Source organism: Lampetra planeri, chromosome 53 (genome assembly GCF_965212315.1).
Source record: "Lampetra planeri chromosome 53, kcLamPlan1.2.h2, whole genome shotgun sequence".
Lineage (NCBI taxonomy): Eukaryota > Metazoa > Chordata > Hyperoartia > Petromyzontiformes > Petromyzontidae > Lampetra > Lampetra planeri.
The window spans coordinates 8,906,592-9,050,281 of NC_136159.1; the positions used below are offsets into that span (position 1 = coordinate 8,906,592).

Here is a 143,690-nt window from a genome sequence, read left to right on the forward strand (position 1 = left end):
ACTCCTGGGTACACACCTGGCTGCCTATGTGGACCTCTAGGGTGGCCCTCCCCAGTAGCCCCATTCCGGCTCCGCTCGCCGTGTACAGCGCGCGGTCCGGGGCCTGCAGGCGGCTCACATCGACCCCGATCATGCTGCAGTGCGCCGTGCTCACGAGTGAGGTTACCGCCCCCGTGTCCAGCAGGATCTGGGTACGCCACCCGTTGACCTGCCCTTCCACCAGCGACGTAGCCCCCGTGATTCCCGCCACCAGTTCCCGCAGCCAGTCGCCAGGAGTCACCGCGCTCTTGGGTGTTGTTGCTGGGATCTGTGTGGAGGTCACTCGCTCGCCATTATTCTCATTATCGGGACCACATCGATTGCACCCCTAGTTGGTCCACGCTCTAGGGGGCGTTGGAGTTTAACCCCCGCGCCTGCCCAGAACGGGCGAGCTCAGGACAGTCTCTCATAAGATGCCCTCGACGGTCGCACATATAACATGCCCAGGGAAGGGTGGTGGCTCCGTAGTGGGCTCCTTGCCCACTTCCTCTCCCCCCAGTCTGTCGCTGCCTAGACTCTACTTCTAGTTGGGCTACCCTTCCAGTTAGCCCTCCTACCATGGAGCGTCGTTCCCCCACTTTAGACTGGATGGTCTCAACGGAGGACTGCAGCTTGGTCATATTTCGGCTCTTTTTGTCATCTACTTGGGTTATCCTGTCGTTTATCCCCCCGATACCAGTCTGTATCCCGTCTTCCCACCCCAGGGTTGTCTCGCGGGGTCTCTGGGGCTCCCTTGCCCGTCCCCTTACCGCGATGGCGAGCTCCTCCTCCTCTTCCTCGTCTGGGAGTAGGCTCGCTACGGCACCCTCCCGTCCCCTCCCTCGGAACTGCGTGCGCTCACCAGAGAGTCTCTCGCATGCACGCGCGCGCTCGACAAGGGAGTCAAAGGGAAGGCGTGCAGAGTCTACATTGGGCTGCCACCACGAGGTGCGAGCCAAATACCGCTTGATCCTCTGGGCGGCGAGATCCTCAATTATCTCTGTCGCGTACCCCGGGTGTGCGATCTGTGTTAGCGAGCGCACGTCCTCGGCATAATCGCGAAAATCTTTGTCGGGCTGGCGGCGGCGGCTCGCCTCTAAGGCCGCCTGTGCCTCCTCCTCATTCTTCATGCCGAAGCGCAGGTTGAGCCGGCGTATTACTTCCCCCCACTGTGTTTGTGTACTCGCGGGTAAAGCTTCCACAAAGTCGGCTGCCCGTCCATCCAAATACATATTAAGCTGCTCTAACGTGTCTGTCCAGCCATTGAACGACTTCCATGAAGGAATACCTCGGTCGGTGAACACACATCTTACCTTAGCTTGGGGTGGGGCGCCTCTTTCCCTTGGAGGTGCAGGGGATCGTACCGCTTCTGACACCAAATTGTTCGGGCCGCTGGCCCCCGAGGCCTCTCCCTGCTGGGCGCCGACTGCAGGGGTCCCGTCGTTTCCCGATCCCTCGCTGGTGTGCGAACAGCTGCTGCCGCCGCTGGGCTCATCGCTCGCGGGATAAGGGCTGTTGCCCGACGGCTCCCCTCCCTGGGTCGCACCCCCACGAGTTCGCGAGAGAGGCATGGCTCGTCACCGGCTCACGGACGCCTGTAAACACTGCGTTGCCTCTCCGCCAATCAAACGCGACGCCTCCCCTCACACAGCCCCGCGCAGCAATCACACGCTCTGAACGGGGGGTCAGGGGTCAGAAGGCGAATGACGTTGCTCGCACACGCGCGGCCGCCGCGAGCGGGTGATAACGCTCGTTTAAAGGGGCTGTGGAACAGGTGTTTACGATGGGTGTGAGCCCTCACACAGCACGAGTCTCCACAGTGACAACGGAACGGGCACCCGCGGAAACACCGACCACCCACGTTGCGAGCGCACACACACACACAGCACCACGTGCTTTCACCCGCTCGTCAAAACCACACGAGGCTGCGATTAGTTATTAATGATTTATTATCGGCCGACTGTGATTCACTGTTGGGTCAGTAGGGATCGGCAAGGCAGGCCTACACTATCGCCTGAGGGTCTGTACCCGATTTATCTAATTTGATAGGCTCTAAGCGGTTTTGGTTTCTCTAGCCTCAATCCCAATACTCTTTCCTCTTACTTACAGTTTCGATGCGTACGGCGCTCCGGTGGTCTCGTCCTCTCTGCACACTTCGATGCGTCGCACGGACATTCGAGTGGCCGAACTGGGGACCGTTCCGGGCGCTGACTTCAGGAGCAAGACGGCTTCTACCTTTCTGCGCCCCCCTTTTATGGCTAACCCACATCAAAGAAGGCCGCCACTCCCGGTTTCCCTAACAAAGGGCCCGCCGCTGACTGCGGCGCCGGCGGCGGTCCACGAGCACACCTGCTATGCTAATCAGCCGCCCACCCCGGTTTCTCCCTTCGTTCGTGGCTGCGCCCCCCCTGCCCGCCTGCCGATCCGTGTGTGCGGGTGCGTTTTAACCGTGGTGGCTGGATAGCCCCCGCCGTGACCATGTAATCTCAACCCAGGTCACAGCGCCGCGGTGCGAATTAGCATCGGGGGAGATCGCCCAAATCCCTGGCCGCAGGAAACCGTGAAGATTATCCCTATGAAGGGCTTCCGGGTGAAAACCTGTTGGCCAGGTGACCTCCCCTCGGAGCTCTATGGGGGGGAAATGTGTGAGGGTGTGTTTATGTGGGGGGCGGTGAGGGGGAAGCGGGGTCGGCCCCGTCACTTGGTGGTGGCGAGGTCGTAGATGGGGCGCTCGCCGAGCGGCTTCGCGGCGGCATCACATAGACACTGTTGTAACTACTCTGGACTTTATATAAGCCATCAGGGCTGTGCCAGCAATTATTTTAAATGTTAGTACAGATTGGAAATGGCTAGATTGTTTACCTACAGAGGTAACATGATAAGGCCAAGCACTGCGCTGAGGAAATCGCTTAGCCATAGGGGTCCTGTCGTGTTGCTGATATTATTGGCAGAGACGATTTGAAATCGGTAAGAGAAGTAGTTGCAAATCATGTTTATTGCACAATCTGATAAAATAAGGCATTTAGCCTTTGCAACCATACAGCGTGATCCACGGTCAAACAATTCAGATAAGTCGAGGAATAAGATGGCACAATGATGACGAGATTCAGGACTGTTGAATATATAGTTCAGAGTATCAAGTACCGTAGAGGCTGTCCACGTACTATATATTTTTTTAAAATCTAAAGCCAGATTGCTTTGAATGAAATAGGGCATGTTCTGAGATGCAGTTTGTGATTTTAAGATCTCAAAGATCTTGAGAGGGGAGAGGATTGAGATAGTGTCGTCTGTAGCATCACCTTCACGCACTCCACCTCAAATCTTGACAAAGCTTTCGTGACTGCAGGAATTCATATTCATTAGGTATTTCGGTAAAGCCACATAGATATAAAAAATAAAAATATCACGACGTTTCGATCGCAACACAAGCAATCGTCATCACCTGATGACGATTGTCGTGATTTTTTTTTATATCTACGTGGCTTTACCGAAATACCCAAAGAATGTAACGACACCTCCATTAAGCAGTTTTCCCATTCAGGACAGACGGATTCCTCTGAAATGGAATGGTTGATTTCATGGGCTATCGGTTTTGCAATGAAATTTGTCATAAGGTGCAGGTCAAAGGCGGCAGCCTTGGCAGTACTCCACCATATTCACGTTTTACCATCACGTGCCTTCATGGATTTCCATAAACGTTTGGGATAATCTTTTGAATCCTACTGAAAGGGATGGTATTTGTTTTGTCGGACTAATTGGGTGCAGCGGTTCCTATGACTCTTCTAGTTAGCCCAATTTCAGTCCAAACCCGTGCGTTTAGTACGTTTTCAAGCTGCCTTTTGGAGCAGATGAGCTGCGCAGTTTCTAGTTTGAACCCAGGAGGCTTGATTTCCCCTGACTCAACTTTTTTTTCAAGGAGCATGTTTGTCAACACTAGAAACGTCTATCGAAAAAAAGACCGATCGGTGTTCAAAAAGGGAATATTACAGGCATAAGTTCGGTCAGAATTAGTGATGTCGTGGATGAAAACCTGATTGTAAAATTATTTAAAAGAGCATTGAATCGTAATCTTACGTAGAGCTTTTAAGCAGTATCGTGTATCTAATGCCAAGTATAATTTAGTGGTCACGACGGTGATTTCCCAAGACACCAACTTTACGAACTGAAGAGGATTGGAAACCAGAGAAAAGACGTGGCAGGTGAGTGCTGGCATAAACATGCGTAGTTTACATGGACGTTGCCCGGTTCTTCCTTCGGTAACTCTACATAGACCATGTTAAACACTGGTCATCGGATAACATTTTCTCAAAAATGTCCTTATCAGGCCCCACCATATAAACAAGTGCAGCAGTCTGCACTATGAAGAAGGGACATTGTCTGAAACGTCACCTATTACATAATCATTTTAGAACCACACTGCCTAGGCAGCAGCAGCAGATCGCGCGTTTTCGAGCAAATGCATCGAGTCCGGTCTGACCCTGGCGCTCGTCGACTGGCTTGCCGGAGAACCCTTTGCCTGCATATGTAGTGGTGGTGTTGACGTGCGCCGACTGTGACAGTGATGGATCACGGGGCGGCGCGGGGTGCGGGGTTGGGCACGCGTTGTGGGCGTGGTGTGGACGCACGCGCCGGGAGTGACAGATGACGGGGCGGCGCGGCGTGGGTGGTGAGGCACGCTGAGATGTGGGAAAACAGGATCGTAGCCAGCGCCCAGTGATTGGTCGAATAGGATGGGTGCTCGCAGCGACGTCCGCAGGTGGGGTATAAAGGGGGACGCGCGAGAGCACTCGGGGAGAGTTACCCAGTTGAAGACCAGAAGACGGAGCTGAAGACCTAGTGCCCCGAGACCCCTAGTCCCGCCGTCCTTGTAGGGACCGGGGCCCTGTGTGGCTCGGAGGCGAGACTGTGGGACCCAGGGTCCGACGCCCACGTGGGTCGGGCTGGGGACCCACAGTCAAGACGGACACCCCGGGCAAGGAGTGTCCCGAGTAGCTCAGTGGGCGTTAGTCGCCAGGGTAGCTAAGTGGGTGTTGGTCACCCGAGTAGCTCAGTGGCGTTAGTCGCCGAGTAGCTAAGTGGGTGTTGGTCACCCGAGTAGCTCAGTGGGCGTTAGTCGCCGAGTAGCTAAGTGGGTGTTGGTCACCCGAGTAGCTCAGTGGGCGTTAGTCGCCAGGGTAGCTAAGTGGGTGTTTGTCACCCGAGATACTAAGTGGGTGTTTGTCACCCGAGATACTAAGTGGGTGTTTGTCACCCGAGATACAAAGTAGGTGTTAGTCACCTGTGAACGAGTTTGGTAAAATAAAGAGTGTGTTACCCGTGAAATCGTCTCCCGCCGAGTTACTACATTACAACTGGCGTCAGAAGTAAACCTGTCTTCAAGAAGTATGGACACGAGGAAGACTACCCGTACCCACGAGCGAGGTCGGGACGACGACGGCGTACCGGGGACACCAACCTCGGGAGGAGAGGACGAGGAGTTGCCGCCGATGCAGCACTTCGCGGTGATGGCCGACGCTCCGCTCGCCTCCGACACCAGCCTCCAAGACGCACACTCCCGGTTGGCGGAGTTGCTACTCGCCGCCGCCGCTGTCTTGGCGGACATCTCCGTTCCGGCGAGCGGAAAAAACGGCTGCGGGGTTGGTGGAGAAAGCGACGTTGGAGGGATCCCGCCAAAAGGCGCTTCGCGCCAAAAGTCTGGAAGTTGCCGCCGTTTTTGAGGGGCCGCCATTGATTGGCGGGAAGCACGGACACCACGTGGCCGGAGACCTCCGCTCAGCGCAGCCCACGTCATCAGCGCGCGCCGGAGCTCTCCATTTTGCGCCTGACAACCGAGCCGACATTTTACACAACTACAGCGGAGCGCGGGAAAATCTCTCCGACGTCGACGACGATCGGGTCCTCCAGCAAAGATTGCCCGCGCTGTCGGCGTTTAAGGCGGATGGGGGCGACTGGGGAGCCTTCCAACGAAGGTTCCTCGCTCATCAGGAGATGTCGGGGTGGTCCGACACCACTGCCCTGCGTGCGTTGCCAGCGATGCTCGACGACGACGCGCTTGCAGCCTTCACATCTGCTGCAAGGTCGTCCCGCTCTACGCTCCAGGCCGCACTACACCTGATGGCGAAGGTGTTCGGACCGCCCTCCACCTGTCGCCACCAGTTCTACGATCGGCGGAAGGTGGCTGGAGAAACGACGCTCGCCTATCGCACGGCACTGCTCGCCTTGGCGGACGCAGCTTTTCCCCGCATGGACAAGGAGGGGAAGGACGCCATGGTGACGGAGCAGCTGCTGGCGTTGGCCCACGAGTTGGGGGTCCCCATCAATGTGGCGGACGAAATGGATATCTGCTCCCTGGCGATCGCCACGAGCATTCACGCGTACGAGGTCCTCAAACGCAAGCCGGGGGTCGTCTGCAAATGGGCGGGGAACGCGGCACTGGCCGCCACGATCGCCGAACCTCAGCCAGCTGCGGATCAGGAGCAGGCCTTCGCTGCATCGCGTCCGGGGGAGTGGAGAACGGGAGGTCGTTCGCCCACACGTTCATCCCGCAAGCTGGAGCAACCGAAACCTACGACGTCCCTCGTCGTCTGCTACAACTGCGGCCTTCGGGGTCACGTCGCAGCCGGGTGCCGGGCCCCGCGTCAGCGCGCCACAGGACCACGTCGGGACGACGACCAGGCCCACAAGTCATCCCAACAAAACCCGGCAAGTCGCGGCACCTCACACGTTCGGTCCACAAACACGGCACATTCGGGTCGCCGCTTGGCGGTGGGGGGTTCGCGGCTGGGTGCCGGGGGTTCACTTCGGCGAGGGGGGTCCGTACACGGCCCGCAAGCAGTCGAGTGGTCCGAATTGGCCCACAGGATAGTGGCTGCGTCGGCCGGGTCGTCCGTGGTAACGGGGTTTATTGACGGGGTTGAGGTCCGGGTGCTTGTGGACACGGGTGCGTCGGCCACTATCATCTCGGACCTTATTTATAACATTCTTCCCGTCCAAAGTAGACCCCTTCTGCCAGTAGACGTGCCATTTTATGCGGCGAATGGGGGATCCCTGGGGATCATCGGCCAGATTCGGGCGACTATTTGCATTGGTGACATCAAATTGGCGGGCCCTATTATTGTATCATCATCGCTGGCCGTTCCCTGTTTGCTAGGTACGGACTTTTTGTCCAAAATGCCCATCAAAATTCTCATAGATCAGGCCTGCATTGAGCTTCCGTCAGGTCGGCGGGTTGCGTTCTTGACGAGCCCTACCAAAATACGCACGGTTTGTGCGACGGTGCAGGCGCTGGCAACTCACACTGTACGGGTGCCCCCGGGATCGCAAATGTTGGTACCCCTTCGGTTGAGGAAACCACTCGAGGTGGGTGCGGAGGCACAGGGGGTGCTGTTGGGGCCGTCTAACAGGGCCAGAAGGGGCCTCGACTTAGCGGTTGCTCAAACCATGGTGAGAGGGGACAGTGAGCCGTTCGTAATGGTCCTGAATACGGGGTCGCGGCCGGCCGTAATTGCGCAGGGAACGGTGCTGGCTCACGCCGCGCCGCTACCCGTTGAGGAACGGCTCGTGGCTCAAGCAGATTTCACTGTCGAGTCGCATCCTCCGAGTGATGAGGGGACTGAGTGGTTGGACTCGTTGTGTGCCGGTTCTGCTAACTTGTCCAAGGTGCAATTGGGAGCATTGAGGGGTTTGCTACTCGAGTTTGCTGACGTGTTCAGCAAACATAAGTACGATATCGGCTGCACTGACCTGTTGCGCCACCACATAGCTACAGGGGACGCGGCCCCTATTCGTCAGAATCCCTTCCGGCTCAGCCCAGCCGAGAAGGAGCATGTGCAATCGGCGGTTAATGATATGTTGGCGGCCGATATCATTTCGCCCTCTTCTAGTCCGTGGGGTGCTCCTATTGTCCTAGTAAAAAAACAGGACGGGTCCTTGCGGTTTTGTGTCGATTTCCGCCGCTTAAACAAAATCTCGATGGCGGATGCGTATCCGCTCCCCAGGATGGATGAGTCGCTGGATGCCTTGGCGGGAGCACAGTTTTTTTCCACACTCGATCTGCTTTCCGGATTTTGGCAATTGCCACTCGATAACGAGTCTAAACCTAAAACCGCTTTCCGGACACCTGGTGGCCTATTTGAATTCAACCGTTTGCCCATGGGCTTACATTCCGCTCCCGCCACGTTCCAGAGACTCATGGAATTGGTTTTGTCGGGCCTCCAATGGGATACCTGTTTGATTTATCTCGACGATATCATCGTCTTCAGTCGGACTTTTGAGGAGCACCTCCAGCGACTGAGAGCAGTGTTCCTCAGGATGCGTTCCGCTAAGCTTAAATTTAAACCGGCTAAATGTTTTCTGCTTCGGGAATCGGTCAGGTATTTGGGCCATATCGTGAGTCGTTCAGGGATCTCAACGGACCCTGCTAAGACGCACTGCGTCAGCTCATGGCCAACGCCAACCTCGGTCACGGAGGTTCGCAGTTTTATTGGTTTCGCCTCCTATTACCGTCGTTTTGTCAAGCAGTTTGCCACCATAGCCAGGCCCCTGCACGCTTTGACGGCTAAGGGTGTGCGGTTTCACTGGGGGGCGGAAGAGGAGGCTGCGTTCTGCTCCCTTCGTGACGCCTTGGTGCAGGCCCCCCCCTTGTGTTACCCCGATTTCACACAACCGTTTTTGCTTGACACAGATGCCAGCAACACGGGTATCGGGGGGGTGCTCTCACAGGTGGTCGGGGGGGTTGAACGGGTGGTCGCCTACGGTAGTAGAGTTCTTTCCCCCGCCGAACAACGCTATTGCGTAACTCGTCGTGAATTGTTAGCGATTGTGTTTTTTACACAGCAATTCAGGCCGTATCTTTACGGCCGTCATTTTACGGTCCGTACGGACCATGCGGCTCTACAATACGCTATGCGCGTGGCACAGCCATCGGGCCAATTGTCCCGATGGTTGGAGGTCCTTCAGGACTACCAATTCACGACGATTTACCGCAAGGGATTGCGACACTCAAATGCGGACGCCTTGTCGCGGTTGCCACCGGACTGCACATGTTTGTTGGGATCGGCGCGGTGCAAACCCCCGGTCGCCGGCACCCCGGGAGTTGCGCTCGCCGCCACTGACACCCCGGGAGTCGACGCCCCCACGGGGAGGGATTCGCTGTTGTCGTTGCCCCTCATTGAGTGGGGCCGTCTCCAAATGTCCGACAGCTCCCTACTTACGCTACGTCGAAAAGTTGGCGCTCCCGAGGTAGGGGATGCACGGGTCGGTTCCTGGGTGTGCAGACAGGGCCTTTTGATGAAGTGGGACAACATGTCCCGGCGTCACGTGCTCGTTGTGCCTGTTGCTATGCGGGGTAGGGTCGTTCTGGCAGCTCATGAACGGCTCATGCATCTGGGTTTTCACAAAACGCTCGCCCTAATCCAGCGAGACTATTATTGGCCGGGGATGGGTAACGACGTGGCGAATATTCTTAAGGGATGCGTAGGGTGCGCCAAAAGAAAACCGCCACCATTGGCAGCTAATCCACCGCTGCAATCCATTCAAGTTTCGCGCATAAACGAATTGGTTGCGTTGGACATCTTGGGGCCCTTTCCTGCTACACCAAGGGGAAATAGGTTCCTGCTGGTTGGCGTAGAATACTTCACCCGATGGCCCATGGCATGGCCACTCGCCAACCAGTCGGCTGCAGCGGTGGCGGACGCCTTCGTCCAGGGTTATGTTTTGGACAAGGGCGCCCCCGAACGCTTGCTGACGGATCAAGGAAAGAATTTTTCGAGCGTTTTGTTGCGCGAGGTGTGCGACCTGTTGGGTACAAAGAAAGTGCGTACTTCCCCCTACCACCCGCAGACTGACGGGATGGTTGAGCGTCTGAACAGGACGATTACGTCTATGTTGTGCCAACAGGTCTGCAACGATCAGGTCGATTGGGACTTACAGGTGCCGGGGGTACTCGCGGCCTATCGAATGGCCCCTCATGCGGCGACGGGGTTTTCCCCATTTTTTCTTATGTATGGGCGGGAGGCCGATCCGGCCATGGACGTCCAACTGGGGATTTCCCAGCCACGTGCAAAATCAAAATTGGCAGACCACATCAAATTTAATATCGCCAAATTGACTGAAGCGCGGGAGGCGGCGAGGTTGAATTCGCGGTCTCGGCAAATCGCGAACGAGAGATTGCATGGGCGGAGGGTGCATACGCATGATTGGAAACCAGGCGATAAGGCCTGGCTGCATTGTCCACATGCACCGTTGGCTACGTCCCCCAAGTTGTTGAGACCTTGGAGGGGACCGGTGGAAATTGTGCGGGTTGCACGACCCCAGAGTATACAGATTAAATGGGAAAAACGCCGTTGGTACGTGCACCCCTCCCGACTGAAGCCCTATGCGGCACCGTGTGACCCCGTTCTGTGCCGTAACGACCGGGCGTGTGATGTGACCGTCGACTCGGGGAGGGAGGTGTCGCAGGCTGATCCTCACGTGTCTCCACCTGACCCACCCCCAGGTGCCTCGGGCTTGACGGCTGCTGACCGTCGGGAACCTGAACCCCGCGGCACGCACGGGTCCTCGATGCCTGGCCGATGTCTTCCTGAACTGCCGGCACCACCGGACGTTCAACCGCGTCTGGTGCCGTACGACGGACCGGCAAGGCGGACTCGGGCTAGGGCACAACAATTTTCATGAAGACATTTTTTTTCCGACACCGAGCTCGCCCGGTGTTCCCCTCTGCCGGGGTAATGTCCCGTTGTAGGGACGCTCGGAAAGAATGGGACGCTGCACGTGTCGAGAAGAGAAAGAGAAAAAAGAAAAAAAAAAAAAAAAAAAAATTCCATTTATTTTTCTTTCTGCATACACATTGCTATTGTCACTTGCCGGATTGTATATATTGTTCTATTGTCGCGGTGGCATTGGTTGATGGTTGCGGATGGTAGTGTTCGCGTCGTGTTGTGTTGTTACGTTAGTTGTTGTTCTTGTTGTTGTGTTACGGGGCACACAGGGGGGTTTGTATATTTTTATAGCAGCCGGGTCGGCTGCGAGCTATGTGGTAGGGGGTGATGTAGTGGTGGTGTTGACGTGCGCCGACTGTGACAGTGATGGATCACGGGGCGACGCGGGGTGCGGGGTTGGGCACGCGTTGTGGGCGTGGTGTGGACGCGCGCGCCGGGAGTGACAGATGACGGGGCGGCGCGGCGTGGGTGGTGAGGCACGCTGAGATGTGGGAAAACAGGATCGTAGCCAGCGCCCAGTGATTGGTCGAATAGGATGGGTGCTCGCAGCGACGTCCGCAGGTGGGGTATAAAGGGGGACGCGCGAGAGCACTCGGGGAGAGTTACCCAGTTGAAGACCAGAAGACGGAGCTGAAGACCTAGTGCCCCGAGACCCCTAGTCCCGCCGTCCTTGTAGGGACCGGGGCCCTGTGTGGCTCGGAGGCGAGACTGTGGGACCCAGGGTCCGACGCCCACGTGGGTCGGGCTGGGGACCCACAGTCAAGACGGACACCCCGGGCAGGGAGTGTCCCGAGTAGCTCAGTGGGCGTTAGTCGCCAGGGTAGCTAAGTGGGTGTTGGTCACCCGAGTAGCTCAGTGGCGTTAGTCGCCGAGTAGCTAAGTGGGTGTTGGTCACCCGAGTAGCTCAGTGGGCGTTAGTCGCCGAGTAGCTAAGTGGGTGTTGGTCACCCGAGTAGCTCAGTGGGCGTTAGTCGCCAGGGTAGCTAAGTGGGTGTTTGTCACCCGAGATACTAAGTGGGTGTTTGTCACCCGAGATACTAAGTGGGTGTTTGTCACCCGAGATACAAAGGTGTTAGTCACCTGTGAACGAGTTTGGTAAAATAAAGAGTGTGTTACCCGTGAAGTCGTCTCCCGCCGAGTTACTACATTACACATACACAGTCATAATACATCCATATACGCAGAATCGATCAAATAAATTTCGGTATCGAGCGAACTTTGGATTTTTACCATTGTTACACAGCTAAAATTAAAGTAAAATAAACATACACTGAAATAAAGAAAAACATAAATCATACAATTATTCAGTGTTGTATTTGTCAGTTTTATTTGTAATACTGTACAGCATGAAGTACTATATATTATTTACAATTATTGTACTGTTTAAACCAACGCCAAGTGTTGTCAACTGGTCCCGGGCCACCCGTTTCACCAGCATGAAGTATGGTGAAACAAAGACAAAGATCCCCCATGTTGCCTAAGCAGACTTGGGGCAAGTGCTGTTAGCGAGCATCTGTGAAGGCAGACCACGGCACACGAGCGGATGGTGTGGCCAGAAACCAGACCCACGGTCCGGCCGGTCTTGGGTACTTATTTAAGGCTGAGTCGATCTAGGGGATACCCAGGAGTGGTTCAGGTGATCGTCACTGGTTATCGGTGGCCATACGTGGGAATCTAGGCCGGGTCGCCGGCGAAACGACCTCTGCACAGAGGTCGCAAACGGGTTTTGATTCCTTACCCATACCCGTACCCGGCCGCACCAGGGTCGAAAACGGGTACCCGTACCCTACCCGATACCCGGCTACCCGTACCCGGCCGGGTATCGGGTAGGGTACGGGTATCGGGTACCCGATTGCGACTTCTGGGATGAAGCCATGTTGCAGGTGCGGGTGGGTTGATTCTAGGAACTTGAATTGTGAGAAGAGACAAGACGATAATTATTTTTTTACCCTTCTATCTGGCAACAAAACTGACACCTTTTTTTTTATAAGGAGTCATGTTTACATAGACCACAATACCAGCAGTCGTAATGCAAAAAAAACATAACTCTGATAATGTGCACTGTCCTTGAAGTTGATTGGTCCACACCCGAGACAGCTTTCCTTAGAGCCTAGTCTCACATGGGCTGGACCAGATGACGCCAAAAGGGTAAAAAAACAATTATCATATTTTTTACTGGCAAATGAGGTTCCAATGGTGTAAAAGAGACAAGACGTTGGGAAATGAGTGACAAACGGTTACTCACCAGTGACTCACGGCCCACCCGTACCCGGCCGCACCAGGGTCGCAAACGGGTACCCGTACCCGGCCGGGCACGGGTAGCCGGGTATCAGGTAGGGTACGGGTATCGGGTACCCGGTTGCGACCTCTGCCTCTGCATGACTGACACGGCCTGCAGCCGTGGCCCACCACGTATCACTTTTAATGTGTTGGTGTGTACCGCGTTCACGTGAACCCCGCAGCCATCGTCAGGCAGCAGTGCCGGCTGCCCCTCGCCGCGATGCTACGAGAACCACCATGAACGGATCGGTGACTCTGGATCGCAACGTGGATTTGAATCCCCCGCACTGCTATCAAAGGGGGCACAGCTGCAGCAATAGACAGGAGCCCAGCAGTCGTGGTATATTTGTAGAGTAGAATGGGGACGTGACGTCATGCGCGCTGGGCAGCTCGATGACGTCATCATTCGTGGAGTACTTAAGGGAGACCCCGTGACGAATGCGGGGTCACTGTGGGAACGGGTAGAATAAGAAGGGTGAAGAGGGAACCAGGGGTAGAGGGATAGAGTAGTGAGTCTGGAAGGAAACCGGTGGTAGCCAATAGAGGTGCTTCTCTCTCCGGTCGGTGGAGTTGGCAGAGTCCCCGATCCGACACGAGAGAGAGACCGGAGCTAGCCGGGCAGGGACCAGGACTCAGTGTAGGACCCCTAACCCCTGGGAGTTGTATACCCTTGTGTTAGATTGTAACAGATCTTAATAAACCTTTGGCGGAAGCCCATGACCTTACCTCCATATCCGAGTGCGTCCTGGGAACTCCTCAACATATTGGCAAGGACACGGTGTTTGTTGTGTTACGTTGATTTTCGGCTATATATTTAACGAGCGGGAAGTACCCGGTGTTGCCCGCCGAAAAAGACACACACACATCGACTTAGACACACACAGACATCGACCCACACACAAACACATCGACTTACACACACACACAGATATGGACTCACACACAGACATCCACTTTAGATGCACACACATGGAGTTACACACAAATCGACATACACACATACAGCGACTCACACACACATACGTAGACTCTCACACACACATCGACCTAAGCACACATGTGCTTACACACAACAACAACAATTGCCATTCGCCAGTAAGTGGTGGTGACGTCACCACGACGCTTGTGCCAGGCCATGTGCACCTTGAGGCCACGTGAAGTGTCGAATACCCGCTGGCAGGAGGTCACGGGGCAGACCCAGGTGCCACGGGTCGACTGACTGAGATGACTGGCTGATGCACCACCTGTGCCCCCTACTGTGCCAACTTGCTGTGCTTTAGCCACCTGGCGCTCCGCTCGTTGTTGTGAGCGTCGCTCCTCCACCCTCCGTTGTTGTTGGAGGGCGACTGCTTCCAACTGCCCAGTAGTGTCCTTCACGAGCCTCCTCCACTGAGGCCGATCATGACACCGCTGGTACTAGTCATCGGCAAGTCCACTCAGCTCCACGTCCTCCTGTACCACATCACTCCATCTCTTCTCTAGCGCGTGCTGCGTCCGTTTAGCCCCCTCGATCCGGCCGAACAATAGCTGTTTAGGCATGCGGTGGCTGGGCATGCGGGCTACATAACTCAGCCAACGCAGCCTTGCCTGCTGGAGGAGCTCACCGATGGCACTTTGCCCGTACCCGTACCCGGCCGGGTACGGGTACGGGTACCCATTTGCGACCCTGGTGCGGCCGGGTACGGGTACGGCTAAGGAATCAAAACCCGTTTGCGACCTCTGCTCCTCACACAATCCAGCCTGGTTAAACCCAGGATGGATCGTAGGCAGGCCAGCCTAAATGTTTCTAACCGGCGAAGATGCTCCATTTGGGGGGTCCTTGTTTCGCAAGCGTAGAGAAGGGAGGGAATGACTGTGGCTGAGAAGACCTGAAGCTTCGTGCGGAGCGACAGACCAGAGCTTCCACACAGCGTTACGCAACCGATGAAAAGATATTGCCGCTCGACTGATTCGGAGTGAGATCTCCGTTGCCAAACCGGAGCCGGTCATGAGCACACTGCCCAGGTATGGGAAACTCTCCACTCTCTCCACAACTGCCCCATCACCGATTGCGAGTTGTGGGGGTGGAGTGTCTGATGGTACAAAATACCCAGGCAGGGGCTTAGTTTTGGTGGGGCTGATGGTAAGGCCCCACCTCTTAGTGGCACACTCCAGTTTCAGCAGAAGCGTCTCTAACTCCTCCTCTGAATGAGCAGCAATTACCAAATCGTCGGCATACATAACGTGGTTGACCAATAGGGAGGCATCCCTTGACCGCACCCGGGCATCGATCAGCCTCCCATATGTATCTGTACCAAATGGTTTACACGCACTACCATACACACCATGGTATACACACAATACCATACACACCATGTTATCCACACCGTGCTACACACAATACCATACACAATACCATACACCCCGTACTATACACAAAATACCATACACATGTAGGGGTGTTATGGTAGAAACACATTTGTTACAGCCGTTAGGATGCTACGGGACAAACACGTCAGTTGCAGCTAGCACCCAGGGGGGCTGTGGGTTTTGGATCCCTCGCGCCCCTCCCAACGGGTGGGGGCTGCGTGGTGTGTTTCGATCCCTCAGAAGCCAGCCCCTCGGTGGGCAATTGGTATAAAAGACGGAGAGCCAGAGAGCTCGGGGCAGTTTTCGAGAGCCGAAGAACGAAAAACCAGTTGAAGACTGAAGGCCGGCAAGATAGACCCTGGAACTCCTCTGACCCGCTTTCCTTCTCGGAGCCGGGCAGAGCAAGCCAGCGGTGCGGCCCCAGAGCCGATGTCCTTCTAAGGGCCGGGTCTGTCTGGCTGGGTGTCGTGACCTGTGCCTTGGCTGGGCCAGGTCAGGTAGCCTCCGCTAGCACCCTTAGCGGAGGACCCGGGAGCATAGATAGCTAGGCAAATAGCCGAGGGGTGAATTCCAGTATAGTACGGGTGAAGGGGCCGTTACCCCTTTTCAGTGTTGTATAATCCTGTTGAGTAATAATAAATAGTGCTGCCTCGACTACACCGTCTCTGTCGCTTGTGAACCCACTACACACACAATTCCATATTGGGCTCTATTGGAGGCTCGTCGTAAAGCGTTTAGTCGTTAACAAGGGTGGTAGTTAAGAGGGGGTCTACTGTGTAAGTTTACAGTGCAATGAGCAGTATATTTAGGACTGCAGCGCTGAGCGCAGGGTCACGGCAGCGGCATTAGCAAGGTACAGCAGGAGCAGGGTACAGCAGCAGCAGTAGGGTACAGCAGCAGGGGCAGTAGGGTACAGCAGCAGGGGCAGCAGCAGGGTACAGCAGCAGCAGGGTACAGCAGCAGCAGTGGGGTGCAGCAGCAGCAGTAGGGTACAGCAACAACAGGGTACAGCAGCAGCAGCAGTAGGGTACAGCAGCAGCAGTAGGGTACAACAGCAGCAGTAGAGTACAGCAGCAGCAGTAGGGTACAGCAGCCGGGTACAGCAGCAGTAGGGTACAGCAGCAGTTGGGTACAGCAGCAGCAGTAGGGTCCAGCAGCAGTTGGGTACAGCAGCAGCAGCAGTTGGGTACAGCAGCAGCAGTTGGGTACAGCAGCAGCAGTAGGGTACAACAGCAGGGTACAGCAGCAGCATGCAGCAGCAGTAGGGTACAGCAGCAGTTGGGTCCAGCAGCAGCAGTTGGGTACAGCAGCAGCAGCAGTTGGGTACAGCAGCAGCAGTTGGGTACAGCAGCAGCAGCAGTTGGGTATAGCAGCAGCAGTTGGGTACAGCAGCGGCAGCAGTTGGGTACAGCAGCGGCAGCAGTTGGGTACAGCAGCGGCAGCAGTTGGGTACAGCAGCGGCAGTAGTTGGGTACAGCAGCGGCAGCAGCAGTTGGGTACAGCAGCGGCAGCAGTTGGGTACAGCAGCGGCAGCAGTTGGGTACAGCAGCGGCAGCAGTTGGGTACAGCAGCGGCAGCAGTTGGGTACAGCAGCGGCAGCAGTTGGGTACAGCAGCGGCAGCAGTTGGGTACAACAGCGGCAGCAGTTGAGTACAGCAGCAGCAGTTGGGTACAGCAGCAGCAGCAGTTGGGTACAGCAGCAGCAGTTGGGTACAGCAGCGGCAGCAGTTGGGTACAGCAGCAGTTGGGTACAGCAGCGGCAGCAGTTGGGTACAGCAGCAGCAGTTGGGTACAGCAGCAGCAGTTGGGTACAGCAGCAGCAGTTGGGTACAGCAGCAGCAACAACAGTTGGGTACAGCAGCAGCAGTTGGTTACAGCAGCAGCAGTTGGGTACAGCAGCAGCAGTTGGGTACAGCAGCAGCAGCAGTTGGGTACAGCAGCAGCAGCAGTTGGGTACAGCAGCAGCAGCAGTTGGGTACAGCAGCAGCAGCAGTTGGGTACAGCAGCAGCAGCAGCAGTTGGGTACAGCAGCAGCAGCAGTTGGGTACAGCAGCAGCAGCAGTTGGGTACAGCAGCAGCAGCAGTTGGGTACAGCAGCAGCAGCAGTTGGGTACAGCAGCAGCAGCAGCAGTTGGGTACAGCAGCAGCAGCAGCAGTTGGGTACAGCAGCAGCAGCAGTTGGGTACAGCAGCAGCAGTTGGGTACAGCAGCAGCAGCAGTTGGGTACAGCAGCAGCAGCAGTTGGGTACAGCAGCAGCAGCAGTTGGGTACAGCAGCAGCAGCAGTTGGGTACAGCAGCAGCAGCAGCAGTTGGGTACAGCAGCAGCAGTTGGGTACAGCAGCAGCAGCAGTTGGGTACAGCAGCAGCAGTTGGGTACAGCAGCAGCAGCAGTTGGGTACAGCAGCAGCAGCAGTTGGGTACAGCAGCAGCAGCAGCAGTTGGGTACAGCAGCAGCAGCAGTTGGGTACAGCAGCAGCAGCAGTTGGGTACAGCAGCAGCAGTTGGGTACAGCAGCAGCAGTTGGGTACAGCAGCAGCAGCAGTTGGGTACAGCAGCAGCAGCAGCAGCAGTTGGGTACAGCAGCAGCAGCAGTTGGGTACAGCAGCAGCAGCAGTTGGGTACAGCAGCAGCAGCAGTTGGGTACAGCAGCAGCAGCAGCAGTTGGGTACAGCAGCAGCAGCAGTTGGGTACAGCAGCAGCAGCAGCAGTTGGGTACAGCAGCAGCAGCAGTTGGGTACAGCAGCAGCAGCAGTTGGGTACAGCAGCAGCAGCAGTTGGGTACAGCAGCAGCAGCAGCAGTTGGGTACAGCAGCAGCAGCAGCAGTTGGGTACAGCAGCAGCAGCAGCAGCAGAAGTTGGGTACAGCAGCAGCAGTTGGGTACAGCAGCAGCAGCAGTTGGGTACAGCAGCAGCAGCAGTTGGGTACAGCAGCAGCAGCAGTTGGGTACAGCAGCAGCAGCAGTTGGGTACAGCAGCAGCAGTTGGGTACAGCAGCAGCAGCAGCAGCAGCAGTTGGGTACAGCAGCAGCAGCAGTTGGGTACAGCAGCTGCAGCAGTTGGGTACAGCAGCAGCAGCAGTTGGGTACAGCAGCAGCAGCAGTTGGGTAGAGCAGCAGCAGCAGCAGTTGGGTACAGCAGCAGCAGCAGTTGGGTACAGCAGCAGCAGTTGGGTACAGCAGCAGCAGCAGTTGGGTACAGCAGCAGCAGCAGTTGGGTACAGCAGCAGCAGTTGGGTACAGCAGCAGCAGCAGCAGTTGGGTACAGCAGCAGCAGCAGTTGGGTACAGCAGCAGCAGCAGTTGGGTACAGCAGCAGCAGTTGGGTACAGCAGCAGCAGTTGGGTACAGCAGCAGCAGCAGTTGGGTACAGCAGCAGCAGCAGTTGGGTACAGCAGCAGCAGCAGTTGGGTACAGCAGCAGCAGCAGTTGGGTACAGCAGCAGCAGCAGTTGGGTACAGCAGCAGCAGCAGTTGGGTACAGCAGCAGCAGTTGGATACAGCAGCAGCAGCAGTTGGGTACAGCAGCAGCAGCAGTTGGGTACAGCAGCAGCAGCAGCAGTTGGGTACAGCAGCAGCAGCAGTTGGGTACAGCAGCAGCAGCAGTTGGGTACAGCAGCAGCAGTTGGGTACAGCAGCAGCAGCAGTTGGGTACAGCAGCAGCAGCAGTTGGGTACAGCAGCAGCAGTTGGGTACAGCAGCAGCAGTTGGGTACAGCAGCAGCAGCAGTTGGGTACAGCAGCAGCAGCAGTTGGGTACAGCAGCAGCAGCAGTTGGGTACAGCAGCAGCAGCAGTTGGGTACAGCAGCAGCAGCAGCAGCAGTTGGGTACAGCAGCAGCAGCAGCAGTTGGGTACAGCAGCAGCAGCAGCAGTTGGGTACAGCAGCAGCAGCAGTTGGGTACAGCAGCAGCAGCAGTTGGGTACAGCAGCAGCAGTTGGGTACAGCAGCAGCAGCAGCAGCAGTTGGGTACAGCAGCAGCAGCAGTTGGGTACAGCAGCAGCAGCAGTTGGGTACAGCAGCAGCAGCAGCAGTTGGGTACAGCAGCAGCAGCAGCAGTTGGGTACAGCAGCAGCAGCAGTTGGGTACAGCAGCAGCAGCAGTTGGGTACAGCAGCAGCAGCAGTTGGGTACAGCAGCAGCAGCAGTTGGGTACAGCAGCAGCAGCAGTTGGGTACAGCAGCAGCAGCAGTTGGGTACAGCAGCAGCAGCAGTTGGGTACAGCAGCAGCAGCAGCAGTTGGGTACAGCAGCAGCAGCAGCAGCAGAAGTTGGGTACAGCAGCAGCAGTTGGGTACAGCAGCAGCAGCAGTTGGGTACAGCAGCAGCAGCAGTTGGGTACAGCAGCAGCAGCAGTTGGGTACAGCAGCAGCAGCAGTTGGGTACAGCAGCAGCAGTTGGGTACAGCAGCAGCAGCAGCAGCAGTTGGGTACAGCAGCAGCAGCAGTTGGGTACAGCAGCTGCAGCAGTTGGGTACAGCAGCAGCAGCAGTTGGGTACAGCAGCAGCAGCAGTTGGGTAGAGCAGCAGCAGCAGCAGTTGGGTACAGCAGCAGCAGCAGTTGGGTACAGCAGCAGCAGTTGGGTACAGCAGCAGCAGCAGTTGGGTACAGCAGCAGCAGCAGCAGTTGGGTACAGCAGCAGCAGCAGTTGGGTACAGCAGCAGCAGCAGCAGTTGGGTACAGCAGCAGCAGCAGTTGGGTACAGCAGCAGCAGCAGTTGGGTACAGCAGCAGCAGTTGGGTACAGCAGCAGCAGCAGTTGGGTACAGCAGCAGCAGCAGTTGGGTACAGCAGCAGCAGCAGTTGGGTACAGCAGCAGCAGCAGTTGGGTACAGCAGCAGCAGCAGTTGGGTACAGCAGCAGCAGCAGTTGGGTACAGCAGCAGCAGTTGGATACAGCAGCAGCAGCAGTTGGGTACAGCAGCAGCAGCAGTTGGGTACAGCAGCAGCAGCAGCAGCAGTTGGGTACAGCAGCAGCAGCAGTTGGGTACAGCAGCAGCAGCAGTTGGGTACAGCAGCAGCAGCAGTTGGGTACAGCAGCAGCAGTTGGGTACAGCAGCAGCAGCAGTTGGGTACAGCAGCAGCAGCAGTTGGGTACAGCAGCAGCAGTTGGGTACAGCAGCAGCAGTTGGGTACAGCAGCAGCAGCAGTTGGGTACAGCAGCAGCAGCAGCAGTTGGGTACAGCAGCAGCAGCAGTTGGGTACAGCAGCAGCAGCAGTTGGGTACAGCAGCAGCAGCAGCAGTTGGGTACAGCAGCAGCAGCAGCAGTTGGGTACAGCAGCAGCAGCAGCAGCAGTTGGGTACAGCAGCAGCAGCAGTTGGGTACAGCAGCAGCAGCAGTTGGGTACAGCAGCAGCAGCAGCAGTTGGGTACAGCAGCAGCAGTTGGGTACAGCAGCAGCAGTTGGGTACAGCAGCAGCAGCAGTTGGGTACAGCAGCAGCAGTTGGGTACAGCAGCCGCAGCAGTTGGGTACAGCAGCAGCAGCAGTTGGGTACAGCAGCAGCAGCAGTTGGGTACAGCAGCAGCAGCAGCAGTTGGGTACAGCAGCAGCAGCAGCAGAAGTTGGGTACAGCAGCAGCAGCAGTTGGGTACAGCAGCAGCAGCAGTTGGGTACAGCAGCAGCAGTTGGGTACAGCAGCAGCAGCAGCAGTTGGGTACAGCAGCAGCAGTTGGGTACAGCAGCAGCAGCAGCAGTTGGGTACAGCAGCAGCAGCAGTTGGGTACAGCAGCAGCAGCAGTTGGGTACAGCAGCAGCAGCAGCAGTTGGGTACAGCAGCAGCAGCAGTTGGGTACAGCAGCAGCAGCAGTTGGGTACAGCAGCAGCAGCAGTTGGGTACAGCAGCAGCAGTTGGGTACAGCAGCAGCAGTTGGGTACAGCAGCAGCAGCAGTTGGGTACAGCAGCAGCAGCAGTTGGGTACGGTACAGCAGCAGCAGTTGGGTACAGCAGCAGCAGCAGTTGGGTACAGCAGCAGCAGCAGTTGGGTACAGCAGCAGCAGCAGTTGGGTACAGCAGCAGCAGCAGTTGGGTACAGCAGCAGCAGTTGGGTACAGCAGCAGCAGCAGTTGGGTACAGCAGCAGCAGCAGTTGGGTACAGCAGCAGCAGCAGTTGGGTACAGCAGCAGCAGTTGGGTACAGCAGCAGCAGTTGGATACAGCAGCAGCAGCAGTTGGGTACAGCAGCAGCAGCAGTTGGGTAGAGCAGCAGCAGCAGCAGTTGGGTACAGCAGCAGCAGCAGTTGGGTACAGCAGCAGCAGCAGTTGGGTACAGCAGCAGCAGCAGTTGGGTACAGCAGCAGCAGCAGCAGTTGGGTACAGCAGCAGCAGTTGGGTACAGCAGCAGCAGCAGTTGGGTACAGCAGCAGCAGCAGCAGTTGGGTACAGCAGCAGCAGCAGCAGTTGGGTACAGCAGCAGCAGCAGCAGTTGGGTACAGCAGCAGCAGCAGTTGGGTACAGCAGCAGCAGCAGCAGTTGGGTACAGCAGCAGCAGCAGCAGTTGGGTACAGCAGCAGCAGTTGGGTACAGCAGCAGCAGTTGGGTACAGCAGCAGCAGTTGGGTACAGCAGCAGCAGTTGGGTACAGCAGCAGCAGCAGTTGGGTACAGCAGCAGCAGCAGTTGGGTACAGCAGCAGCAGCAGTTGGGTACAGCAGCAGCAGCAGTTGGGTACAGCAGCAGCAGCAGCAGCAGTTGGGTACAGCAGCAGCAGCAGCAGCAGTTGGGTACAGCAGCAGCAGCAGCAGTTGGGTACAGCAGCAGCAGCAGTTGGGTACAGCAGCAGCAGCAGTTGGGTACAGCAGCAGCAGCAGCAGTTGGGTACAGCAGCAGCAGCAGCAGTTGGGTACAGCAGCAGCAGCAGTTGGGTACAGCAGCAGCAGCAGTTGGGTACAGCAGCAGCAGCAGCAGTTGGGTACAGCAGCAGCAGCAGTTGGGTACAGCAGCAGCAGCAGTTGGGTACAGCAGCAGCAGCAGTTGGGTACAGCAGCAGCAGCAGTTGGGTACAGCAGCAGCAGCAGTTGGGTACAGCAGCAGCAGCAGTTGGGTACAGCAGCAGCAGCAGCAGTTGGGTACAGCAGCAGCAGCAGCAGTTGGGTACAGCAGCAGCAGCAGCAGCAGAAGTTGGGTACAGCAGCAGCAGTTGGGTACAGCAGCAGCAGCAGTTGGGTACAGCAGCAGCAGCAGTTGGGTACAGCAGCAGCAGCAGTTGGGTACAGCAGCAGCAGCAGTTGGGTACAGCAGCAGCAGTTGGGTACAGCAGCAGCAGCAGCAGTTGGGTACAGCAGCAGCAGCAGTTGGGTACAGCAGCTGCAGCAGTTGGGTACAGCAGCAGCAGCAGTTGGGTACAGCAGCAGCAGCAGTTGGGTAGAGCAGCAGCAGCAGCAGTTGGGTACAGCAGCAGCAGCAGTTGGGTACAGCAGCAGCAGTTGGGTACAGCAGCAGCAGCAGTTGGGTACAGCAGCAGCAGCAGCAGTTGGGTACAGCAGCAGCAGCAGTTGGGTACAGCAGCAGCAGCAGCAGTTGGGTACAGCAGCAGCAGCAGTTGGGTACAGCAGCAGCAGCAGTTGGGTACAGCAGCAGTTGGGTACAGCAGCAGCAGCAGTTGGGTACAGCAGCAGCAGCAGTTGGGTACAGCAGCAGCAGCAGTTGGGTACAGCAGCAGCAGCAGTTGGGTACAGCAGCAGCAGCAGTTGGGTACAGCAGCAGCAGCAGTTGGGTACAGCAGCAGCAGTTGGATACAGCAGCAGCAGCAGTTGGGTACAGCAGCAGCAGCAGTTGGGTACAGCAGCAGCAGCAGCAGCAGTTGGGTACAGCAGCAGCAGCAGTTGGGTACAGCAGCAGCAGCAGTTGGGTACAGCAGCAGCAGCAGTTGGGTACAGCAGCAGCAGTTGGGTACAGCAGCAGCAGCAGTTGGGTACAGCAGCAGCAGCAGTTGGGTACAGCAGCAGCAGTTGGGTACAGCAGCAGCAGCAGTTGGGTACAGCAGCAGCAGCAGCAGTTGGGTACAGCAGCAGCAGCAGTTGGGTACAGCAGCAGCAGCAGTTGGGTACAGCAGCAGCAGCAGCAGCAGTTGGGTACAGCAGCAGCAGCAGCAGTTGGGTACAGCAGCAGCAGCAGCAGTTGGGTACAGCAGCAGCAGCAGTTGGGTACAGCAGCAGCAGCAGTTGGGTACAGCAGCAGCAGCAGCAGTTGGGTACAGCAGCAGCAGTTGGGTACAGCAGCAGCAGTTGGGTACAGCAGCAGCAGTTGGGTACAGCAGCCGCAGCAGTTGGGTACAGCAGCAGCAGCAGTTGGGTACAGCAGCAGCAGCAGTTGGGTACAGCAGCAGCAGCAGCAGTTGGGTACAGCAGCAGCAGCAGCAGCAGCAGAAGTTGGGTACAGCAGCAGCAGCAGTTGGGTACAGCAGCAGCAGCAGTTGGGTACAGCAGCAGCAGTTGGGTACAGCAGCAGCAGCAGCAGTTGGGTACAGCAGCAGCAGTTGGGTACAGCAGCAGCAGCAGCAGCAGTTGGGTACAGCAGCAGCAGCAGTTGGGTACAGCAGCAGCAGCAGTTGGGTACAGCAGCAGCAGCAGCAGCAGTTGGGTACAGCAGCAGCAGCAGTTGGGTACAGCAGCAGCAGCAGTTGGGTACAGCAGCAGCAGCAGTTGGGTACAGCAGCAGCAGTTGGGTACAGCAGCAGCAGTTGGGTACAGCAGCAGCAGCAGTTGGGTACAGCAGCAGCAGCAGTTGGGTACGGTACAGCAGCAGCAGTTGGGTACAGCAGCAGCAGCAGTTGGGTACAGCAGCAGCAGCAGTTGGGTACAGCAGCAGCAGCAGTTGGGTACAGCAGCAGCAGCAGTTGGGTACAGCAGCAGCAGCAGTTGGGTACAGCAGCAGCAGCAGTTGGGTACAGCAGCAGCAGCAGTTGGGTACAGCAGCAGCAGCAGTTGGGTACAGCAGCAGCAGTTGGGTACAGCAGCAGCAGTTGGATACAGCAGCAGCAGCAGTTGGGTACAGCAGCAGCAGCAGTTGGGTAGAGCAGCAGCAGCAGTTGGGTAGAGCAGCAGCAGCAGCAGTTGGGTACAGCAGCAGCAGCAGTTGGGTACAGCAGCAGCAGCAGTTGGGTACAGCAGCAGCAGCAGTTGGGTACAGCAGCAGCAGCAGTTGGGTACAGCAGCAGCAGTTGGGTACAGCAGCAGCAGCAGTTGGGTACAGCAGCAGCAGCAGCAGTTGGGTACAGCAGCAGCAGCAGCAGTTGGGTACAGCAGCAGCAGCAGCAGTTGGGTACAGCAGCAGCAGCAGCAGTTGGGTACAGCAGCAGCAGCAGCAGTTGGGTACAGCAGCAGCAGTTGGGTACAGCAGCAGCAGTTGGGTACAGCAGCAGCAGTTGGGTACAGCAGCAGCAGTTGGGTACAGCAGCAGCAGCAGCAGTTGGGTACAGCAGCAGCAGTTGGGTACAGCAGCAGCAGCAGCAGTTGGGTACAGCAGCAGCAGCAGTTGGGTACAGCAGCAGCAGCAGTTGGGTACAGCAGCAGCAGCAGTTGGGTACAGCAGCGTCGCAGCCCACCACGACTCGTCTTTGTCGCGGACCTTCGAGTCGCCGCGGGCAATTTTCGGAGGCGCTGCTGCTGATGTTGCTATGGCAACCACGTGGGGTGGGGTGGGGGCGCGTGCCCCCACCCCACCCCCCTCAGATAACCTCGCGCGTTCGTTTCGGGGGCATGACGTCACGGCCGAATCGGGGCTAACGACGTCACGACCGAAACGGGGGCTAAAAACGTCACGTCCGGGGCAAGTGTGAGGGCGAGGAGGGGGTGGGGGCAGCGCGTGACCCCGTGAGGAAGACTTCGCCAACTGCGCATCCCACCGCTCCTCACACACTCCTCACCCTGCTGCTTGCTCCGGCTGCTGGTGCCGCCGCCGCCGCCTCCGCCGCCTTAACGAGAAGGTGGGTCGTAGAGGAAGTGCTGCGCCGGCAACGGTGTTAGAGCCAGGATCGCCGAGTGTCGGGGTGTTCGGGGGACCGAGTATGGGGGCGGGGGAGTAGATTTGGGGGGATCAGGAGACTAAGTTATCAGGGGCTGGCGGTCTCCAAGGGGATTTGGAGGGGTCCCTGTAGTGTAGCTCGTCAGTGGTCGCGGTGTTTAGGTGGATTGTTCCTGTGCTGAACCCATGAAGGAGCCGTGAGAGGCTGCGCGCCAGAATCTCTTGTCCCCCCCCCCCCGACTGATCACGCGGGGCGCATCGTTTCGGTTCTGTTTGTGTGGAAGCTTCGCGTGGCGTCTGTGCGGTGTCCATCAACAACCGCACGCCGAGCGACGCGCGGAGGCACCGAGACAGTTATGGCTGCGTAACAATCGCATAGATAAAGATCCCCCGTTATAGCCTCAACAGACTGTTGAGGCTAGTGCTGTGAGCGAGCACCTGTGAAGGCCGACACTGCACGAGAGGGCGGTGTAGCCAGACCCAAGTTCCGGCGGCCTTCGTCTCCCTGGTGCTGATATTTACACAACGCATCGGGTACTTATTTAAGGATGAGTCGACCTAGGGGAGGCCCAGGACCGGTTCGGATAATCGTCACTGGTGTTGGTGGCCGTAAGCGGGAATCTAACTCTAGCCTCCAATGCAGCACAAACTACTCGGCCACCGCTCCCCATCACAAACAACAACAACCGCGCGCCTGGGACCCTCCTTTCTCGGCTCAAGGCAGCACGGGGGCGGCCCTCACCCACTCGTTATGTACTTGACCCAGTGTTGGGACATCCTACGTTCCTTTGGCAGGGATCGAGTCACTCAAATGTAATAGCGGCGCCGGGGTGGTGCTACCCCCCCCCCCTCTTCGGTGCCCGCTGCTTTCCTGGGGGAACATTGCGGACGTTTATAGCCCCGCGTCCGTCTCGTGTCCAACTCGGCGGTGAGCGGCGCCAGAGAGGGCAGTTGAGGCCGCGAGAGTAGCCGGGTTCTCCCCACCCTCCCCTGCGCGACTCCACGGCCGACGCCGGAGACACCGGCGCAGGCAGTGACCTTGATACACAGGCGAGAGAGGAGATGTCATTTCCCTCGCCTCGCCTGGCGTGCAGGCCGCGTGGGTTCGACCCCGACCGCGGACGATGCCTGTTGTATATTTGGAGTTTCCATGATCTCTCTCCCCGTGGTGGTCGCGTGGGTTCTCACCGTGTTTTCCCCCCTCCGCATTTACAAACGTGGGTCTTAGATTATTTGGCTGCTCCTCAAAATTCCCACCTGATATACGATACTTCGATAAGCTATCACATGTGACCACGTAGCCTCTGAAAAGAGCTAGCAGCTCAGTGGGCTTTACCTGGTAAAATGTAAATACTGTAGTTAAATAGACTCCACTCCTTGGTGCCACGGACTCTCTGACTGCCCTGCTTTCTCACATCGGTTGGGCTCCTCGCCCACGTGTCACTGTCGGCCCTCAGAATATGGGCCCCCTAAACAGTGGCTCGCATGGCAACGCAGCCCCGCAAGATATTTCTCAACGCCTTATCTTCTTTCTCACGCTCCTCCACTTTTATCTCTGGGCGGTGGCGTGAACTCAGCGGTGATGCGTTCGCTACTTGAGTTTGACTATATTTGACTTGTTCCACGGACAATCCCATCTAGCCAGTTTCCCGGCTGTTTTACATGGGAGATCCGCGCGGCGTAAGCACAGCAACAGGAGATAAAAACGCGTCAAGGTTGCAGTGAACGAGTACTGGGTCCTTTATAAATAGAGTTCTTTCGGTAAAGTCACGTAGGTAGAAAAATAATAGATCACGACGCTTCGATCGCAACACAAGCAATCGTCATCAGGTGGGACAACCACAGCAAGAAAAAATTTAAGTATGCAAGAGATCTGCCATGGCACGAGGTTATATAGGCCTCGGCAGTAGGGGTGAGAGAGAAGGGGGGGAATACTTATTACCAAACAAAGTTTTAACAATTGGAATTGTTTATAGGGATAAGGAGGCACTTGTGAGGCTACGGGGGGGGGGGGTGTAGAGGAGCTGAGTGGCCCTTTAGGTAATTGGTCGATTTGTTGAAGAAGACCTTTCGGATGAAAATAGCACAGTGCTGGTCTCTGGATATCCATGGGAGACAGGTGACAGTGAGTGTACAGGTTGCGATTGTGAGTTCCATAGGTGTGCGGTCAAGGGCAACACGGAGAGCACAGTAGTGGTGTCGTGCAATGAGACGTTTTAAGGTAGATTCAGAAGCTAGGTGGTAGATGGTGTCACAGTAATCAGACATGGGCAGGATGGTGGCAGTAGAAGGACTCTTCTACTTACGAACGAGTTAGGTTCCAGAGGTCAGTTTGTCTATCTTTACTCCTGTCCATTCCAAACATGTTGTACGGCATGTACACTAAACATGGGGAATGGTTTTAAAAGTTGCATAATCTCCTATAGATGTAGATGCCACTGGTTCATTATGTTCTGCAGATCTATTAGGCCGTAAGGTGAACTAGGGAAAAGTGGCTAGAAAATGATTTTCGTTCCCACACCTGGGAACTACTTTTTAAATGAATTTTTTCATAGACAAAACCATTTTCGACTTTATGTTAAAAGTTCTCCGCAAAATACCCTGCAGTTTTTTTTCAAAATCCATAAATGTATATAATTGTGAATTGGGAAAAAACGAAAATCTTATGCTGCTGGTTTTGTTTGTAACTTTATTTCTATACATTTTAGCAACACAAAATATCTCTCAAACTGACACTTATACATGTACCTAAACACTTGAGACAGGTTTTGGTGCATTATATACTCAAGTGTGAATGTAGACCATGAAATATGGCAAATTTGTAGAAAATATGCTTCAACTTCATGGATTGGCACTAAGCAAAATTAAACATAAACATTTTAAATTTAGCAAAACTGTGATGTTTTGTACATCAAAATTTTCAGTAGGTACTGTGTAATCACAGAAAGATACAAATATAAGCACACTTTGGCCCAAGTTGGCTGAAACGACTCGAAATGCTACACTGTCCCCTTGTTTTGGAATGCTGCCAAAAAAATTACAATTCTACCACAGATTCTTTACAGCTCAAAATCACCTTAAATTATAACACAGCGCATGTTTACTCATCGGTATCATCCCTATCACTATCAGAGCCATCATCCCATGTAGGTTTTTCTTCTGTTTCCTGTGAAACATTTGCACAATTTTGGCACCGACATAAATCAGTACAAGACAGTCTTGCAGACATACAGGAACATCTTCCCGTCTCACATTTGCTGTGCTTGCAACTGCAGTGGACTGCCTGCAACACACTTTCAGGGGCAGGATTTCTAGTCATCCAGGTCACTGTTAACTCACCATCCTCAAGGTGCCATCCATTGGCAACGGGTGAAGGGGCACACATTATACCTTTTCAGAGAATGTCTCATTATGGCTGCTTGGTAGTTTGCCCTTTTGCAGTGTTGGTACAGGGCGTCACTTGTAAGGGGCATGGATAGTTCTGGAAAAGCTGACGATGCCAGCACTGCCTAAAGGATATGACACAGTTCCCAAGGAATAAGACAGAATTTCCTGCAGGTAAATTTTTCTACTTTGACCTATGACGAGTAATCTGGAGAATAGTTTCTTGTCGGCATGTAGAATCACTTCCTTGCCTGCTGCAGATTTCTTCTTTGTCTTTGCTTGGTCACTAAAGGTCTTTGTGTTTTGATGGGAGCAACTATGTCAACTGATGGTGATAACAGTCTTTGGTCCATAAACTCTTTGACAGCATTTTCCCCCTTTTTCCGGAGCTGCGAGCAAATCCCACATGATTTCTTCAGCTGCTACTGTCCCAGAGCTAAGACACACAATGCCATCTTGGTGTGTGTCAAAAGGATTCAGCATGGAATCTAGGGTGGAAATTATTTTGGTCACAGCCCTTTCATCAGCATGAATTCGTGTGCTGTCAAGGTCTTTTCGTTTCTTTATATCGGGAGATTTACCTGCCATTGCCTCACATTGGCTTGCTATGGCAGCCCTTTCATGTTGCGACAATATCCAGCGATATACTTCAGCCCGATTCTGTGTTAACCCTGTCCAACCACCCTTTGTCTTGGAATCTCTGTTGCATGTTTGGTCACAAGCAATCGAGGCAAATCCATGGACACTTTGACGTTGGACAGTCCACTGGCCTTTAACACTGAGCTCACTGTGGCAAGAAGGATGTGTGAGGGGCAATTTGATCATTTCCAGCCAGTAAGAAGATAAATACCTAGCATAATTTACACGATCGTACGCAAAAAACCATGCCATCATCAAGCGCACTGTTGACAGGTGAAGCTGCCAATCCGATTCTCGTGTTGCTCTCACAAATAGAAGGAGTATCTGTACCATGTCGATGTATGAACTCCAGAAGGCAAACGTTGGGTTTTCTGCATTTCTTCTTTTAACAAAGTCTTCATATTTCGAACACATTTTGTCAAATATCTCATTTGCACACAAAACAACCATTGTTCTGTCCGGGAATGCACATTTGATCTCATTGATGACATCCAGACACTCATATCTCTCCTCTTGTGGCAGAGAATCTAAGAAGGTGAGAAGTCTCATGCGTTGCAGACTCTCATACAGAAGTTTGTGTGCCCTCATGCTGCGGTTGTAATGATGACCACTGATCACTCCATTGATGGATCCTGGGGCAACAACTTTGGACTCAATGACTATGTCTTGCAGTCCTGCATCTTCAAACCTTTTTCCTAGAATGCTCAGGTAGGACATGCATGTGTGAAATTCACCTAATCTAATCGCTTTACGCTGAGTAAAGTCATCATCTTTACAGCTGATTTGCTGAGCTTTGGCATATATAGCTTTTTCAAAAACTAACACTATATGGTCCAGTTCTAGCTGATTATAAATTTGGACACTTAGCTTCAGAATTGTGTTTACTGTTGACATCTCTGTCGGTGAAGCCTCATTGACTGGAAGATAATACAGTGCTGACTTTTGCAGAGTGCCATCACCTCGAAGTAATGTATGTAAACCTGTCCAGCTTGGTATTGTGCATCTTTCAGCATCTATGGACTTTACAAAAACATATGCCAGTTCAGTTTGTACAGCAGACACCGTGTTCAATTTGTATGTGTCTGCCTGTAATGGAACATTTTCCTGATGAAACAAGTTATATGGTCCTTGTCTATTAGACTGATGGTACTGTTCGACAGGGATGCTAGGGGGTACTTTCAATGAGGTTTTTCCCTTCTGTAGTGGTTGTCTGTTTGTTGTTGACACAGGTTCAACTACAGAACTTTGCAGCATAATCCCATTTGTGTGGTGGGTAGTTCCACGACCTGACAGTGTCTCCTCCCCAAAGTCAATATTGTCCCACACAAGTACTGTAGTAACCTTCTATGAGAATCCCTTTGGTATTTTGTCTCTGCCCTCTACTAGTTGAAGTTGGGCAAGGCTAGTGTCTAGACTGACAACTGTGTCCCATGCTGCACAATGTCCAAGTCTATTTAGAAGTGACACAATTTGTGATGAACCTGTTAAATGGCGAACCGTTAGACCAAGACACAATGATTTAGGGGTCTGCCTCCGACCCTTAGATGCAAGATACACAATGTCTTGACAGATACATATCACTTTTAGGTTCAAATCATTTGGAATATCAACATAATGGGCCAGTGTTGGTTCCTCAGTTGCACCAATAATCCAGGAAATCAGATTGTACAGTTCAATTTGAACAACAGATTTTGCCTCGCTCACATTTAGGTCATCTGATGTGGGTAGCCACGGGCATTTCATACCGGGAGAGTCACACAGAAGCATCTTTAATATTAATGCCGCACTGTAAAGTGTCCTCGTGTCCTCTGCAGTATTGATGGAGGCCATTGAACTTGGTCTTTGTGGACCAGCTTTTGCACTAGCCCTGTTTTCAGTCATTTCGCTAGTTACCTCAGTTGACTCTGTTGTTTCTGTACTTGATGGATGAGGTAGCCTGTCTATCAGCTTATCTGCAGACAATGTCTCAACGAAAACCATCTCACTTATGTTGCGCTTCTTGAGGGAGTGAAACACCAGCTGGGGGAAATCACGGGCCAACCTCCTACTTTTGAAATGTGAAAATGTGAGGAAATTATTCATTAATATTTATTAATATAAAATATTGCTAACTCACTGTTCTTCTGAGGTCACAGTAACTGATGCACTAGACTTTGTCAAGAACCTGGTGTACTGTCTATAACAGGACTTGTGGTATCGCACCTCCAGAGACACACAGTCTTTGTCTCGAATATGCACAAGAATGCTAGTGTCTTCCTTCATCTCAGCAGCTTTCAGCAAATTGCCTGTAAATAAATAAATAAAACTAATTCAACTAATAAAAAACTGTGTTAAGAGTTAAACAATATTGAGTGTTCTGGCTGTAGCTGTATGCAAAACAATGCAAATCTGTTTCTGACTGTAAAATAAACATTACATAAATTATGTAATTGTAATTGAAAGTTAGCCATGGTACCCAGCATAAGGGAATAAACGATCAAACGTGTGTGTTTGTGTGTGTTTTGTTTTTACCTACGTGCTGACGTTTCTGCCTGTGAAAGATGGTCCTTCTGGCGTTTGCCTCCCACAGTAATGTACTTGTCCGTTTTCTTACAAATTATGCACAAGGCAGAAAGCACAGGACCAGCACAAGCTACTGACAGGCCGGTCCTGGACCTAAGTTTTTTTGCGGGACAATCAACTGCAGCGATACTAACGTTACTACCCGATGGCACAGACTGGCCTTGATCTTGAGCATCAGGACGCTGTGTGGCCCGTTTCTCGGCCGCATCCAAGCGCTTTTTGTCAATGAAACGCCTGTAGCAAGTGGAGTGAAACCCAGCGTCTTCGGAAACATTGTCAAACTCGATTTCTAGACAATGTTTGTATGTTTCTGCTATTCTCCGATTCTCACCTTGCAAAAAAAGCCACCGTTTGACGCAGTTTCTGAATGTATCCCACCGTGTCCGTGTAAAATCCTTTGTTTCTTCTTTCTTTATGGATGTGAGATGCATGTAGCATTGTTTAAAATACTTTTTACGGACTTTTGAAGGAGGTCTGGCCGTAATTTCCTCCTCTTCACTACTCGACATTGACAACAAGGGCGCAGACATCTTGGACTAATGTTTACCTCTCGTCCCAAAAAGCAGCCACCTTATTGGTCTAGCGGGAAGCACGTGACGCAACGCCTCATCACTGATGATCAAAATATTATTACGCGAGGAAAGAAATATTGCCGACTTTAAACAATAATAAAAAATAAACTGCAGGATTAGACATGGAGAACTTTTATTTTCACGGCCAACAGCAATAGATCTTTTTATTAGAATGAAAAGAATTTAGTGCCCCATATATGGGAACGGGATTAAACGTAAAACGTCTTCACCTTACGGCCTATATTGCGCGGCAGTTGAACTTAGAACTCTCGGTCAAAACAGGCAACTGCACATACGGACAGGTTTGTTCGTATCTTTTAAAGTTCATAGGTCGACTGCAAGTAGAGGAGTCCTTGTATCTATATTCGAGGTGGAATGCAGCATTTGGTTCTGTATAGTAACCAATTTAATTTGTTTTTATCTTGTTGGCCACGTGGTCAATATGCATCTCAAAAGACAGGATCGAGTCCAGAATAACGCCTAGATATTTAAAGTTGACCTCAATAATATGCGATTCCAGAGCCGCAATATGCATAGGTGGTGGGACAGGTTTAAGGCAGCCGGAGAGTATTTAAGTTAATTGGAAGATAATCAAAGTCCTGTTTTAGATACTCTTGTAACTTCCTCCATGGAGTTTATAGAGCCCATCAGGACTGTCAGCAGGACTGTCAAAGTGCAAATTGGAGATGTCTCGATTGTTGATGTACGCGTTTTGTCAAGGTTCACAGTTTGAATCCCAGATCACCCTGATTATTACTGACGGTATAATTTCCAAAGAAATACTACCTGCCGCCTGCCTCACAGTGACCCGTGACGTCATTCGCAGACATCACGGGCTAAATTTGCCAAATTTGTTAATTACACGACAAAGAACGCAATTGGAATTATACACAGTGATAATCACCTCCTACTGGCAGACTACTGCCCCAGGTCACTCTAAATCCTGGTCTCCTGAGTTCTCACCTTCCCTATCTTCCCCCTTACCCTGCCTCTCTTATTGTGTCTCTCTCCAATTTTCTGTGACTCTGGGCCAACCACCGCCTGGGGTTGCCATTGCCAATTGGCACCTGCTGGCGCGGCACTGCACGGGGGGGGGGGTGGCGTCCGATTCCAGCTCGAGCTGGCAGCTGTGATAGCACGGGCTGTGGGTAAGGGCAGGGTGCAGCATGGGGACTGTGGACCCTCGGCTAGCGTGGGCCCCTCCCCCTCTCAGGTAGGCAGGCAGGCCAAAGGGCCCCCTGCCTGCGATGCGTGTTCAGGTATGAGTGGCACGGGGGGGACAAGGACATTGCCGAGGTGACGCCGCTCGTTGGGATTCTCTTCGAACTCACGGTGATGCTGCGGCGGTCAGCGCTTTCCTGTTGAACCGCGTGACCGATGCGTCGGTTAAACACCAGGTTCGGCGGTGCCTTTGACACGGTCTCGTTTCTGCGGCTGCACGTTCGCAGTGGTCGTCCCCTTGACACAGTGGAGACGCGGGGAGCAGCTTCTATTCCCTACTCTCTGTCTTTGGCTTGTCCAAACATGCACTCTTGTTCACTCTCTGGTTTTCTCTCCATAGCTGCTGCTTCGCTAAAAAACAACTAACATACCTCGCTTTGGAATACGTCGAATTTGGTATACGTCGTATTTTGACGAGAAAAAAAATGTCTTGGGATACGACGTCTTGCTTGGGATACGACGCGCTTGCTAGAACTTGTTTGGGTCGGGATGAGTCACCGCGTACCCGCATATACCCCGTTCACGACTGAAACAAAGCGCCGCTCCTCAGTCTGTTTGTACAGTAGTTTTAATGGAAGGGGACTCCTTCAAAAAATAGCATCTCCTCCTCCCCTTCCTTACCACCATCCTCGTAGGCTATCAACTCCTCTCAGCAAGGTAAAGTGATGTTACATTTTATTTTTATTTCAATTTATTTAAAATTTGTATGCATTTATTTTAATTTATGTATGCATTTTAGTAATAAGTAGTGTCTAAATTATATTATACAACCCCATTAATGTATAATATGCCATATAAAATATCATTATTATACTCTGTAAGACATTATTTATTTTTCCTTTATTTCTTATGGTAAAAATTCGTTTGGTATACGTCATTTTCGTTTAAGTCCTTCTGGAACCAATTAACGACGTATACTGAGGTACCACTGTATTCGTGTTTCACACTTTGGAACTGACTGCTGATTTGCTGACTGCTGCTTCTATATCCCGAGTGATTGGCGGAACGACCGATATGCGTCTCAAAATACATCTGTAATTATGTTTTGAGTATTGCTGAGAGAAGAGAGCTCAATGTTCCGTTTCACTAGCCTTTTTCGGTTAGCAGACAGCACTGCACCGCGGTGGCTGTTGCAGCTCCACGGAGAGCGTTTATCGATCACAACATGGAGAGCTCCCTCTCTCTATCCCCGCCAGTGACCATGAACCCCCTGCTGTTGTGGCTGCTGCTGTTCGTTGTGAAATCGCCATCGTATGTCGTGAAGCTGCTTGTCCGTTGCCGTAGTGTTCCCTGCTGTGGCATTTCTCATTGCTGTGAGCACGGCGAGGCTCCATTGAGACACCGGTCTCTTGCGAGGGAGGCCTGGGTCGCAGTCAATGAGGTGGAAATGCACCCCCCCCCCCTCGCATAAAATGAAATAATTGGTTCGCTTGATGTTGGCGCTATCATTTTAATAGTGCAATCACCGCATAGGAAGCTGCTGCTGCTGTGTTTCACCTTATGGCGGGACCCCGGGGTCCCGAATAAACGGAAGTCAAAATCGTAATTAATTAATATATTTTTGGCGACTCCGTCCCACCACGCACATCAACGCCGCGACCCACCTAGCGCGGATCATTCACCAAGCACCTGTCGTTGCCAAAATTGCCGTAGTCATAAACAAAACTTTGAAACTTTGATTAGCGCATCGTATAGAGCTCGTCAAGAGGAATAGATTGCCGTATCGTTCGCCTTCAACAGATATAAAATGACGTCGCAACGCAGTTTATGCGAGAGCTGGGGGCTTATGGGACCCCAGGGTCCCGCCATAAGGTTCATATGTCACAGGATTACAAACGCACCAGGGAAGGATTTAACGAGTCCCGTTGAGTCAACGTAGCAACGAGCCTGCCAGGAGACTCGGCATAACCACTCTTCTTCCTGGGGGGCCGTTCTCATGCCCCCTCCACTGCCCTAAGCCGTTAGTGGAAATTGCTAATTGCAATGGTGGGCCCGAATCTCTCTAGGTCAACTACTGTCATTTTACATCGAAATTGAAAGCTATTTTTTTTTAAACTGCTTTTTGTGTTTAGTTTGTTGTCCTTCCCCCGCACCTCCGATTACACGGTTGGCTACGTACGGTGTAAAATAATTTCAACATACATATATGCAGAGTGGTAGTTATTTTACTAGCCCCAGAGGATTGCAGGTTGGGGTGGACCGTGGTCTGAACTCAACACCTGTGGCATAAGAGAGCCTTGTAGCGATTCATGATACTTGGACTGAATCGTGCGTGTGGGAACAGCTGTTCCGTTGGGTCTGGTGTTACACGGTGACGCGATGTGCAAGTTGCTGTTAGTATTACATTGCTGCGAAAGGAGCTAATGACTACCGTACAATTGAAACGGAATAAACCAATCAACCAAGACCTCAGTCGTGACGAGCTGTGAGTGACACTGGTGGTGTGGGGGCCCTGGGCTGGTAATGCATACACTTCCACCGCACTGCCACACCGCACTGCCGTGTGCCACAAAGCCACACCACGCAACACCATTACACCGCAAAGCCACGCGAATTTTGTGATTGGAGAGCAAGATGCAATAATAGTAGCCTGTGGTCTTGCATGCAGAAGGAGGCACGATGCTGTCGAGGGGCTGCCTGGCTGGCCGGGCGTGTGTGGCGGGCCGGGTGTGTGTGGCCGGCGTGCGGGGCCTGAACACCAAGGAGACGGGGCGACCCCTGATGCTCAACCCCCGCACCAACAAGGTGAACCCCCCACATCATCTCTGGGTGTGACCCTTGACCTACTAACACCGACAGACATCACACCCGCTGCTTACCCATCCTCACCACCTACTACCCCCCACCCACACCCAACCAAGTCCACCTCTCCCACACCACACCACATCATAAATCCACACACTGTACCATACACCACACATTACAATACACACACACCATCACACTTACAATGTACCACACAGCATTGTTCACCACATTCCAACTACAGAACCACCTCACAAACCACTTCACGCTACTGTACTGCGCACCACTGCAGTGTACGGTACAGCAAAGACAAAGGTCTCCCATATAGCCTGTAAGAGACTACTGGGGATAGTGCTGTTAGTGAGCACCTATAAAGGTCGGGACAGAACACGAAGGGGTGGGTGGCCAACGTCATGCCCGGCTGCCTTTGTCTCCCCAGTGGCGATGTTTATACACCACACCAGGTACTCATTTGAGAATGAGTTGACCGAGGTGCTGTCCACCCACCCCCTCGTGTGCCTTGCCGGTCTTCATAGGTGCTCGCTAATAGCACTTGCTCCTACAGTCTGTTTTGGCTATATGAGGGATGTTTGTCTTTTGTGTGTATGTACCTGAGGGAGTGTGTGCATGAGGGAGCGGTTGTGTGTATGAGGGAATGTTCGTGTATGTGGCACGAGGGAGAATCTGTGTGAAGGAGGCTCGTGAAGAACGCTGCTGGGTAGTTGAAGGCAGTTGCCTTTCAACAACAGAGGAGCAACGCTCTCAACAACGAGCGGAGCGCCGGGCACTCAATTAAGCAAGTCGGGAAAGTGGGGAAAAGAGGTGATGCATTTGCCGGTCATCTCAGTAAACCTGTCCACAAGCCTTCGACACTTCACGTGACCTCAAAGTGCACCTAGCCTGGCACAAGCGCTGTGGTGATGTCATTGCCACTTAATGGCAAATGGTCGCTTTTGTTGTGCGAGCTAGCGAGCATATGTGTGTGTGTGTGTGCGCGCGCGATTGTGTGTGAAAGTGAGTGTGGATGTCAGTGAAAATGAGTGTGTGGTGTAGCCCTGTAACTGTGTGTGTAGCAGTGTGTGTGTGTAGCCGTATAACAGTTTGTGTAGCTGTGTGTATAGTTTTTTTTTTGTAGCGTTAATAACACTGGTCAACAACAACAACAATAAATTCTGGCCTGGACTTTTGCAGCTGTTTTAGACTAATTTCAGGGTGCTGATTCCAAATCTGATCTCAGATTTGCTCTATCACATCTCATTTTTATGCTATCGGCATACCCCACTTTCATTGATTTTACGCGAAATTAACTCTGTCACTTATGATTGCAAGTTGTTGCGAGTCAGTGACTGCTTTAGTGTTAAAATATGGTGCTGTATTTTTAGAATAGTGTGTTTATAATATCATTTAATGTAGATATCCACATTTATTTAATATTTTTCTTCTGCAGGGCGTGATCTAACTGGCTACAACATCCGAAAGAAGGAAATGCAGTAATGACCCAGATATCTTCTGCTACATCTGTGGCAGCTTCACTTTGCAGGATCAAAGGCGCAACATAAATACCTTTGTCAAGAAGTTTTATCTTGCCTACTTTAAAGTACGACTTGGAGACCAAGACAAAAATGGGGCTCCTCACAAAGTGTGTAAAACCTGTGTTGAAACTTTGCGATCATGGTCTAAAGGAAAGAATGCTAAGCTGAAGTTTGGTGTGCCAATGGTTTGGAGAGAACCTACAAACCATTTGGATAACTGCCACTTCTGCCTTGTCAATGTAAAAGGTTTCAATAAGAAATACAAACAACACTTACAATACCCAGATATCCCATCTGCCAGACGACCAGTTGAGCACTGTGAGGAAATACCTGTGCCTGTATTTACTGAGCTACCAGAGATTGATGTTGAATCCCTCAGTTTACCTGCTTCTACAGATGATGATGATGATGATGCTCAGATCGAATATACGCCATCTGATGCAGATTGTGATAACATTTCTCTGTTTAGTCAGCCTGAATTGAATGATCTTGTAAGAGATTTGTATTTGCCAAAGCAGTCTGCTGAATTGTTGGCTTCCAGGCTGCAAGAGAAAGGACTACTCAGACCTGGCACTAGTGTCTCCTTTTATCGTAACAGAGAAGCAGCACTGCGAAAGTACTTCCATTCAGATGGTCAACTTGTTTATTGTAATGATGTTGAAGGGCTTCTTCTCAATATGGGACTGCCCGCATATGATTCAAGTGATGGAGACTTTTTATTGACAGTAGTAAAAGGAGTTTGAAATGTGTGTTACTTCACAACAGAAATATTTATGGTTCAATCCCAATAGAACACTTTGTAAAAATGAATGAAGAGTATGCCAACATCAAGATTGTTCTGGATAGATTGGAATACCATGTTCATGGATGGCTAATTTGTGTTGATTTGAAAATGGTAAATTTTTTGCTGGATCAGCAAGGAGGTCACACCAAATACCCTTGTTTCCTGTGCTACTGGGACAGTAGGGCTACATTAGAACACTGGGTTAAAAAGAACTGGCCACCAAGAATCAGTTTGACGCCTGGTGACAAGAACATCAAGAATGAGCCTCTGGTTGATAGGAATAAAATTGTATTTCCCCCACTGCACATAAAACTTGGGTTAATGAAGCAATTCGTCAAAGCTCTTGATCACACTGGAGACTGCTTCAGCTATATATGTTCAACCTTTTAAAGTCTCAGTGCCGAGAAGAAAAAGGCAGGAATATTTGATGGCCCTCAAATAAGAACACTCATCAGGGATCCACACTTTGTTACAACAATGACTGCGGCAGAGGCTAGAGCTTGGAATGCATTATCTGATGTGTTGTGGAATTTCCTTGGAAACAGGAAAGCGGACAACTATCGAGCGATTGTGGAGGAGCTGCTCTTGAGTTTCCAAGCACTTAGATGTAGAATGAGCATAAAGGTTCACTACTTACATAGTCACTTGGCCCAGTTTCCAGAGAACATGGGTCACGTGAGCGAAGAGCAAGGTGAACGCTTTCATCAAGACATTAAAGTTATGGAAGAACGTTACCAAGGCCGATGGGACTCAAACATGATGGCAGATTACTGCTGGTCCTTGATGAGAAACATTCCACAAGCTGTACATCAGAGATCGTCAAAGAAGAGGTCGTTTATGCAGATGTAACATCACTATTGTGAATGACCTTTTTGTACATATTTTTCTTATCTTCACAATTCAATTCTTACATGGTAATATGCATTCACTCACATTGATATGCAGTCACTCTCACAACTTTGTGCTACGGCTCATTAAATGTTTGTTTCATTATTATTGTTTATTGTATCTTATCTTATTCTTGTAAGGATATCTGTTTAGCTATTCGTATATGAGCATAAATTTGCTGTTTTTATTGAAAATGCAATATTTGATATCTCAAAAACCTTATGTGATAGACAAAAACTGATGCCAGATTTGGAATCAGCACCCCAAAATTACCTTAAAACCGTTGGAAAAAGTGTGTTGACCAGTGTAATCGTTTGTAGTGTTGTAAGGACGGACTTCTAAACGTCTTTTATGGCACACACCGTTTATTATCTTAATAACACAGTCCCTATCACACTAAGGGGTATATGGTCCCCTCACCCGTTTCCCTCAGAAGGTACAAGCCTCCGGACCCTGCAGGCTATCTAATCTCCCTGCTCTCCCAGCGTCCTCTGGCTGGACCTAGGGGATCTCTCCCCGACCACTGGTTATTCTGAGCCCGAGCCCTGATAAGGGCTGGAGGGCTTGGTCCAGGGTCCTAGACGTCTTCGGCCGACTTGGGTCTTCGTGTAGCAGAACCCCTCCAGAGCTCTCAGCGCTCTGACTTTTATACCTGTTCGTGGCCGGGTTGTCCAATCCCCGGCCACCTTGTGAGACCCTCTGATTGGTCCTTCCCAATCTGGGTTTGGATCCTACCTCACCCCATTTGACCCTGACCGTTTGATTGAGCGGGAAAACCTTGTTTAGATCTGCTGTCACAGTTTGCGAACAGCGAGTAGTTAACACCACTACACGTTTAACGTTTTCCTTGGCAGTTTGTTTGATACGCGTTTTTCCGTTCGTGTGCCTGTGAGCTAACACTTGCATCTGTATATTTGTATTATTTGTGTCCCTGTTTCTGTTGGTGTATCTGTGTGCTTGTGTTCGTGTCTGTTTATGCTTATTTGTGCGTTGGTACTTTATGTATTATACTGTGTACTTTAGTGTTTGGTACATCCTATTGTAGCTTACTGTACAGTGTTCAGAAGGGGGGGATTGGCACACAGATTTTAACAACTACAGGGGCATCTCTCTTCTCAGTGAGCCGGAAAAGGTCCTGCCAAGGATTATTCAGCATCGCCGCCTTGCCAGGCAAGCTGAGGAGAGGTTTGCGGAGCCCAGATATGGTTTTAGACCAGGACGGACCTGCATGGATGTCATATTCTCCGTCCGTCTGCTACAGCAGAGGTGTCAGGAATTCCACCAAGACCTATATATCTGCTTAATTGACCTGGTCAAGGCATATGATACCATCAACAGGCCAGAGTTTTGGGCTGTTCTTCATGCTTTCGGAGTCTCTGACTCTGCACACAATTCATTCGGGGCCTTCATGATGGTTGGCTGGCCAAGGTAAAGCTACGTGGCCAGGAGTCGGAGCCATTTCCTGTTAACTTTGGGGTACGACAGGGATGTACTCTGCTTTCCCACCTGATGATGGACGCTTGTGTTGCGCCCGAAACGTCGTGATTTATTTTATTTTATACCTACGTGACTTTACCGAAAGAACCAAAGAGTATTTGACCACGTAGTTTGAGAATCTTTCCGTGGCTGAACCAGAGAAATTTTCATCTGGTACAGATACAATGGTAGACTGATTAATGGCCGGGTTCCGTCGGGGGATAGCTCCCTATTGGTCAGCCATGTTATGTATGCTGATAATCTAGTGATTACTGCTCACTCAGAGGTAGAGTTGGAGGTGCTGCTGCTGAACCTGGAGCGTGCTATGAAGAGGTAAAGGTCTTTACCATCAGCCCTATGAAAACTAAGCACCTGCCTGGGTTTTTTGTACCATCAAACACTCAACTCTCTCAACTCAACATTGGTGATCGAGCAGTTGTGGAGAGAGTGGAGAGCTCCCATACCTGGGCAGTGTGCTTATGACCAGCTCCAGTTGGACAGCAGAAGTCTCACTCCAAATTAGTTGGGCAGCATTATCTTTTCATTGGCTGCGTCATGCGGTGTGGACGCTACCTAGTCTGTCACTACATGAAGCTTCTGGTCTTCTCGGCCACATTTACAGTGAGGGAAAAAAGTATTTGATCCCCTGCTGATTTTGTACGTTTGCCCACTGACAAAGAAATGATAAGTCTATAATTTTAATGGTAGGTTTATTCTAACAGTGAGAGACAGAATAACAACAACAAAATGCAGAAAAACGCATGTCAAAAATGTTATAAATTGATTTGCATTTTAATGAGGGAAATAAGTATTTGACCCCTCTGCAAAACATGACTTAGTACTTGGTGGCAAAACCCTTGTTGGCAATTACAGAGGTCAGACGTTTCTTGTAGTTGGTCACCAGGTTTGCACACATCTCAGGAGGGATTTTGTCCCACTCCTCTTTGCAGATCTTCTCCAAGTCATTAAGGTTTTGAGACTGAGGTTTGGCAACTCGAACCTTCAGCTCTTTCCACAGATGTTCTATGGGATTAAGGTCTGGAGACTGGCTAGGCCACTCCAGGACCTTAATGTGCTTCTTCTTGAGCCACTCCTTTGTTGCCTTGGCCGTGTGTTTTGGGTCATTGTCATGCTGGAATACCCATCCACGTCCCATTTTCAATGCTCTGGCTGAGGGAAGGAGGTTCTCACCAAAGATTTGACGGTACATGGCCCCCGTCCATTTGATGCGGTGAAGTTGTCCTGTCCCCTTAGCAGAAAAACACCCCCAAAGCATAATGCTCTCTTGAGCAGGGGGACCTTGCGGGCGCTGCAGGATTTCAGTCCTTCATGGCGTAGTGTGTTACCAACTGTTTTCTTGGTGACTGGTCCCAGCTGCCTTGAGATCATTGACAAGATCCTGGGCTGATTCCTCACCGTTCTCATGATCATTGCAACTCCACGAGGTGAGATCTTGCATGGAGCCCCAGGCCGAGGGAGATTGACAGTTCTTTTGTGTTTCTTCCATTTGCGAATAATCGCACCAACTGTTGTCACCTTCTCACCAAGCTGCTTGGCGATGGTCTTGTAGCCCATTCCAGCCTTGTGTAGGTCTACAATCTTGTCCCTGACATCCTTGGAGAGCTCTTTTGTCTTGGCCATGGTGGAGAGTTTGGAATCTGATTGATTGATTGCTTCTGTGAACAGGTGTCTTTTATACAGGTAACAAGCTGAGATTATGAGCACTCCCTTTAAGAGTGTGCTCCTAATTTATGCTCGTTACCTGTATAAAAGACACCTGGGAGCCAGACATTTTTCTGATTGAGAGGGGGTCAAATACTTATTTCCCTCATTAAAATGCAAATCAATTTATAACATTTTTGACATGCGTTTTTCTGGATTTTGTTGTTATTCTGTCTCTCACTGTTCAAATAAACCTACCATTAAAATTATAGACTGATCATTTCTTTGTCAGTGGGCAAACGTACAAAATCAGCAGGGGATCAAATACTTTTTTCCCTCACTGTATGCCCCCCCTTCTCTATGCTTGTGAAACGTGGACCCCTCTAATGGAACATTTACACTGGTTATACAAATTCAGGCTGGTCTGCCTACGATCCATCCTGGGTTTAACCAGGCTGGATTGTGTTGAGCTCTCAAATTCTTGAAAGATCTGGACACATTTCCCTCAGAGCTCCTCCTCCAGGCAAGGCTGCGTTGACTGGGCCATGTAGCTTGCATGCCCAGCCACCACATGCCCAAGCAGCTTCTGTTTGGCCAGATAGAGGGGGCCAAACAGGCATGACATGGGCTGGAAAATATATTGACTTATGCGGTACATGAGGATGTGGAGCTGAGTGGACTTGCCGAAGACTGGTACTAGCGATGTCAAGATCGACCTCTATGGAGGATGCTCGTGAAGGATGCTACCTAGCAGTTGGAGGCAGTTGCCCTCCAAAAACAACAGAGGGCAAAAGAGTGATGCTCACAACAATGAGCGGCACGCCCGGCGGCTGCCATGCAGCTGCTTCGCTTTCTGCGGTGGAAAACAATTGCCTGCCGGCAATGACGCCCGAGCGATACCATGCGACCTTAAATGTATATGTAATAAAGGTCGCGAAAGCAACTTCTGAAATCAGGTTTGTTTATTATCTTCCTTCCACAGCTCTCATCATACGGACTCTTCTGCTATCTAACTCCTTCACGCTGTTGACAGACAGCGTGAGAGGGAGGGATAGAGAGAGAGACTGTTGCTGCCACGTGGCAGGCTCTGGACCCCCGGCTCCTGCGTGGCTTCTCCCTTCGTTCTAGTTCTGACCACGTGTTACCTGTCTCCACCCCTTTTAATCCCTGGGTCACGTGGTGCCTTTCAACCAGTCCTGGGTAACCTCCCTGGAATCTTCCAGATTCCATCCTACGGTCCCAGGACCACGCCCCTAACTCGCACCCCCCCATTGGCTGTGGCCAAAGCCAGCAAGGCCAATCATCTCCTTCCAGGTGTCACCTTCCCATTACGTCAGGGCCACGCCCCTACACCTCTCCCCATTGGTTATGGGTCTGGACTGGTAGAGCCAATCATTATAAACGGGGTGTGACCATTCAATCACCCAGGTATACCCTCACATTACATATGTAGTGGTGATACGCGCTGGGGTAGGGATCGTGTGCCAGCGCGTAGTGATTGGCTGTGTGTGTTGGTGACGCGCGCTGACGGTGAAGGATCAGGGGTCAGCGCGGGGTCGGGGGTTATGAGGCAGTGATTGGTTGGGTATCAGTGACGCGCGCTGACAGCGATGGGATCCTGGGGCAAACGCGCGGGGATTGGTCAACTAAGGGGGATGCTCACGTCGAGGTCCGCATACGCTCCGTCTCCCGTGAGCGGGGGCTATATAAGGTGGTGCGCACAGGCGCACGGGGAGCGAGTGACCAGCGAAGACTGAAGACGGAGGAGGAAGAGATAGGGCCCTGCGGTACCTAGTCCCGCTGTCCTGTAGGGGCTGGGGCTCTGTGTGACCCAGAGGCGGAACCCTGGGACCCGGGGCCGAGCGTCCGTGAGAGGGCCGGCCCTTGGGACTCAGAGGTTGTGGCCCACGCCCAAGCTGGGGTGGGCCTGTAGGCTCCACGGACGTTACGGGGCGGAGTGCAGTGTGAGCATGCAGTGTGAGCCATAGTAACTACACGTGTCAAGTGAAGTGTGTGTAGTCAAAGGCATAGTAACTACACGTGTCAAGTGAAGTGTGTGTAGTCAGAGGCATAGTAACTACACGTGTCAAGTGAAGTGTGTGTAGTCAGAGGAATAGTGACCACACGTGTCAAGTGAAGTGTGTGTAGTCAGAGGAATAGTGACCACACGTTGTATCGTGACAAGTCAAGGTTTAATAAAAAAGTGTGCTACCCGTCAAGTGGTTTCCTGCCGTCATTCCAATACTTCACATATACATGGGTCGTGATTCATCGTCAAAACAACGATAAACGGGCCAACGTTAAGCGAGGAGCGACTGTATCTTCCAATCATCTCAGTCAACCCATGGCACCTGGGTCTGTCCCGTGACTTCTTGTCAGCGAGCCTTCGACACATCACGTGGCCTCAGAGGGCACCTGGTCTGACACAGGTGCAGTGGTGACGTCATTGCCACTTAGTGGCGAATGGTGGGTGTTATTATACTCTTTGTTTTTTTTTGTAAAGTCACGTAGGTTAAAAAAGAGAAAACAAATAAATTCAATCACGACGTTTCGGAAGCAACACAAGCAACCGTCATCAGGTGTTACCTGCTCCAGAAAAATTACTGAGGCATCTGAAGAGAGTTAATGCGAGACAACGTGTTTATATAAGGTGTTATCGGGGGGGGCGAGGAGTCAAGGGGGTCGGGGGGGGGGGGCATGTGGCAAGCAGTGTGTACGGTTGTCCACCGGATTAGCATGAGTTAAGCCGATAGATAACCATCTAGATGACCATCTATATTCTTTTGTAATGTCAGTAGAGGGGAGTTTGTGACCCAACGGGTACCGGGGAGGGGAGTTTGTGACCCGACGAGTGCTGGTGGTGTATTAGACTCGGAGTAAGACAATTGGATATGGCTGTACAATTATAAGGTAGTTAAAGTTTGACTTGGTTGATGACATCTTTCCAATGATTGCTTAATTTAAAACCATCCTCTCGGTGGAAGTTGTGTCTATGTTTGTATATCTGGATGGCTTCATGGACAAATCTTTGGTAGTGTCCGGGAGGTTTGCAGAGTACTTTGGTATCGGAGAAAACGATATCATGAGAACCCGCTGTGTTGAAACACTGATCAGCCACGGCCGAAGAATTCGTTCTGCCGTGTTTCAAATCTGACTTGTGCTCGCGAATTCGGTCAGAAATATGTCGTTTCGTCTCCCCGATATAGCAGTCACCACAAGTACAACTCAATTTATAAACACCGGGGTACTGTAAGTCAGGAATAACATCCTTTACGGATGGGATCAGATCACGGATTTTGTGTACTGTATTGAATCGGACCTGGATCTTGTGCTTGGCGGATAGTACGATCAGAGTAGCCGTTCATCTTGAGGGCCAGATGTACATGTTTTAAACCACTGGCCAGGTGGTATTGGTCTGAGATGCAATGAGCCCTATGGAATAGTGTTTTGATGAGGGAATTATTTTGAGCCGGGTGGTGGTGGGAGTCAGGCTTCAAGTAGGAATCTGTGTGGGTGGCCTTCCTGTACACTAAATGTCCCAAAGAGCCATCGGGTTTCCTCTCAAACAGAACATCCAGGAATGGTAGCTTGCCATCTTTCTCCACTTCCATGGTAAATTTGATGGATGGGTGTCTGGAATTGATGTGGGCTAGGAATTGGTTCAATGCTGGGAGGCCATGTGGCCAAATGACAAGTATCATACACATATCTCTTCCATAGAGAAGGACGAAGGGTGGATGTCTGGATGGCATCTGATTCGAATTTCTCCATGAAAACATTGATTATCACTGATGACAAGGGGGAACCCATAGGGGTGCCCTCATTTTGTTTGTAGCAGGTACCATTCCAGGTAAAGTAAGTGTTGGTGAGGCAGTGCCTAACCAGCGCAGGTACATCCGGTTTCAGTCCATGTTGGACCAAGTCTTCAATTATTGTTATGGTGTCAGGCACTGGAACCTTGGTGAACAGAGAGACCACATCAAAACTGACGAGGACCTCGTCAGGAGAGAGTACAATGTTCTTGACCATAGAAACCAATTGGGTTGAATTTCGATTTAAAGCTTTCGTGACTGCAGGGATTCATCTTCTTGGTTCTTTCGGTAAAGTCACGTAGAAGGGAAATAATAAAATAATAAAAATAAAACCTAATAAAATAATTCTCACGACGTTTCGGCCACAACGCAAGCAGCCGTCCTCAGGTGAAGAACAGGTCTGTCGGAAAGACAGCATCTCATTCAGAAGAACAGGTCTGTCGGAAAGACAGCGTCTCATTCAGACACTGTCTTTACGACAGACCTGTTCTTCACCTGAGGATGGCTGCTTGCGTTGTGGCCGAAACGTCGTGAGAATTATTTTATTATGTTTTATTTTTATTATTTTCTTATTTCCCTTCTATGTGACTTTACCGAAAGAACCAAGAAGACAATTGGGTTGAGTTAAGTACTGCTGAGGTGGTCTTGCCAGTGAAGGGAAGCGGAGTATCCGATAGAAAACAGGCTAAGTGAGTTGATCGTGGACACGATGGGCCGTAGTGGGGTACCTTCTTTATGGATCTTGGGAAGACCATAGAATCTGGGAGGTCTTGCAGCCGAGGGTTTTAGGGAAGGACTTTTGGTTGGTTCGATTAGGGTAGTCGAACTAGTGATGATCTTGTTGGTTTTTGTTGTTAAGCTGTTCGTCGGATCACTTTTAATTTTGGAGTAACTACCATCATTGAGTAGGTCCTGGATTTTGTTGTTGTATGAGTTTTTAACCATGATGACAGTAGCATTGCCCTTGTCGGCCGAAAGGATGACTATATGATCCCTCTTTTTCAAATTTGCGAGTTCAGAGCGTTCGTTTTTGTTAATGTTGCTAATGGGTTTCTTAGCATTCTTGAGAATAGTGGCTATTTCAGCTCTCGCAACGTCCGCTTGGATGTGTCCTATGCCTTTTGAAGGCTACATCGACCTGAGAGATCACATCCTCTACTGGTATATGTTTAGGGGTGACAGCAATTTTTTTTATCTTTAGCCAGTACTGTTTTCAGATTGTCCGAAATCGGGATGTTACTCTGATTGATAACGATCCTGTTAACATCCAGGTTTGTGATGTGTGGTTCTGGCTTCTTCTTTGATAGGAGGTTGAATTTAGAGATCAGGTTAGCTTTACATTTGGCTGACAGTGAATCAGCAGAGGCAGCTGTCATGTTGTCAATGCGGTTCCAATCGGAAGGGGACATTTTTTGTGTTAACATTAAATGTGATTGTAAGAGAGTCTTGTCTAAACTATCGAGTTCAAATCGTAGTAATCTTTTTCTTTCTGAGATTAGTGATAGGCTAGCTTAAAACAAAATCCGCTTAGAGTTCGGTGAAGACACAGCAGCAGATGTGAGTGTGAAAGCGATGGGGTGTTATTATGTTTGCATGTATGAACATGTGTGTTTTGCGAGCTAACGTGTGTGTGTGTGTGTTTAAGAGGGATTATGTATGTGTACGAGTGCCTGTGCCTGCATAATGCTGTCCTTATCCGGCGCCGATACCAGGGCATGGCGTTCACAATCGCAGAGCGGCAGATCCTCGGCCTGCAGGGTCTCATCCCCCCAAAAGTGGAGAGCCAGGATATCCAGGCCGATCGCTTTAAGGAGAACTTGGCTGGACTCTCTGAGCCACTGCAGAAGTAAGTCCAAAGCCTGCTCCTTGTCCGCCCGCCCACCCGCCCACTTGCTCCATCGCCTACTGGCCTGCTCGACCACACGCTGATGCTGCTGCCGGGCCCCAGCACACACTTCGTGTGCAGAAGGCTCCTGATGTGTTTATTATACAAGTAGGAGGAAACAGGAGCACCTGGAGATAACCCACAATGACGAGGAGGAAACACTTCTACGTGACTTTACCGAAAGAACCAAGAAGAGGAAACACTCTGTCCTTGTACAGATGGAAACAGATGGTAATTAGTCTACTTGCAGGACTGCCTTCTCCTGGCAAGCCAGGGTATGGCACCTCTTCGGTCCCCCTTGGGAAGGGAGTTTAAAAAAAATTTGTGTGCGATCCACCAATGCTCACTGCCTCCACCGTGCTAGATCACAGGCCACGTCCAGCGTCGCCACCATCACCACCGGTTTAGTTGTGCATGATTCCTCACCGTTTACACACCGGTCGTTTATGGTTCATGCAAATTGAATGCAGTCGTTCGATTTAGGCCAACGGGTGTAATGAGGCCGAACGGGCATCACGGTAGACTGAAGAGACGCAGTGGAATTTCCGTCGCAGTCGAACTGGGGCCCCGCGTGGCGGCGGTTCACAGAATGGCGCCGGACTGCCACCAGCCTGCACTGTGCACCATGCGCAGATGAACGCTGACCTTGCTGCTCCACTCTCACCAGCAGCACCACTGCCTCATCACTCCACTAATTGTGGTGTTGGCTGCGGTGTGGATGATGTGACTGTGTTATAACTCCACCGTGTGTGATGTAGTGTGTGTGTTAATATTGCGGTGTGTGTTGACTGCACTGTGTGGGACGTGTGTAGGTACATCTATGTGATGGGCATACAGGAGCGGAACGAGAAGCTTTTCTATCGCATCCTGCAGGATGACATTGAGCACCTGATGCCCATTGTGTACACGCCCACTGTGGGGCTCGCCTGCTCGCAGTATGGCCACATCTTCCGCCGGCCCAAGTAAGACACCCTGCCTGCTCACCTCTGAGATCTGACCCCTGAAACAGATCCGCATATAGGGGTCTGGTGGCTTGGTGGCAATGTGACTGGGTGGTGACATGGCAGGTTGGAGTTGTTGCGGCGTGGCAGGGTGGCGACGTGGCAGGGTAGGGTCGTGGCATGGTGGGGTCGTGGCAGGGTGGCAACGTGGCAGTGTAGGGTTGTGGCAGGGTGGCGACGTGGTAGGGTGGAGTCGTTGTGGCGTGGCAGTGTGGCGTCGTGACAGGGTGGCATCGTAACAGGGTGATATGGTGGCAGGGTAGGGTCATAGCAGGGTTGCGACGTGGCAGGGTAGGGTCATAGCATTCTTGGGGGTGACACCCTGGACAGCCTTGCCAGTGAGATTCTTCATCGTGAGGGTTTATCCAGGGGAACTCGCAGATCAAAACAAATCAATACTTAAGCTCCTGTTGTGTCCACCAAATCGCGTATGTTTAAAAATTTTATGTACACTTCATGAAAATGATACAACTTGAGACTCATTGGGGGTTTCACTTCTGAACAGATGAGACTTGCGGTACCGATGAGTGGTATGGTGATTGTAAAACTTGTGTGTTTTGCAACTAGTTGGCCTTTGGCTGCTTCCGCACCATTACATTTGTATTGTCTGCTGCACTTATTGGACTCTTTGCTTTGATTTACATAAATTAACAGGGAAGTTCAACTTCTGTAACCCCACCCCTTCCTCTAGAGATGGGTTTGGGCTGGTGTGGGCCTGGTGTGGGGCTGGCTTATTTAAAGGCAGCGCTGCCGCATTTCCCCGTGAGGCTTGGCAACACTGATCTAAAGCTATGGCAATTTGAGAGGCAACATGAGTGTGGTAGTGGTGGGGCTTGTGGCAGCACAGCACTATGAGGTACGGGGGCAAGGACAATGGGGGTTAAGGTTGGGGCGCTGTGACAGCCACGACACAACTCCTTCTATTGGGCACATAACCTAAGCTACGGGAATGCAGAGCGCAAATCCTGTGTGCCAGAGGTCGGCTTTGCAAGACATTATTCACAGACTTGTGAAACACCCTCCATGTGGCATTGGTTTAGCCACCTACTCATGAGGGGACCACGCACCCCTGCATGCTGCACTGTAAGATCGGTGTTTTGCACATGGAAGTCCAGCTGAGGTTTTTAACGACCAAAGCTCAAGTTGAGCCACATTCAGTGGACACCCACGTTCCCGTCATCATTCCTTGTTGACTGGGAAACGGTTTCATTGAGCGGGGCCAAAGCCCAGATTCATACCAGGATCTAATTTTCAGTGGCGCTATCTTGGCCCTCTGACGTCTCAGCCACTTGGCCATCTGGGGAATGGACTTGTTGTGAGTGGATATGCGGGATTAGCGTGTGAGAGTTACCGATGTGGTGGTGGTGGAGCGACAGCTGAATCGCCGCACCCTGGGTAACCTGAGTAACGGCCCATGTATTCACTTTCCCACAGGGGTCTATTCATCAGTATCAACGACAAGGGCCATGTCCGCTCTGTCCTCGACAACTGGCACCGGCCTGAAGTTAAGGTAACACAAGCGATGGTGATGGTTATTATGGTGGTGATTATGGTGGTGGGGGTGATGGTTATGGTTGTGATGATGCTGGTTATGGTCATATTGGGGGTCATTATGGTGGTGAGGGAGGTTATGGTCGTGGTGGTGGGTTGCGGTGGTGGTGGTTATAGGGGGAACGGTGGCGCAATGGTTCGCACGTTGTGCTCGAACCCGGCAACCCGAGTTTGATTCCCGCTCACGGTCAACACCAGTTGCGATTATCTGAACTGTGTCTTGGCCTCCCCTATGTCGACTCAGCTTCATAAGTGCTCACTAGCAGCACTTTCCCCGAACATTCTATTTAGCCTATATGGGGGTCTTTCTCTTTGTCTCTAGCCTGGCATAGGTGATGTGGTTCTGTGTTCGTTTTTGTATCTATGTGTAGAGGTGGTACGTACCGGGGTGTAACGAGCCATTATGTAGCCGGTGTCTACATCACGGTCCGTGCCTGGGGTGGCTACATCGACGTCCGCATATAGCCTGCCCCTCGGGGGCAGGGGGGTATATAGGGCGGTGCGCGAGAGAGCTCGGGGAGTTGTTGGAGCCAGTGCAGAAGGAAGACGGAGCAAGCTAGATAGGACCCTGGGACCCCTAGCCCCGCCGCCCTTATCAGGGCCGGGACTCTGTGTGGCTCAGTGGTGAGACCCTGGGAACCCCTGGCCCGACGTCCTTATCAGGGCCGGGTCCGATGGGCCAGTGGTTGGGACCCGTACCCTGGCTAGGTCGGGTCAGATAGCCTCCTCTAGGAATTACATAGCCGGAGGACCTGAGAGCGTAGCCGGTGTCAGGCATGCGTAGCCGTAGGCTGTGTTCCTAGGCTGTATAGCTGACTGTTACTGTAGAGTGTTATAAATAAATACGTGTTGCCTCCGTCAACTCGTCTACTGCATAATTTACACCATTACATATGTGTAGTGTATTGTACACTGGTGTGGGGTGGAGTGCGGTAGTGTGAAGTTATTTGTGCGGTGGTTTTATGCTTGCAGTGTGTGTGGTATGTTGTGAATGTGGTGGTGTGTGTATTGTGGTGTGTGGTGTATGGTGCAGTGTTTGGGTGTGTGACGTGGTGTGGGGGTGGGAGCGGTGGGGTAGATCTGGTGGAGGTGATGGTGAGTGGGGGGTGTGTAAGTCTTTCAATATGTGTATGTAGTTATTGAGCTGTGCGCCACGAACCCAATTACCCGAGTTCGATTCCCGCTAACGGCAAACATCGGTGATGAATATCTAAACCGATCCTTGGCCTTCCCTAGGTCGACTCGGCCTCAAATGAGTACCTGGTGTGGTTGTGTAAACATCACCACTAGGGAGACAAAGGCGTGGTGCTGGCCACCCACCCCCTCGTGTGCCATTCCGGCCTTCATAGATACTCGCTAACAGCGCTTGCCCCAACAGTCTCTTGTAAGGTTATACAGAGGATTTTTGTATGTAGTTAGATCAGTGTGTGCGAGGGGCTGGTAACCCCCTCCACCTGGAACTATTTTCGACCTAATACCACGGTGGAAACATCAAACTAAGCTTGTGCTGGAGATTCCCAAAGGAATAGGTATTCACAACACCTTCTAGCAAAACCTCTCTTGGCAGAGCCAGACTCTACCCCTCTACTCGGGATTTTTCAATAAATACCAGAACACGGAGGTTGGCCACGTGGAATGTTCGAACTCTCGCTGCAGAGGATAGGCTGCCATTCTTCTTTCAGGAGATCGACTGGTACCACATGGAACTCTGGAATACAGGAGGTCTGGTGGACTGGTTTGGCTCCAGTCACCACGAGGGGTGGACAGTCCTCCGCTTGGGGCAGGAAACTGCCAAACAACAGGGAGTGGCATTGCTTTAAAAAAAAGGAATGAAAGGGGTGTGGGAGCGTGGAGGCAAGTTGTGGAAAGCTGTGAGTCCCAGGCTGCTGTGTGCTTGTCTCCCATGAACAAGGGATGCAAGCAAGACTAATGAGTGTGATGCCTTCTATATCCTCCTGTTCAAGGTACTAGCTAAAGTGAATAGAGTCATGCTCTTGGGTGATTGTAATGCCCAAGTGGATAATGATACAGACACCTGGGCTGGAGTGATTGTGTAATGCGGGCGTAAACGGCTTCGCGGATATGACGTCATGGGGGGGAGGAGTTAGGTCACGTGTGAGAGAGGGGTGAGGTCTTAAGGGAGAGATACCGGAAGAGACGGGAGAGTGTGGGAGACAGAGTTAGAGTGAGGCCACGCAGGGCGGAGGTCGAGGAGTGGCAAGATCGCCACACACACGGGGGAGTAAGACTTGGCATCGTCGGCCAGCGGTGACCAAGCGTGGAGGAACGACGGGCAGCGGTGGAGCTGCAGTGAGGGCAGCGGTGGAGCTGCAGTGAGGGCAGCCGGAGGACTGCACAGGGGATCTGCAGCGGAGCTGCAGAGGTGTGGAGGCTACGGGAGCGAGAGCAGCTATGGAGCTGCCAAGGGGAGAGCTCTGAGCGAGGGCCGTGTGGGAAAAGTGTAAGGACCCGAATAAAGGACAACGGAGACAGACCCAGGATCGAGTCCTTTATTACACTGGTGTCAGAAGTGAAACGGCATGTCAAAACAGCTCAGAAGAAAGAATATTCCTGCGCCATCATCTGCTACATCATCCGACGACGACGACCTTCCTCGGGCGGTCGACCTGCCTGCGATGGAGGAGGAGATCCGTGCGGGAACAAGTGCGGGTCCGGAAGTCCAAGATGTCGCCGCGTCGGTGGATCCGCCTGCACCAGAGGATGCGGATTGGCGATGGAGGCAGATGGCGGCGCAGCTGGAGACGCTGAAAATCGTGCTCGCGCAATTGTGCGAGCTCGTCACGCCGAGGACGGCGTTGGGGAGAGCCGATGGAGGTCCGCAGGTCGCTGCCTTGCCTCCGCTGTCGGCGCCATTGGCCACGCGGCAAGAAGACGCCATCTTGGGCGTGGCAGGAGAAGAACGGCGGGAAGCCGCCATCTTGCGCTCTCCGCGGCGAGAGGCCGCCATCTTGAACACGTTGCGATGCGACGCCATTTTGAATATGCCGCCTGGTGAGTCATCGGCTGAGGACGGTGCAACAAGGAGTTGCAGTCGTCATCTCACGACCGTCAAAGAATTCTCCATCGGGGGCGATTGGAGTGCTTTCGCCTGCAGATTTCTGGCGGCGGTACGCTCAGCAAGGTGGACGGACGCTGAGGCATTGGAGGTTTTACCGACTCTTCTCGATGACGAGTCGGTGAGATTCTTCCGCTCCATAAAGGCGGAGAAGAAGAAAACATTGAGAGGAGTTTTCGACGAGATGGCAGATGCATATGAGCCACCGGATGATGCTCATCGCCGGTTTGTTCAACGTCAGCGAGCACCCGAGGAGTCGCCGGTGGCATACAGGGGTGCGGTATTGGAGTTGGCCATGGCTGCATACCCGGAGACGGAGCCTGACCTGCTCGAACCTCTCATCTTGGGTAAGATGCTCGAGCTGTCCCGGGATTTGGGGATTCCTATGCCGGTGTGTGGCCACGAAAAGCTTACGTCCCGGGCGGCCGCTAAATGTCTTGATGCCCAGTTCAACCTGCGCCGTTGGAAGCAAGTCACGGCGTGGACAGGGGGGCCCATCGTCGAGGGAGGTGCTGCGGGTTGGGATCCCAAGAAGGCGGTGTACGTTCCTGACGGGGGGGGCCCGCAGGAGCTGACAGCCGCCTCTGCTCAGTGGTCGGCCCGCAGTACGCCGGGGCCGCGATCTGCGCCACCGCCACGGGAGCGTCGGGACGGGGTGCCTGCGGCGCGGCGCAACAACATCGACTGCTTCTGCTGCGGCCGTAAAGGCCATTACGCCAGGGACTGCTGGGCCCGCGTCCCGGGTCCGCCCCAGCAGGAGGCCTCGTCAGCGGACGTGCCACGGAAGGATCCTCCAGGACAGGCAAGTCGGTGCGCACCAGACACCCGGCAAGGCTTGACACCTCACTCATCACCGCTGTCGTGCGATCCGGGTGTTTTTAATAACGGGGGGAGGCCATCGACTGGGCCACGTCGCTCGGTAACGCAGTGGCGTAAATTGGCACGGCGGGTCGTCGCGACCGCTACTGGTTCGTCCACTGTACCTGGTTCTATACAAGGGGTGGACGTACGTGTGTTAGTGGATTCCGGGGCGTCCGCGACCATTATATTGGATGTCATTTTCCATCTGTTGAACATCCCACCTGAGGCCGTGCGTCCGGTTTACGATTCCTGCGTCGCTGCCAACGGGGGTAGCATTGGGCATTGTGGGCCAGGTGGACGCTACAATATCTATCGGGGGAGTGTCGGCCTCGGGAATTGTGTTAATTTCGAGGTCCCTCGCGGTTCCTTGCTTGTTGGGAACTGACTTCCTGGCCAAGATGCCCATTCTAATTCGAATTAATCAAAACTGCATTGAATTACCGGGTGGGCGAAAAATTACATTTCTACCGTCGCCCTGGGGGCGACCTGCTCCGGTCGCTCAGGTGCAGGCGCTGTCCGAGGTATCTGTTGATATTCCACCTGGCTCACAGATGCTTATCCCCTTGCGATATCGGAAGCCTGTACCTGGTCGTCAGGGTGCAATTGGGATTTTGTTGTCGCCGTCCGCCACTATAACGGGCGGAGCGGCGCTCGTTGGGGCGCAAACTATTGTCCGGCCTGACCAGCAGCCGTTTCTGCAGGTGCTTAATGCAAGTACCGAAAATGTGTGTGTGCCGGCTGGTACGGTTGTGGCACATGCCACTACGGCGTTTACGGCACAAGATCATCTGGGCAGCCAGGTCGTGGTTGGTGGTGTTTCAGGTCCTGGTGCCGCTGATAATCGCTGGATCGCTGAATTGTGTGGGGAAAATTCTTCCCTTTCCGGTGAACAACGTTGTGCGCTTCGTAAATTATTATTGAGTTATTCTGATGTGTTTAGCTCCGACGATTTGGACTTGGGACGCACCTCGTTGCTTTACCATCATATTGACACGGGACGCTGCCCCTATTCGGTTGAACTCGCATCGGATGAGTCCGGCGGAGCGAGATCAGGTTCGAGGCGCAGTGGATGACATGTTGGCTGCGGACATAATATCTACATCTAACAGCCCATGGGGCGCGCCTGTTGTTTTGGTTAAAAAGAAGGATGGCAAATTGCGATTTTGTGTCGACTTTCGAAAATTGAATAAAGTGTCTGTGGCAGATGCGTACCCCCTGCCGCGTATGGACGACTCCCTCGATGCCTTGTCGGGGGCGAAGTTCTTTTCAACGCTAGATCTCTCTTCGGGATTCTGGCAGCTTACCCTTGACGAGCCCTCGCGGGAGAAGACTGCTTTCCGTACGCCGCAGGGGTTATTCCAATTTAATTGTCTTCCGATGGGGCTGAATGCTGCCCCTGCCACATTTCAAAGGTTGATGGAGTTGGTGTTAACGGGGTTGCAGTGGGAGACATGTCTGATATATTTAGATGATATTATCGTCTTCAGCCGCACATTTGATGAGCATTTAATGCGGTTGGAGGCGGTGTTCGCCAGGATGCGTTCCGCAAATTTGAAATTTAAGCCTAAGAAATGTCACCTACTGCAACGGGCCGTGCGCTATTTTGGGGCACATCGTAAGTGCGGACGGGGTGGCCACGGATCCGGACAAGACAGCATGCGTCCGTGACTGGCCAACCCCGGCCACGGTGGGGGATGTACGTCGCTTTTTGGGGTTTGCCTCATACTATCGGAGGTTTGTTCCGGATTTCGCAACGATCGCGAGGCCCTTGCACCTCCTTACGGGTAAAGGAAGGAAATTTGCTTGGGGACCGCCGGAAGAGGTGGCGTTTCAGGGCCTGCGCGATCGACTGGCTACGGCACCGACGTTAGATTATCCTGATTTCGATCACCCCTTCATTCTGGATACGGATGCGAGTGACACGGGCATTGGGGCCGTGTTGTCTCAATCAAAAGGTGGTGTGGAACGCGTGGTGGCGTATGGTAGCCGGGTTTTGTCTCCCGCAGAAACTCGCTACTGCGTCACACGCAGGGAACTTTTGGCTATTGTTTTCTTTCTCCGCCAATTTCGACCGTATCTCTACGGTCGTTCGTTTATTGTTCGCACGGATCATGCGGCCTTGCAGTATGCTCTTAAGATGGACCAACCATCCGGCCAGTTGGCGCGGTAGTTGGACACGCTGCAAGAATTTTCCTTCCAAATTCACCATCGGAAGGGGGTGCGTCACGCGAATGCGGACGCGCTTTCTAGGTTGCCGCAGCGATCCCCTTGCGCGTGCGCGTCGGGGACGCATAGATGTGCGCCGATTCAGCAACCCCCTCAGCCTGTTGCGTTGGCGGTCGACGTGCCTGAAGCTCCAAAGGAGCCGGGACCGGCTGATGGGATTCTGAATCTTCCAAGGGCTGTGTGGATTCGGGAACAAATGTTGGATGGTTCATTGGTCTCGTTACGGAATCGGACTGCGAAGAAGAGTGGGGGACTGGGTACGGGGGGTATGCCGGAAACCGCTCTCCGCGATGGTCTGCTGATGTGGAGGGAAGGGTTACAGGAACGCTGGCGTCTGGTTGTACCGGCATCCTTGCGGTACGAGTTGATTAGGACTCTGCATGGGGACACGCTTTTACATCTGGGGGTGCAGAAGACCCTATTGACGCTGCAGCGAGACTATTTTTGGCATGGCATGACAACGGATGTCGTCGGTCACGTTCGCGCGTGTCCCGATTGTGCCCGGCGAAAACCACCTAAACAACCATATGTGCCGCCCATACAGTCTATTCAGGTGTCTAGAGTTAACGAATTGGTGGCGTTGGACATTTTGGGACCCTTTCCGCCATCCGCTAAGGGAAATAAATACTTGCTAGTTGGGGTGGAGTACCTCTCCCGCTGGCCGATGGCCTGGCCTTTGCCTGACCAGTTAGCGGCGTCTATCACAGACGCCTTTCTATTCGGGTACGTTATGGACAAGGGGGCGCCGGAGAGGCTCCTCACAGACCAAGGCCATCATTTTTCTTCTAAATTGTTGGGGGAGGTGTGCGCGGCTCTTGGAACTAAAAAGATACGGACATCTCCCTACCATCCGCAAACGGATGGTATGGTCGAACAGCTGAATCAGACATTGTCCGCAATGTTGTGTCACACCGTGAGTGAAAAACCCTAACCCTAACCCAGGGATATGCAAACATATCCCTGGGGTACTTTCGGCATACCGAATGACGCCGCATGCGGCTACAGGATATTCGCCGTTTTTCCTTATGTACGGTCGCGAGAACGTGCCGCCAATGGATGTGCAGTTGGGAACTGGAGTGAGGGGACCTGCTAAGCCTCTTCCTGATTACATTCGGCATACCGTTCGCCGGGTTACTGAGGCACGGGAGGGGGCCCGCATGGCTACTGCCAAAGCCCAGGCCCGGAACGAGCGGTGTGCTCGACGCTCGAAGGGGGAGTGCCCCTGGAAGGTGGGGGACATGGCCTGGCTCCATTGCCCGCAGGTGCGGCCAGGTACCTCTCCTAAATTACACAAACCATGGCAAGGGCCGGTCCGCCTCATCGAGGTTCCCAACCCACAGTCTGCGCGTGTTCGGTTTGGATCTCGGCGTTGGTTCGTTCACACGTCGCGCTTGAAACCATATGTGGCCCCTCGAGACGATGCGTCATCTCCCGATGTTGCCTTGCCGGGGTCTGTGGCTGCCGACTCACCCTTGCCTGTGCCTGTTGACCTTGCAAGAGCGCCTGTCGTGCCTTTTACAGACAAGCCGGCCGTGACATTGCTGGAGACAGGAGACTCTGCTCGGGGTGTGCCTACCACGGCTGCGGGGACTCCGAGCCCCGCCGCCCTTCCGACCCCGTCGCAGACACGATCGCGACGCACCCCCGACGCTGGGCCTTCAGGGACACGGGACCGGGACGTTGACGGGCCTCCAATAGCGACAGGAGGACTTCATCCTGTCGCTCCTAAAACCTCGTCACGTTCCCGGTCTGCAGGAGGGCCGCCGCCCGTCCGGGACGGACCGGCGACCCGAACGCGCTCAAAGTCCCTTACATTTCGTTAAATTTTACTGTTGTGTTTTGTTGTTGTTGTTATATTTATTGTATGCTTCGTTGTCCTTGAATGTGTGATGGTTGTGTTCGCTCGCATTACTTGTCTCGTTATTGTTCAGCCGAGGTCGGCTGGATTTTCTCTACGGGGGAGGGTGGTGTAATGCGGGCGTAAACGGCTTCGCGGATATGACGTCATGGGGGGGAGGAGTTAGGTCACGTGTGAGAGAGGGGTGAGGTCTTAAGGGAGAGATACCGGAAGAAACGGGAGAGTGTGGGAGACAGAGTTAGAGTGAGGCCACGCAGGGCGGAGGTCGAGGAGTGGCGAGATCGCCACACACACGGGGGAGTAAGACTTGGCATCGTCGGCCAGCGGTGACCAAGCGTGGAGGAACGACGGGCAGCGGTGGAGCTGCAGTGAGGGCAGCGGTGGAGCTGCAGTGAGGGCAGCCGGAGGACTGCACAGGGGATCTGCAGCGGAGCTGCAGACGTGTGGAGGCTACGGGAGCGAGAGCAGCTATGGAGCTGCCAAGGGGAGAGCTCTGAGCAAGGGCCGTGTGGGAAAAGTGTAAGAACCCGAATAAAGGACAACGGAGACAGACCCAGGATCGAGTCCTTTATTACAATTGGAAGGCATGGGCTAGATCAGCTCAATAATAACAGTAGCGGGCTGCTAGACTTTTGTGCAGCCCATGGCTTGTAATTTTCAACATGATGTTCCTGCATCGGCATAACCACACAACATCATGGATGTATGTCGGGTTCAAGCAATAAAATCTGCCTTTTTGGCACCAGGGACCAGTTTCGTGGAAGACAATTTTTTCACGGACCGGGGGGGGGGGGGGGGGTTCATCATTGGGTCTTTTCTCCTTTTTAATAGAAGCTCTCCAGCGACGTTTGTTTTTTACTCATTTTGGCTAGGGTTAGCTTGTGGACTTACCAAAACTGTGACTGAGACAAGTGCGCAGTGTGGGAAAGAGGCGCGGACGGAAGTGGTAAATTAAATAATGGGCGGGCCACGCGCGAACTCACCGCTCACCTCCTGCTGTGCGGCCCGGTTCCTAACAGGCCACGGACCAGTACCGGTCCGCGGCTCATGTCATTGACACCAGGACCTACCGTGGAGCTGATCTACCCACTGACCATCGGAATGTCATGTGTAAGATGCACCTGCCATTCTTCCACTGCGGTAGTCGGTGTGCACCTAGGACCCCATTCAAGCCCACAGTAGCAACTGGAAATCGCTTGCAGGTGGGGTTGGTATCATCTCCCCCCTCCTGATGCTAAGGGAAATGGGTGAGGTTCAGGACTGGCTCATGTCGGCATTGGTTATACAGCAAGTTGGCACAGTAGGGGGCACAGCTGGTGCAGCTGCCAATCATCTCAGTCAGTCAACCCATGTCACCTGGGTCTGTCCTGTGACTTCCTGTAAGCGAGCATTTGCACTGCATGGGGCCTCAAGGTACATCAGTTTCTTGCACAGGAGAATGGCAGCTGCTGTTATTGTTAATGGTGGTGGGGGTGTATCTCGTGGTGGTGGGGTGGATGTGGTGGTGGTAGTAGTGGTTATGGTAGTGGTTATAGTGCTTGTTGTTATGGTGGTGGTGTTGGGATATGGTGGTGATGATGCAAGTGGTTATGGTGGTCATGGTTTTGGTGGTTACGGTGGTGGTCGTATTGCTGAATGCTATTTTATCATCTTTTTGCCATCATCATCGTGGTTGTTCCCGGCCGTATTGTGGCGGCAGGCAATCGTGGTTACGGACGGTGAGCGCATTCTGGGCCTGGGAGACCTGGGTGTGTACGGAATGGGCATCCCCGTGGGGAAGCTCTGCCTCTACACAGCCTGCGCCGGCATCCGCCCCGAGTGCTGCCTGCCGGTGTGCATCGACGTGGGCACTGACAACGAGGTGTGTGGGGGGTGGCACTGTGGGGGGTAGGATGGGGGAAATGTGGGGGGGTTGCGCAGGGCGGGCATGCAGATGGAGATGTGTGAGAGACACAGGAGCTGGAACTTGGGGCAATGTGGGGGGGCAAGGGACTTAGGGGGTTCGGGTTCGGGTTAGGGCTGTAGTTGGGGTTATAGTTGAAGATAGAGTTGAGGATAATGTTAGTGTGAGGGTTGGGGAGAGTGTTGATAGAGTTGGGGTTGGTTATGGTTATTATTGGGGATAGAGTTAGGATTAGGTTTAGAGTTGGAGTTAGGTTTTGGGATGGAGTTGGCTTTAGGGTTGTTGTTTTGGGTTTAGGGATTACAGGAGCGTTAGAGCGCCATGAGAGAATAAATTGCATACCCCTGTGTGTCGTGAGGACCCCTGTTTGTGTGGTGAGGGCCCCTTTGTGTGTGATGAGAATTCCTGTGTATGTGGTGAGGACCCTTTTTGTTAAGTGAGGTCCCCTTTTGTGTGGTGAGGACCCTGTTTGTGTGGTGAGGTGTATGCATTGATGAATGTTGAACTTATTTCGCACCATACGTATCCAGCTGTGCGAATTGGAGGTGCAGGGGGAAGGACAACAACCTAAACACGAAAAACAGTTCTAAAGAAATCGGTTTCAATCTAGATAAAAGAAAGTGCATACCTCTAGTCACTTCCTAATATCGGAAGTAAAAGCGTTCTGGATGGCTGCAGAAGCGCATCTGAAAACGCGCGATGCAGTGACAGTCTTTGTTTGATAGTTAGCGAAATGCCACTGCTAGAATGTCCGGACTTTGTGTGATGGTTTATGCTCTTTGATGAGATCAGCAAGGTATTGTGGTTCATTTGTGGCAAGCACTTTGTGTGTAAGGAGTGCAACCTCATAATGTATTCATTTAGCAACCGAAAGCCAATGCAGCTCAGCGAGCACCGGACGGACATGGTCGGATCTTGCAGTCCCCGTCACGACACGTGCAAAATTATTTTGTACACGCTAATGTATTTGCCAGACGTCCTGTACAGTAGTAAGTTGCAATAATCAAGCATTGTCGATACTATGCTACATGCCACTGTGTTGGCTATGTCACAACTCAATAGTGGCCGAATGTGTCTTTAGAGCCTTGATATGAAAATGGCAGGACCTGACGATATTTTGCATGTGGTGATCAAATGACATTCTGGTTGAGTATGGTGCCGAGGCTCTTTAGATGAGTACAAACTGAATCCTGGAGTCTGCAACCACTACTCCTACTGCTCCCACATTTTTTTCACCTGAGCCCAAGTGTCAACCAGCAAAACCTCCGATTTTCCTGGATTAAGCAGCATTTTGTATCGTGATAACCACACGGGCACCGCTCGCGTGCAATCTTCAAGATTACCGTGGCTTTCCATATCTAACTTTGACTTCACTGCGGTGTACAATTGTGTATCATCAGCATATCGATGGAACGTGATGTCTTGCAATGAGATGACATCGGCCATCAGGGAGATATGTTGAAAATAGAAAGAGCCCGAGGACGGACCCCTGTGATACACCAACTAGGCACGGCATAGGCGATGTCTCTTCATCACCCAGCTTGATAATCTGTGATCGACCATGTAGGTATGACTCAATCCACCCCAATAACATACCTGATACACCGAACCTTGACCTTAGCCACACGATGTGTATCTCATGGTCGATGATGTCGAAGACTGCTGAGAGATCGAGGCCAACCAATGCTGTGGCGTACCGGTCATTCATAATCTTGTAGAGGTCATCATTGATCTTTATTAGAGCTGTCTCATTGCTGTGGAACTTCCGTGTAGGCCGACTGTAATGGGTTGAATCTGCTCGTCGCAGTGACATCAGGAATTCACCGCTTCAGACAAAGGCGCTCTGTGATCCTTGAAATAATAATCAGGTTTGAGATCGGGCGATAGTTTGCGAGGTCACTATGGCTCAAGCCAACTTTTGTCAGGAGCTGTGTTACCTGTGTAGTGAGTCCAACTGAGTCGCAGACATTGTCTTGGGAGCAACACTATTTATTACATCAACTCAACACAACATAACGTAACCTACACTGGGGTGTTGAACGCCCATCTAACCACGCTACGGCAGAACTAGACACGGTCCCGCTATCCAGGTTCGAACCACGAGCTGGGTCCCGGACCGCGTGGCTCGAGGCTTCTTCAACCCGACGTGGATCTTCACTCACCAACAGTCAAGTACCCCGAGCCCCACACGGGGCCCCCGTTATATCGGCCCGGGCTGAGGCTGGCTCTGCCTCTCGCCCCGCCCACCTCCATCTCTCTGGCCCTTTCCCGAAGGCTCCCGAGAGCTCTTCTATACCACATGACCACCCAGCGGCCCCCGTCCACCGGTGGCCCCCCTCCAATATCATCTGGTCATGTGTCGGCAGGTCAACCAGCGTATCATGCCCCACCGTATCCCTGACTGGCTGACACTCTCTCTTGCTCCCTCACCGGGAGCCCGCACCGCACACTGTACGTGATGCCTCTGCACGAACCAGCGCTCACCCAAGCCCCGCTAGGGCTGGTACTACGCCTAGTAACCGGGTTCCACATAATGACAACATTATCCGCCGTGGCCTCACAAGCCCAGCACTACACAGTGACATTCACAGTCACTACACCTGTGCCAATTTTAACCAGTCTGGAAAACAGCCCTGGCTGAGTGAAAGATTTGACAGGTGGACAATCGGCGGCGCAAGCATGATTTGGCAGCCGTGCGATGAACATTGACACCTTTGTCACTGACGTTGGTGCCAGGGTCTCGAATTTTGCATTGGTTCAAGTTTGATCAAAGTCATATTGCAGACCAGGAGAATGTATTGCATTCAAGTTAGAAACTACCGTCTTGATCGTGGCTTTTTTTAATGGTGAAAAACGTTGCAAGTACTGTGCACAGACCAGTTTGACAAGTTGATGGGTGATTGGAGTGCAGCAGAACCTTCACTACACACAGCAGAACACAGCGGTCGCGAGCCGACTCTAAGATGTGCAGAGCATAGAATGATCTGCGAGACTCAATAATGAGTCGGTTGGCAGATCTGCAGGCGGCTGTGTAAGCGAGTTATACAGTCTTAGAACCAGTTTTCTTCCAAAGATACTTCAGCCTCCTCCGGGTATGTTTCACTGCGATTTTATCCGGTGACAGCTAGTTACTACGCACTTTTTTCCCCGTTCTCTTTGTGCTTGTTCTGATGGCCACCAGTTCATCAAGAACAGCAGTGATGTCACTTTATAATTGAGCTGCAAATTAATCGACAGTCGATGCAGAATTTATAAACATCGATGATAACCGGATCTTCTGATGGAAAGCATCGTGATCCAGTCGTTTGCAATCTCTGTATGTGATCGTTGTGACGGGTGGGCGAATAATCGGTAATGCCACTTTGGACTGTCACGAGACTGTGATCTGAAATACGTCTTCGATAACTACGTTGGTCACAGCTATGGCATTGGTGGATGTGAAGATGTGATCCAGTATATTTTCTGAGTGACATGTTTCGCCAATGACATGTTGGGTTCAACTTTGACTGTCGATAATCTCGGCGAGATCACTGTACCGGTCGGTCCAGGACAGTTCAGATCACTAAAGTTGATGTAGTGAGAACCAAATGACCCACAGTCTAGCAGACCAGAAAGATTAATAAAGAATTCCGACAGCGGTGAAGTCGGCGGTCAATATATGACAACAATTGTAAACCCCCGATGCAAGGAATGGTCCTTGCAAGCTTTGACATCAAGCCATTATTCAGACTATGTCGTAGGTTGATGACAAGTCCACAAAATCTGCGCCGGTCTTCCTCAAGAGTGATGGGGCAGTTGTGGAGAAAGTGGATCATTTTCTGTAATAGACAATGTGCTTATGGCCAACTCCGGTTTAGCAGCTGATGTCTCACTCCGAATCAATCGAGCGGCATTATATTTTCCTCAGCAGCGTAACATTTTGTGGAAGCTACCTGGCCTGTCGTTACATACAAAGCTCTGGGTTTTTTTTACCAGAGTCATGCCCTTCCTTTATGCTTGCGAAATGTGGAGCCCTTTAAAGGAACATCTGTGCCGGTTTGAAACATTCAGGCTCATCTGCCTACGATCCATCCTGGGTTTAACCAAACTGAATTGTGTAAGAAGTTCACAGACCCTTGAAAGATCTGGAAAAAGTCCCATCGGTGAGCGCCTCCGGTAAGCGAGGCTGCCTTGGCTGGGTCATGTAGCCCGCATGCCCAGCCACTGCATGCCCAAGCCGTTTCTGTTTGGCTGGATAGATAGGGCTAAATGGATGTGACACGGGCTAGAGAAGAGATGGACTGATGTGGTACAAAAGGGTGTGAAGCTGATTGGATTTGCCGATGATTGGTACCAGAATTGGGGTTACGGTTATAGTTGGGGATAGAGTTGGGATTAGATTTAGAGTTGGGGTTAGGGTTTGGGATGGAGTTGGGTTTAGGGTTGTTGCTAGTTTTGGGGTTAGGGGTTACAGGAGCGTTAGAGTGACGTAAGTGAGAAGAAGTTGCAGACCCCTGTGTGTGTGGTGAGGACCCCTGTGTGTGTGGTGTGGTTCCCCGTTTGTGTGTGGTGAGAATCCGGTGTTTGTGTGGTAAGCACCCCTCTGCGTGGTGTGGACCCCGTGTGTGTGGTAGGCACCCCCGTGTGTGTGGTGAGGCCCTGTATGTATGCGGTGAGAACCTCGTGTGTGTGTGTGGTGAGGACCTCGCGCGTGTGTGGTGAGGACCTCACGCGTGTGTGGTGAGGACCTCACGTGTGTATGGCCAGGACCCTGTCTGATTGTAAGGACCCCTTTGTGTGACCCCAGTCCCTGCTGGAGGACCCCTTCTACATGGGGCTCTACCAGAAGCGCGACCGCTCGGAGTGCTACGACGAGCTCATCGACGAGTTCATGGAGGCCGTTGTCGAGAAGTGAGTCACGTGACAGCGACTTGCCTGGGGGAGCCCTGTTGGACAGCGGGAGCCAGGTTGGACAGGGGGAGCCGTATTAGACAGGGCGATCTGTGTTGGATAGGGTCGAGCCGTATTTGACAGGGACCTCTGTGTTGGGACAGGGGGAGCCGTGTTAGACAGGGGAATCTTTGTTGGACAGGGGGCGCCATGTTGGAGAGGGGGAGCCGTGTTGGACAGAGTGACCTGTGTTGGAGAGGGGGAGCCGCGTTGGAGGGCGGGAGCCATATTGGAGGACGGGAGCCGTGTTAGACGGGGAGCTGCATTCAAAAGCTAACACATTTGACCGAGATGTGAGTGGCAAAATGAGCGACTCGTTAATGAAACACGGCTTGCGGGACCCCTCCCTCCTACTCTCCTCTTCCTTCTCTCCCTCCTTTTCCTTGTGCCACGCAGGTACGGCTACAACACCCTGATCCAGTTTGAAGACTTCGGGAACCACAACGCATTCCGCCTCATGCGCAAATATCGCGAGAAATACTGCACCTTCAACGATGACATCCAGGGCACGAGTACCCACACCCCCAGCGTTCCCCCCTCACTACCACTCCCCACCTCCGGGACCTGGCCTTGTGCCACCATTCTTGTCATCGGCGTCGAGGGACATCGACCGGCGGCGGTGATGGCTGTGCCTAGCGTGCCGCTGTATGTGGCGTGCGCCGATCCTGACTCGGTCTTCTCCTCACTCCCTCTCCACCTCCTGCGGTGCAGGAACGGCAGCAGTGGCACTGGCTGGGATGCTGGCAGCGCAGAAGGTGACGGGGACAACGCTGTCTCAGAGCCGCTTCCTCTTCCTCGGCGCCGGGGAGGTGGGGAGCCGGCCAGCGCACCAACACCCACACAAACGGGAGCATGCACAAACCAGTATATAACTGCTACAGCCGCTAAGTTGTGGTAATGTCACCACGGCACTTGTGCCAGGCTACGTGCACTTTGAGGCCACGTGAAGTGTCGGAGGCCTGCTGGAGGTCATGGGACAGACAGGTGCTATGGGTTGACTGAGATGACTGACAGATGCACCACCTGTGCTCCCCACTTTGCCAACTTGCTGCGTTTTAGTCACCCAGCACTATGCTCGTTGTTAGTAGTTTCGCTCCTCTGTCCTCTGTTGGTGTTAGAGGGCGGCTGCCTCCCAACTGCCCAGTAGCGTCGTCCTTCACGAGCCTATGCTCTCTCACACGGGTGCTCGTTCCCTCCTCCCCTCATCTCGCACAGGCGGCCACCGGCATCGCAAATCTAATCGTTATGGCGCTCACGGAGCAGGGCGTGCCACCCGTGGATGCATACGGGCAGGTGTGGATGTACGACAAGCACGGCCTCATGGTCAAGGTGAGGGCTGCACACTCTTCTGCGCTCAGCAGAGCTCCATATATCTTGTACTGGCGCGAGGCCAATTACCGTGAATGTCCATTGAGTGGTCTCGTGATCTTTGCAAGCTTCATCATGGGTGGCGACATTGCCCGGTTTGAGTCTTGACGGGCCTGCTTTAAACTTAGGATGCTATGCAGAGTCCGCCTCATGCGCAAATACCGCGAGATATACTGCACCTTCAACAATGACATCCAGGGCACGAGTACCCACACCCCCCACCGTCCCCCCCCCACTACCACTCCCCACCTCTGGGATCTGGCCTTGTGCCACCATTCCTGTCATCGGCGTCGAGGGACATCGACCGGCGGCGGTGATGGCTGTGCCTGTGATGTAATTCGAAGGGGAGTTGGCCATTGTGTGCCGGCATAATTGTCCAGACTTTTATACATTTTCTCAGAGCTTAAATAGAGCCAAAATTTAAGTGTTAAACAAACATTGTTCACTCAGTGGCTACCGCCAGACTCAAACTGTTCTTAAGGAATAAACATTCCATATCTGCGCCAGTACAAGATATATATTATGTAAAAACTCCATGCGGAAGCCCCGTTCTGTACACTAGCCCCGCATTGGGAAAACCTGCAGTTCTACGGTGATTGTGGCCGCGATACACTGCAGGTTGCAGTGCTCATTTAACCGCGATATTCTGTGTTCGCCATAATTTATCGGTTACAGTACCTGCACTATTGTGGTCTTTGACCCCGATACTCTACCCTACTGAACTGACTGTACCGTGATCTCTCGACCAAATTAGTCTCAAGAGCCAGGCCCAGGATAAGTAGGCCTTGAGGAGCCCCTCCAAGATGCACCTGAGGAATTCCCGACCCAGCATTACTCCTGCGCAGGGTTGGAGAAAGAGGTTCCCCCAGGGCGACTCAGAAGACCCTGGTCTGAGCAGCCATCTAATCTTGACTGGGATGGATTTCTTTTCGAGCTTGTACTTGTGGAGGCCAGGTTTAGGGCAGCCCTGTCCGGGTTGCCTCCCCAGGACCAAGTCCAAGCACCACAGGCACCCTTCCGGGTAATAATAATTATAATTTGCTTTTATACTGCATCATTCATGCAATCTCATCCCACAACACTGCGCATACATTATCCAGTTTCATACAAAAAATAAAAAAATAAAACCCCACTAATTATCAAAAAAAAGGAATACATAAATAATGAGAAAAAAATGCACGTAAGAAAAATAATCGCAGAGAAGCCTCGGGGGCAGTCGGGCTAGGAAGATGAAGGCTAAGGCTAACGTTTAATCTTCAAGGCAAGGGATTTCTTTTTCTTCAGATAGGTATGATAAAAATTTTTTTAAAATATTTCTTGCATCATTCATGCAAAATCCCACCAAATAGTGATTCTGAGGCTCCTTGTAATAATTATAATTACAAAAGATATATTTTTTGAACCATAAAAAATAACAATTCCTGGGGAACTCCGATTCGCAGGAAGGTTCAGCCTCATCTTCCTCAGCCTTTGAGACTGGGGAGGATTTTTATATCCACCACTTTATCCGTAGGGCTTGTGGCTCCTGAGTTCAGTGGTTACGGAGGGCAAGTCCAAAAAAGACAAGGAGAGGAAGAAACAAACTTCCCCCCTTTATGTCCCTCTGCCTCTGCTGAACTTCCGATTAGATGCTTTACGGTCGCTGAAATCAGTGGACTGGAGCTATGCTGTGTCTGAGGACCAGCGCGAGCAGCTATTAGTGGTTCTGCCACATTTTGCCTCATAAGCACGCTGCCTGGGAATACCTCTCTTTGGTTCTTCCTGACTCGGTGGACAGCCCTGCTTAACAAGGAGGCTCAGAAGGCAGTCTCTCTGTCTGTCCAGGCCACGGTGTATGTAACATACAAGGAAACATTGTCAGTTTTAAGTCTAAGGTCAATTATTAAGCTGGCCTTTACCTGGTTAATTGGAATGGATATGGTTGTCGTGATGACTGCCATTTGTTCTCTTTTGTACACGCTGCAGACTATGAAGGCCTCACTGGCTTGAGGGTCGGTTCCTTTTTGGGAAAAAAACACCCAGGAGGCCCGTGCCCTCAAGGAGAGTGAGCAGCTGGAGAAGGCCATGGCCTACCTAGTTTTTTCATAGTACCCAGTCCTACATTTAGCCCTATGCCCACCAGTCTGGTCAAAGAGGGGGTCAGCCCTTCTGGAGGGGTCGGGCCTTTGACAGGGAAACCCAGGGGTCGAGTTTGCTTCTCAGGTGGCTATGACAAGTCCTCTTGTCCCCCTGTCCTCCAACAGTGAGGGGGGCCCTGAGGCGCTAGTAGCTCCAGTGCCTTACCAGCAAGTGGGTCGTTTCTCTCATTCTCCACTCAGGACAAGTAGGTCCTTGGCTTCTTGGAATGAGGCTGTGTGTTGGGAGTTCCATGGTCATCTCCGCGGGCCTCTCTGGGTCAACTCCAGTACACCACAGGCCCCTGCATTGACACTGGCCTTGGAAACAGAGGTGTCAAGGTTGGCCGACACACGGGCGATTGTGAAGATTTGGGCTGTCAATGATGCTTAGGCCATTCTTGCCGGCCACCACTGCTTTATGCGCTTTTGCATGATGGGTCGTCACTGGCGTTTCCGCATCGTTCTCTTCGGCCTTACGTTCAATGGGGCTAATTGTCTTTTGTCCCCCTCGCAATGACTCGAGCAACTGAGCGCTATTCTCGACATTGTCCAGACTCGGGCTTTCATGACACCCGAGAAGATAGCCACTATGCCCGGTCTGGTCGTTTTTCTGTTTTCCACTAATGGTGGCCCAGCCCGGTCTTTTCTGGTGCTCGTCGGCCAGCATCACGGTCGACGTCCTCCCTTGGTTTGTCTACGCGTGTGAGCCCTACATGGTCTTTTTGCTCAAGAATAATAACAATTGACATTTATAAGGCGCAATTCATCCAGGGATCTCAGTGTACCAAAGGGACCCTGTCTTGGGCACTATGGGCCATTTTGTGGCCCTCCAGACAAAATCAGGGACCTCCACTATTGGGCCCTTGCAGCCGATCTCAACCAGAGGGAGCCTCTGGGCTTCTTCAATGAGCAGCTCGTGGTCGAGACGAACGCCTGCCTGCTCAGCTGGGGCGCATTCTCTGAGCCTTAGGCAGTGCAGGGGCTCCTGCAGACAAATACCCCTCCAGCATCAATGTCCTCGATCTCCGCACAATTTGTTCAGTGCTGATTCAGCTGCGCTTAGTCGTCTCGAGCAAGCGGCTAAGCAGGTAGTCAATAGATCCTGGTGAATGGTCTCTACACCCGGTGGTTTTTGGTCCACGCGTTAGCCGCTTCTGGTTGCCTGCCACCGACTGGGTTGCTGTGAACAATGCAAAGCTGCCCGATTATGCGTTGCACTACCTTTGGCCCTGCGCTTTCGCCATGGATGCAGTGACATGGCCATTGGGGCAGGGTCGGACCTATTGTTTGTCTGCTTTTCCCCTGGTACCCAGGGTGCTCCAGAAGGTACAGAAGGAGGGGGCTTACGCCAGTTCAGCAGGGGACACGGGCACGTTTTTATTGCTACTCCTGTGTATTTTATTACCTTTATTCTATTTTATTTGTGATGTATAATTGTTTTTTTACTTTATACCACAATCGTTTTATACTCTTTATTTTATTTATTTGTAGCTAAAATCAGCTGCTTGCAGGTGTGGCCTTCCCATGTTGCTGCAACACACAGCCTGGACTCTCCTTGAGGGGCGCCACGGTGATGAGATGTTAACTACCTCACCTGGTATACAGGAGGTCGTGGGTTTGATCCCGACCCTGATGCCTGTATATTTGGAATTTCAATGTTCTCCCTGTGGTCACATGAATTTTTCTCCAGGTCCTCCAGTTTTCCTCTCCATACTTACACTTATACTTACTTAGAGTATTTAATTGATATAAATTTATACTTGATAAGCAACTTTAATGAGCTATCATTTGTGACCAGGTCACTTCTGAAAAAGAGCTATGTAGCTCAGTGTGCCTTACCTTGTGAAATAAAATAGTTTATTTGTACCAGCCCTGGTGAGACACTGCCTCACCAACACTTCACCTGGAATGGTACATTCTACAAGCAAGTTGAAGTTACCCCAATGGGTTCTCCCTTATCTCCAGTGGTAGCAAATGTTTTCATGGAAAATTTTGAGACAGATGCCATCCAGACATCCATCCTACGTCCTTCCTTGTGGAAGAGATATGTCGATGACACGTTCGTCATCTGGCCACATGACCTGCCAGCTCTGAACCAATTCTTCAACCACATCAATTCCATACACCCAGCCATCCAATTCACCACGGAAATGGAAAAGGATGGCAAGTTACCATTCTTGGATATTTTAATCGAAAAGAGACCAGATGGCTCATTGGGACACTGTCTACAGGAAAGCCACCCACATGGATGCCTATCTAAGACCTGACTCCCACCACCATCCAGCCCAGAAGAATTCCCTCATCAAAACTTTACACCATGGAGCTTGTTGCATTTACGACCATCACCACCTAGCCAGTGAACTGGAGCACGTACACCAAGCCCTCAAGATGAATGGATATGCGGATTGCACAATCCGTAAAGCTGTCACCCCAACCGTGGGGAGAGAACCACCTGAGGACCCAATCAAAACCATCACCTTGTCATACATATGTAATGCGGGCGTAAACGACCTCCCGGAAGTGACGTCATGGGGGGAGGAGTTACGTCACGTGGGGGAGAGGGTAAGGGTCTATAAGGGGGGTAACCGGAAGCAGTCGGGAGTGATCGGGGACTGGGAAAGTGAGAGGCCACGCAGGGCGAAGGGTGAGGAGAGAGTGGCGAGGTCGCCACACACCCGAGCCACGAGGATCGGCACCGTCGGCCAACGGTGACCGACCCCGGAGCAGGAGGAGCAGCGAGGAGGCTGCAGAGAGCAGCGGGTCTGCAAGGGAGGAGTCGGGCAGCAGGGGTCTGCACGACGTGACAGCAGCGGGGCTGCTAGGAGGGAGTTTGGGCTACGTGAGCGACAGCAGCCTGGGGCTGCAGAGTGGAGAGTCTATAGGGGAGTACCGTGAGGGAAAAGAGATCGAACCCAAATAAAGGACACAGGACAGAGAGAAGCGTCCGAGTCTTTTATTACACATAGCAGGGGTCACCAAAAATATTTCCAAAATCATGAGCAAACCAGATCTAGGTCCGATTCAACACAGTACATATAATTTGTGATCTGATCCCATCTGTGAAGGATGTGATCCCTGACATGTGTAGTGTGGTAAATACTGACGAATAAACTTCTTATGAGGCAACACGTTGTTTTTTGTCTTTACTACAGGGTCCCTATCATGAAGGGTATATCGGTCCCTTCACCCGATACCTAGGGAGCTATGGCCTCCGAACTATGCGGGACCTAACACTGGTAACCCGCTCCCTATCATCCTCCGGCTGGGACCTAGGGGAGGCTAACTGACCCTGACCTCCTGGTCCGTGGGTCCTGACCACTGGCCTCACTGAAATCCGGCCCTTAGAAGGACTGCGGATCTTGGGGTCCAGGGTCCTATTCTCCAGCCCGGTCTTCAGTTTGCAGATAACTGAGCCAGAGCTCTGAGTGCTCTGGCTTATATACTCGTTCGTGGCTTGCTCCGCCCTAGCCATGCCCTCGTTCTGGAACACTGGGCGATCCGGGAAGGTGACATCATTCCCCCGTTCCCCCCCACCCGGGGGCCTGGGGAATGTGTCCCAGGATCCGTTTACTGGGATCCGCCGTTGGCCTCTTTCTGGCCCATGGGCATTTGCCCTGGCGAGGTAACGCCTCTGCACTCTATTGACAATAAGTGGAACTACAGGGCTGTTGAATGGTGAGTGACAATCACCCCTGCACATGCAATACCCCGGTGTCTACAAACTAAGCTGTGCCTGCGGCAGCAGTTACATGGGGGAAAGTAGGCGACATGTCTCGGACCGTGTTCGCGAACACAAGGCAGATCTGAAACACGGTAGGACCTACACCTCTGCCGTGGCTGATAATTGTTTTAACGCTTTGGGCACATGCGAAATTGATTTTGGCAAGACGAAGGTACTCTGCAAACCCACTGGCTATCAACAAAGATTTGTTAATGAAGCCATCCAGATATATAAACACAGACACAATTTAAACCGAGAAGATGGGTACAAACTGAGCAATCATTGGAAGGACGTTATTAACCAGGTAAAGTTATAACTGGCTGTGATGTTCCCTATCTTACCTACCTATGTTAGCAGTTATTTCTGACTCTCTGAGTTACATTACCTTGTTAAATGCCTTTACATTAACAGGCTAAATGTCTCACTAATATAGCTGCTGCTCCCTTTTCCTCGATGCGGTGGTGGGGCTCGTTTAATAGGCTGAATGTCTCTCATTAACACAGCCGCTGCTGCGGGAGCCGTCTCACATTGACATGCTAATCTCTAATCTCGAGCAATACATGCTAATCTCTAGCAACACAATAACCGAGGTATACCTAGTTCTGCGATCTTACATTTACTTGCAAATTCCATCTCTAGCCCCGCCCACTTACCCTTGGGTTGTACCCATCTCAAACCTATATAAACTTTGGCTGCAGTAGCTCTCTCGCTATATTTCTTCATGCCTCAGCAGTCCGCGTGCTGTATTTTTTCACCTCAAGACGATTGCTAGTGTTGCGATCGAAACGCCGTGATTTATTATTTATTATTTTTCTATCTACATGAAATTACCGAAAGACCCAAAGAGTATAAAAATAGTTTATTGTTGTCCAACAGCTATGTACAAGCTCACGCATATAGAACAGTATGGTACATTAACGTTACAACACTATACACTTGCATTTTAATACACAGCAAAACACACTTTCATATTACAACAAAGGTATTACATTCAAATACAGAAATCCTTTCCCAACCGCAGGGGGTTAGGTTCCTGGAAAAGGCTGCGGTAGACAAACCCACGGTTCTTAAAGTATAGGGGCCTAAGGGAAATAGGGGGCTCGAGGAACCGCGGACGCGGTCAGACTCATCGTAGCTTAACTAATTAGCCTGTTTATTAACTAAACACCGAATAACATACAGTACAGGTAGTCCCCGATTAAATCGATAAATGCGTTCTTGAAAATCTTTGTGGAAGGTAAAATAGTGTTAATTGAGCACTCCTATCCCACAAAAAATATATGTAAAAAGGGGGAGTTGCGTTCCAAGCCCCCAAACTCGATCGACAAATGTATCATTTTTATTAATTTATTATGACTATACTTTGGTTAGTGCTTTCATTATTTCCTTTTTTATGTATATTTTATGCACGAATAACATTTAAAAAGAAAAGAAACAATGATGAAGGTAACCTAAAGTAAAGAATACTGTCGTCTGCGCTTGTGAGTTGTGATGGGTGGAGTGGAGAGAGCGAAAAAGTGTAAGAATGAAAAACGGATCAGTTTAGTTAACACTTTTAACAAATTCGAACGTTTTTGTACATAAATAACACATTTATCTTGTTCAGGTTTTAAACCTGCAATTATAAATTCCGTCGGATGGTTCGCAGTGTACCATCATGCAAGCCAGTAGCACGGACAATATTACAATGTGCGCTCATTGTTCTCATAACGCTTAAGCACATCAAGTTTTTGCTCTCATGTTACCACTTTTCTTCTTTTCTAACTTATACTACCACTAGAAGCATCACCACCACGTTTCTCACCTTTACCAGCCATCACGAATGTAAATGCAAATGTATAGAATTGCGATATTAACCGCGCGCACGTCTGAGCTAGCATGAGGCGGAACAAAGACTGAGTGGGGTGGCTCGCTGCTGCTGCTCGCTGCCTGCGACGCTTGTATTGCCTCATGCTTGGGTACTGTACTGTACACGGGAACATGGTGAAAAATTCCGCTTCTGGAAAATTCCACAAAAATTGTGTGAAATCGTGTTAAGTTGACTTCGTTATAAAGGAGCTTCGTTGCCAGAGGCTCCGTTAACCAAGGTATTCCTGTAGTTGACAGCTCAGTTCAATCACAGGCAGTAGCAGCAACTGCCTGGATTCAAACCCAGGATATGGTGCTGGCTCAGTGCTCTGGCCTCTGATCCACCCAGACACCTGTCCACCCTATGATCTCAGAGTATCTGTGACACATCCATTGTCCTCTACACAGGTCCTTCATGCATGTTTATCCATTGTGTGTCCATTGAGTGTTCCCGTCACGTGACCGTCACATGACACACGTGTGATTGCCACATTTAATCCCACGACCATCATGTGACTGCTGAGCCTTTGCAGTGTGACCCATGACGTGACCACCATGTGTTTATTGTGTGACCAACGACATGCCTGCTTCTTAACCTATGCGTGTCCTGTCGTGTGACCGTACTGTGTCCGTCCTCTGCACGCCCTCAGGGCCGAGCAGCCGGCATCGACCATAACCAGGAGCTGTTTGCCCACGCGCCACCCCCTCAGCCGGTCACCTCCTTCCTGGATGCGGTACAGCAGCTGAAGCCAACGGCTATCATCGGTAATGGTCGTACAGACGGCCCCACGCTCACCGCAACAAAACAGGCCCGTTGACTCTCCCGCTCACCTGCCCACAAACCCTCCTGCTCGAATGCTCACCTGCTCGCTCATCATCCTGCTGACCTGACCCCCCCCCCCACTCGCCCTCCCGCTCACCCGCCCGCTCATCCTCCCGCTTGCTCGCTCACCTGCCCACCTGCCTGGCCACCTTCACCTCACCTGCTGTCTTTTCCCACCTCCCATCGTGCCCTTGTCCTCATCCTCGCGTTGGCAGGAGTGGCCGGTGCCGGGCGGCTTTTCACGCCGGATGTCATCCACGCAATGGCAGCGCTGAACGAGCGGCCAATCATCTTCGCGCTCAGCAACCCCACGACACAGGCGGAGTGCACAGCCGAGGAGGCCTACACTCTTACAGACGTATGCGCACGCACATGCTCACAAACATAATATGCACACGCAGGCTCACAGAATTATGCTCACATAAACACACATGCTCACGAATGTAGTCCGTATACAAACAAAAGACAACTACAATCACCCATTGCCAATAAGTGGCAGTGACGTCACCATGGTGCTTGTGCTATTCTAGGTGCTATTCTAGGTGGGCCTGCTGACAGCAGGTCATTAAACAGGCCCACGTGCCATGGGTTGACTGACTGAGGTGACTGGCAGATGCAGTCGGTCCTCGCTTAACGTAGGCCTGTTTAATGTTGTTTTTCTACAAAGTCGCCGATGAATTACGACCCACATATGCATTTAACGTTGCTTGGTATCGCTCGAACATCATTGCCGATGGGCAACTCCTTTCCACTGCGGAAAATGAACCGGCAGCATGGCACATATGTTGCTAGGCAACGCCCCCTGCCGGCCCAGTGTGGCCATACTGTATGGTAAATTCTTCCTTCTTGAGCTGCGTGATTGAGCGGTACGATATGGTACACAGAATTTTATGACACGCCGCCGCATACCCTCATCTCAGTTCATTGTGGACTGTTTTGGTTTTGATTTAGGGAGGTTATTTATTGCTGCATCCTTCACCAAGTTATCCTTCTGCTTCAAGTGCCATGAAGGTGATCACTTTGCAAACAAATTTATTATCGTTCATGCCACTTTTCAGTAGGAGATATGGAGCACCTATTTATCAGTGTGGATTGATCAAGATCAGTGACACATTCCTCTCCGTTTACTGGTGATCTAGACAAAGGCAGGCAGTTTGTTTGAGGACTTTAAAGGCCGAGGGTGGTGAATCATGGTGTCATTGTAGCTTTCAAAGCTGCCCCTCACTTTCAACAAGGCGTAGGATAGTTTTAGTGAGCATGATGCAATAAGGTAGCACAGTGCTCAAGTGTGCAGGAAAACAAGCAATACTTTGCAATAAATATAAGCAACTCGACCTAGAAAACAAGAAAGCCGTGCAACAGTCATTGCATGTGTCCCTGTGACTCCCAACACCTCACTCTACCTCTAGAAAGCTGCACAACCATCACTGGTGAGTGTTAACCTAACCTAACCTTTTATCTAACCTAACCTTTTCTCCAGGAACATAACCTCCGCTATTTACATTGGTTATTACGGGAAAATATGTTTCACTTGACGTTTTCTTAGGTCTTTCGGTAAAGCCACGTAGATATAAAAAATAATACAATATCACGATGTTTCGATAGCAACACAAGCAATCATCTTCAGGTGAAAAAAGACGGGGAAATCTGCCGAGGCAGGCTGTTTATAAAGGTTTAGAGATGAGCGGGGCAGCTAATGTTAATGTAGGAGAGGTCTCCGTAACCTGCAGTAGGTCTACACCAATTAAAGAGCTATTTACAAATGCTTTAGAGATGGGTGGGGCAGCTAATGCCAATGTGGAAGAGGTACTACGGAGCTGTGGGGGGTGGCCATTGTATTGTGAGAGATTAGCATGTCAATGTAAGAAATTTGCTTGTAAATGTAAGTTTAGCGAGAGCTCGGACAGCGCACTGGCCACATGGAGGTGGAAAAGAGTTGAAAGCCGCTATTTACTAACACAGCTAATGGTGACTGTGTTAGTGAATGTAACTCAAGAGAGTCGAAAATAACTGTTAACATAGGTAGGTAAGATAGGGAACATCACAGCCAGTTATAACTTTACCTGGTTAATAACGTCCTTCCAATGATTGCTCAGTTTGTACCCATCTTCTCGGTTTAAATTGTGTCTGTGTTTATATATCTGGATGGCTTCATTAACAAATCTTTGTTGATAGCCAGTGGGTTTGCAGAGTACCTTCGTCTTGCCAAAATCAATTTCGCATGTGCCCAAAGCGTTAAAACAATTATCAGCCACGGCCAAGGTATTGGTCCTACCGTGTTTCAGATCTGCCTTGTGTTCACGAACACAGTCCGAGAAATGTCGCTTAGTTTCCCAAATGTAACTGCTGCCACAGATGCAGCTGAGTTTGTAGACACCGGGGTAATGCATGCCAGGGATCGCATCCTTCACAGAGGGGATCAAATCACGAATTTTATGTACTGTGTTGAATCGTACCTGGATCTTGTGTTTGCTCATGATTTTGTAAATATTTTTGGTGACTCCTGCTATGTATGGCAAGGTGATGGTTTTGATTGGGTCCTCAGATGGTTCTCTCCCCACGGTTTGGTTGATAGCTTTACGGATTGTGTACTCCGAATATCCATTCCTCTTGAGGGCTTGGTGTACGTGCTCTAGTTCACTGGCTTGGTGGTGATGGTCGGAAATACAACGAGCTTTGCGGTGTAGAGTTTTGATGAGGGAATTCTGCTGGGATGGATGGTAGTGGGAGTCAGGTTTTAGGTAAGCATCCGTATGGGTGGCTTTCCTGTAGACAGAGTGTACCATTGAGCCATCAGGTCTCTTTTCGATTAAAGCATCCAAGAATGGTAACTTGTCATTCTTTTCCACCTCCATGGTGAATTTGATAGCTGGGTGTATGGAATTGATGTGGTTGAAGAATTTGTCCAGAGCTGGTAGGCCATGTGGCCAGATGACGAACGTATCATCAACGTATCTCTTCCACAAGGAAGGATGTAGGATGGATGCCTGGATAGCATCTGTCTCAAATTTCTCCATTAAAACATTGGCTACAACTGGAGATAAGGGAGAACTCATAGGGGTACCTTCAACTTGTTTTTTGAACGTTCCATTCCAGGTAAAGTAAGTGTTGGTGAGGCAGTGTCTAACCAGGGCTGGTACATCAGCATTCAATCCTTGTTGGACCAAATCTTCAATGATTGCAATGGTGTCAGGCACATGAACTTGGATAAACAAAGATACCACATCGAAACTGACAAGCAAATCACCTGGAAATAGTGAGATGTCCTTATTTGAAGATATAAAGTGGGCTGAGTTAAGTACAGCTGAAGTGGTCTTACCAGTGAATGGTTGCAAGGTCTCAGACAGAAATTTGGCCAGTTTGTAGGTGGGTGAGCCAATGGTGGAGACGGTAGGGCGGAGTAGTGTGCCTTCTTTACGGATTTTTGGTAAGCCATACAATCTGGGTGGTCTAGTAGCAGAGGGTTTTAAGGCAAGCCGCTTGGTTGGTTCGATTAAAGATGTCGAATCGGTGATGATGTTGTTGGTTTTTGTAACCAGGCGGTTGGTAGGATCTCTATTGATTTTTGTATAGCTGCCATCATTAGTGGGTCCTGAATTTTGTTATTGTATGTGGTTTTGTCCAAGATCACAGTGGCATTGCCCTTGCCGGCTGAGAGGATGACGATGTCATCTATCTTTTTTTAGTTGGGAGAGTTCAAGGCGCTCATCCTTGCTGATGTTGCTAATAGGTGTCTAACACAGCCACCGTTAGCTGTGTTAGTAAATGGCGGCTTGCCATTCTCTTCCACCTCCATGTGGCCACTGCACTGTCCGAGCTCTTGCCGAGCTTCAAATTTCTTACATTGACATGCTAATCTCTCACAATACAATGGCCACCCCCCACAGCTCCGTAGTACCTCTGCCACATTGGCATTAGCTGCCCGCCCATCTCTAAACCTTTATAAACAGTCTGCCTCGGCAGATTTCCCCTATTTTTTTCACCTGAAGATGATTGCTTGTTTTGCGATCGAAACGTCGTGATATTGTATTGTTTTTTCTATCTACATGGCTTTACCGAAAGACCCAAAAAGTCAAGATTCACTTCATGTTATTTCACTTAAACTAAAATTTTCCAGGAACACAAACCCGACGTTGAGCGGGGAGTGATTGTACACCAGCTGGGCTCCCCACTGTGCTAACTTTCTGCGTTTTAGCTGCTCGGTGCTCTGGTCGTTGTTATGAGCGCCACTCCTCTGCCCCCCGTTGTTGCTGAAAGGCGACTGCCTCCAACTATCCAGTAGCATTCTTCACGAACCTTGTCCACAGAGACCGATCTTGACACCGCTGGTACCAGTCATTGGCAAGTCCAATCAGCTCCACATCCTTCCGTACCACATCAGTCCATCTTTTCTATAGCCCGTGCTACACCAATTTAACCTGATCTATCCGGCCAAACAGAAGCTGCTTGGGCATGCGGTAGCTGGTCATGCGGGCTATATGACCCAGACAACATCGCCTCCCCTGACGGAGGAGCTCACTCATGGGACTGTCTCCAGATCTTTCAAGGATCTGTGAGCTCAAACAATTCAGTCTCGTTAAACCCAGGAATTATTGTAGGCAGGCCAGACTAAATGTTTCAAACCAGTGCAGAAATTCCTTTAAATGGCTCCATGTTTCACAAGCATAGAAGGGAGTGTGGTTGAGAACATCCAGAGCTTAATATGTTGCGACAGGCGAGGTAGCTTCCACACAGCATTACGCAGCTAATGAAAAGATAATGCTGCTAAAATGATTCAGAGCGAGAACTCATCTGCCAAACCGGAGCTAGTTATAAGCACACTGCCCAGATATGGAAATTTCTCCAATCTCCCATCTCTTAGCAGCATGATCCTGGTTCAGCAGTCACATCTCCAGCTCCTTATTCAGAGTGGACAGCAATCACTAGCTCATACTCCGAGGGTACGGGTACGGTATCCTGGCTCGTTCAAATGGGATTTGACCAGGAGATGTGATAGATGCCTGTCCTCCCGGGGCCTCCAGCACAAGCTTAGATTGATATTTGTCACATGTTTTAGTGGTCATTTAGTTGAATGTGAAGGCGCCACAAGCCCCTTGCACTGTCCAGAGCCCTCCCCGTTTGCCGCTGCGATAGCTACGAGCACCGTGAGGGGAAGCACCAATTGGAATCGGTCCTCATGGCGTTTCCTCACAGCCACAATGCACATGTGCTCACAAACATATGCACACACATGCTCCTAGACATATGCACACATGCATACCACTCACAGACGTACAAAAGATAAATATCCCCCCAGTAGCCTTAACAGACTGCTGGTATGAAGTGCTGTTAGCGAGCACCTATGAAGGCCGGCATGACACGAGGGGGTGGGTGGGAGACCGATCTTGACACCGCTGTTACCAGTCATCGGCAAGTCAACTCAGCTCCACATCCTGGTGGCTGGGCATACGGGCTACATGACCCAGCCAACGCAGCCTTGCCTGCCGGAGGAGCTCACCGATGGGACTTTGTTCACATCTTTAAAGGATTTGTGAGCTAATTCAGCCTGGTTAAACTCAGGATGAATCTTAGGCAGGCCAGCCTAAATGTTTCTAACCGGCAAAGATGTTCCATTAGGGGGGTCCACATTTCGCAAGCGTAGAGAAGGGAGGGAATGACTGTGGCCGAGAAGACCTGAAGCTTCGTGCGGAGCGACAGACCAGGTAGCTTCCAAACAGCGTTACGCAACCGATGAAAAGATAATGCCGCTCGACTGATTCGGAGTGAGACCTCTGCTGTTAAACCAGAGCCAGTCATGAGCATACTGCCCAGGTATGGGAAACTCTCCACTCTCTACACAACTGCCCTATCACCAATTGGGAGTTGTGGGGGTGGAGTGCCCGATGGTACAAAATACCCATGCAGGTGCTTAGTTTTGGTGGGGCTGATGGTAAGGCCCCACCTCTTAGTGGCAAGCTCCAGGTTCAGCAGCAGCGCCTACAACTCTTCCTCTGAGTGAGCAGCAATTACCAGATCATCGGCATACATAACATGGTTGAGCAATAGGGAGCCATCTCTTGACTTCACCCGGGCATCGATCAGCCTCCCATTGTATCTGTACCAGATGGAAATTCCTCCGGTACAGCTATTGAAGGCTTCATTCACGAACTACGTGGTCGAAATAGATGTTACATAATGTGGGAGCCAGAGGACATCCCTATCGCATCCCAAGGTGTACAGGGAATGGCTCCTACTCGCGGCCACGTAGTTTTACCCAGGCCCTCTCACCATCATATGAAGGTCCTTAATGATCGTGAGCAGATGGTCAGGGACCCCAAAAGCATGAAGAACAACCCAGAGCCCAGGCCTACTGACCTACATCTCCAATAAAGCGGAGATGTAGGTCTTGTTGGAATTCCCTACACCTCTGCTGTAGCAGACGGACAGAAAATATGGCATCTGTGCAGGACCGTCCTTTCCTGAAACCGCATTGGGGCTCCGCAAGCCTCTCCTCAGTGTGCCTAACAAGGCGATGCTGAATAATCCTTGCCAGGAGCTTTCCTGGCACACTGAGGAGTGAGATGCCCCTGTAGTTGTTCCAGTCTGTGCGGTCCCCCTTCTTAAAGAGGGGGACTACCAGGGCATCCTTCCAGTCCAGCGGAACCCGTCCAGTGGTCCAGACTGTTGTTATGATGTCATGTAGGGCAGTCTGTGCACAAACGCCACCCTCCCTCAGCATTTCGCTTGGGAGATCATCTCTGCCCGGTGCCTTTCCTGGTCTCAGACTCCGGATCGCCTTCAGTACTTCCTCAACAGATGGCACCTCAGCCAGCCACTCGCAGAGGGTGACTTCTTCCAATATTTGAGGCACCGCAGCCTCGGCTAGGTCATCCCCACTTTGTCCCAAGTTATTTTCCTGGCTGAGGGATATCCCCTCCCCCAGGACCTCACACAAATGCGCAGCAAATCTGAAAACCTGTTCCTGGGGGTCAGAGATTGGATCACCGTTCCTTCCCCTAACGATGGTAATAGGTGTGGCGCTGCAGGTTACTTTTTTGATGGAATTAAAGAGCGATTTGTGATCACGGCTCTCCGAACCTCCGAGCGAAGGCTGCGGTAAGCCTCCTCATTCTCCGACGTGGGATGCTGTAGCCGATGAGAGTGGGCTTGTCGCTTTTTCTCAACCAGCTTGAACACCTCCTCTGTCAGCCAGGGTCTCTGGTGAGGTCTGGACCGTGTACCCAAAGCAGCCATTGCAGCTGCATGAGCCACAGTTCTAACCCTCGCCCATTTCCCCTCTACATCAGGAGGAGTGGGGGACGATGCCAACTCCAGCCGCAAGCGATGATTAAATTCTCACTTGCAACTTTCATCCGCTAGCTGAGACCATGCCACTAAGGGTTTGAATGGGGTCCTGGGTGTACACCCACCACTGGAGTAGAATAATGGCAGCGCATCTTCCAGATGACAAGTCGATGGCCAGTGGGCAGATCAGCTCCACTGGTGTCAAGGACATGGGCCCGCATCCGCTGTTCCGTCACTATGTAGTCCAGCAGATGTTCTTGCTTGGACCCGGCATGCATCCATGATGTTATGTGGATGCACCGATGCCGGAACAGCATGTTGGTAATTACAAACCCATGGGCTGCACAAAATATAGCAGCCTCCTGTCGTTGTTATTGAGTTGATCTGGCCCATGCCTTCCAATCACTCCAGACCAGGTGCCAGCAGCATGACCAACTCAGGCATCGAAGTCACTCAACAAAATTACTATCCTCAGGGGCCACTTTAGCTAGCACCTGTGACAGGAGGTCATAGAAGGCATCTGAGTCATCGGCCTTGCCTGCATCCCTCCACGGATGTTCGTCTTCAGTGGGGGCATAAGTAACCACGACCACCACTCCTCGCCTCTGGTTCATAGGAAGGCGAGCCCAAAGTAGCCTGGGGCTTACAGCTTCCCACACCTCACCACCACGCTCCCACGCCCCCTTAATTATTTTGTTCAGAAGAAGAGCCACTCCCTGTTGTTTGGCAGTCTCCTGCCCCGAGAAGTGGACTGTTCACCCCTCATGGTGGCAGGAGCCAGAGCCAGTTCACCAGACCTCCTGAATACCATAGAGATCCAGGCGGTACCGGTCCAGCTCCTGACAGAGAAGTGGCAGCCTCTCTTCCGCAGTGAGCTTTTGACCATTCCACATGGCCACACGTCGTGGTTTTTTGTTGTTTCTGGAGGAGCCCCGAGGGTAAGGATTCAGTCTCCTTGCTCCGCCAAATGGGTTTTGGCCAGGAGATGTCATAGACGTCTGTCCCCCCGGGGCCTCCGGCACAAGCTTATTAATTTAAATTTTCCGTCGTGGTTTAGCGATAATTAATTGAAGCCCCTCGCAACCATCCAGAGCCCCCGTTTGGCTGCTGTGGTGGCCACAAACGCCATGAGGGGAAAGGCCAATTGGAATTGGCCCTCCCCCCACAGCACTGCCCACGACAGCGTTGCCCGTCCGGCACCACGAGGAGGAAGGGGTTGTTTTGCCGGACACACACATACAGACACACAGGCTTACAGATATATGCATACATGCTCAAATACTCACAGATGTATGCACACATGTTCACAGACGTCCACACACACACACGCAAACACTCACAGACGTACGTACACTTACCGTGCTCGCACACACCATGCGCACACACTCTCAGATGTACGCACACACGCTCACAGACGAATGCTCACACGCTCACAGACGAATGCTCACACACACCGTGCTCACACACACTGCCCTCACATACACCGCACGCACATGTGCACACACTCACAGGCTTGCGTACATAGGCACTCATCAATATACGGTCACGCACACAATTAGACTGTCATATACATGCAATCACCAATGGACGTCCGTACTTCCAAGAGGAGTGGCTGTGCAGTGCTGTTGAGTCTGATGATCCCATGTCATTGTAGGGGCGGTGCCTGTTTGCTAGCGGAAGCCCCTTCGACCCGGTCACTCTGCCGGACGGTCGCATCTTCAGGCCTGGCCAGGGCAACAACGCGTACATCTTTCCTGGTGATGCGCTTCACACACACACTGCGCTCGCACACGAAGACAAATATCCCCAGTATAGCCTTAACACTCTGTAGGATAAGTGCTGTTAGCAAGCACCTAATAAAGGCTGGCATGGTACATGAGGGGGTGGGTGGCTAGCACCATGCCCGACTGCTTTTGTCTCCCCAGTAGCGATGCTTATACACCACATCAGGTACTTATTTGAGGCTGAGTCGACCTAGAGAAGGCCCAGGACCGGTTAAGATAATCGTCATTGCTATTGGCTGTGAGCAGGAATCGAACTTGGGTGGAAGGGTTCATAGCGCAGTATGCTAACTGCTGCGCCACCACTTCCCACACACACCAACAATAACCGCCATTCACCACAAAGTGGTGGTGACATCACCACAGCGCTTGTGCCAGGTTATGTGCACTTTAAGGCCACTTGCAGTGTCGAATGCCTGCTGGCAGGAAGTCACCGGATAGACCCAAGTGCCATGGGTTGACTGACTCAGATGACTGGCTGATGCACCACCTGTGCCCCCTCCTGTGCCAACTTGCTGTGTTTTAGCGACTCGGCACTCCAATTGTTGTGAGTATTGCTCCTCTGCCCTCCATTGTTGCTGGAGGGCGACTGCCTCCAACTGCCCAGTAGCATCCTTAACGAGCCTTCTCCACAGAGGCGATCTTGACACCGCTGGTACCAGTCATCGGCAAGTCCATTTAACTCCACATCCTCTTGTACCACATCAATCTGTCTCCTCTCTAGACCATTCCTTGCCCATGTATCCCTCTCTATCCAGCCAAAACAAACGCTGTTTAGGCATGCGGTGACTGCGCATGCGGGCTACATGACCCAGCCAATGCAGCCTTGCCTGCCGGAGGAGCTCACGAATGGGACTTTGTCCAGATGTCTCCAGGATTTGTGAGCTCCTCACACAATCCAACTTGGTTAAACTCAGGATGGATCATAGGCAGGCCAGCCTAAATGTTTTTAACCGGCAAAGCTGTTCCATTAGGGGGTCCATGTTTCGCAGGTATAGAGAAGGGAGGGCATGACCGTGGCCGAAGCTTCGTGTGGAACGATAGACCAGGTAGCTTCCACACAGCATTACGCAACCGATGAAAATATAATGCCACTTGACTAATTTTGGAGTGAGACCTCTGCTGTAAAACAGGAGCCAGTCATGACACACTGCCCAGGTATGGATAACTCTCCACTCTCTCCGCAACTGTGGCTGATAGTAAGGCCTCACCTCTTAGTGGCACGCTACAGGTTCAGCAGCAGCACCTCCAACTCCTCCTCTGAGTGAGCAGAAATCACTCGATCATTAGCATACGTAACATGGTTGACCAATAGGGAGCCATCCCTTGACCGCACCCGGACATCAATCAGCCTCCCATTGTATCTTTACCAGATGGAAATTCCTCCGGTACAGCGATCGAAGGCTTTACGAACTACGTGATCGAATTTTTTTTTAAATAATGTGGGGGCCAGAGGACATCCCTGTCGCACCCCAAGTTGAACAGAGAATGGCTCCGACTTACAGACATGTAGCTTTACCTGGTCCTGCTCTCCATCATGAAGGTCCTTAATGATTGTGAGCAGATAGTCAGGGACTCCGAAAGCACAAAGAACAACCCAGAGTCTAGACCTATTGATGGTATCATAGGCCTTGACCAGGTCCATAAAGCAGAGATGTAGGTCTTATTGGAATTCCCTACACCTCTGCTGTAGCAGACAGACAGAATATATGGTGTATGTGCATGACTCCCCTGGCCTGAAACCACATTGGAGTTCCGCAAGTCTCTTTTCAGCGTGCCTGGCAAGGCGATGTTGAATCATCCTTGCCAGGACCTTTGCCGGCTCACTGAGGAGGGAGATGCCCCTGTAATTGTTACAGTCTGGGCGGGTTTCCCTTCTTAAAGAGGGGGACCACTCGGGCATCCTTCCAATCCTACAGAACCCTATCAGTGGTCCAGACAGTTATTTTCTTGGTTCTTTCAGTAAAGTCACGTAGAAGGGAAATAATAAAATAATAAAAAATAAAACATTATAAAATAATTCTCACGACGTTTCGGCCACAACGCAAGCAGCCGTCCTCAGGTGAAGACCAGGTCTGTCGGGGAGACAGCATCTGAATGAAACACCACCACGCTTGGAGCGTATATTTAAGCTGGGTTGGAAGAGGGGAGAGAGCCTTGACAAAAGAATGTGCATATCAAGAGGAATTTAGCATATTTATGGGAAATGCAGATATGTGATTAGTACTGCTTGTGAAATGCTTAGGAGGTGGGTGGGGGGTTTCAAAGTCATATTATGCCCGTGCATTATGCAGTATTAGCAGCATCAAAGGGAGGGGGTAAGGGTAGCATTAATAAAGGGAAGGAATGTTAATAGTATGTAGCTGCAGTAACTAAACAACCAAGTCAAAAACTAAAGTATAAACTACATAGTATCATCAGTATACTAAATATACTCTTCAATAAGCTGAGCTACTAACAGTAAGCAATACATTACAATTCTATGTCGCAAAAATATAATATGTCTTCTTGGTTCTTTCGGTAAAGTCACGTAGAAGGGATGTAATAAAATAATAAAAATAAAACATAATAAAATAATTCTCACGACGTTTCGGCCACAACGCAAGCAGCCGTCCACAGGTGAAAACCAGGTCTGTCGGGGAGACAGCGTCTGAATGAAACAGCACACGAGCTTGGAGCATATATATAAGCTGGGTTGGGAGGGGGGGAAAGGGCGCTTCGACAAAATAATTTGCATATCAAGAGGAATTTAGCATATTTATGGGAAATGCAGGAATGTGAATAGTACTAATTATGCCCGTGCATCATGCAGGATTAGCAGCATCAAAGGGAGGGGTAGCATTAATAAAGGGAAGGAGTGTTAATAGTATGTAGCTGCATAGTATCATCAGTATACTAACTATACTCTACAATAAGCTGAGTTACTAACAGTAAGTAATACATTACAATTCTACGTCGTAAAAAATATATAATATGCTTCCATCTAAACTTTATTCTCTTTCATTACACGAGTCTACACCGTACTATATCACACGGGCCTACCCCGTACTATATGCTGCCATAGACAAACCCAACATTAAATTATATACTGTATTACTATACACAAACAAAAATTCAGACAGTTATTGCGATGACATATAAGGCAGTCTGCACATAAACGTCACCCTCCCTCAGCAGTTCGCTTGGAAGATGATCTCTGTCCGGTGCTTTTCCTCGTCTCAGATTCTGGATCGCCTTTCGTACTTCCTCAACAGATGGCACTTCAGCCAGCCACTCACAGGGGGTGAAAACTTCTTTCAATATTTAAGGCACCGTAGCCTCCGCAGGATCATTCCCACTTTTCCCCATGATGTTTTATGGGCTGAGGGATTTCCCCTCCCCCAAAACATCGCAGAAATGCTCCGCAAACCTGCAAAGCTGTTCCTAGGGGTCAGAAATTGCATCACCTGTCTTTCCCATAAGGATGGTGATAGGTGTGGCGCTGCAGGTGACTTTTTTTTAATGGAATTAAAGAGCGGTTTGGGATCGCGGGCTACTGAGGCAGATTACATCTTCTCAGCAACCCCCGACCACCACTCATTCTTGCAGCGCTGCTTGGCTCTCCGAACCTCCGAGTGAAGGCTGCGGTAAGCCTAATTTTCTGACGTAGGATGCTGTAGACTAGGAGTGGACCTGTCGCTTTTTCTCAGCCAGCCAGAATACCTCCTCAATCAGCTAGGGTCTCTGGGGAAATTTGGACTGTGTACCCAAAACAGCCATTGCAGATGCATGAACCACAGTCCTAAACCTCACTCATTTCCCCTCGGTATTCAGGAAGAGGGGGTGACGATGCCAACTCCAGCTGCACGCAATGATGAAATTCTTGCTTGCAACTTTCATCAGCTAGCTGAGACCAGGCCACTGTGGGTTTGAATAGGGTCCTAGAAGGACACTCACCACCGGAGTGGAAAAATGGCAGGCACATCTTACAGATGACTAGCCGATGGTCAGTGACAGATCAGCTCCATGGTAGGTCTTGGTGTCTTGGCATCTGCTGTTCCATCACGACATAGTCGAGCAAATGTTTTTGCTTGGACCCAGTGTGCATCCATGATGTTGTGTGGATGGACCGATGCTGGAACAGTGTGTTTGTAATTACAAGCCCATGGTTCTGCACAGAAGTCTAGCATTAAAGTCACCCAAAATTATGACTATCCCGTGGGGCCACTTGAGTTAGCACCTGTGACAGAAGGTCATATAAGGCATCTAACTCATCGGCCTTGTGTGCATCCATCCTCTGATCTTCATCTTTGGTGGGAACATATGTAACTTCCACCATTTCTCACCTCCCACTAATGGGGAAGCTAGTCGACAGTAGCCTGGCGCTTACAGCTTCTCACACCACACCTCAACGCTATGCTCCCACGCCCCCTTTATTATTTGTTCCTAATGTAATGTAGTAACTCGGCGGGAGACGACTTCACGGGTAGCACACTCTTTTATTTCACCAACTATAGTTACACGGGTGACTAACACCAGCTATAGTTACTCGGGTGACCAACACCCACTTAGTTACACGGGTGGCTAACACCAGCCTAACCCACACGGTTCTCCCGGCTACACCAACACGGGCTCTTACGCCCCGTAGCCTCTCGGAACACACCCAGCCGGGATGTCCGTCTCGACTCTGGGTCCCACAGTCCCGACCCACATGGGCGTCGGACCACGGGTCCCACAGTCTCGCCTCCGAGCCACACAGGGCCCCGGTCCTGACAAGGACAGCGGGACTAGGGGTCTCAGGGCACTACTTCTTCAACTCCGTCTTCAATCTTCAACTGGTTAACAACAACCCCGAGTGCTCCCGCGCGTCCTCTTTTATGTCCATCCTGCGGACGTCGCTGAGAGCACCCATCCCATTTGACCAATCACTGCGCGCTGCCCACGATCCCCTTTTCTCACCTCGTGTCAGCGCGCACAATCCCCTACGCCGCGCCGCCCCGTACTCACTCACTCCCGGCGCGCGCGTCCACACCACGCCCACATGCGTGCCCAACCCCGCACCCCGCGCCGCCCCGTAATCCATCACTGTCGGCGCACGTCAACACCACCACTACACTAAGAATAGCCACTCCTTGTTGTTTGGCAGTCTCCTGCCCCGATTAGAGGATTGTCTACCCTTCATGGTGACTGGAGCCAGAGCCAGTCCACTGGACCTCCTGAATACTGCAAAGTTCCAGGCAGTATCGGTCCCGCTCCTGACAGAGGAGTGACATCCTCTCACACACGTAGTGCTGAACTTTACGCGGACAACTTCTTCCTTTTCTGTCGACACTTTATTTGTCCAACACAGCACATTTCGCCACCGTCCTTTAACGCGTTCTCCGCTCGCTCGCCGCGCTTCGCTGGCCTCGCTCGCTCCGTTCCTCCCTCTCTCTCTCCGTCTCTCCCGACTCCCTTCTCTGCTTCCCCGTCCCACTCCAGCCGTCGCTCTCTCTCGGCTTCTCCGTCTCACTCCGACTGTCGCTCTCGTTCGGCTTCTCCGTCTCACTCCGACTATCTCTCTCGTTCGGCTTCTCCGTCTGTCTGACTATCTCTCTCGTTCAGCTTCTCCGTCTCTACTGCTACCCTACACTTCTTCTCCACTGCTACTCTATGCTTCTTCTTCTTCTCCACTGCTACTCTATGCTTCTTCTTCTGCTCCGACCGACTCCGTCCAGCTCCCAGCACAACTCCCCCTCTTGCTCTGACGCGCCCCTATTTATCCCCCTCCTCATTAATTCCCAATTAATTAGTTGGCGTCCCACCTAACGCCCCGCACCCCCGGCCCCCCTGCCACCTGTCTCCATTCTCAGACTTTGAGGTGCCACCTTGTATTCAACAACAACAACTGGCCAATCACTGCCCTGCATCCATAATTGCCTAACGGGCCATCTCCGACTCACTCGTTGGCCCCCAGCAACAACAGCATGTCCCGATTCGACCCCACTGTTCCCAACCCGCACGTGTATACAATTACCCCCTTTGGCGCGCGTTAAACTACTACGCACACACTGCAGCACACACATACACCCCATGCTCACACTTTTTATGCTGAAACACATTGTATGTGTGTGTGTGTAACGTCGTGTGTGCACGTGCCTGTGTGTGTATGTGTGCATGCATTGCTTTACGTATATGTGTATGCGTCCGTTTATGTGCGTGTACGTGTGTGCCCTTGGCAGGCGTGGCCCTGGCCATGATTCTTTGCGGCGTGCGCCACATTAAGGACAAGGTGTTCCTCGAGGCGGCCAAGGTATTGTCACCTTCACCTGCACGTAGCCCCCGTCTGCGCGCTGCCCTCACCTACACCCATGTGTCACCCACATTATCGGGTGTTCAAGAGAGACTTCCTCCCGGCCCTCCCCCCCCGCAGACTCTGGCTGAGCAGGTGACCGAGGAGTCACTGAGCCAAGGTCTCCTGTATCCGCCCCTCTCCGACATCCAAGAGGTGTCCATCAACATCGCCGTCAAGGTGCTGCATCCACTCCATTCCCCGCTTGCCCTGTGTGTGTGCATGTTATGTGCATGTTATGTGCATGCTATGTGCATGCTATGTGCATGCTATGTGCATGTTATGTGCATGTTATGTGCATGGTCTGTGCATGTGTGTGTGGTGTGTACGCTGCATGCATATGTCTGTGTAAATGTATACATGACCGGAAAAACAACCCCCACCTCCTCGGTGCTTGCGGCTCGGGAGCACTGTGGTGACTTTTGAGCAATGCCATTGGGGGGGAAGGCCGATTCTATCCTCTAGTTCCCCTCATGTTGTTTGGAGCCGATATAGCGGACTTGTGCAAGGGGCTGGCAACTTCTCTACTTTCAATTCAAGTACCACTAAACCACGAATAAAAGATCAAAACAAGCTTGTGTCGGAGATCCCGGTGGAACAGGCATCTGACGTCTCCTGGCCAAACTCCATTATCGGAGCCAGATCACTGGAGTTCCTTTAAAAACTGCAGGAAACTACTGAGGTCCGCCAAATGGAATTTCTGAATTCTTACTGCGGAGGAGAGGTTTCCATTCCTCTGTCGGGAGCTGGACCGGTACCGCCTGGACATCTGTGGAATACAGGAGGTCTAGTAGACTGGTTCTGTTTCCAGTCATCATGAGGGGTAGAGAGTCCTCCACTCAGGGCAGGAAACCACCAAACAACAGGGAGTGGCTCTTCTTCTGAACCAAATAATGAAGGGGGCGTGGGTGCGTGGTGGTGAGGTGTTTGAATCTGAGTTCCAGGCTACTGTGGACTCGGGAGGCGAGAAATGGTGATCGGTGGCTTACGCTGCCACTGAAAATGAACATCAGTAGAGAGATGCAGGCAAAGCAGATGCGTCTGATTCCTTCTATGACCTCTTGTCAAAGGTGGTAGCTAATGTGGCCCTCGAGATAGTCGTCCAGTTGGGTGACTTAATGCACGAGTGGGTCAATAACGCAGGAACCTGGGCTGCAGTGATTGGAAGGCAATGACCAAATCAGCTCAATAACAACGACAGGAGGCTGCTATATTTTTGTGCAGCCCATGGGTTTGTATGGGCTTTTAATCACCAACACGCTGTTCCGACATCCATACAACGTCATGAATGCACACTGGGTTCAAGCAAGAACACCTGCTGGACTATTTAGTGACGGAACAGTGAATGCGGGCCCATATCCTTGACACCAGCACCTCCCGTTGAGCTGATATGCCCAGGCCATCAGCTTGTCACCTGTAAAATGTGGCTGCCATTCTTTCAATATGGTGGTGGGCATCCACCTCAGACCCATTCAAAACCACAGCCTGGTCTCGCCTAGCTCATGAAGGTTGTAAGCGATACTATCATCATCGCTTGCAGGTGGAGTTGGCATCTTCCCCCCCTCCTCCTGATGCCGAGGGGAAATGGATGAGGTTCAGTACTGGCAAGTTTAGAAAAAGTGACAGGCCCACTTACACCATCTACAGCATCTTACGTTGGAAAATGAGGGGACTTACCGCAGCCTTTACTCGGAGGTTCTGAGAGCCGTGCAGTACTGCATAGAGAAAAAACTGTCGATCCAATCTCCAACCCACAAGGTCAGATATGCAGGTTTACTAAGCATTTCCGCTGTTGGGGAGTTGGAGGCAGTTGCCCTCCAGCAACAGCGGAGGGTAGAGGGGGGACGCTCGCAACAACGAGTGGAGCGCTGGGCGGCTAAAAAAAGTTGGCAGAGTGGGTAAAATAGTTGGTGCATCTGCCAGTCATCTCAGTCGGTCAACCAATGGCACCTGGGTCTGTTCTGTGACCTCTTGCCAGCAGGTCTTTGACACTTCACGTGACCTCAAAGTGAACCTAGCATGGCACAAGCGCCGTGGTGACGTCACCACCATTTACTGGTGAATGGCGGTTGTTGTGTTTTGTTTGAGATATGAATGTTTGGGTGTTTTGTTTGAGATATGAATGTTTGGGTGTGTGTGTGTATGCTGTGTGCATGTTTTGTATGTTTGCGCTACGTATGTGCGTGTGTGTCTTGTGTGTACACAATGTGTGCGTGTATTACGTACCATGTTGCGTGTGCGCTGTGTGTGCTGTTTGTGTATGTGTTGCGTGTGCACGTGTTCCGTCGTGCGTTCTTCCCACCGCGCGTCCCACGTGCCCGCGCGGGCCCCCCTACTTGCGCTGACCCTGTCACCCTCTCCTACTGCCCTCCCCTGCCCACCAGGTGTCCCAGTTCGTCTACGCCAACAACATGGCGTTCCACTACCCGGAGCCGCACGACAAGGACGCATACGTGCGCTCCAAGCTCTACACCACGGAGTACGATTCCTTCCTGCCCGACATCTACGACTGGCCCACGTCCCCGCGCACGCCCAAACTCAACTAGGTGCCACGCTCCAGTGGCACGTACGCACGTATATGCGGGCTCAGCCAGCGGCCCCTGCGTGTGGCACGGTTGCAGCAACGACGCTGCATCTGGGACGGGTGCCCCAGTGAGACGACTGTGACGCTGAGGGCGGCCTTTTGAATCAACGGGGCCTGAGCCCAGTACAGCCCCATATACACCCATACACCCCCGTATACACCCGTACACACCTGTATACACCCACACACGGCTGTGAACGGCGATGTACGGATGTGTACAGATTGGACACATCAGTACATAGCCGTTCACACCTGTACACTCCCGTTAACACCATGACACACCCCTACACACCTGTACACACAATGACACACTCCTGCTCCCACACACCTTGACACACTCCTGCTCCCACACACCCTGATACACTCCTGCTCCCACACACCTTGACACACTCCTGCTCCCACATACACACCGGTACACACTCCTACTCGCTCACTTACCCATAAACATCCTGATACACGCCTGCTTCCTCACACCCATACACACCCTTACACCGCAGTGGTGAGATGTCAACTACCTCGCCTGGTACACAGGAGGTTGTGAGTTCAATCCTGTCCCTGATGCCTGTATATTTGGAGTTTGCGTGTCTCTCTCCTCATGGTCGCGTGGATTTTTCTCCAGGTCCTCCAGTTTTTCCCTCCACATTTAGAAACATGCGTTTAGAGTATTTGGCTACTATAAATATCCACATGATAAGCCACTTCGTTGCGCTATCATTTGTGGTGAGGTCGCTTCTGAAAAAGAGATACGTAGCTCAGTGGGCCTTACCGGGTAAAATAAAAAAAAAGTTTTAGTTTAGTTTACACTCTGGCACACTGATAAGCATGTGTGAGAACATTCAGGAATGGACACACATAAACCATACACACCCATGTATCCTTAATCACACACTTATACGTCCCTACGTATTTAGAGATCCTTACGTACGCACACACTCTTTGACGCACCTTCACACATTTGCACCAGGGACCTACAACCGTCCTCTGAGGAGGGGGTCGCTAGGCACACCCCCCCCCCCCCCCATGCCTTCACCTCGGTGTTCGTAGCGTTTCTTGTCTGGCAGAGGTTCTCGCGGTGTCGATGAATGTAGAACTCCCCACGCCCCCCACCCCCCTGGTATTTATGAAGCCGCGTGCCGTACACTCGCTCAGCCTTCATGTCGACGTCCATGTCCATTTCTAGATTTTTTTTGCTGCTGCGTTCGTGAGACTAATAAAGCGCAGGAGCACTGGGTGCTCATGTCCATGCTGGCGGTGAAAGTGGTGGTGGCAATTATAGGCGGTGATGGTGGCAATGGAGGTGGTAGCAGTAATTATGGAGGTGATGGTGATTATTGAGGTAAAGGCAGTTAGGGTGATGATGGAGGTAGTGGCATTAAGGGAGGCAATGGCAGTGATGAAAATAAGTAATCTTTTCTTTTTTAAATTTAAAAACACGCTTTAATTAAATGTACCCTACTAATAATGGAAGAACTCCACAACTCCAGGAAGTGTCCCTGAAGCTTGGCATAATGTAAGGAACCGTGGTGATTTACAGCCAACGTCAGTTGACCGTGGACAATTAGACCCAAGCCGAAACATAACATATAAAAGAGAACGTTTAAAATGTGTTTTTTATGATAGAATATAGTATTTTCATCAGTATGACGTAAGTATACCAAGTCGATACCACATTGGGAAGTGGGTAAATTTTGAGTTACAAGATTTGAGGATACAACGAAAACAACGACAGACCGTGAGTTAAAAGAAAGCGTGTAATAGAAATCAACTTGGGATGTACATCAACTAAACCAAGCATACATTATTAACCTGGTAAAATTGAATGTAACTCAAGGGAAGAAAGGGGCAGGAAAGAATGGAAGGGGCTGGGTCCACAGAGCTGCACGGCCCTCAAGGTGCTGGGAGAATAACTTAGCCACGCTGGGCCGTATTGCCTCACACATGCTCACTCAAATCAGTGACCATCAGACGTTAATCCCCGAGTTGGAGAACTGCAACATTTGCTGCTCCGTAGATGTTACATTGATTGCCTCGGGCATGGAGGCCGCTGCAGGAGTGGAATTTTCCGCAGGCTTGGAGGCCTACGCAGGCTTGGAGGCCTTGGCAAACTTGGGGGCCTTCACAAGCTTAGGGGCCTTCGCAAGCTTGGGGGGCCTTTCGCAAGGTTGGAGGCAGCCGCAAGGTTGAAAGCCACCACAGGGTTTGAGGCTGTTGCAGGGTTGGAAGCCAACTCAGGCATTTCGTCCAGCGTGGTTGAGGTTACATTCAGCTGCAGTAGCTGCTGACCATCCTGATGGTGATAATGAAATTGGTAGTGGTGATGGTGATCATGGCGACGATGGCAATTATGAAGGTGATAATGGTTGTGATAAATAATGATGGGAGTGGCAACTAACGGATGGAACGCATCCAATAGATGTCCACCGAGGAGATTGAATTATGAAATCAGCTGCTGTGCTGGTATGAGGTGGATTATTACATCCAAAGATCAAATCAAATAGCAGCGGCTTGAGGAGAGCTTCATCCAGCAGTGGATTGCACATCGCTGGTAATGGTGAACTGTTTCAAGAGCGTTTCAATGGTTGTATTTGGCAAACGAACTTATGATTATTAATATTTATGAATGTGTGGGTAAACCAGAATGTTTGGAAACATGAATCTCGAAAGGAGGTGAGAAGGTGTGAGGAAAGGCATCTGTGGGCACTCACCAACTTCTTGAGAGTAGGTAACCGTATTTGTACGGCGCTGTTGAAACACGCACACATGCACGCATGTGAGAAATGGGACACGAGCACAGGGCGATTGCACTAACTGGCACCGTCCTTGCTACCAAACCCCCCAAAGGTCCTAATTTCCTCTGTGCCTTTACACAATCCTCTGCTGCCAAGTTAAACCCAAGAGCCTTGCAGCTTGACTCAAGACAATATTTGGTCCATGGTCCAGTACAATTATACAATGAAAGAAAACGTATGTGATGGACGCTTTGCAGCACGTTGGAAGTGGTGAACTATTTTAAGCACGTTATTTAATACCACTTAACCAACATTGTCTTCAAGCAATAAGTTGCAAGAACAGTATATAATCTATAAAACCACTGAGTTGTTAGCCTTTGTGCCTCCAATTCTATAGTTAAAGTATTTAATTGAGACAATCAGAGACCTCGTGCCAGGATGAGGGGTCGTTTCGCTTAGGTCAGAGCGATGGATTTGTGAGCGCCTTTTCGTGCACTCAATTTCACACAAATGCAAGCTTGCACATCCAACAATGGCGCGGCCGGGTAACGGAAAAACAAAGTTTCCCGTCCAACAGATAGCATCGAAACACACGCCGCTTCCTGGACTACCATGACAGGTCAACAAACAACCATTTCTATTTTGCCTGTGCAGGCCAGTGGATGGCGTCCACTGCTTTGGGCGAGCAAGTGAATGCGTGATGTTGCACGAGTGGAGAGGAGACCGGGTCATGGGGGAGGCACGGAGAGGTGGTACCTGATGTCGGCATCTTGGTTTTCGAAGCGGTGGCATGACCAGCTCCTCCAACTTGAATTTCTTCAGCTGCTCCAGGATCCCTACGTGTTTGAGCTGTGCAGCACAGGAGCGCCGTTTGCAAACAATTAGGGTCACGGACGGCAGCGGAGCACCACTTAACAAGGCAGGAATAATTATTTACAGGCATGGTTTATGTCAAGCTTCGCAGAACATGTTTTTCGTCTTTAGACATACTTAATCAGTGGGATGAGTATAGAGACAAAATGCGCTTGTGTCCTCGTGTTCTTGCCAATTCACCTCGAAGCGACCGAGGGAAAGAAGATCGAATGCCCCTATGAGGATAGCCTGGTAAATTTTAGAGAGAGAAATAGTTTGAGATTACAATTTAGTAAACCTTTTGGAAATGTAATGTAATGCAACACAGAGAGTCGGCTAACACACAGTTAACACATAGCCTGGTTGATTACGATCTCCAAAGATTGGTAAAATTGGAATTTAAGTGTGAAATTTGACGAACAGAGACACAGAGAGGTGTGGAAATCCAACCCGAAGCGTCTGGGGGGAGAGAAAGAGCGAATGGACCTCTGAGAGCCTGGTAAATTTTTGAGAGAGAAATAGGCCGTTTGAGAAAACAAACTTATTTTAAAAAATTGGAAATGTAATGCAATGCAAGAGTCGGCTAACACAGTTAACGCATAGCTGGGCTAATTACGATCTCCAGTTAAGTGTGAAATTTGACAGAGAGCGAAAACAACTTACACCCTCCCCGTACAGGTGGTTCAAACTTGATTCAAAGCTTTCGTGACTGCAGGGATTCATCTTATTGGTTCTTTCGGTAAAGTCACGTAGAATGGAAATAATAAAATAATAAAAATAAACCAATCAAATAATTCTCACGACGTTTTGGCCACAAGGCAAGCAGCCGTCCTCAGGTGAAGAACAGGTCTGTCGAGACGACAGAGTCTGAATGACACACCCCAGGCTTGGAGCGTATATTTAAGCTGGGAGGGAGGAGGAAGAGCGCCTTGACAACAGAATTTGCATATCAAGAGGAATTTTAGCATATGGGAAATGCAGATATGCGCTTAGTACTACTTGAGAAATGCGTAGGTTTGGCGAGGGGTTTAAAGTTATGTTTTGCCCGTGCATTATGCAGGATTAGCAGCATCAAAGGGAGGGGATAGGGGGAAGCATTAATAAAGGGAAGGAATGTTAATAGTCTGTAGCTGCAGTAACTAAACCACCACGTAAACAACTAAAGTATAAACTACATAGTATCATCAGTATACTAAATATACTCTCCAATAAGCTGAGCTACTAACAGTAAGTAATACATTACAATTCTATGTCGCAAAAAATATAATATGCTTCCAGCTAAACTTTATTCTCTTACATCACACGGGTCTATACCGTACTATATACTGCCATAGACAAACCCAACATTAAATTATATACTGTATTACTATACACCATTGTAATATTACACTATGTATTCTACCCACCCTACTGTATATCACACTGCTGTATATTCACTATACAATTACGATACTATATATTACTTTGTACATTGTGTAGGGCTGTTACGGGAGGGCTGTAAGTGCATACGATCCAATGGGTAACAAACACAGTGGGCGGAGTTACGGGAGTACACGGGGGGGGTGCCCGCAGCGACGTCCGCATCAGGCAGCCTGGGGGGTTGTGATCCTGTTGGGGGGTATAAAGGGGGAGGACAAAGAGAGCTCGGGGCTCAGTCTGGGAACGAAGGAGGAAGAGTGAAGATCCTCTAGCTAGAGCCCTGGACTCCCCTCGACGCCGCCCTTGTCAGGGCTGCAGAGGAGCGAGCCAGAGGCGTGGTTCCGTGAACCAGGGTTAGACCCTGGGACTCCGGAGACCGTAGCCCGACTCACCAGTGTCGGGCCAGTTAGCCTCCCCTAGCTCGTTAGAGGAGGACTTGGGGATAGGTGAGATTAGCTAGGGGGTATCCCCAGTTATCCGGGTGAGGGGGCCGCTACCCCCTCTAGTGTTGTCCTGTACCGATAAGCTGAAAATAAATATACGTGTGCCTCAACCTGGGTGTCCAGCGTCTTCACCGGTACTTCATCTGGTGTCAGAAGTACTACGGACATGGAAACACGTCAGACAGCTCGAGCCAGAGTACCGGAGGAGGACACTGCTGAAGTCGTTGAGCCCGAGGCGGCTCACCAAGACATGGCGCAGCCGGGGGCCGACGCCTTCCTACCGGGGCATCGGCATGAAGAGGGGCCGCAGCCAGACGCGCTACGGCTGGCTCACGAGAGACTGGCGGAGCTACTGTACGCCGCTGCCGCCACGCTGGAAAACATCACGCGGCTGGGGGCTGGTGGTCCACCACGGGGCGAGGGGAGTCGTCAACCTGAGCGCCTTCCCGCCATTTCTGAAAACTCAAACTTTGAATTTCCCGCCATCGTCACGGCAGCTGCGGAGGGCGTGGCCGGGCTCAACCTTGGGTCCGACACCGCTCTCGCTGGGACAGCTGCGTCATCTCCAGCGGAGGGAGCGTCATCACATCCGCGACAGGCGATTCCATCTGCCATTCGCGCCGACGCACAGCCGAGTCCCGGGGATAGCAGCCTACAGACGTCCAAGGCGAACGCTGCGCTACAACAACGGCTGCCTCCGCTGAAAGAATTTGTTGGTGCAGAGGGCGACTGGGGCGGCTTCCAGCGACGCTTCATCGCCCACCAAGAAATGGCAAGGTGGTCCGACGATGAAGCCCTCTGCGCGCTGCCGGCGCTCCTCGACGCAGACGCGCTCGCCGCCCTCACATCGGCGCCGAAAGAGAAGCGGTCTACTCTGCCGAAAGCACTACAGCTGCTGGCCGGGGTCTATGGACCTTCAGCGGAATGCAGAGAGCGGTTCTACGAGCGCAAGCGGGGTGAGAAGGAGTCGCCCCTGGCATACAGGACGAGCCTCCTAGCGCTGGCTAAGACGGCTTTTCCCCGTATGGACGACGATGGCGTGGACGCGATGGTCACGGAGAAAATACTCCTCCTGGCAGACGACCTGGACATCGCTGTCGTCGCACAGGAGGACGCCGAGATGACCTCTCTTCAGGCGGCGCGCCTCCTTCACGCCAACCTTCTGTCCCTGCGGCGGAAAGCCAGCAGGGCATCGGCAGGGCGTGCGGTGGCTGCAGCCACCCTTCCGACGGAGGAGCTCTTCGCCGTCGACCATCGACGGCAACAGGCGCAAGAAGTACGGTCGGCCCGGGACGGGTCAAGCCGTTTCAACCGCCCGTCGTCTCCACCGGGGCTCCCGCGGTGTTTCAACTGCGGCGTCCGGGGCCACGTCGCCTCGGGGTGCCGCTCTCCTCGACAGCGCGGGACGACGGCTCGACGGGACGCCGGGCCTCCTCCTCCCAAGCTCCAGCAACATGACCCGGCGAGTCGCGGCACCACACATGTTTGGCCAAAGCACCTACCCGTTGCACGCTCTCGCACCACAACAAACGGGGGGCCGATGTCGCGTTGCGTGGGGCCAACGCGGATCACTGCGGGGACTCAAATCGAGCCCAAACAGTGGTCCGTGTTGGCCCATCGCGTGGTAGCCGCGTCGTCGGGGTCGTCGGCCGTAGTCGGACACATTGACGGGGTAGAAGTACGCATCTTGGTCGATACGGGGGCATCGGCGACAATCATTTCGGAATTAATTTACAATATTCTGCCCGTACAAAGCCGGCCTTTACTGCCGGTTAACGTCCCATTCTATGCCGCTAACGGGGGCTCTCTCGGCATCATGGGACAGATTCGAGCGCAAATTTCTATTGGGGACATCAAATTGTCGGGGCCGATTTTCGTTTCCTCCTCGCTGGCGGTTCCGTGCCTGCTGGGGACGGATTTCTTAGGTAAAATGCCCATTCGTATTTTGATCGACCAAGGATGCATTGAGCTTCCATCGGGGCGGCGCATGGCGTTCCTGCCATCCCCTGCGGCGGCTCGGTCGGCGTTCGCGACGGTACCGGCGTTCGTCGTTGAAACTGTTCGTGTGCCGCCGGGAGCTCAAATGCTAGTGCCTCTCAAACTTCGTAAGCCCTTCGCTAAGGGCATAGGGGATCAGGGTGTTTTGCTGGGACCGTCTAGGGCCGGGGTTAATGGGCCTCATTTGATTCCGGCCCAGACCGTCGTAAGAGGGGACGGGGACCCTTTCATCGCGGTCCTAAATGTGGGATCGCAGACGGTGGTGGTTCCTCAAGGGACGGTGCTCGCTCACGCGACGCCAGTGCCCTGCGAGGAACCTGTCGCGAACCACGTTGGCACTGCTTCCCGGATGCTCCCACATTCGGACAGCGATGAAGGGTGGATCGACGCGCTTTGTGCGGGATCGACGGACCTGACAAATTCAGAGCGCCAACAGCTTAGAACGCTACTGAGGGAATTTTCCGACGTTTTCAGTCGTGATAAATATGATTTGGGTTGCACTCACCTGCTGCGTCACCATATTGACACGGGTGACAGCGCGCCAATTCGCCAAAATCCGTTTCGGTTAAGTCCCGCCGAAAAGGACCATGTCAAATCGGCTGTTGATGACATGTTAGCCGCCGACATCATTTCTCCCTCCACCAGCCCGTGGGGAGCGCCGATCGTCCTGGTTAAAAAGCAGGACGGCTCGTTGCGGTTTTGCGTGGATTTTCGGCGCCTTAATAAAATTTCGGTTGCCGACGCATACCCGCTCCCACGGATGGACGAATCGCTGGACGCTTTGGCGGGAGCGCGATTCTTCTCCACACTAGATTTACTTTCGGGATTCTGGCAGCTTCCTCTGGACGATGATTCTAAACCTAAAACTGCTTTCCGTACACCGCACGGCCTGTTCCAATTCAACCGGTTGCCGATGGGCTTACACTCAGCGCCGGCAACTTTCCAGCGATTGATGGAATTGGTTTTGGCTGGATTGCAATGGGAATCGTGCCTGATTTATTTGGATGACGTTATTGTCTTTGGTAAAACTTTTGATGAACATCTCCAGAGGTTGCGGGCGGTTTTCCTAAAGATGCGGGCTGCTAATTTGAAATTTAAGCCCCAAAAATGCCATTTGTTACGCGAGTCGGTGCGTTATTTAGGGCACATCGTAGGGCGCTCGGGTATTGCTACCGATCCCGCCAAAACGCAGTGTGTCAGCTCCTGGCCGACTCCCACCTCGGTGGGAGAGGTCAGGAGTTTTATTGGCTTCGCATCATATTACCGACGCTTCGTCGCTAATTTTGCAACAATTGCCAAACCCCTACACGCGTTAACTTCTAAAGGGGTTCGGTTCCACTGGGGTCAGGATGAGGAAGCTGCTTTCTGCTCCCTTCGGGACGCGCTGGTGAAGGCTCCTCCCTTGATTTACCCAGATTTTTCGAGGCCGTTTTTGCTCGACACCGACGCGAGCAACACGGGTATTGGAGGCGTGCTTTCCCAGGTGGTTGACGGCGTGGAACGGGTGGTCGCGTACGGCAGTCGGGTGTTGTCTCCAACGGAGCAAAGATATTGTGTCACCCGTAGGGAACTGTTGGCAATTGTCTATTTCATCCAACAGTATCGCCCATATCTGTACGGTCGGCATTTCACCGTCCGCACAGATCATGCGGCACTGCAGTACGCCCTGAAGGTTCAACAGCCATCGGGACAATTGTCCCGATGGCTGGAGGTCCTCCAGGATTTCAGTTTTGAAACCACTTATCGTAAGGGCGTTCGCCACACCAACGCTGACGCTCTGTCACGGATGCCAACCGCCTCCGAATGCGCATGTCTCCTGGGGTCGGGGCGTTGCAAGCCAGTGGGGGACGTGATGGTTCCGGTCCTGGCGGCGGCCGCCGACGATGAAACGGTAGTCCCCATTGATATCGCCGAACAGGGGAGAGATTCCCTGCTTGGATTGCCCGTTGATGAATGGGGGCGCCTCCAGTTGGAGGATGCCTCCCTCCTCGCGTTGCGTCGTCGCGCCGGGGAGAGGGGGCGTGTGACGGGTCATGCCGACGCATGGGAAACCCATGCGGGCTTGCTTATGCATTGGGACGGGAAATCCCAGCGTCACCGGCTGGTGGTCCCTTCTGGCCTACGAGGTAAGGTGGTGTGGGCTGCTCATGAGCGCCTCCTCCACCTAGGTACCCAGAAAACACTCGCCTTGCTTCAGCTGAATTTTTTTTGGCCGGGTATGACAAGGGATGTCGCTGATCTGTTGGCGGCATGCCCTCAGTGTGCGCAGCGCAAACCACCGGCACGGGAGTCGAACCCGCCCTTACAATCCATCCAGGTCTCCAGAATAAATGAACTGGTCGCACTGGATATTCTGGGGCCATTCCCCGCCACCTCCAGGGGAAATAAATATTTGCTTACTGGGGTCGAATATTTTACGCGCTGGCCTATGGCCTGGCCCCTGGCGAATCAGTCGGCAGCAGCCATCGTCGACGCCTTTGTCCAAGGTTATGTCATGGACAAAGGTGCCCCGGAGCGGTTGTTGACCGACCAGGGTAGAAATTTTTCGGGGAAACTCCTAAAACAAGTCTGTGATCTCCTGGGAACGAAAAAAATTCGAACCTCCCCCTATCACCCGCAAACGGACGGGATGGTCGAGCGTCTGCATCGCACCATCACGTCTATGTTGTCGCAGCAAGTTTCGGACTCACAGGCTGATTGGGACTTACAAATTCAAGGGGTTCTAGCGGCATACAGATTGGCTCCCCATGCTGCGACGGGGTTTTCACCTTTCTTTCTTATGTATGGCCGCGAACCCGACCCACCTGTTCGGGCACAGTTGCAGATCCCCGTGCCGCTGGGCAAATCTAAATTGGACGATCACGTTAAATTTAACCTTGACAAACTGACTGAGGCGCGGGATGCGGCGAGGCTAAATTCTGACAGGCGTCAGAAGGCGAACGAGCGCCTCAGACTGGCTCGCGCGCACGTGCTGCAGTGGAAGCCGGGGGACAGGGCATGGCTGCACTGTCCCCAGGTACCACTCGCGACCTCCTCTAAACTCGTACGCCCGTGGCGGGGCCCCGTCGAGGTTATTGAGGTTTTGAGGCCTCAGTGCGTTCGAATCCAATGGGGGAGGCGCCGGTGGTTTGTACACCCCTCTAGGCTGAAGCCGTTTGTTGCGGTGCGGGGGCCCACGCCACGCACGCGAGGCCAAGCATGTGGGGGGTCGACCGACTCGGAGGGTCCGTCGCTGCTCTCGCCTGATGTGTTGCCGGCTGTCCCACCCACAGGTGCACCGGGAATGACGGGCTCACGCCCTGGAACCCCCACAGGTGATGCCGACAGTCGCGCGACTTCAATCGCGACCTCACCTCGCATGGGACAGCCGCCACCGGATGGTCCGCCGTCCGGGGTTGCCCCGTGTGACGGGCCTGCGGCAAGGACGCGCGCTAAAATGCGCAGACTCTTATAATATACAGCAGGAAGAAAAAGAAAAAATTTATTTTCCTTCACGTGTCATGGTTACTGTATGCTGCGTCGGTGGTGTGCTCCTTGCACACTGAGTGTGTTGTGTTGTGTGGGCGCGGTGTGTGTGTTGTGGGTGCGTTGTGTGTCGTGGGTGTGCTGTGTGTGATGGGGGAGTTCCTGGCTAGTTGTACATACGTGCTTACGGATTTCGTATTTATGCGGGGGGGGGGTGCGTCGGACATTCCCTTCGGGGGTATGGTTGTTGTTCTTGTTGTTGTTCTTCTATTTGCATTTTGTTGAAAAAAATGAGGCACACACGGGGTCGAGGGGTAATTGTTCCTTTATTTGGAATTGTTGCAGCCGGGACGGCTGCGAGCTGTAATGGGGGGGGTGATGTAGGGCTGTTACGGGAGGGCTGTAAGTGCATACGATCCAATGGGTAACAAACACAGTGGGCGGAGTTACGGGAGTACACGGGGGGGGTGCCCGCAGCGACGTCCGCATCAGGCAGCCTGGGGGGTTGTGATCCTGTTGGGGGGTATAAAGGGGGAGGACAAAGAGAGCTCGGGGCTCAGTCTGGGAACGAAGGAGGAAGAGTGAAGATCCTCTAGCTAGAGCCCTGGACTCCCCTCGACGCCGCCCTTGTCAGGGCTGCAGAGGAGCGAGCCAGAGGCGTGGTTCCGTGAACCAGGGTTAGACCCTGGGACTCCGGAGACCGTAGCCCGACTCACCAGTGTCGGGCCAGTTAGCCTCCCCTAGCTCGTTAGAGGAGGACTTGGGGATAGGTGAGATTAGCTAGGGGGTATCCCCAGTTATCCGGGTGAGGGGGCCGCTACCCCCTCTAGTGTTGTCCTGTACCGATAAGCTGAAAATAAATATACGTGTGCCTCAACCTGGGTGTCCAGCGTCTTCACCGGTACTTCAATTGTATTAAACATTACAATTTTATACTATTTATTATTATACAATCCGCTATACACTATACCATTGACCGTCGCGTGAAAGATACTAAGAGGAAGCAACGAAATATGTCAATGTGAGAGTGGGGGTCGGAGACTTGCAGCGGAGCAAAGAATCCATTCCGTGCGGAGAATACAAGCTATATAGTCAATGCCAATGAGTGGACTGCGGTCTGAAAGTCACCGAAAACGTGAACACACTCAGTTAAGATCTGAAATGGTTTATTATGTCCTTCCAATGATTGCTGAGCCAGAATCCATCTTCTCGGTTGAAATTGTCTCTGTGTTTGTTTATGTGGATCGCCTTATGAACGAATCTCTCATGGTAGCCAGATGGCTTGCAGAGAACCTCTGTCTTGGAGAAGTCAATATCATGTGAGCCCACTGAATTGTAACAGTGATCTGCCACGGCTGAGGTGTTTGTCCTACCGTGTTTCAAGTCTGCTTTATGTTCACGGATGCGGTCCGAGACATGTCGTTTGGTTTCTCCAATGTAACTGCTACCACAGAGGCAACTTAGTTTGTAGACGCCAGGGTACTGTATGTCTGGAACCACATTTTACAGACGGGACCAGATCACGGGTTTTATGTACTGTGTTGAATCGGACCTGGATCTTGTGTTTTTTCAGGATTTTGGAGATCTTTTTTGTGACCCCAGCAATGTAGGGTAAGGTGATGGTCTTGAAAGGCTCCTCAACAGAATCCTTCTTGATAGTTGGAGTGATGGCTTTGCGGATTGTGTAGTCGGAGTAACCATTAGCCTTAAGAGCTTGGCGTACGTGTTTGAGTTCACTGGCAATGTGTTCCTGGTCGGAGATGCATTGGGCTCTATGGTATAGAGTCTTGATGAGGGAATTCTTCTGGGATGGATGGTGGTGGGAATCCGGTTTTAGGTAAGCATCCGTATGGGTGGCTTTCCTGTAGACAGAGTGGCTCATTGAACCATCAGGTCTCCTTTTAATTAGGACATCCAAAAAGGGTAGCTTGCCATCTTTTTCGACTTCCATGGTGAATCTGATGGCTGGGTGTATGGAATTGATGTGGTCGAGATCACTGTCATGGTAAAAGCTTCCACTTTTACAAAATGAGAGTAAATATTGACACATGTGGTCTCACTGGAGCATGACAATGCCCATTGGCTATTTAATCTGAGACCTTCAAAGAATTAAAATATTTTGATGACAATGCATCAAGCTAACCAACTTCGAACAATAAAACAAAGCCCTTTCCAGCCCCTAGAGTTTGCTGGGGCTGATGCTCCCCCTCCTCCTCTCCCCCTTCTTCCTCCTCTCCTGCACGCCGGGCTGCCGCCGATCGAGTCATCGGCCTCCCCGCACCAGCGTCCTCTCTGTGGGACATGGCTCGTGGCTGGCTCTCTGCCGCCTAGCCACGTTATCCTGCCTCCCTCCCCTTTGGTAAATCTACTTCCCTCTGCCACGGCCGCAAGAGCGTGGATACAAGTGTAGTGTTGTGGATTCAGGAGACATCGGAGACGGTTCTTGGAGGCAATACTTTATTAACACCACACTCAGGGTTACTGTCCTCCTACACCACTGTCTGGGGAGGTACTGCCTCCGGGATAATTTGCCCTGACACAGGACTACACTCAGGGTCCTCTGGCTATGGGTGCCTAGGGGGAGGCTATTCTAACTCGCCCTAGCCAGGGTGCGAGTTCCGACCACTGACCCACTGGACCCAGCCCTTACAAGGACGTCGGGCCAGGGATTCCCAGTGTCTCACCACTGAGCTGCACAGAGTCCCGGCCCTGCTAAGAACAGCTGGGCTAGGGGTCTAAGGGTCCTATCTAGCTGGTCTTCGGCTTCTGTCTTCAACTGGATCCAGATCGGCTGGGGAGGTCCTCTTTTATGCCCCTTTCCCATCGAGGGGTGGGGCTGTGTGGGATCCCAGATCCCCCGCAGCCCCCCTCCCCCCATTGGGGCGCCAAGGGGCTTAGCTGTGTGGGATCCTGAGCCCCCAGCAGCCCCTCCCCTCTTAGGCTGGCACTGCAGCCCCTCCCCTGGCAGTACGAGGTACCGCCCTAGATGGGCCTCGTCCACCATTGCAGGTAAGTGCAGCCCATCTACGGCACTACATTAACCCCCCTCTTCGTAGCATCCAGCCAACCCGGCTGGCAACAATACAACAATAACCAAACAAAGTGTATGTGTGCCTCATTGTGCGAACGCGAGTAACAAAAATAAATGCAGGCGAACCCTTAATAAATACCCCAGCCCACCTGTACAAGGGAATACCAGAACATATATACATGAAGACCCCTCATGCCCCACCCGCCTTTTCGGAACAACAGAGAAACAACAAGTGACCGACGGTTGTCAACACGGCGCAAGGTGAGTGGGTGGCGTGGGGGCAAGGTTCGTGATGGTTCAAGAAAATCTCCGGGACTTAGAACGAGTCCCAAAGGCCGGCCCATCCGGAGCAGAAGGGGCCTGTGGAGGCAGGACGCACAGGACGGCCGGTGACCCGCCGACCCCCGAATCCGCCGTCACAGGCGGCTGGGACGACTTCACTCCTGTGGCTCCAGAAGACGGAATGACATGACTGGGCTGAGGGTTAGACTCCCCCGGCACCTGACCCGACTCGTCGGACACAACACGTTCTCGGCCCATGTACAGTGGCATGGAGGTGTGAGGAGTGAAAGGTTTGAGGCATGAGGGGTGGACATACCATGAGCGTTTTCTGAACAGAATTCTAACGCACTGGGGGCGGAGCACGCGGACAATCTCAACGGGACCCTTCCAGGGTTTAAGCAACTTAGGAGACGTTGCCAGGGGCACCTGAGGGCAATGAAGACAAGCCCGGTCTCCTTCAACCCATTCATATCTTTAGCACATGTAATGTTGCGGGCAAACGACTTCCATGAAGGAATCCCTTGGCCGGTGAATACACATCTCACCTTGGCTTGGAGTGAAGCCCCTCTTTCCCTTGGAGGTGTGGGGGATCGTACCACCTCTGACACCATTATGTGGCGGCTGATGCCCCCCTCCTCTTCCCCCTCGACCTCCTCTTCTTCACGCCGGGCTGCCACCGATCTGATCGAGTCATCGGCCTCCCCGCACCAGCTCCCTCCCTGTGAAACATGGCTCGTGGCTGTCCCTCCACCGCCTCACGTTAAACTGGCCTCCCACCCCCCCGCGTAAACCAGCCCTCACCCTGCGGGGGCTGCGGGCGCGCGCACACCCGGACCTGCTGCCCACCACGTGCACGCGCCAAAAATGCTCGGAGGTGACTCCTTGCGCGTGCATACCCGTGAACGCTGCTGCGGGCGCGGGCGCAGTCACCAACAACAACCACCACCAGCACTACCACCACCAGCAGCACCACGTGCTTGAATTACGCACCGGCCGACACCCTTAAGGCGAGCGTCGCAACGAGACCCCACTGCGTAAAATGCGCGGGGTTAGTGCGGCACAAAAATACAATGACAATCGAATAGAGGCTGCTTCACACGTTTCACCCGTTGTTCACGCCTGCGCCACACCCCTCCCAGTACCTCTCCACACCCAAAGAAACCACGCAACGTCGGCATTCTATGCTAGAGTTTATTCCCGGTGCAACTGCAAGTAAATACCACGTGACCTGGAGCTGAAACCACCCAGCGAGCAGCGTCTCACCTGGCTGTTCCCAACCCTCCTCATCTATCTCTCACTAAGCCCTCGGGGAGCCCTCACGCTATCCCTCACCCCTTTTACGTACTCACGGTCGTGCTGGGAGTCGGAGAGACGGGGGTGCAGGAGGTCCCAGCCTTTGTCGTGTTCCAGCTGCGCTCGGACGCGTCACTCGGACGCTCGAGTGGAGTTTGACTGCCTGGATCGCTGACTTGAAGTGAAGACTCCCTCGCGGTGCTCCTCTGTCCTGCGTTTATCCCGTCCTACATCAAAGGACTCCCCGGCTAAGCTGGCGGGCCCTCCCAGCCAATCCTGACGCTTGTCTGCGTGGGTATACAGACGGAGCACCTCCCAGCCCGCCCGGTACACCGCCCCCACTATTTCGCTCAGCCTCAGGCCCATTGCGCCCAAGTCCCTTGTGTACGCGTCCGTACCATGCCCCCACTATTTGGCTCAGCTCCGGCCCATTCGGCGTACCATCAGCCTGCTCGGTACCCCCGCCCCCACTATTTGGCGCTGCCCGCTACCCCCGCCCCCACTATCTGTCGCTGCCCGCTGGAAGCTCGGCTCCCCCCAAGGCTCCCCTTCCCTGTGCTGGGAGTACCCTCACCGCGGTTCCTCAGTGGCTCGCCGTGGTCATGCAATTTTAAGTCAATCCACTGCGCCGCGGTGCAATTTGACCTGGGGGGAATCTGCCAATTCGCTGGCCCCGAGAAACCGTGGAGCACCACCACGAGGGGGGCTCTCGGGTGAAAACCCAGAGGCCAGGTGATTCCCCCACGAGGTCCTACGTGGGGGTATGTGTGTGTGCTCGTGTGACGGGTTGCGAGGGGGCAGCAGCGCCGGCAGAGCTCCGTTGCTGTGGCATCACAGTCTCACACACAGACTCATACAGAGTCTCACACACAGACTCACATAGAGAGACTCACACCGCCACCACTCACCCACAGCTCAGTTCCACTCCTCACCTGCTCAGGGGTCTGTCGGCACGTCTCTAACGGCCAAACTGCCAGTGGAAAGCTCATGATGCGAGACGTGGGGGCGGTACAAGGTAACCACGCCCCCCGTGACGTAACAGCCATGAGCTACTTCCCCATGCCCCCCCCTGCCCCCCCTTCAAGTTCAAGTTCATTTATTAGGTATAGCCCTGTGAGCCATTCGGCTCTTGAATCGGTGCAACCGCAACAAACAAAAAACAAAAACATGAACAAGAAAACATCTTAAAGTGACCACCTTCCATTTCCCCCCCCCCTCGCGAACCCCCCATGCCCCCCCCCCCCATGCCCCTCCTGCCCTCGCGACTCCCCAATGCTCCCACCCACCCCCCTATGGCCCCCTTCGCGACCACCCCCCCCCATGGCCCGCTATTTCCTTCCCCCTCGCTACCCCCCCCATGCCCCCCCTGCCCTCCTTCCCCCCCCTCGTGACCCGCCCATGCCCCCTGCCCACCCCCTCACGACCCCCCCATTTGCCCCCCCACCCCTCCACACTCGCAATCCCCCATGTCACGACCCCCTATGCCCCCCCTTTCCCTCCACCTAACGAACCCCCCCCCCATGCTCCCCCTCACCCCCCATTGCCCCCCCTGCCCTCCTCCTTGCAACCCCCCCTTGCCCCCCCCCTCATGACCACCCCCCCATGCCCCCTCTGCCCCCCCCTCGCGATTCCCCCCTTGCCCCCCTGCCCTCCTCGTGGCCCCCCATGCCCCCCCTTGCCCCCCCATCGCTACCATCCATGCCGCCCCTTGCTCCCCCTCAACCCGCCATGCCCCCTACCCCCCCCCCCATACCCCTCCTCACGACCCCCCTCATGCCCCCCCTGCCCCTCCCCTTCGTGACCCCCAATGCCCCCCACCCTCCCCCTTGCGGCCCCCCTCATGCCCCCCCTGCTACCCCTGCGCCCCCCCTCGTGACCCCCAATGCGGCCCCGCCACCCCCTCGCGACCCCCCCTTGTCACCCCCTTGCCTCCCCCCATGCTCCCCCTCAACCCCCCATGCACCCCTACCCTCCCCCACGCGACCCCCCTTGCGCCCTGTTCCTTCCCCCTCACAACTCCAACCATGCCCCCCCATGCCCCTCCCTCACGACTTCCTCCCCATGCCCCCCCAGCCCCCCCTCGTGACTCCCACCATGCCCCCCCTCGCGACCCCCCCCATGACCCCCACGCGCCCCCTCATGCCCCCCCTGCCCCTCCCCTTTGTGACCCCCCTCCATGCCCCCTGCCCTCCCCCTCGCGGCCCCCTCATGCCCCCCGTGCCCCCCCCCCCCTCGTGACCCCCCATGCCGCCCCCCCCTTGCCCCCCCTCAACCCCCCATGCCACTCTACCCTCCCTCTCGCGACCCCCTTGTCCCCCCAGCCCCCCCCCCCTCGTGACTAACACCATGCCCCCCCCCCTCGTGACCCACCCCATGCCCCCTCCTGCCCCCCCTCGTGACCCCCCATGCCCCCCTCCCATGCCCCCCCCTCGCGAACCCCCTTCTTGGCTCTCCCTGCAACCCGCCTGACCCCCCTCGTGACCCCCCCGCCCTCCCCACCATCGTGACCCCCCCCGCCCTCCCCACCATCGTGACACCCCCGCCCTCCCCACCATCGTGACCCCCCCTGCCCTCCCCACCATCGTGACCCCCCCCGCCCTCCCCACCCTCGTGACCCCCCCCCGCCCTCCCCACCATCGTGACCCCCCCTTTTGCCCCCCATTCCCCCCCTGACCCGCCGTCACGACTCCCCCCTTCCCCCCCCTTCCCCCCCCCTTCCTGGCAACCCCCGCCCATGCCCCTCCCCCTCGCCACCCGCTCCCTCACCCCCCATGCTCCACCCCCCTCCCCCCGCTGCTACTTCCGCTTAGGCCAGGGCTGAGTGGAGGCGGCCGGCGCGCGCTGTGGATTGTGGGTGGCGAGCGGCTGATTTGGTTTCCCGCTCACGGCCACCGTCGGTGGCTCGCGAAAGCTTCTGAACCGACGGCTCGTTGGCTGGGCCTCCTCTACGTCGACTCAGCCCGAAGAAGGTGAGAACTTTGCACAGTGTGGACACATCAGTAGTGGCGGTGGTGGGGAGGGGAGGCAGAGGAGGCGCCTGGTCCACAGCCGTCACGCTCTAGGCGCCTGCTGAGTTCACGGCACTGCTCCAAGCAGAGCGCGGCCCTGCTGATGATGATGAGGAGAGGCACTGCCAGATTGTGGCTGATGGGATGAGTTAAATTTAGTTTATTTGTATCTCTGGAGGGACGGATTTGTTGTCATGGCAGAAATGACCTCTACTTGAGGCCGCGATGTTGAATATTTGGTCTACTCTTCCACGCTGGTCCGGACCCGTTGGAACGAGGTTGGCGTACCCACAACTTTACCTCTCCACACGCGGGGTGTCAGCTCACTGCACTTGCAATGCAGAGGTGCAGGTTCGAGTCCATTTCACACTCAGCCTCTCACCCACCCACACACACCCACAGAGGGATAAGACCCTTCATGCAGTGGTTGTGTCGTATCTGCATCAATGTTTTTGTTGTTTGGTTATGGTGGTTCATTACATTTCTAAAATATTTGCAAAATTTTGTTTTCTCAAACGATTTGTCTCTGTAAAATGTACCAGGCTCTAATAGGGCCATTCGATCTTCTTTCCCTCGGTCAATTCGGGGTGGATTCATTGACATTTGTGGTTATATTTGTTGTTATAATTGTAATGGTCATAGTTGTGGTGTAGGTGGTTATGATGGTTCTTATGGTAGTTGTATGTATTTTGAACTTCTATCGCACTGTACCCAGCCAACCGTGCTAATTTGAGGTGTGCTTATTGTTGTGGTTATTTTATGGTTATTTTGATTATTGTGGTGGTGATTGTGGTTGGTGCAGGTGCTGGGATTAAGGATGCGTTCCATGTCCCCTGCCCATGCGGCTCCAACAGCGATGGTTCCAGCCCGCACTGCTGCCCCTGTACCACATGGGTCACATGACTTTGCAGTCGTTATTGATTCTGGGGCATCTTTACCTCTTGCATCTCTTCTCCTACCTCTCTTCTCTCTCCCTCTGCCTCCTTCCATCCCCCCCCTCCCTCTTTTTGGGTGGTCCAGGTTCAGGGGTCAGGAGTTTACTGGTTGCACTCCGATCTTTGACCTTGGCTGTCACCCGAGTGGAATTGTCGCACAACAGTCAACCCATAGAATCAGGATCTGTCCCGTGACATCCTCCTCTGGCACCAAGCCTGGAACAGCAGTCAACCTGTGGCACCCGGATCTGTCCCATGACCTCCTCCTGCACCTAGCCTGGCACAGCAGTTAACCCATGGCACCTGGATCTGCCTCGTGACCTTCTCCTCCTGCATTTAGTCTGGTACAGCAGTCAACCCATAGCACCTGGGTTGTTATGATATCACCGCCACATCGTGGTGAATGGTGACCATTGTCGTGAGTTTGTGGGGTTGTGAGTGTGTGACTATTATATCGTGTGTGACTATTATGTCGTGTGTGTGAGTTGGATGGTAGGGGTGTGTTTATATGGGTGAATGTGTGTGGGTGTGTGAGTATCGTAGTGAGTATGTGAGTGATGGTATGTGACAGTGTGGATGTGATGGTGACTGTATCATGGTGAGTGCAAGCAATACTCACTTATTCTTCCTCCCTCCCTTTACCCACTCTTCCCCCCTCTCTCTCTCTCACTCTCCCCCACTCTTTCTACCTCCCTCTCCTTTCTCCCTTAACTACCTCGCCTGTTATACAGAAGTTCGTGGGTGCGATCCCTACCCTCACCTGCTGTATATTTTTAGTTTGCGTGTCTCTCTCTCTACCCGTGGTCGTGTTCAGATTGTTTGGTTTCTATAAATGTCGACGTGATGATAAGCTACTTGGTTGATCTATCATTTATGGCATTTTCCCTGTGTAGCTCGGTGGGCCTTACCTGGTAAAATATAAATAGTTTAGTTTCCTCTCTTCCTCCTCCCTTCCTCTCTCTCCACACCCCCACCCCCCAGCACAACAACAAGATGCAGGAGGAGAATGGTTTGTCTCCCAAGCCGAGACTTCCAGGTCCACCTTCATGATCCTCTCTCTGCCCCGGGGGGGAAAGATCCCCTCGCACAGGGTTACGGTACCCCACCCACACACACACAGGGGTACGGTACCCCCCACTCACATGCCAGGCTATGTGCACCACACAAAGACCCAAAGACTCGCACATAGACCCATAGACTCACACAGACCCATAGACTCATATAGAGACCCAAAACTCACACATAGATCCATAGACTCACACAGAAACGAATTAACTCAAACAAAGACCTGTCGAAACATGGAAAATATATCTACTCTTTGGTTTTTTCGGTAAAGTCACGTAGGTATAAAATAAAATCAATCACGACGTTTCGATCGCAACACAAGCGATCGTCATCAGCTGGAACAGTTACAGCAGGAGAACTGCTGACATAGCAGAAAGAGCTGCTGCAACAAAAAAATAAAATCAATCACGACGTTTCGATCGCAACACAAGCGATCCTCATCAGCTGGAACAGTTACAGCAGGAGAACTGCTGACATAGCAGAAAGAGCTGCTGCAACAAGAGTCGATATAGGATGTGGGTGGGCTCAACCCAAGGGTAAGTGGGCAGAGCTAGAGAAGGAACTTGCACGTGAACGTAAATGTGAGAGATTAGCATGTCAATGTGAGACGGTCCTAGCTACCAGAAGTGGCGGGGATCCTCCTGTGGCTGGGCCGCCTCACAGATATATAACCTGGTGATGTACGACGTACTCAGAGAGTCGGAAATAACAGCTGACATAGGCAGGTAGGATGGAAACATCATAGTCAATTAAGGTACTCTTTGGTTTTTCGGTAAAGCCACATAGGTATAAAAAAAATCATGACGTTTCGATTGCAACACAAGCAATCATCATCAGGTGGGAACACCACAGCAAGATTTGTTTTTGCTGAAGTGGGAGAGAGATGCCGTGGTAAGAGGTTATATAGGTGTAATAAGAGGCTATGTCCGGCTCACGTGGTGATCGGCTCTGCCGGTCCCACTTTACAGCCAATGGGGGGAGAGCCTGGGAGCATGGCCTCGGCGTGATCACGGGATGTCAGCTAGGGTGATTGGTTCTGCTGGTCTTGGCCTCAGCCAATGGGAAGACAAGTAAGGGGCGTGGTCCCGGGAGTTGATGGGGAATCTGGAACATTCGGCGTCTCTTGTGGGCTGTCTGCCCGCTTCCCGTTGCCTGCCAGCAACGTGGAGTGTTTGTGAACTGAGGACCGATTCCACAAGCCGTCTCCAAGAGGTTTATTACATAGGTGTAGGGGTGTTACGGAGGAGCTGTATGTGTAGGGGTGTTAGAGAGAGAGCCGTTATGCATGGCAGCTTATGGGAAACAAACACAGTGGGCGGGGCTACGTGAGTACACGGGGGGGGTGCTCTCAACGACGTCCGCACCAGGCAGCCCAGGGCCCCACCCCTCAGCGGGGGTGGAGTATAAAGGGGGATGTGTCAGAGGGCTCGGGGCAGAATGTTTAAGTAAACTCTTGAAGACCGAAGACTGCCTAGCTAGAGCCCTGGACTCCCCTGGGACGCCGCCCTTGTCAGGGCCGCGCAGGACCGAGCCAGCGGCGTGGTCCCGTGAACCAGAGCCAGTGCTCTGGGACTCCGGGTACCGTAGCCCGACTGACCAGTGTCGGGCCAGACAGCCTCCCCTAGCCCAGTATTTGGAGGATTAGGAGGCAGGCTAGGGGTAGCTAGCCGTGTGTTCCCAGCTATCCGGGTGAGGGGGCCGATACCCCCTCCAGTACTGTATGTCCCCAGTGACTGTTGTGAAATAAATACGTGTGCCTCTACTCGGGTGTCCACGCGTCCTCAACGGTACTACATCTGGTGACAGAAGTGAACAACAACGAACATGGACACGCGCCGAACAGCTCGGGCCGGGGTGCAGGAGGCGGAGGACACCGCGGGAAGTGCGGTGCCAGAGACGGCTGATGGAGGCAACGAGCAGCCGGGGCCGAATGCATCCTTACCGGGGCATCGGGAGGAAGGGGAGTCGCCATCCGACGGACTTCGGCTGGCGCACGCGAGGCTGGCGGAGCTGCTGTATGCTGCTGCCGCCACACTCGAGAGCATCACTCGGCTGGGGACTGCTGGACCGCCGCGGGGCGAGGACGGCCGACGACCGTTGCGCCTTCCCGCCATTTCTACTGACTACAACTTTGAATCTCCCGCCATCGCCGCAGCAGCTGCCGAGGGCGTGGCCAGCCTCAACCTGGGGTCCGACATCGGCCTCGCAGGGGCTGCCGCGTCACCACCAACGGACGGAGCGTCACCATCAGCGCGACAGGCGATTCCATCTGTCGTTCGTGCCGACGCTCAGCCGAGTTGCGGGGACAGCAAAGCGCGGGCCTCCACGGCGATCGCTGCGCTACACCAAAGGCTGCCCCCGCTGAAAGAGTTTGTAGCTGAGGAGGGCGACTGGGGGGGGTTCCAGCGGCGCTTCCTCGCACACCAAGAAATGGCGGGGTGGTCGGACGCCGAAGCCCTCTGCGCGCTGCCGGCGCTCCTCGACGGCGACGCCCTCGCCGCTCTTACGTCGGCACCGAGGGACAAGCGCTCCACTCTTCAGATGGTGCTGCAGTTGCTGGCTGGGGTCTACGGACCTTCGGCGGAATGCAGACAGCGATTTTACGATCGCCAGCGGGGTGCAAAGGAGTCGCCCCTCGCCTACCGTACGAGCCTTCTGGCGTTGGCAAAGACGGCCTTCCCTCGTATGGATGACCAAGGCGTGGACGCGATGGTCACTGAGAAAATTCTTCTGCTGGCGGACGACCTGGACATCGCCATCGTCGCACAGGAGGACACTGAGATGGGTTCCCTCCAGGCGGCGCAGCTCCTCCACGCTAACCTCCTGTCACAGCGACGGAAGGCCAGCAGGGCAGCGGCCGGGCGTACGGTGGCTGCCGTCACCCCCCCGACGGAGGAGGTCTACGCCGCCGACTTCCGACAGCAGCAGAGGGTGGGAGTACGGGCGGGCCGGGATGGGTCGGGCCGCTCCGACCGTCCGTCATCACCGCCTGCGCTCCCGCGCTGCTATTACTGCGGCATCCGGGGCCACGTCGCCTCGGGGTGCCGCTCTCCTCGACAGCGGGGGACGACGCCTCGCCGGGACGCCGGCCCTCCTCCTCCTTCCAAGCTCCATCAACATGACCCGGCGAGTCGCGGCACCCCACATGTTTGGCCAAAGCACACACCCGTTACACACAAGCACACCGCAACGAACGGGGGGCCAACATTGCGCACCGTCGGGCCAACACGCACCACTATGGGGACCCAAATCGAACCCAGGCAGTGGTCCGTGTTGGCCCACCGCGTTGTGGCGGCGTCGTCGGGGTCGTCGGCCGTAGTAGGGCACATTGACGGGGTCGAAGTGAGTATCCTCGTCGATACAGGAGCGTCGGCGACTATCATTTCGGAACTCATATACAACATTCTCCCCGTCCAGAGTCGTCCTTTGCTACCGGTTAATGTCCCATTCTACGCTGCTAACGGGGGCTCATTGGGTATCATGGGTCAGATTCGCGCACAAATTTCGATCGGTGATATTAAATTGTCCGGCCCCATTTTTGTTTCCTCCTCGCTGGCGGTTCCGTGCCTGCTGGGGACGGACTTCTTGGGCAAAATGCCAATTCGGATTTTGATTGATCAAGGTTGCATTGAGCTCCCGTCGGGACGACGGATGGCGTTTTTGCCTTCCCCTACTGCGGCTTGGTCGGCGTTCGCGACGGTACCGGCGTTTGTCGTTCAAACGGTTCGCGTGCCGCCGGGGGCACAAATGTTGGTGCCCCTAAAACTTTGTAGGCCCTTCGCTAAGGGTGTTGGGGACCAGGGTGTCCTGCTGGGGCCATCTAGGGCCGGGGTTAGCGGGCCGCATTTGATTCCCGCCCAGACCATCGTAAGGGGGGACGGGGACCCTTTCATCGCGGTCCTCAATGTGGGGTCGCAGGCCGTGGTAATTCCTCAAGGGACCGTGCATGCTCACGCAACGCCGGTGCCCTGCGAGGAACCTGTCGCCAATCACGTTGGCACTGCCACTCTGCCGCTTCCACATTCGGACACCGATGAAGGGTGGCTTGAGGCGCTTTGTGCGGGATCGACGGACCTGTCGGATGTAGAGCGTCAAAAACTTAGGACACTCCTGCGCGAATTTGCCGACGTGTTCAGTCAGAACAAATTCGATTTAGGCTGTACCCATTTGCTGCGTCACCATATTGATACAGGTGACAGCGCGCCCATACGCCAAAATCCCTTCCGGCTGAGTCCCGCCGAGAAGGACCGTGTCAAATCGGCTGTTGATGACATGTTAGCCGCCGACATCATTTCTCCCTCTACCAGCCCGTGGGGAGCGCCGATCGTTCTGGTTAAGAAACAGGATGGATCGTTGCGGTTTTGCGTCGATTTTCGCCGCCTCAACAAAATTTCCGTTGCTGACGCATACCCGCTTCCCCGTATTGACGAATCGCTGGACGCCTTGGCGTGGGCGCGATTCTTCTCCACATTGGATTTGCTTTCGGGATTCTGGCAGCTTCCTCTGGACGATGAATCTAAGCCTAAAACTGCATTCCGTACACCACATGGTCTCTTCCAATTTAACCGGTTGCCGATGGGATTACACTCGGCGCCGGCGACTTTCCAGCGATTGATGGAATTGGTTTTGGCTGGATTGCAGTGGGATTCGTGTTTAATCTATTTGGATGACGTTATCGTCTTTAGCAGAACATTTGACGAGCATCTCCAGAGGTTGCGGGCCGTTTTCCTCAAAATGCGGGCTGCTAATTTGAAATTTAGACCCCAAAAGTGTAATTTATTGCGCGAATCGGTACGTTATTTGGGGCACATCGTTGGACGCTCGGGTATTGCTACCGATCCCGCCAAAACGCAGTGCGTCAGCTCCTGGCCGACTCCCACCTCGGTGGGAGAGGTCAGGAGCTTCGTTGGCTTCGCGTCATATTACCGACGCTTTGTCGCGGACTTTGCCACCATTGCTAAGCCCCTGCACGCTTTGACGTCAAAGGGGGTCCGCTTCCATTGGGGACAGGAGGAGGAGGCTGCGTTCCGCTCCCTTCGGGATGCTCTGGTTAATGCCCCTCCCCTGGTTTATCCCGATTTTTCAAAACCCTTTGTGCTCGATACCGACGCAAGCAACACAGGTATTGGGGGCGTGCTTTCCCAGGTGGTTGAGGGCGTGGAACGGGTGGTCGCGTACGGTAGTCGAGTGTTGTCTCCAGCGGAGCAACGATATTGTGTCACCCGTCGGGAACTGCTGGCAATTGTCTATTTCATCCAGCAGTACCGGCCATATCTGTACGGGCAGCGTTTCACCGTCCGTACAGACCATGCGGCGCTATAGTACGCCCTGCGAGTCCAACAACCATCGGGACAATTGTCTCGATGGCTGGAGGTTCTCCAGGATTTTGATTTTGAGACCACGTACCGTAAGGGCGTTCGCCACACCAACGCGGACGCTCTGTCGCGCATGCCAACCACCCCCGAATGCGCATGCCTCCTGGGGTCGGGTCGGTGCAGGCATCCTGGTGAAATGCCTGTTCCGGTCTTGGCGGCTGCTGACGACGCAGCGTCAATGACGAATTCCATCGCACAACAGGGATCTGATTCCCTGTTGGGGTTGCCTGCCACGGAATGGGGGCGTTTGCAGATGGAAGATACCTCCCTCCTTGCGTTGCGCCGCCGCGTCGGGGACCGGGGGCGGGGGAGGGGTGATGCCGACGCATGGGAAATGCTCGGTGGGTTGTTAATGCATTGGGACGGGAAATCCCATCGACACCGGCTGGTGGTCCCTTCGGGGTTACGGGGTAGGGTGGTGTGGGCCGCTCACGAGCGCCTCCTCCACCTGGGAACCCAAAAGACCCTGGCCTTGCTCCAACTTGATTTTTTTTTGGCCGGGCATGACAAGGGATGTCGGGGATCTGTTAGGGTCGTGCCCTAGGTGTGCGCAGCGGAAACCACCAGCGAGGGAGTCGAACCCGCCCCTGCAGTCTATCAGGGTCTCCCGGGTGAACGAACTTGTCGCGCTGGATATTCTGGGACCGTTCCCCGCCACCCCCAGGGGAAATAGATATTTGTTAACCGGGGTGGAGTACTTCACGCGCTGGCCTATGGCCTGGCCCCTGGCCAACCAGTCGGCAGCAGCCATCGTGGAGGCCTTTGTCCAGGGATATGTCCTTGACAAAGGTGCTCCCGAGCGGCTGCTGACCGACCAGGGTAAAAATTTTTCTGGCAAATTGCTCCAAAAGGTCTGTGAGATCCTGGGCACGAAAAAGATTCGTACCTCTCCATATCACCCACAAACCGACGGGATGGTCGAGCGGTTGCATCGTACCATCACGTCGATGTTGTCACAGCAGGTTTCGGACTCACAGACAGATTGGGACTTGAAAATTCAGGGGGTCCTGGCAGCGTACAGATTGGCCCCCCATGCTGCGACGGGATTTTCCCTCTTCTTCCTTATGTATGGCCGCGAACCTGACCCACCTGTTCGGGCCCAGCTGCAGATCCCAGCGCCACAGGGAAAAACTCAATTGGCCGAACATGTTAAATTTAACCTGGAAAAATTGACAGAGGCGCGGGATGCTGCCATGCAGAATTCTGACATGCGGCAGAGGGCTAATGAGCGCCTCAGACTGGGTCGCGCGCATGTGCTACAGTGGAAGCCGGGGGACAGGGCATGGCTGCACTGTCCCCAGGTACCACTCGCGACCTCCTCAAAACTGGTGCGGCCGTGGCGGGGCCCCGTCGAGGTGGTTGAGGTCCTGAGACCTCAGTGCGTACGCATTAAATGGGGGAAGCGCCGGTGGTTTGTACACCCCTCCAGGCTCAAACCCTTCGTTGCGGTGCGAGGTCCCACTACACACGCGCGTGGCCAAACATGTGGGGGGGCGACCGACTCAAAGAGTTCGTCTCCGCTGCTCTCGCCTGACGCGTTGCCGGCTGTCCCGCCCCCAGGTGCACCGGGAGTGACGGGCTCACGCCCGACGACCCCCACGGGGGATGCCGAGGGTCTTGCCACGTCAACAACAGACTCACTCGGAGATGGACACTTGCCACCCGACGGCCTGCCGGCCGGGGTTATCCCGTGTGGACGGGCCTGCGGCGAGGACGCGCGCAAAAATGCGCAGACTCTTGTGACGCACGGAGTGAAAATGGGAAAAAAAAAAAAGGAAAAAAAGATTTTTTTTTGAAATATTTTTTTTTCCTGTGTACGTTCACATGTTATGCTCACTGTGTGCGGCGTCGGTGGTGTGCTCCTGGCACATTGCATTGTACGAATGTTGTGTTCGCTGTGTGTTGTGTGTGTGCTGGGGGGTTTTCTGAAAAAAATGTATATACGTTGGTTGTACGGATTTCGTATTTATTCGGGGGTGGGGTGCGTCGGGTTATTTTCCCTTCCTGTTGTTCTTCTCGTTGCGTTATTGTTGTAAAAATGAGGCACACGCTGGGGGATCGAGGGGTCAATAAACTTTTATTGTCAAGGTTGCAGCCGGGACGGCTGCGAGCTGTACAGGGGGGGGTGATGTAGGGGTGTTACGGAGGAGCTGTATGTGTAGGGGTGTTAGAGAGAGAGCCGTTATGCATGGCAGCTTATGGGAAACAAACACAGTGGGCGGGGCTACGTGAGTACACGGGGGGGGGTGCTCTCAACGACGTCCGCACCAGGCAGCCCGGGGCCCCACCCCTCAGCGGGGGTGGAGTATAAAGGGGGATGTGTCAGAGGGCTCGGGGCAGAATGTTTAAGTAAACTCTTGAAGACCGAAGACTGCCTAGCTAGAGCCCTGGACTCCCCTGGGACGCTGCCCTTGTCAGGGCCGCGTAGGACCGAGCCAGCGGCGTGGTCCCGTGAACCAGAGCCAGTGCTCTGGGACTCCGGGTACCGTAGCCCGACTGACCAGTGTCGGGCCAGACAGCCTCCCCTAGCCCAGTATTTGGAGGATTAGGAGGCAGGCTAGGGGTAGCTAGCCGTGTGTTCCCAGCTATCCGGGTGAGGGGGCCGATACCCCCTCCAGTACTGTATGTCCCCAGTGACTGTTGTGAAATAAATACGTGTGCCTTTACTCGGGTGTCCACGCGTCCTCAACGGTACTACATAGGTAAGAGAGGGGGGAGGGGCAAGGGAGGGGGGTAGGGGGAGGGGAGCGTTGCATGGACGCTCGGAGAGGGACGTAAAGCTGGACGGGGGGAAGTGGGCGGCGCTGGAAGTGAGAGGCTGAGAGAGCTGGGGATGCACGGGGGGGTGGAAGCAACAACAACGCCATTGCAGCAACGACGCCAATGAAGCCAACAAAGCCAATGCAGCAGCAATGCCAAACGCTGGGAATGCAATTAACTCGGCAAAATAGACTAGTGCCCGGCAAATATGATGGAACAACCATGAAGCATTTAAGGTTTTACCTGGTTAATGACATCCTTCCAATGATTGCTCAATTTGTATCCATCTTCTCGGTTGAAGTTATGTCTGGATAGTCAGTTAAGACTTTACCTGGTTAATAATGTCCTTCCAATGATTGCTCAGTTTGTACCCATCTTCTCGGTTTAAGTTGTGTCAAACAGATACCTATACACTCGCACAGAGACCCATAGACTCAAACAGACACCCTCTAGATCTCCCGTGTCAGGTCAGAGGTTTTACCTCTAAAACTGTCGTGTCACGTCAGAGGTTTTACCTCTAAATCTCTCGTGTCAGGTCAGAGGTTTTACCTCTAAATCTCTCGTGTCAGGTCAGAGGTTTTACCTCTAAATCTCTCGTGTCAGGTCAGAGGTTTTACCTCTAAATCTCCCGTGTCAGGTCAGAAGTTTTAACTCTAAATATTTCGTGTCAGGTCAAAGGTTTTACCTCTAAATATCTAGTGTCAGGTCAGAGGTTTTACCTCTAAATATCTCGTGTCAGGTCATTGGTTTTACCTCTTAATCTCTCGTGTCAGGTCAGAGGTTTAACCTCTAGATCTCTCGTATCAGGTCAGAGCTTTTACCTCTCATTCTCCCGTGTCAGGTCAGATGTTTTACCTCTAAATCTCTCGTGTCAGGTCAGAGGTTTCGCCTCTAAATCTCTCGTGTCAGGTCAGAGGTTTTACCTCTAAATCTCTCGTGTCAGGTCAGAGGTTTTACCTCTAAATCTCTCGTGTCAGGTCAGAGGTTTTACCTCTAGATTTCTCGTGTCAGGTCAGAGGTTTTACCTTTAGATCTCTCGTGTCAGGTCAGAGGTTTTACCTCTAAATCTCTCGTGTCAGGTCAGAGGTTTTACCTCTAGATCTCTCGTGTCAGGTCAGAGGTTTTACCTCTCAATCTCCCGTGTCAGGTCAGAGGTTTTACCTCTAAATCTCTCGTGTCAGGTCAGAGGTTTTACCTCTAAATCTCTCGTGTCAGGTCAGAGGTTTTACCGCTAGATTTCTCGTGTCAGGTCATTGGTTTTACCTTTTAATCTTTCGTGTCAGGTCAGAGGTTTTACCTCTATATCTCTCGTGTCAGGTCAGAGGTTTTACGTCTCAATCTCTCGTGTCAGGTCAGAGGTTTTACCTCTAATTCTCTCGTGTCAGGTCAGAGGTTTTACCTCTAAATCTCTCGTGTCATGTCAGAGGTTTTACCTTCAAATCTCTCATGTCAGGTCAGAGGTTTTACCGCTAAATCTCTCGTGTCAGGTCAGAGTTTTACCTCTCAATTTCCCGTGTCAGGTCAGAGGTTTTACCTCTAAATCTCTCGTGTCAGATCAGAGGTTTTACCTCTTAATTTCTCGTGTCAGGTCAGAGATTTTACCTCTAAATCTCTCGTGTCAGGTGAGAGGATCTATCTCTCGATTTCTCATGTCAGGTCAGAGATTTTACCTCTAAATCTCTCGTGTCAGGTCATTGGTTTTACCTTTATATCTCTCGTGTCAGGTCAGAGGTTTTACCTCTCAATCTCCCGTGTCAGGTCAGAGGTTTTACCTCTCAATCTCCCGTGTCAGGTCAGAGGATTTACCTCAATCTCTCGTGTCAGGTCAGAGGTTTTACCTCTAGATTTCTCATGTCAGGTCAGAGGTTTTACCTTTAGATCTCTCGTGTCAGGTCAGAGGTTTTACCTTTAGATCTCTCGTGTCAGGTCAGAGGTTTTACCTTTAGATCTCTCGTGTCAGGTCAGAGGTTTTACCTCTAGATTTCTCATGTCAGGTCAGAGGTTTTACCTTTAGATCTCTCGTGTCAGGTCAGAGGTTTTACCTCTATATTTCTCATGTCAGGTCATTGGTTTTACCTCTAGATTTCTCGTGTCAGGTCAGCGGTTTTACCTCTCAATTTCCCTTGTCAGGTCAGAGGTTTTAACTCTGAATCTCTCGTGTCAGGTCAGAGGTTTTACCCCTAAATCTCTCGTGTCAGGTCAGAGGTTTTACCTCACAATCTCTCGTGTCAGGTCAGAGGTTTTACCTCTAGATCTCCCGTGTCAGGTCAGAGGTTTTACCTCTAAATCTCTCATGTCAGGTCAGAGGTTTTACCTCTAGATCTCCCGTATCAGGTCAGAGGTTTTACCTCTAAATCTCTCGTGTCAGGTCAGAGGTTTTACCTCTAGATCTCTCGTGTCAGGTCAGAGGTTTTACCTCTTAATCTATCGTGTCAGGTCAGAGATTTTACCTCTAAATCTCTCGTGTCAGGTCAGAGGTTTTACCTCTAGATTTCTCGTGTTAGGTCAGAGGTTTTACCTTTATATTTCTCGTGTCAGGTCAGAGGTTTTACCTCTATCTCACGTGTCAGGTCATTGGTTTTACCTTTTAATCTTTCGTGTCAGGTCAGAGGTTTTACCTCTTAATCTCTCGTGTCAGATCACAGGTTTTACCTCTTAATTTCTCGTGTCAGGTCAGAGATTTTACCTCTAAATCTCTCGTGTCAGGTCAGAGGTTTTACCTCTAGATTTCTCGTGTCAGGTCAGAGGTTTTACCTTTATATCTCTCGTGTCAGGTCAGAGGTTTTACCTCTAAATCTCTCGTGTCAGGTCATTGATTTTACCTTTTAATCTTTCGTGTCAGGTCAGAGGTTTTACCTCTAGATCTCTCGTGTCAGGTCAGAGGTTTTACCTCTCAATCTCGTGTCAGGTCAGAGGTTTTACCGCTAGATTTCTCGTGTCAGGTCATTGGTTTTACCTTTTAATCTTTCGTGTCAGGTCAGAGGTTTTACCTCTATATCTCTCGTGTCAGGTCAGAGGTTTTACGTCTCAATCTCTCGTGTCAGGTCAGAGGTTTTACCTCTAATTCTCTCGTGTCAGGTCAGAGGTTTTACCTCTAAATCTCTCGTGTCAGGTCAGAGGTTTTACCTCTAAATCTCTCGTGTCATGTCAGAGGTTTTACCTTCAAATCTCTCATGTCAGGTCAGAGGTTTTACCGCTAAATCTCTCGTGTCAGGTCAGAGTTTTACCTCTCAATTTCCCGTGTCAGGTCAGAGGTTTTACCTCTAAATCTCTCGTGTCAGATCAGAGGTTTTACCTCTTAATTTCTCGTGTCAGGTCAGAGATTTTACCTCTAAATCTCTCGTGTCAGGTGAGAGGATCTACCTCTCGATTTCTCATGTCAGGTCAGAGATTTTACCTCTAAATCTCTCGTGTCAGGTCATTGGTTTTACCTTTATATCTCTCGTGTCAGGTCAGAGGTTTTACCTCTCAATCTCCCGTGTCAGGTCAGAGGTTTTACCTCTCAATCTCCCGTGTCAGGTCAGAGGATTTACCTCTCAATCTCTCGTGTCAGGTCAGAGGTTTTACCTCTAGATTTCTCATGTCAGGTCAGAGGTTTTACCTTTAGATCTCTCGTGTCAGGTCAGAGGTTTTACCTTTAGATCTCTCGTGTCAGGTCAGAGGTTTTACCTCTAGATTTCTCATGTCAGGTCAGAGGTTTTACCTTTAGATCTCTCGTGTCAGGTCAGAGGTTTTACCTCTAGATTTCTCATGTCAGGTCATTGGTTTTACCTCTAGATTTCTCGTGTCAGGTCAGCGGTTTTACCTCTCAATTTCCCTTGTCAGGTCAGAGTTTTTACCTCTGAATCTCTCGTGTCAGGTCAGAGGTTTTACCCCTAAATCTCTCGTGTCAGGTCAGAGGTTTTACCTCTAGATCTCCCGTGTCATGTCAGAGGTTTTACCTTCAAATCTCTCATGTCAGGTCAGAGGTTTTACCGCTAAATCTCTCGTGTCAGGTCAGAGTTTTACCTCTCAATTTCCCGTGTCAGGTCAGAGGTTTTACCTCTAAATCTCTCGTGTCAGATCAGAGGTTTTACCTCTTAATCTATCGTGTCAGGTCAGAGATTTTACCTCTAAATCTCTCGTGTCAGGTCAGAGGTTTTACCTCTCGATTTCTCATGTCAGGTCAGAGATTTTACCTCTAAATCTCTCGTGTCAGGTCATTGGTTTTACCTTTATATCTCTCGTGTCAGGTCAGAGGTTTTACCTCTCAATCTCCCGTGTCAGGTCAGAGGTTTTACCTCTCAATCTCCCGTGTCAGGTCAGAGGATTTACCTCTCAATCTCTCGTGTCAGGTCAGAGGTTTTACCTCTAGATTTCTCATGTCAGGTCAGAGGTTTTACCTTTAGATCTCTCGTGTCAGGTCAGAGGTTTTACCTTTAGATCTCTCGTGTCAGGTCAGAGGTTTTACCTCTAGATTTCTCATGTCAGGTCAGAGGTTTTACCTTTAGATCTCTCGTGTCAGGTCAGAGGTTTTACCTCTAGATTTCTCATGTCAGGTCATTGGTTTTACCTCTAGATTTCTCGTGTCAGGTCAGCGGTTTTACCTCTCAATTTCCCTTGTCAGGTCAGAGTTTTTACCTCTGAATCTCTCGTGTCAGGTCAGAGGTTTTACCCCTAAATCTCTCGTGTCAGGTCAGAGGTTTTACCTCACAATCTCTCGTGTCAGGTCAGAGGTTTTACCTCTAGATCTCCCGTGTCATGTCAGAGGTTTTACCTTCAAATCTCTCATGTCAGGTCAGAGGTTTTACCGCTAAATCTCTCGTGTCAGGTCAGAGTTTTACCTCTCAATTTCCCGTGTCAGGTCAGAGGTTTTACCTCTAAATCTCTCGTGTCAGATCAGAGGTTTTACCTCTAAATCTCTCGTGTCAGGTCAGAGGTTTTACCGCTAGATTTCTCGTGTCAGGTCATTGGTTTTACCTTTTAATCTTTCGTGTCAGGTCAGAGGTTTTACCTCTAAATCTCTCGTGTCAGGTCAGAGGTTTTACGTCTCAATCTCTCGTGTCAGGTCAGAGGTTTTACCTCTAATTCTCTCGTGTCAGGTCAGAGGTTTTACCTCTAAATCTCTCGTGTCATGTCAGAGGTTTTACCTTCAAATCTCTCATGTCAGGTCAGAGGTTTTACCGCTAAATCTCTCGTGTCAGGTCAGAGTTTTACCTCTCAATTTCCCGTGTCAGGTCAGAGGTTTTACCTCTAAATCTCTCGTGTCAGATCAGAGGTTTTACCTCTTAATTTCTCGTGTCAGGTCAGAGATTTTACCTCTAAATCTCTCGTGTCAGGTGAGAGGATCTATCTCTCGATTTCTCATGTCAGGTCAGAGATTTTACCTCTAAATCTCTCGTGTCAGGTCATTGGTTTTACCTTTATATCTCTCGTGTCAGGTCAGAGGTTTTACCTCTCAATCTCCCGTGTCAGGTCAGAGGTTTTACCTCTCAATCTCCCGTGTCAGGTCAGAGGATTTACCTCTCAATCTCTCGTGTCAGGTCAGAGGTTTTACCTCTAGATTTCTCATGTCAGGTCAGAGGTTTTACCTTTAGATCTCTCGTGTCAGGTCAGAGGTTTTACCTTTAGATCTCTCGTGTCAGGTCAGAGGTTTTACCTTTAGATCTCTCGTGTCAGGTCAGAGGTTTTACCTCTAGATTTCTCATGTCAGGTCAGAGGTTTTACCTTTAGATCTCTCGTGTCAGGTCAGAGGTTTTACCTCTATATTTCTCATGTCAGGTCATTGGTTTTACCTCTAGATTTTTCGTGTCAGGTCAGCGGTTTTACCTCTCAATTTCCCTTGTCAGGTCAGAGGTTTTACCTCTGAATCTCTCGTGTCAGGTCAGAGGTTTTACCCCTAAATCTCTCGTGTCAGGTCAGAGGTTTTACCTCACAATCTCTCGTGTCAGGTCAGAGGTTTTACCTCTAGATCTCCCGTGTCAGGTCAGAGGTTTTACCTCTAAATCTCTCATGTCAGGTCAGAGGTTTTACCTCTAGATCTCCCGTATCAGGTCAGAGGTTTTACCTCTAAATCTCTCGTGTCAGGTCAGAGGTTTTACCTCTAGATCTCTCGTGTCAGGTCAGAGGTTTTACCTCTTAATCTATCGTGTCAGGTCAGAGATTTTACCTCTAAATCTCTCGTGTCAGGTCAGAGGTTTTACCTCTAGATTTCTCGTGTTAGGTCAGAGGTTTTACCTTTATATTTCTCGTGTCAGGTCAGAGGTTTTACCTCTATCTCACGTGTCAGGTCATTGGTTTTACCTTTTAATCTTTCGTGTCAGGTCAGAGGTTTTACCTCTAAATCTCTCGTGTCAGATCACAGGTTTTACCTCTTAATTTCTCGTGTCAGGTCAGAGATTTTACCTCTAAATCTCTCGTGTCAGGTCAGAGGTTTTACCTCTAGATTTCTCGTGTCAGGTCAGAGGTTTTACCTTTATATCTCTCGTGTCAGGTCAGAGGTTTTACCTCTAAATCTCTCGTGTCAGGTCATTGATTTTACCTTTTAATCTTTCGTGTCAGGTCAGAGGTTTTACCTCTAGATCTCTCGTGTCAGGTCAGAGGTTTTACCTCTCAATCTCGTGTCAGGTCAGAGGTTTTACCGCTAGATTTCTCGTGTCAGGTCATTGGTTTTACCTTTTAATCTTTCGTGTCAGGTCAGAGGTTTTACCTCTATATCTCTCGTGTCAGGTCAGAGGTTTTACGTCTCAATCTACCGTGTCAGGTCAGAGGTTTTACCTCTAATGCTCTCGTGTCAGGTCAGAGGTTTTACCTCTAAATCTCTCGTGTCAGGTCAGAGGTTTTACCTCTAAATCTCTCGTGTCATGTCAGAGGTTTTACCTTCAAATCTCTCATGTCAGGTCAGAGGTTTTACCGCTAAATCTCTCGTGTCAGGTCAGAGTTTTACCTCTCAATTTCCCGTGTCAGGTCAGAGGTTTTACCTCTAAATCTCTCGTGTCAGATCAGAGGTTTTACCTCTTAATTTCTCGTGTCAGGTCAGAGATTTTACCTCTAAATCTCTCGTGTCAGGTGAGAGGATCTACCTCTCGATTTCTCATGTCAGGTCAGAGATTTTACCTCTAAATCTCTCGTGTCAGGTCATTGGTTTTACCTTTATATCTCTCGTGTCAGGTCAGAGGTTTTACCTCTCAATCTCCCGTGTCAGGTCAGAGGTTTTACCTCTCAATCTCCCGTGTCAGGTCAGAGGATTTACCTCTCAATCTCTCGTGTCAGGTCAGAGGTTTTACCTCTAGATTTCTCATGTCAGGTCAGAGGTTTTACCTTTAGATCTCTCGTGTCAGGTCAGAGGTTTTACCTTTAGATCTCTCATGTCAGGTCAGAGGTTTTACCTCTAGATTTCTCATGTCAGGTCAGAGGTTTTACCTTTAGATCTCTCGTGTCAGGTCAGAGGTTTTACCTCTAGATTTCTCATGTCAGGTCATTGGTTTTACCTCTAGATTTCTCGTGTCAGGTCAGCGGTTTTACCTCTCAATTTCCCTTGTCAGGTCAGAGTTTTTACCTCTGAATCTCTCGTGTCAGGTCAGAGGTTTTACCCCTAAATCTCTCGTGTCAGGTCAGAGGTTTTACCTCACAATCTCTCGTGTCAGGTCAGAGGTTTTACCTCTAGATCTCCCGTGTCATGTCAGAGGTTTTACCTTCAAATCTCTCATGTCAGGTCAGAGGTTTTACCGCTAAATCTCTCGTGTCAGGTCAGAGTTTTACCTCTCAATTTCCCGTGTCAGGTCAGAGGTTTTACCTCTAAATCTCTCGTGTCAGATCAGAGGTTTTACCTCTTAATCTATCGTGTCAGGTCAGAGATTTTACCTCTAAATCTCTCGTGTCAGGTCAGAGGTTTTACCTCTCGATTTCTCATGTCAGGTCAGAGATTTTACCTCTAAATCTCTCGTGTCAGGTCATTGGTTTTACCTTTATATCTCTCGTGTCAGGTCAGAGGTTTTACCTCTCAATCTCCCGTGTCAGGTCAGAGGTTTTACCTCTCAATCTCCCGTGTCAGGTCAGAGGATTTACCTCTCAATCTCTCGTGTCAGGTCAGAGGTTTTACCTCTAGATTTCTCATGTCAGGTCAGAGGTTTTACCTTTAGATCTCTCGTGTCAGGTAAGAGGTTTTACCTTTAGATCTCTCGTGTCAGGTCAGAGGTTTTACCTCTAGATTTCTCATGTCAGGTCAGAGGTTTTACCTTTAGATCTCTCGTGTCAGGTCAGAGGTTTTACCTCTAGATTTCTCATGTCAGGTCATTGGTTTTACCTCTAGATTTCTCGTGTCAGGTCAGCGGTTTTACCTCTCAATTTCCCTTGTCAGGTCAGAGTTTTTACCTCTGAATCTCTCGTGTCAGGTCAGAGGTTTTACCCCTAAATCTCTCGTGTCAGGTCAGAGGTTTTACCTCACAATCTCTCGTGTCAGGTCAGAGGTTTTACCTCTAGATCTCCCGTGTCATGTCAGAGGTTTTACCTTCAAATCTCTCATGTCAGGTCAGAGGTTTTACCGCTAAATCTCTCGTGTCAGGTCAGAGTTTTACCTCTCAATTTCCCGTGTCAGGTCAGAGGTTTTACCTCTAAATCTCTCGTGTCAGGTCAGAGGTTTTACCTCTCGATTTCTCATGTCAGGTCAGAGATTTTACCTCTAAATCTCTCGTGTCAGGTCATTGGTTTTACCTTTATATCTCTCGTGTCAGGTCAGAGGTTTTACCTCTCAATCTCCCGTGTCAGGTCAGAGGTTTTACCTCTCAATCTCCCGTGTCAGGTCAGAGGATTTACCTCTCAATCTCTCGTGTCAGGTCAGAGGTTTTACCTCTAGATTTCTCATGTCAGGTCAGAGGTTTTACCTTTAGATCTCTCGTGTCAGGTCAGAGGTTTTACCTTTAGATCTCTCGTGTCAGGTCAGAGGTTTTACCTCTAGATTTCTCATGTCAGGTCAGAGGTTTTACCTTTAGATCTCTCGTGTCAGGTCAGAGTTTTTACCTCTAGATCTCCCGTGTCATGTCAGAGGTTTTACCTTCAAATCTCTCATGTCAGGTCAGAGGTTTTACCGCTAAATCTCTCGTGTCAGGTCAGAGTTTTACCTCTCAATTTCCCGTGTCAGGTCAGAGGTTTTACCTCTAAATCTCTCGTGTCAGGTCAGAGGTTTTACCTCTCGATTTCTCATGTCAGGTCAGAGATTTTACCTCTAAATCTCTCGTGTCAGGTCATTGGTTTTACCTTTATATCTCTCGTGTCAGGTCAGAGGTTTTACCTCTCAATCTCCCGTGTCAGGTCAGAGGTTTTACCTCTCAATCTCCCGTGTCAGGTCAGAGGATTTACCTCTCAATCTCTCGTGTCAGGTCAGAGGTTTTACCTCTAGATTTCTCATGTCAGGTCAGAGGTTTTACCTTTTAGATCTCTCGTGTCAGGTCAGAGGTTTTACCTTTTGATCTCTCGTGTCAGGTCAGAGGTTTTACCTCTAGATTTCTCATGTCAGGTCAGAGGTTTTACCTTTAGATCTCTCGTGTCAGGTCAGAGGTTTTACCTCTAGATTTCTCATGTCAGGTCATTGGTTTTACCTCTAGATTTCTCGTGTCAGGTCAGCGGTTTTACCTCTCAATTTCCCTTGTCAGGTCAGAGTTTTTACCTCTGAATCTCTCGTGTCAGGTCAGAGGTTTTACCCCTAAATCTCTCGTGTCAGGTCAGAGATTTTACCTCACAATCTCTCGTGTCAGGTCAGAGGTTTTACCTCTAGATCTCCCGTGTCAGGTCAGAGGTTTTATCTCTAAATCTCTCATGTCAGGTCAGAGGTTTTACCTCTAGATCTCCCGTATCAGGTCAGAGGTTTTACCTCTAAATCTCTCGTGTCAGGTCAGAGGTTTTACCTCTAGATCTCTCGTGTCAGGTCAGAGGTTTTACCTCTTAATCTATCGTGTCAGGTCAGAGATTTTACCTCTAAATCTCTCGTGTCAGGTCAGAGGTTTTACCTCTAGATTTCTCGTGTTAGGTCAGAGGTTTTACCTTTATATTTCTCGTGTCAGGTCAGAGGTTTTACCTCTATCTCACGTGTCAGGTCATTGGTTTTACCTTTTAATCTTTCGTGTCAGGTCAGAGGTTTTACCTCTAAATCTCTCGTGTCAGATCACAGGTTTTACCTCTTAATTTCTCGTGTCAGGTCAGAGATTTTACCTCTAAATCTCTCGTGTCAGGTCAGAGGTTTTACCTCTAGATTTTTCGTGTCAGGTCAGAGGTTTTACCTTTATATCTCTCGTGTCAGGTCAGAGGTTTTACCTCTAAATCTCTCGTGTCAGGTCATTGATTTTACCTTTTAATCTTTCGTGTCAGGTCAGAGGTTTTACCTCTAGATCTCTCGTGTCAGGTCAGAGGTTTTACCTCTCAATCTCGTGTCAGGTCAGAGGTTTTACCTCTAAATCTCTCGTGTCAGGTCAGAGGTTTTACCTCTAAATCTTTCGTGTCATGTCAAAGGTTTTACCTCTACATCTCTCGTGTCAGGTCAGAGGTTTTATCTCAATCTCCCGTGTCAGGTCAGATGTTTTACCTCTAAATCTATCGTGTCAGGTCACTTTCCGGGCCACTTTCCGGGCCACTTTCCGGGCCACTTCCGTGCCCCTTCCGGGCCACTTTCCGGGCCACTTTCCGGGCCACTTCCGGGCCTCTTCCGGGCCCCTTCCGGGCCCCTTCCGGGCCCCTTCCGGGCCACTTTCCGGGCCACTTTCCGGGCCACTTTCCGGGCCACTTTCCGGGCCACTTTCCGGGCCACTTCCGGGCCCCTTCCTGGCCACTTTCCGGGCCACTTTCCGGGCCACTTTCCGGGCCACTTTCCGGGCCACTTCCGTGCCACTTCCGTGCCACTTTCCGGGCCACTTTCCGGGCCACTTTCCGGGCCACTTTCCGGGCCACTTTCCGGGCCTCTTCCGGGCCACTTCCGGGCCCCTTCCGGGCCACTTTCCGGGCCACTTCCGGGCCACTTTCCGGGCCACTTTCCGGGCCACTTTCCGGGCCACTTTCCGGGCCACTTTCCGGGCCTCTTCCGGGCCTCTTCCGGGCCCCTTCCGGGCCACTTTCCGGGCCACTTTCCGGGCCACTTTCCCGGCCACTTTCCGGGACACTTTCCGGGACACTTTCCGGGCCACTTTCCGGGCCACTTTCCGGCCCACTTTCCGGCCCACTTTCCGGGCCACTTTCCGGGCCACTGTCCGGGCCACTGTCCGGGCCACTTTCCGGGCCACTTTCCGGGCCACTTTCCGGGCCACTTTCCGGGCCACTTTCCGGGCCACTTTCCGGGCCACTTTCCGGGCCACTTTCCGGGCCACTTTCCGGGCCACTTTCCGGGCCACTTTCCGGGCCACTTTCCGGGCCACTTTCCGGGCCACTTTCCGGGCCACTTTCCGGGCCACTTTCCGGGCCACTTTCCGGGCCACTTTCCGGGCCACTTTCCGGGCCACTTTCCGGGCCACTTTCCGGGCCACTTTCCGGGCCACTTTCCGGGCCACTTTCCGGGCCACTTTCCGGGCCACTTTCCGGGCCACTTTCCGGGCCACTTTCCGGGCCACTTTCCGGGCCACTTTCCGGGCCACTTTCCGGGCCACTTTCCGCGCCACTTTCCGGGCCACTTTCCGGGCCACTTTCCGGGCCACTTTCCGGGCCACTTTCCGGGCCACTTTCCGGGCCACTTTCCGGGCCACTTTCCGGCCCACTTTCCGGCCCACTTTCCGGGCCACTTTCCGGGCCACTTTCCGGGCCACTTTCCGGGCCACTTTCCGGGCCACTTTCCGGGCCACTTTCCGGGCCACTTTCCGGGCCACTTTCCGGGCAACTATCCGGGTCACTTTCCGGGCCACTTCCGGGCCACTTTCCGGGCCACTTTCCGGGCACCTTTCCGGGCCACTTTCCGGGCCACTTTCCGGGCCACTTTCCGGGCCACTTTCCGGGCCTCTTCCGGGCCCCTTCCGGGCCCCTTCCGGGCCAGTTCCGGGCCACTTTCCGGGCCACTTTTCGGGCCACTTTCCGGGCCACTTTCCGGGCCACTTTCCGGGCCACTTTCCGGGCCACTATCCGGGCCACTATCCGGGCCACTTTCCGGGCCACTTTCCGGGCCACTTCCGGGCCACTTCCGGGCCACTTTCCGGGCCACTTCCGGGCCACTTCCGGGCCACTTCCGGGCCACTTCCGGGCCACTTCCGGGCCACTTCCGGGCCACTTCCGGGCCCCTTCCGGGCCACTTCCGGGCCACTTTCCGGGCCAATTTCCGGGCCACTTTCCGGGCCACTTTCCGGGCCACTTTCCGGGCCACTTTCCGGGCCACTTTCCGGGACACTTTCCGGGACACTTTCCGGGCCACTTCCGGGCCACTTCCGGGCCACTTCCGGGCCACTTCCGGGCCAATTCCGGGCCACTTCCGGGCCTCTTCCGGGCCACTTCCGGGCCACTTTCCGGGCCACTTTCCGGGCCACTTTCCGGGCCACTTTCCGGGCCACTTTCCGGGCCACTTTCCGGGCCACTTTCCGGGCCACTTTCCGGGCCACTTTCCGGGCCACTTTCCGGGCCACTTTCCGGGCCACTTTCCGGGCCACTTTCCGGGCCACTTTCCGGGCCACTTTCCGGGCCACTTTCCGGGCCACTTTCCGGCCACTTTCCGGGCCACTTCCGGGCCACTTCCGGGCCACTTCCGGGCCACTTTCCGGGCCACTTTCCGGGCCACTTTCCGGGCCACTTTCCGGGCCACTTTCCGGGCCACTTTCCGGGCCACTTTCCGGGCCACTTTCCGGGCCACTTTCCGGGCCACTTTCCGGGCCACTTTCCGGGCCACTTTCCGGGCCACTTTCCGGGCCACTTTCCGGGCCACTTTCCGGGCCACTTTCCGGGCCACTTTCCGGGCCACTTTCCGGGCCACTTCCGGGCCTCTTCCGGGCCTCTTCCGGGCCCCTTCCGGGCCCCTTCCGGGCCACTTCCGGGCCACTTCCGGGCCACTTTCCGGGCCACTTTCCGGGCCACTTTCCGGGCCACTTTCCGGGCCACTTTCCGGGACACTTTCCGGGACACTTTCCGGGACACTTTCCGGGACACTTTCCGGGACACTTTCCGGGACACTTTCCGGGACACTTTCCGGGCCACTTTCCGGGCCACTTTCCGGGCCACTTTCCGGGCCACTTCCGGGCCACTTTCCGGGCCACTTTCCGGGCCACTTTCCGGGCCACTTTCCGGGCCACTTTCCGGGCCACTTCCGGGCCACTTCCGGGCCACTTTCCGGGCCACTTTCCGGGCCACTATCCGGGCCACTATCCGGGCCACTTTCCGGGCCACTTTCCGGGCCACTTTCCGGGCCACTTCCGGGCCACTTCCGGGCCACTTTCCGGGCCACTTCCGGGCCACTTCCGGGCCACTTCCGGGCCACTTCCGGGCCACTTCCGGGCCACTTCCGGGCCACTTCCGGGCCCCTTCCGGGCCCCTTCCGGGCCACTTTCCGGGCCACTTTCCGGGCCACTTTCCGGGCCACTTTCCGGGCCACTTTCCGGGCCACTTTCCGGGACACTTTCCGGGACACTTTCCGGGCCACTTCCGGGCCACTTCCGGGCCACTTCCGGGCCAATTCCGGGCCACTTCCGGGCCACTTCCGGGCCACTTCCGGGCCACTTCCGGGCCACTTCCGGGCCACTTCCGGGCCACTTCCGGGCCACTTTCCGGGCCACTTTCCGGGCCACTTTCCGGGCCACTTTCCGGGCCACTTTCCGGGCCACTTTCCGGGCCACTTTCCGGGCCACTTTCCGGGCCACTTTCCGGGCCACTTTCTGGGCCACTTTCCGGGCCACTTTCCGGGCCACTTTCCGGGCCACTTTCCGGGCCACTTTCCGGGCCACTTTCCGGCCACTTTCCGGGCCACTTCCGGGCCACTTCCGGGCCACTTCCGGGCCACTTTCCGGGCCACATCCGGGCCACTTCCGGGCCTCTTCCGGGCCACTTCCGGGCCACTTCCGGGCCCCTTTTGGGCCCCTTCCGTGCCCCTTCCGGGCCCCTTCCGGGCCCCTTCCGGGCCCCTTCCGGGCCCCTTCCGGGCCACTTCCGGGCCAGTTCCGGGCCACTTTCCGGGCCACTTTCCGGGCCACTTTCCGGGCCACTTTCCGGGCCACTTTCCGGGCCACTTTCCACGCCACTTTCCGGGCCACTTTCCGGGCCACTTTCCGGGCCACTTTCCGGGCCACTTTCCGGGCCACTTTCCGGGCCACTTTCCGGGCCACTTTCCGGGCCACTATCCGGGCCACTATCCGGGCCACTTTCCGGGCCACTTTCCGGGCCACTTTCCGGGCCACTTTCCGGGCCACTTTCCGGGCCACTTTCCGGGCCACTTCCGGGCCACTTTCCGGGCCACTTTCCGGGCAACTTTCCGGGCAACTTTCCGGGCCACTTTCCGGGCAACTTTCCGGGCCACTTTCCGGGCCACTTTCCGGGCCACTTTCCGGGCCACTTTCCGGGCCACTTCCGGGCCACTTCCGGGCCACTTCCGGGCCCCTTCCGGGCCACTTCCGGGCCACTTCCGGGCCACTTTCCGGGCCACTTTCCGGGCCACTTTCCGGGCCACTTTCCGGGCCACTTTCCGGGCCACTTTCCGGGCCACTTTCCGGGCCACTTTCCGGGCCACTTCCGGGCCACTTCCGGGCCACTTCCGGGCCACTTCCGGGCCACTTTCCGGGCCACTTTCCGGGACACTTTCCGGGACACTTTCCGGGACACTTTCCGGGACACTTTCCGGGACACTTTCCGGGCCACTTTCCGGGCCACTTTCCGGGCCACTTTCCGGGCCACTTTCCGGGCCACTTCCGGGCCACTTTCCGGGCCACTTTCCGGGCAACTTTCCGGGCAACTTTCCGGGCCACTTTCCGGGCAACTTTCCGGGCAACTTTCCGGGCCACTTTCCGGGCCACTTTCCGGGCCACTTTCCGGGCCACTTTCCGGGCCACTTTCCGGGCCACTTCCGGGCCACTTCCGGGCCACTTCCGGGCCCCTTCCGGGCCACTTCCGGGCCACTTCCGGGCCACTTTCCGGGCCACTTTCCGGGCCACTTTCCGGGCCACTTTCCGGGCCACTTTCCGGGCCACTTTCCGGGCCACTTTCCGGGCCACTTCCGGGCCCCTTCCGGGCCACTTTCCGGGCCACTTTCCGGGACACTTTCCGGGACACTTTCCGGGACACTTTCCGGGACACTTTCCGGGACACTTTCCGGGCCACTTTCCGGGCCACTTTCCGGGCCACTTTCCGGGCCACTTTCCGGGCCACTTTCCGGGCCACTTTCCGGGCCACTTTCCGGGCCACTTTCCGGGCCACTTGCCGGGCGACTTTCCGGGCGACTTTCCGGGCAACTTTCCGGGCAACTTTCCGGGCAACTTTCCGGGCCACTTTCCGGGCCACTTCCCGGGCCACTTTCCGGGCCACTTTCCGGGCCACTTTCCGGGCCACTTTCCGGGCCACTTTCCGGGCCACTTTCCGGGCCACTTTCCGGGCCACTTTCCGGGCCACTTTCCGGGCAACTTTCCGGGCCACTTCCGGGCCACTTCCGGGCCTCTTCCGGGCCACTTTCCGGGCCACTTTCCGGGCCACTTCCGGGCCACTTCCGGGCCACTTCCGGGCCTCTTCCGGGCCACTTCCGGGCCTCTTCCGGGCCCCTTCCGGGCCACTTTCCGGGCCACTTTCCGGGCCACTTTCCGGGCCACTTTCCGGGCCACTTTCCGGGCCACTTTCCGGGCCACTTCCGGGCCACTTCCGGGCCACTTCCGGGCCAATTCCGGGCCACTTCCGGGCCACTTCCGGGCCACTTCCGGGCCACTTTCCGGGCCACTTTCCGGGCCACTTTCCGGGCCACTTTCCGGGCCACTTTCCGGGCCACTTTCCGGGCCACTTTCCGGGCCACTTTCCGGGCCACTTTCCGGGCCACTTTCCGGGCCACTTTCCCGGCCACTTTCCGGGCCACTTTCCGGGCAACTTTCCGGGCCACTTTCCGGGCCACTTTCCGGGCCACTTTCCGGCCACTTCCGGGCCACTTCCGGGCCACTTTCCGGGCAACTTTCCGGGCAACTTTCCGGGCCACTTTCCGGGCCACTTTCCGGGCCACTTTCCGGGCCACTTTCCGGGCCACTTTCCGGGCCACTTCCGGGCCACTTCCGGGCCACTTTCCGGGCCACTTTCCGGGCCACTTTCCGGGCCACTTTCCGGGCCACTTTCCGGGCCACTTCCGGGCCACTTCCGGGCCACTTCCGGGCCACTTCCGGGCCCCTTCCGGGCCCCTTCCGGGCCACTTCCGGGCCACTTTCCGGGCCACTTTCCGGGCCACTTTCCGGGCCACTTTCCGGGCCACTTTCCGGGCCACTTTCCGGGCCACTTTCCGGGCCACTTTCCGGGCCACTTTCCGGGCCACTTTCCGGGCCACTTTCCGGGCCACTTTCCGGGCCACTTTCCGGGCCACTTTCCGGGCCACTTTCCGGGCCACTTTCCGGGCCACTTTCCGGGCCACTTTCCGGGCCACTTTCCGGGCCACTTTCCGGGCCACTTTCCGGGCCACTTTCCGGGCCACTTTCCGGGCCACTTCCGGGCCACTTTCCGGGCCACTTTTCGGGACACTTTCCGGGCCACTTTCCGGGCCACTTTCCGAGCCACTTTCCGGGCCACTTTCCGGGCCACTTTCCGGGCCACTTTCCGGGCCACTTCGGGCACTCGGGCCACTTCACTTTCCGGGCCACTTCCGGGCCACTTTCCGGGCCACTTCCGGGCCACTTCTGGGCCACTTCTGGGCCACTTCCGGGCCACTTTCTGGGCCACTTTCCGGGCCACTTTCCGGGCCACTTTCCGGGCCACTTTCCGTGCCACTTTCGGGGGGTCAAAAACGTGATTTGGGGCCAAAAACGTGATTTTTGTGCAAAAACGTGATTTGGGGCGAAAAACGTGATTTTTGGGCAAAAAACGTGATTTTTGGGCAAAAAACGTGATTTGGGGCCAAAAACGTGATTTTTGGGCAAAAACGTGATTTTTGGGCAAAAACGTGATTTGGGGCCAAAAACGTGATTTTTGGGCAAAATCTAGATTTTTGGGCAAAAACGTGATTTTTGGGCAAAAACGTGATTGTTGGGCAAAAACGTGATTTGGGGCCAAAAACGTGATTTTTGGGCAAAAACGTGATTTTTGGGCAAAAACGTGATTTTTGGGCAAAAACGTGATTTGGGGCCAAAAACGTGATTTTTGGGCAAAAACGTGATTTTTGGGCAAAAACGTGATTTGGGGCCAAAAACGTGATTTTTGGGCAAAAACGTGATTTTTGGGCAAAACCGTGATTTGGGGGCAAAAACGTGATTTGGGGGCAAAAACGTGATTTGGGGGCAAAAACGTGATTTGGGGGCAAAAACGTGATTTTTGGGCAAAAACGTGATTTGGGAGCAAAAACGTGATTTGGGGGCAAAAACGTGATTTTTGGGCAAAAACGTGATTTGGGGGCAAAAACGTGATTTGGGGGCAAAAACGTGATTTTTTGTGCAAAAACGTGATTTGGGGCGAAAAACGTGATTTTTGGGCAAAAACGTGATTTTTGGGCAAAAACGTGATTTGGGGCCAAAAACGTGATTTTTGGGCAAAAACGTGATTTTTGGGCAAAAACGTGATTTGGGGGCAAAAACGTGATTTTTGGGCAAAAACGTGATTTGGGGCCAAAAACGTGATTTTTGGGCAAAAACGTGATTTGGGGCTAAAAACGTGATTTTTGGGCAAAAACGTGATTTTTGGGCAAAAACGTTATTTGGGGCCAAAAACGTGATTTGGGGGCAAAAACGTGATTTTTGGGCCAAAAACGTTATTTGGGGGCAAAAACGTGATTTGGGGGCTAAAACGTGATTAGGGGCCAAAAACGTGATTTTTGGGCAAAAACGTGATTTTTGGGCAAAAAACGTGATTTTTGGGCAAAAACGTGATTTGGGGGCAAAAACGTGATTTTTGTGCAAAAACGTGATTTGGGGCGAAAAACGTGATTTTTGGGCAAAAACGTGATTTTTGGGCAAAAACGTGATTTTTGTACAAAAACGTGATTTGGGGCGAAAAAACGCGATTTTTGGGCAAAAACGTGATTTGGGGGCAAAAACGTGATTTTTGTGCAAAAACGTGATTTGGGGCGAAAAAACGTGATTTTTGGGCAAAAACGTGATTTTTGGGCAAAAACGTGATTTTGGGCCAAAAACGTGATTTTTGGGCAAAAACGTGATTCTAGGGCAAAAACGTGATTTGGGGCCAAAAACGTGATTTTTGGGCAAAAACGTGATTTTTGGGCAAAAACGTGATTTGGGGCCAAAAACGTGATTTTTGGGCAAAAACGTGATTTTTGGGCAAAAACGTGATTTGGGGGCAAAAACGTGATTTTTGGGCAAAAACGTGATTTTTGGGCAAAAACGTGATTTTTGGGCAAAAACGTGATTTGGGGGCAAAGAACGTGATTTGGGGGCAAAAACGTGATTTTTGTGCAAAAACGTGATTTGGGGCGAAAAACGTGATTTTTGGGCAAAAACGTGATTTTTGGGCAAAAACGTGATTTGGGGCCAAAAACGTGATTTGGGGGCAAAAACGTGATTTTTGGGCAAAAACGTGATTTGGGGCCAAAAACGTGATTTTTGGGCAAAAACGTGATTTGGGGCTAAAAACGTGATTTTTGGGCAAAAACGTGATTTTTGGGCAAAAACGTTATTTGGGGCCAAAAACGTGATTTGGGGGCAAAAACGTGATTTTTGGGCAAAAACGTGATTTGGGGGCAAAAACGTGATTTTTGGGCAAAAACGTGATTTGGGGGCAAAAACGTGATTTTTGGGCAAAAAACGTGATTTGGGGGCAAAAACGTGATTTGAGGGCAAAAACGTGATTTTTGGGCAAAAACGTGATTTGGGGCGAAAAACGTGATTTTTGGGGCAAAAACGTGATTTTTGTGCAAAAACGTGATTTGGGGGCAAAAACGTGATTTGAGGGCAAAAAACGTGATTTTTGGGCAAAAACGTGATTTGGGGGCAAAAACGTGATTTGGGGGCAAAAAACGTGATTTTTGTGCAAAAACGTGATTTGGGGCGAAAAACGTGATTTTTGGGCAAAAACGTGATTTTTGGGCAAAAACGTGATTTGGGGGCAAAAACGTGATTTTTGTGCAAAAACGTGATTTGGGGCGAAAAACGTGATTTTTGGGCAAAAAACGTGATTTTTGGGCAAAAACGTGATTTTTGTACAAAAACGTGATTTGGGGCGAAAAACGCGATTTTTGGGCAAAAACGTGATTTGGGGGCAAAAACGTGATTTGGGGGCAAAAACGTGATTTTTGTGCAAAAACGTGATTTGGGGCGAAAAACGTGATTTTTGGGCAAAAACGTGATTTTTGGGCAAAAACGTGATTTGGGCCAAAAACGTGATTTTTGGGCAAAAACGTGATTTGGGGGCAAAAACGTGATTTGGGGGCAAAAACGTGATTTGGGGGCTAAAACGTGACTTGAGGGCAAAAACGTGATTTTTGGCCAAAAACGTGATTTGGGGGCAAAAACGTGATTTGGGGGCAAAAACGTGATTTTTGTGCAAAAACGTGATTTGGGGCGAAAAACGTGATTTTTGGGCAAAAACGTGATTTTTGGGCAAAAAACGTGATTTGGGGGCAAAAACGTGATTTTTGCGCAAAAACGTGATTTGGGGCGAAAAACGTAATTTGGGGCAAAAAACGTGATTTTTGGGCAAAAACGTGATTCTAGGGCAAAAACGTGATTTGGGGCCAAAAAACGTGATTTTGGGCAAAAACGTGATTTTTGGGCAAAAACGTGATTTGGGGCCAAACGTGATTTGGGGCCAAAAACGTGATTTTTGGGCAAAAACGTGATTTTTGGGCAAAAACATGATTTGGGGCGAAAAACGTGATTTTTGGGCAAAAACGTGATTTGGGGGCAAAAACGTGATTTGGGGGCAAAAACGTGATTTTTGTGCAAAAACGTGATTTGGGGCGAAAAACGTGAATTTTAGGGCAAAAACGTGATTTTTGGGCAAAAACGTGATTTGGGGCCAAAAACGTGATTTGGGGGCAAAAACGTGATTTTTGGGCAAAAACGTGATTTGGGGCCAAAAACGTGATTTTTGGGCAAAAACGTGCAAAAACGTTATTTGGGGCCAAAAACGTGATTTGGGGGCAAAAACGTGATTTTTGGGCAAAAACGTGATTTGGGGGCAAAAACGTGATTTTTGGGCAAAAACGTGATTTGGGGGCAAAAACGTGATTTTTGGGCAAAAACGTGATTTGGGGGCAAAAAACGTGATTTGAGGGCAAAAACGTGATTTGGGGCGAAAAAACGTAATTTGGGGCAAAAAACGTGATTTTTGGGCAAAAACGTGATTCTAGGGCAAAAACGTGATTTGGGGCCAAAAACGTGATTTTTGGGCAAAAACGTGATTTTTGGGCAAAAACGTGATTTGGGGCCAAAAACGTGATTTTTTGGGCAAAAACGTGATTTTTGGGCAAAAACATGATTTGGGGCGAAAAACGTGATTTTTGGGCAAAAACGTGATTTGGGGGCAAAAACGTGATTTGGGGGCAAAAACGTGATTTTTGTGCAAAAACGTGATTTGGGGCGAAAAACGTGATTTTTGGGCAAAAAACGTGATTTTTGGGCAAAAACGTGATTTGGGGCCAAAAACGTGATTTGGGGGCAAAAACGTGATTTTTGGGCAAAAACGTGATTTGGGGCCAAAAACGTGATTTTTGGGCAAAAACGTGATTTTTGGGCAAAAACGTTATTTGGGGCCAAAAACGTGATTTGAGGGCAAAAACGTGATTTTGGGCAAAAACGTGATTTGGGGGCAAAAACGTGATTTTTGGGCAAAAACGTGATTTGGGGGCAAAAACGTGATTTGGGGTCAAAAACGTGATTTGGGGGCAAAAACGTGATTTGGGGGCAAAAACGTGATTTTTGTGCAAAAACGTGATTTGGGGCGAAAAACGTGATTTTTGGGCAAAAACGTGATTTGGGGGCAAAAACGTGATTTGGGGGCAAAAACGTGATTTTTGGGCAAAAACGTGATTTGGGAGCAAAAACGTGATTTGGGGGCAAAAAACGTGATTTTTGGGCAAAAACGTGATTTGGGGGCAAAAACGTGATTTGGGGGCAAAAACGTGATTTTTGTGCAAAAACGTGATTTGGGGCGAAAAACGTGATTTTTGGGCAAAAACGTGATTTTTGGGCAAAAACGTGATTTGGGGCCAAAAACGTGATTTTTGGGCAAAAACGTGATTTTTGGGCAAAAACGTGATTTGGGG

General features: G+C 52.3%; 1 protein-coding gene across 5 annotated transcripts; it reads left to right on the plus strand.

The window, feature by feature from the left end:
• Positions 1–25,126: 25,126 nt before the first annotated feature.
• ME2 (malic enzyme 2) lies at positions 25,127–94,963 on the plus strand. 5 transcript variants are annotated; one of them, XM_078617258.1, is made up of 16 exons: positions 25,127–25,278; positions 36,303–36,439; positions 48,306–48,439; positions 49,291–49,440; positions 50,914–50,989; positions 60,751–60,912; positions 65,741–65,844; positions 66,280–66,389; positions 66,595–66,692; positions 67,099–67,212; positions 75,588–75,702; positions 75,976–76,118; positions 84,699–84,801; positions 91,026–91,096; positions 91,217–91,315; positions 93,520–94,963. In XM_078617258.1, exons 2-16 carry the CDS (start codon positions 36,314–36,316, stop codon positions 93,679–93,681), a joined length of 1,767 nt encoding a protein of 588 aa, XP_078473384.1. In that variant the 5' UTR covers positions 25,127–25,278; positions 36,303–36,313; the 3' UTR covers positions 93,682–94,963. The 5 variants fall into 5 exon arrangements, with proteins under 5 accessions (XP_078473384.1, XP_078473388.1, XP_078473385.1 ...); XM_078617259.1 differs by lacking the exon at positions 25,127–25,278 and adding an exon at positions 33,784–33,805; XM_078617260.1 differs by lacking the exon at positions 25,127–25,278 and adding an exon at positions 34,103–34,351.
• The last annotated feature ends 48,727 nt before the right edge of the window (positions 94,964–143,690 follow it).

What these genes read in the sequence shown, in the direction of transcription:
- ME2 (XM_078617258.1), top strand. Translation starts at nt 36,314, where the DNA reads ATGCTGTCGAGGGGCTGCCTGGCTGGCCGGGCGTGTGTGGCGGGCCGG. An exon ending in AGGCCTACACTCTTACAGAC is followed by an intron (nt 76,119 to 84,698) that starts GTATGCGCACGC and finishes ATGTCATTGTAG; the next exon opens with GGGCGGTGCCTGTTTGCTAG. An exon ending in CAACGCGTACATCTTTCCTG is followed by an intron (nt 84,802 to 91,025) that starts GTGATGCGCTTC and finishes TGCCCTTGGCAG; the next exon opens with GCGTGGCCCTGGCCATGATT.